The 105025-nt window shown below is 39.6% G+C and overlaps 7 protein-coding genes across 13 annotated transcripts; 3 read left to right on the top strand and 4 right to left on the bottom strand.

Annotated features, from left to right (window-relative positions):
- Positions 1-404: 404 nt before the first annotated feature.
- Positions 405-21646, top strand: xrn1 (5'-3' exoribonuclease 1). Its single transcript, XM_044134827.1, has 40 exons — positions 405-678; positions 2127-2359; positions 2636-2733; positions 2901-3010; positions 3088-3198; positions 3272-3357; positions 3468-3555; positions 4119-4287; positions 4522-4589; positions 4999-5136; positions 5254-5438; positions 6905-6994; positions 7157-7313; positions 8500-8619; positions 8697-8866; positions 8980-9097; positions 9296-9391; positions 9542-9645; positions 9790-9924; positions 10014-10176; positions 10491-10604; positions 10896-10994; positions 11073-11188; positions 11277-11423; positions 11717-11806; positions 12634-12769; positions 12864-12920; positions 12999-13131; positions 13223-13292; positions 13871-14063; positions 14143-14217; positions 14295-14378; positions 15173-15253; positions 15348-15485; positions 15977-16112; positions 16194-16357; positions 16451-16564; positions 16663-16768; positions 18116-18297; positions 18390-21646. The coding sequence occupies exons 1-40, from the start codon at positions 604-606 to the stop codon at positions 18729-18731; spliced, it is 5091 nt and encodes a 1696-aa protein (XP_043990762.1). The 5' UTR covers positions 405-603; the 3' UTR covers positions 18732-21646.
- A 1115-nt stretch (positions 21647-22761) lies between these two features.
- On the bottom strand, positions 22762-29673 carry mcm6 (minichromosome maintenance complex component 6). Its single transcript, XM_044134826.1, has 18 exons — positions 29408-29673; positions 29122-29268; positions 28849-28959; positions 28690-28777; positions 28438-28599; positions 28195-28360; positions 27959-28107; positions 26941-27091; positions 26709-26850; positions 26479-26620; positions 26289-26396; positions 25019-25174; positions 24676-24804; positions 24219-24383; positions 23989-24112; positions 23525-23695; positions 23272-23411; positions 22762-23157 (listed from the first exon to the last, which is right to left on the bottom strand). Exons 1-18 carry the CDS (start codon positions 29503-29505, stop codon positions 23047-23049), a joined length of 2460 nt encoding a protein of 819 aa, XP_043990761.1. The 5' UTR covers positions 29506-29673; the 3' UTR covers positions 22762-23046.
- A 1031-nt stretch (positions 29674-30704) lies between these two features.
- On the top strand, positions 30705-36134 carry eif2b5 (eukaryotic translation initiation factor 2B, subunit 5 epsilon). Of its 2 annotated transcripts, none has more exons than XM_044134817.1 (16): positions 30705-30998; positions 31207-31331; positions 31448-31633; positions 31727-31904; positions 32126-32206; positions 32282-32359; positions 32442-32754; positions 32841-32986; positions 33512-33656; positions 33734-33835; positions 33916-34017; positions 34620-34710; positions 34795-34918; positions 34994-35119; positions 35202-35312; positions 35863-36134. In XM_044134817.1, the coding sequence occupies exons 1-16, from the start codon at positions 30840-30842 to the stop codon at positions 35923-35925; spliced, it is 2130 nt and encodes a 709-aa protein (XP_043990752.1). In that variant the 5' UTR covers positions 30705-30839; the 3' UTR covers positions 35926-36134. The 2 variants fall into 2 exon arrangements, with proteins under 2 accessions (XP_043990752.1, XP_043990754.1); XM_044134819.1 differs by lacking the exon at positions 30705-30998 and adding an exon at positions 31035-31124.
- Positions 36135-36628: 494 nt separating this feature from the next.
- LOC122841496 (mitochondrial ubiquitin ligase activator of nfkb 1-A) lies at positions 36629-59351 on the bottom strand. 2 transcript variants are annotated; one of them, XM_044134825.1, is made up of 5 exons: positions 59215-59351; positions 38982-39108; positions 38815-38902; positions 38568-38688; positions 36629-37441 (listed from the first exon to the last, which is right to left on the bottom strand). In XM_044134825.1, exons 2-5 carry the CDS (start codon positions 39096-39098, stop codon positions 36949-36951), a joined length of 819 nt encoding a protein of 272 aa, XP_043990760.1. In that variant the 5' UTR covers positions 39099-39108; positions 59215-59351; the 3' UTR covers positions 36629-36948. The 2 variants fall into 2 exon arrangements, with proteins under 2 accessions (XP_043990760.1, XP_043990759.1); XM_044134824.1 differs by lacking the exon at positions 59215-59351 and adding an exon at positions 39246-39371.
- On the top strand, positions 47907-83906 carry LOC122841495 (vasoactive intestinal polypeptide receptor-like). Of its 3 annotated transcripts, XM_044134821.1 has the most exons (13): positions 47907-48258; positions 51601-51694; positions 59582-59695; positions 71767-71873; positions 71999-72096; positions 73989-74118; positions 77743-77896; positions 78574-78634; positions 79182-79248; positions 79329-79420; positions 79897-80026; positions 81015-81056; positions 81191-83906. In XM_044134821.1, exons 1-13 carry the CDS (start codon positions 48199-48201, stop codon positions 81380-81382), a joined length of 1341 nt encoding a protein of 446 aa, XP_043990756.1. In that variant the 5' UTR covers positions 47907-48198; the 3' UTR covers positions 81383-83906. The 3 variants fall into 3 exon arrangements, with proteins under 3 accessions (XP_043990756.1, XP_043990757.1, XP_043990758.1); XM_044134823.1 differs by lacking the exons at positions 47907-48258; positions 51601-51694 and adding an exon at positions 59453-59504; XM_044134822.1 differs by lacking the exons at positions 47907-48258; positions 51601-51694; positions 71999-72096 and adding an exon at positions 59181-59270.
- Positions 83907-85501: 1595 nt separating this feature from the next.
- Positions 85502-92254, bottom strand: LOC122841494 (kelch-like protein 40a). Its single transcript, XM_044134820.1, has 6 exons — positions 90800-92254; positions 89571-89731; positions 89245-89352; positions 88508-88693; positions 86914-87063; positions 85502-85978 (listed from the first exon to the last, which is right to left on the bottom strand). Exons 1-6 carry the CDS (start codon positions 91922-91924, stop codon positions 85867-85869), a joined length of 1842 nt encoding a protein of 613 aa, XP_043990755.1. The 5' UTR covers positions 91925-92254; the 3' UTR covers positions 85502-85866.
- Positions 92255-93808: 1554 nt separating this feature from the next.
- hhatla (hedgehog acyltransferase like, a) lies at positions 93809-103966 on the bottom strand. Of its 3 annotated transcripts, none has more exons than XM_044134814.1 (13): positions 103810-103966; positions 102812-102939; positions 100674-100741; positions 100472-100585; positions 99887-99907; positions 99434-99628; positions 98651-98860; positions 97916-98087; positions 96986-97130; positions 96856-96891; positions 96559-96760; positions 95740-95881; positions 93809-95586 (listed from the first exon to the last, which is right to left on the bottom strand). In XM_044134814.1, exons 2-13 carry the CDS (start codon positions 102915-102917, stop codon positions 95444-95446), a joined length of 1554 nt encoding a protein of 517 aa, XP_043990749.1. In that variant the 5' UTR covers positions 102918-102939; positions 103810-103966; the 3' UTR covers positions 93809-95443. The 3 variants fall into 3 exon arrangements, with proteins under 3 accessions (XP_043990749.1, XP_043990750.1, XP_043990751.1); XM_044134815.1 differs by having other exon boundaries at positions 103806-103957; XM_044134816.1 differs by lacking the exon at positions 99887-99907.
- Positions 103967-105025: the final 1059 nt, after the last annotated feature.

The raw sequence follows: 105025 nt of genomic DNA, 5'->3' as shown, positions 1-105025 counted from the left end.
AATATACTTTCACTTTGGCATTAGACGGTATTTATTTTAAAATTATTTTGAGAATGTTTTCTTTACTAGATTTAAAAAACAGTGAAAGGGGGTAAATAATTTATCTGGTTGTTGTTAATAAAAAAATATAAATGAATGAAATTATTAACTTAACATCTTCAGGAAATGTTTGCATGATTAAACTCCAAGAAGTTAAATTAAAAACAGAATTAAACAACCTAGAATATAATGATAAAAGAGGTGACTTCAAAACAAAGTATATAAGTTGGATCCAACGGAAAACAGAAGACGACATCAACATGTGATTGTAATTGCAGGGTTTTTACAAGACATTTTTAAGCTCTGTTTAAGTTTCATTTCTCTGCAATCAAGGTAAAGGCCAATGGTCCCGGAACCTTCGTTTTCCGAGCACGGTCGGAATAGTTTAGCTGTCGGACTACGGACAACAAGCTAGTTAGCGGCCGTTGGAAACAAAACAGAGCGAGTTTTACTGATTCTTTATCAAACCTTCACTCTGTTTGGTCGGGTTCGTGCCTAAACGGCCCGTTTCCAGTTTCGACTGTTTGCCGTGCTCATACAAAAGCTCAAAGTTTGCTAGTAAAGATGGGGGTGCCGAAATTTTACCGCTGGATTTCTGAACGCTATCCTTGTCTCAGTGAAGTTGTCAAAGAACACAAGGTAGGTAAGATTTTAGCTGTTTGCAGCGGCCCGAAACTTATTAATCCACGTAGCTCCTCTGTGTTTTCTTTATCACTAAACGGCTCTTATTTCTCCAAACAAGCCATAGTTTGTGCATGATCTAAACACATTACAGACACAAGGTCATTAGCCACATTCCTTCACTAATTGTGAGCTGGTTTGGTGATTTCCTCGCACGGTTTGACTTAATATTAAAACTAATATTTTAAAACTTGTAATTCGGATGATTGTTGAGCAAGACAGTTCCAAACAACAACTCAGTCATTTGACTTATCTGACCGTAGCATCGCGATAGCAGCTGGCAACATAAAGTTGTGGCAAAGGGCAACTTTAGTTTTTAGTGAAATACTGCGCTGTGCTTCATTTGTGTAAACAGCACTTCTAGTTTCAGCTCACATTTCGTGGTAAAGTGGGGCTACTTACATCGCTCGACATCAGTGACTCAGCGTAGTATTTCAATTTTTCTACTGTCGTTTCATCAGTGTTGTTCTTATTGCATCAGATAATCTTATGCAAGTAAAAAAGAAAAACCTTGACAGCTTTATTTTATACTTTCAAACATTTCCCGCTAATCTTGATGATTGTTATGGATGATTATTTGTCTGGTGATCCTTGAAGAAAAACATCTACTGTAAAAGAAATTAAATAGTTAGAAAGTGGACACAGTCTGTAAGAATAACACACCGACAGGGTATTACACTTATAAACTCCCCATGGAAAGTTTATAAGTGTATAAACTTATACCCGTATAAGTTTATACAAAAGCACTTAAATTGTTTTATTATTCCATTGAATTTCCCCCCCACAAAAAATGTCAATGTTAAATCCATTCTAGGCTAAATTTCCAGTAGTGTTCAATAGACTGAAAATATAAAACCATACAGAAAGCCCCAAAAGGTTGACTTGTCTTCCTCAACATTCCAGTCTTTGTGGATTTCTATAAGAATAAATGTTGGAGATTTTGTCTTTTTTTTTTTAAAATTGATTGGCATTCCCCAAATTCACGTTCCTTTAATTAAATGGGTCCTCTATCATCTTTCTTCGGCTTGCTCCTGTAGATATGAGCAAGTTTAGGTCGGTTTTACTTAAATTGCATGTTCTCTTGTCTTTGCCGTATTGAAGAGTGACTGTTTTGGTTAGGACTATATTCACATCCAACGGAAATACGATGTTATAGATTACTGCATGAAAACTCCTAGACATTTTTTATCAACTTGGAAAAAAAAAAAATTTGAAAGTACCAATTCCAAACATTTATAATTTCTCCTTTTAAAGACATGCACTGAAAAAACTGAATTTTTTCTAAAAAAAAAAATTCAGTGTGATATTATGTCACCGGAAATAAAATACATATTCATACAACTTACTTTGACAGTGTTTTTTAAAATCCATGAGCTACTGACTTAATATTTTCTTTCTACCTGCAGATTCCAGAATTCGACAACCTTTATCTGGACATGAATGGCATCATCCACCAGTGTTCTCACCCAAATGACGAAGATGTCCATTTTCGCATCTCCGAGGAGAAGATCTTTGCAGACATTTTCCATTACCTGGAGGTACTGTTTCGGATCATCAAGCCACGCAGGGTCTTCTTCATGGCTGTGGACGGTGTGGCACCAAGGGCAAAGATGAACCAGCAGAGAGGACGCAGATTCAGGTAGAAATGGACGAGGTCAATGCATGTAATCTGTATATTTTTGTAGTTTTTCTCTCTTTTTTTTTCTTTTTGTTTTGTTTTGTTTGTATTTTTTATTTTGAGACAAATATAGATTATTCTCAGTTCATCTCACATGAATAAGATTAAAAATGAACTACAGTAGCCTAAATAGAACATTAACTGCTTGTACTTTTAAAGATGAAATCTTTATTGTTAGTCTGACCACTCCCTCTTTTGCTTTTTTCTTTTTTTTTTTTTTTTTTTTTTTGCGTCCAGGTCCGCCAAAGAAGCAGAGGAGAAGATTAAAAAGGCTCTGGACAAAGGAGAGGTTCTTCCAACAGAAGCTCGCTTCGACTCCAACTGTATCACTCCTGGTAGGGTTGGCCTAAAGCTCGCCTCATTGTAAACATTACTTATGTAAAAAACAAAAGTGATCTTCTGACTCGTTGTCTTAATTTTGACTTGTTTAAAGACTTTTGTCTTGTGCGATTCTTACCAATCTCCCGGGGCTGAACAATTTTTTCTTCTAAACTTTTTCCAGGCACCGATTTTATGGCGAGACTACAGGAACAGCTCAAGTACTTTGTCCACAACAAGGTGTCCACAGACAAGCTGTGGCAAAACGTCAAAGTCTTCTTGTCGGGTCATGAGGTACGTTTTGGCTGCTGCTTAAATGTAAGGCTTAGCAATGGCTTGAACTGACGTCGAAGTTTCTGTTTTTTTTCTAGACACCGGGTGAAGGAGAACATAAGATCATGGAGTTTATCCGTTCTGAGAACGCCAAACCGAATCATGATCCCAACACCCGACACTGCCTGTATGGGCTGGATGCTGACCTGGTACGCTTTGAGCAAACTCTTTTGCTTCTCAAACCCTTTTGAAGCTCATCTTGTTCCTTGTTTTTCTTTGCAGATCATGTTGGGCTTAACCAGTCATGAGCATAATTTCTCCCTGCTCAGAGAGGAAGTCCGCTTTGGAGGGAAAAAGTCCCAGAAAAGGTTCTTTTTTCTCTCTCTTTCTCTCTCTCTCCTTTCTGTATTCATTTTCTGTTCTTTTGGGCTGTTTTGATCGAGTGGTTTAAGCCCTTTTCTTGTTTCTTCTCTTCCAGAATAACGGCTCCAGAGGAGACGACTTTTCATCTGCTGCATTTGTCTCTGATGAGGGAGTACATCGACTACGAGTTCTCAGAGCTAAAGGTGTGACGCACTTAAACACAAAGCTTTCCAAACGGTACATTTACATGAAAAGTGACATTTTGAGGGTGACCCCAAATGCAATGCAAGCAGAAGAAACATTTTATTTAGAGTTAAAATAGATGACTCTAAATAAAGTTTTTTATTTGGAGGACAACCTTTTTTCTGTTGTTCTGTTACAACCACAGTCTTTCACTGGGCCAATAATGTTTTCTTTAAATTTCATGTGATAGATTAACACAAAGTAGGAAGGAGATGGGTAATTAGTTTTCAAATATATTTATTTCTTCATGTAGGCATTTATTTTATTTTGGGTTTTTTTTCCACATTTTCCATTGGGAAAATAGCTCATGTTCAGTCAGGTTGGATGGACAGTGACTTTCTAATCTTGACTTTGACTGGGCCATTTTATCACATGATTATGCTTTGACACATTTCAATTTGAGAGATGATTTAAGTGTGAAAAATGTTCCAGTGCTGCATAGAGATGAAGATGGCCAAGTCTTCTATTGCAGTACGCTCTATACTCATTGTAATCTATGCTCTTGTGTCTGACTGTTTTTCAGCGTCATATGGGTTCTGATTATGATCTGGAGCGAATAATAGACGACTGGATATTAATGGGGTTCCTCGTCGGAAACGATTTCATCCCTCACCTCCCTCATCTTCACATTAATCATGATGCTTTGCCGTTGCTGTACAAAACTTACGTCAGTGTTCTACCCAGCCTGGGGGGTGAGGCACTAACACACAAACACACACGCCCAGATAATTATATCACATCATACATGTTTGATTGCATGTGCCAGACTCTGTCCGGTTGTTGATATTGCCCTTCACATGTGTGTAGCTTTAATTTCTGTCTGTTCTGTTCACACTTACCTCAGAATGTAGCGATGTGCTTTCTTTATCTCGTACGTCATGATGACTGTTTGTTGATTAAAAGAAAAAATGTCTTCATAATTGCAGGTTACCTAAATGAGAATGGCTATTTAAACCTCAGAAATTTTGAGAAATACCTGGAGAAACTTTCTGAGGTAAGCAGTCATCAAAAAGTTGCCTTTAATTCCTTTTTTTTTTTTCTTCCTCGTATCTTGATTTTTTTTTTTTCTTCTTCCTTCCTTAAGTCCTACCCTTCTTATGTCCTTCATTCCTCCCTCATACCTTTCAATTTTTTGTGCCCTTACTTTGTTGGCATTCGTGTCTTCCTTGACGTCCTTCCATTGTGTTTTCATTCCGTCCTTGCTTTGTCCTAGCTTCCTCCCCCGTTCCTCTTTTCCTTCCCCCTCTATTATTTCATAATTTTTGCTTTCGTCCTTCCTTCGTTTTATTCTTCCTCCCTTTCTTTCCATGTCCTTTTTTTCCCCCTTTTTATTCATGAAAAGTGTGAAGGAATCTTGAGTAAAAAGTTGTTTTTTTTCCTATCACTTCTCTGCATCCTTCTAGTTTGACCGGGAACACTTTAGCGAGGTGTTTGTAGACTTGAAGTGGTTCGAGAGTAAAATCGGCAACAAGTACCTGAACGAGTCGGCCGGTCTGGCTGCCGAGCAGGAAGCGGCGATCCAAGCTGGGAGAAAGACGGCGGTAGGAAAGCAGCAATTTAAAGAAACTGCCATGTTTCTTTAAAACATGGCAGTTTTTAAGATATTAAAAAAAATCTTTTAATATTCACTCCAAATTGTTGTTTCTAATAAATTAAAGGACTCTTCTATTCATCTCACCACCTTGACCTCATCGGAAAAAGTGACTGAACAAGAGAAAGAAGACATGGCAGATGATGATGATGAGGAGGAGGAGGAAGAAAAAGATGAGATGTTTGAAACAGAGTTCAGACAATACAAACGGACGTACTATATGACCAAGATGGGCGTGGATGTGGTGTCTGAGTGAGTGTCATTCAAATAATTCAACATTTACCGGTAATAGTTGGCAAGCACGGTTTTTCTTTTTGGAAACATGCTTCCATCTCCGTGTTTGTTCTGATACGTGAAAGTTATGTTTCATACTTCTAAAGTAGTGTGAGAATCGATTCGAATGGCCTCTGCCTGGTTTTAGCTTTCAGTTTTTTTTACCTTCAGGAGCTTGTTGGTTACTGAGTGGTTTGTCTTGTGTAGGTGTCTCCAAACACACCTGCTATTGTTTGTTTTGTTTTTTTTGTTTGTTTTGTTTTTGTTTTTTATGCTGGTGCAGCAGCACAAAGTGCCAGAGGGTTGAGCAGAGTGAAAATATGTATCAGCGGTGGCAGCATTTGATTACTGTATCCTGTCACATTTCTGGTTTAGATTCTTCTGGAAACTATAAACCTGGGGTTTGATGCAAAAGTATAGAATTTAATTATGGATATAAAGACAAGAATTTGGGCAAATTATTGAGTTTCAAATGATTGAGTTCTTATGAGTTTTGTCATGAGAAACAATTTTTTTTTTAGTTTCTCATGACAAAAACACACAAGTTGAACTTTGTTCCATTTCACTTTGTTTGTGAATGAGACCTTCTGACTCCAGGGTTTTAGTTGAGTGTGGTTTAGATGCTAAATGACATTAAAGAAATGTTCATTGTTGAATACATCAGGCTTTTTCAGACTATTTTAAAGCTTTGCGGCACATCAGTCAGATCTAAAATCAGGGTGTCCATACATCCTTAATAAGTCTTAAATTTATGTATCCAGAATTAAGGCCTTAAAATGTCTTTATTTTTAAAAATAAATTCTAGATTTACTTTAAAAATAACTCTTTAATTTATTAAATAAAAATAAATTAATAACATATTAAAGACATTTTAATATGTCTTGAATTTAGACCTGTGACTAATATGTTGATCGCAGGTCTTAAATTCTGTCAATTAATGGTCTTAAAAAAGGTCTTACAAAGTCTTAAATTTAAGTTGTACTAAAAAAATATCTTAAACTAATTCTGAATTGAAAGCCATCTTCATTATTGAGCTTTTTCACAATTTGTGGAATAGACTGGTAATAAAACCCAAATACAACAGCTTCCTGTGTGGCAGCTTCCTTTAAATGGAGCAAGCAGCTCTGGGTTTCCTCTTATTGACAAAATAAATTACGAGGCGCCATTTAACCAAAGACAGTTCCGTGACACCATGAACATAGGTGATTGTCAGCAGTTCTTCTTTGTTCAGATTATTTTTGCCCACCTGAACGTGGCAAAATGCCCGCCTGCGTGCTACCTTAGACTAGCGCAGCATGCCATCTCTGACTGGCACAGAACTGAACGAACCAAGCTCAGAGAACAATAGTTACCAGAGCGACAAACCCAACGTCAGTCACTGATCACTTCACCAGTTCTCACCTTTCGCTGACGTAGAGCTACGTTTTGATTCCACTTATTTGCAGTGAATTTCTCGCCAAGCAAGCCAAATGCTATGTGGAAGGCATCCAGTGGATTCTTCACTACTACTACCATGGTGTTCAGTCGTGGAGCTGGTGAGTGCATCTCCCATACAGGGAGGGTTGCTACAGCAACTACTCACTCTTTGGTATTTCTAATCGGGGTCTGAGTTTCTCTGACATTCTGTCACCTTTTGGAAACAGATCGCACTTTCATTTTGAAATCAAGCTTTAAATAACATGTGCACACCTCTGCAGGTACTATCCTTTCCACTACGCCCCGTTTCTGTCTGACATCCGAAACATATCAGAGTTGAAGCTGACCTTTGACCTCGGGAAACCCTTCATGCCTTTCCAGCAGCTGCTGGCTGTCCTGCCTGCTGCCAGCAAGGAGCTTCTCCCAGAGGGCTACAGGGTAACTACTCAAACACCAACACAAAGTCTATCAACATGCTCAGAGGCGCGCCGTGTGGACACATAAAGGAACTACACCTCTTCGCCTTTTCCACCCGCTGATTGGCTATGGGGCCAGGAGAAGTACAAAGGTTTTCACAGAGTTGACACAGGGAAACATTAATAAAACTGAAGCGAGACTATAATAATATTTAGAATGAAATTCTAACATTTACAACTCAGCTTTCTGAATTAGACGCAGATGGGCATGCTATAATTAATAAGTCAGCTGTTCAGACACAAACATGCTTCATGTGATAGTCCTTATAGAAAAAAAAAAAAGCTCCCTGACATAAGTTTTCCTTTTGAGGTTTTTTTCACTTTAACGTTTCTTCACAAGTGCTTTGAAATAACATTGGACCCAAAATAATGCAGCCTTGGTATATACTGAAACAAGAGAACAGGATATTACATCATATCCTCCCCCAGGTCTGGTGCATATTCCACCAAAAATGCTCCTGTCAGCGTGTGGCGATGAATCACAGAGAAATCCTTGTCCTCACTGTCGTCACGGCTGAAACACAAAACTTTCTCATGAATCCTATAAATGAAACTTCTTGTGGGAAACTTTGAAGTTTCGCTTAGCGACGGCTCAGCCTTTTTTTTTTTTTTTTTTTTTAGTTCTGGATTGTTTGTGTTCCAAATAATTAGCCCAGTGGATCACATATAAAAAAATATGCAAACAAAACCTGTTATTTCCTATGTTTGTTTATTTACTTGTTCATTTATTACAGTTTCGCACAGATTATTTTAACATACGTCACACAGTAACGGGAGAGAACTGAACTAAAATTATTGTGGATTTGCAGAGGTTTTCATGTCCTCTGACGATGTCTCCCATTCGATGGATTTACAGGTTCAGCAATTAATAACGTTTAAAAAGTATTTTTAATTTTTGAAATTTTTTCTTACTGAAAGCCTTTCCTTTCACCCACGATACAGATGTTGTTCTTTGTTGCTTCCATGTCTGAAGTCTGAACCCTGTAGGAAATGCCTAATATTTTGCTGGGAAGGGCTTGGAATGTGTTGATAACTGCTTGCAGTTCAAGTCTTTTTTGTAATTATAGTATAAAAATGGGCAAAAGAAAGTATGGAACAGTATAATAGGAAATTCAGATATTAATCAGTTCTTATTATTTATGTTTTAGGACTTGATGACCAGTCCAAACTCTCCCATTATCGAGTACTATCCTCTTGACTTCAAAACTGACCTCAATGGAAAGCAGCAGGAGTGGGAAGCTGTGGTGCTCATTCCGTTCATAGACGAGGTACACACACACACATGCACACACACTGAATTTGAGGCCATAAGTCCAACTTACTAACTTGTCTGTCTGTGAAAAAGACGTGCCTTTTAGCAGCTATGGAGCCTTTCAGTTCCAAACTGACAAAGGAAGAGAAGGCCAGGAACCGGCACTCGGAGTGCGGCATGTACTCCTACGACCCAGACATTGACTTCACATACGTCTCCTCCCTGCCGCAGCTCTTCCCAAACATCGTCCATTGTCATGTCAGGTGCATTTACACATTTTATCCTTGCAGTTTCTGAAAAGGCCACAGCTGAACACCTTTTGAGGGCGTTCAGAAAATGTCTACTCTGTGACTTGGAGTTTCTTCGGCTGTTCCAGGGAAGTCCAGATCCCCATGGATGCCTGGCATGTGCCATCGGACCACGTCAGCAAGCGCGTCGACCGCTCGACTTTATACTTCTGCGGTTTCCCCACTCTGCACCACATCAAGCACAAGGTGGGGGAGCCTGTTGACTTTTAGCACAATCTAGAGTTACTTCAGCTCAAATTTGGCATTTATCTGAGGTCCATAAAGAAGGGTTTGTTTCAGTTTCACTTAAACTCTGCAAGTATGACATGTTTGATCCACGTTTTGAATCCTTTTTTTCTTTCGCTTTCCTGTCATTTCTGATATTTTCTCATTCACTGCCTGTAGTTTTATAAGAAGAAGAGCGGAGTGGTCGTGTTCCAGCAGAGCAGCAGAGGAGAAAACATGATTCTGGACATCCTTCCCAGTCAGGATGGGGAAACGGTGAGCATTTGTTTTTGTGTCCGAAAAATCCTGAACTGGTCACTACTAAGAACAGAAATGCTCTGTGTTAGAGAATTGTGCAGCAATCTTTGTTTTTATATCCAACCACTGTTTTTTTTTGTTGTTTTTTTACCTGCTCTATATCTGCAGATATGTGATCACGTTGCTGCAGAACTTTTGGGGAAGCCTGTGTTTGTCAACTGGCCCCATCTAGAGGAAGCTCGTGTTATTGCGGTATCGGATGGAGAAACCAAGTGAGAATATTGACATTCTGAACATGCGTTTCTAGATGCCTCCCCTCCTCATTTGCACTCCTCATTTATCTTTTGGTAAATCTAAAATTGAAATCAGTAAAAGCATTTTTACTAAATGTAAAAACTTTGCAACCCATCTTTCAGATTTGCTCTTGAGGAGCCTTCTGGAGTCCAACAAGTGTATGACAGGCCGTCCAGCCCTCCACCCACTAAAGTATCTTATCTGTCTGACAAAGAGCAGAAGGACTGGGTGAAGGATGTCCAGGGAATCACAGAACAGTAATTTGTTACTTACCGCTAAAGCAGAACAATTCATTTTGATCCATTTTGTCTGTCTTAGAATAAAGTTGTTGTTGTTTTTTTCTCAGTTTCTTCAAGAGGAAAGGCATCGCAGTGAACGAGACAACCGTGCTTTTGTACGGTCAGATGCTGACAGGAAGGAAGTATGTCCCTAAAGCCAGTGGAGTGGTGGAGCTGGAGAAACAGTGGGCCAAGCAGGTTCTCCCATTCGCCTACCAGACTGTGGTTAAGGTACCTGGATATAAACACAGTGAAATAACACACCAGTCAGAACTGAGGGAGCAGTTGTAGTCAAAAGTAAAAAAAATTTTATCCTACTTGTGCAGGAATTTAGTTCAGACCAAAGTTGTTCAGCGGACGATGCTGCAAGGCGTCGGATGTTAAACTCCCTGCAAATATCTTTTCTACGTATAAAAAGCAGAGATATCCTTTTCAGGACCTTTTGCTCTTGCTTGGGGTTACTCTTTATTCAGTTTTCGAATAGAACACGGACGTCAAATTCACGTAGCCTGTAAATAACGTTAACTCTCTCCCCTCATTCTCAGGACATCAAGGCCTTTTACTCGTATCTGACCTGCTTTAAGAGTTTGGATGAACTTTTTCCTCCATCAACGACAGTCTTCATGGTGGGAAGCCCTTACTATGGTGCCATGGGAGAGGTGAGTCAGCAACCTCTAAGGCATCGGATCATTGATCTGCCCTGACGTCTGCTTCTGTACTTGGCCCACAAAAAAGGCAAAAAAATAAAAATTAAAAAAGGCTAATAGCCTATAAAAACAAACCATAAAATCCAATTACGGTACAATTTTTTTTTTCTAGATATTTGTTTTAAACTGAAGTTCAGCCTGTTTAAATCACAATCTCTCTAATCTCTCAGACTCACTTTAATGATGCTAGCTGGGCAGTGTTAGTCGTATTAACGCCAGCCGCTCTTTAAACTTTTCTTTCAGGTCCAGGACTCTCAAGATGTCATCAAAGACGGTCGGATACGGGTGGTTTTCAGCGTTCCTCACGAGCCGCAGCTGGAACACTTGATCCACAATCAGCATGTAAGACCCGGTGAAGACGCGTCGCTTTAAATCGTGGAGCGGGCGTCCGTCCTCATTTGTTTATGCGAATCTTTCCAGAAATACTCTGTCAAGTACTGCCCAGGCTACGTCCTGGCTTCCCGCCTCGGCGTCAGCAGCTTCCTCGTCTCCCGCTTCTCGGGAAGCATCTTCATCGGCCGAGGCTCCAAGAAGAAGTTTGTGTCTGAATGCTTGTTGGTTTGCTTCCAGTGCAGATGTTTGTTCTTGTGCTAAGCATACTTTATACGTCTTCGCTGTGTCCAGTCCATGCGGGGAGCAAAGGGCTAACGTTGGGCTTAACCTGAAGTTCAACAAGAAGAACGAGGAGGTTCCTGGGTACACCAAGAGAACGGAGAAAGAGTGGCTGTACTCTGCTGCTGTGGAGGAGCTGCTTGCTGAATACCTGGACAGGTACAATCTTTTCTTTGCTACGCTAAATTTCCTGCTAGGTTTTCTTTTTGTCAAGCTGCAAGTTTTGACTGTATGGCGCATTTAGATTGGCTCCACTTATCGGCCGGCTCCATTCTGTGCCGTCATGCTGGATAAAGCATCTGTTTTCATGTCAAATTTATTGGATTGTAAAAGTTTTTTTTTTTTAAATTAGCAAGTACCCGTGGAGGTGAATTGTGTCGAAAAGCGAACAGACACCCCATTCATGTATTCAACTTTTTTTTTTTTTTTTTTTTTTTTTTGTATTTCCATAGATTTTCTGAAGTTTTTGATGCAGTGTCCAGAAACAGTCACGATGACGTGTTCTACGAAGACGACATCTGGCCGGGAGAGGATCAGAACGGGTGAGGACAAAGAAAACATTCAGACCCAACAAACGAGACGTTTGGAGAGTCGAACCTCCGCCTTCTCTTTCCCAAGAAGCCAGGAGCTCAATTAAGTTCAATGCATTGTAATGAACATTAGATTAGATTTCCTACGATGTGTGCAAAATCAGTAACGCAAAGAATTTCTTGGACAGTAGAAAATATAAGCCGTGAATAAAAATACAACACATTCATTCTCCACTTGCCATTAATATATTTTATATATTTTTAGCTTAAAAGTTGTGGAACAGAAATTGCATGCAGACGAGTTTTTCATCCAGATTCAAGTATTTCACAATGAAACAACGTCGGAACGGAAAGGATTCGACGTCTTTCGGTTTTTCCCCAAAGCTCAACAACATTGTAGACTCAAGTCTTTGTTTACTTGCTTTGTACTGATTCACCTGAGTTATTGCATGTGGTTTGCTTTTCTTATATCCTGCTGCCAAAACACAACCAACAGCCACACAGTGACCAAACTGTGTCCGAAGTCCAAATAGCTGATGCCTCCACAGAGAGACTCAAGAAATTTACCAGCATTCCCACTGGTTGCTAAAAACGTCATAAATGGATTCAGATTTCTCATTCTAGGGCTTGGATGTCACTTTGTCGGGAACGTTTCTACGTTGGTTCTTGGTCTCTTGTCTTCATTTTGCAGCAGGAAGTGTAGAGATTTCACTGTAGGAATATTTGTTTCCCCCCCCCAAGGTGTTTTCCTTTTCAAATCTTGATGCACGCCAAAAATAACATTTCTTTCTTAACTCCTTCAAGTGTAAGGGTTTTCCTTATTTGCCTGCTTTTTACAGGGCGGAGAAGGTGGCTGAAATCACCTCCTGGTTGAAAAGTCATCCAGTCAGCTCCACCAGCAGGGCGTCATGTGACCTCCAGGTTCTGGACTCCGCCATTGTGGAGAAGATCGAGGAAGCCGTGGAAAAGACCAAGGTGAGCGTCTCATCCTGCGACTTGCTCCTTCTAATCACAAAGCGTCGTCTTTGTCCTCGCCGTGTCCGACTCACGGGAACTTCTCCTCCCTCAGGTGAAGAGGAGCACCAAGAAAGTCCGTGTGACGGTCAAGCCTCATCTCCTGTTTCGGGTCAGTGATGCCTCTCGCTAGTTTGTTGTGTCGCCGGTTGTTATGCGGTGAACAAAACGCGATGCTGCTTGCGTGCAGCCCCTGGAGCAGCAGCAGGGCGTGGTCCCGGACCCCGACGCCGAGTACCGGATGTTTGACAGAGTCGTCAACATCAGGGAGAGCTTCACCGTCCCGCTGGGACACAGAGGGACGATCATCGGCATTAAAGGAGGTAGAAACACTCAACTTTGCATATAATCTAGATTATAGACAAAAAAAAAAAGAGGATATTACTTCAAGAACATCCATCGTTGTGTCTTCAGCGGACCGCGAGGCTGAGGTTCTCTATGAGGTTCTGTTTGATGAGGAATTTGCTGGAGGTCTTAACATCAGGTGAGTTGGTGTGTTTTTAGGGGTTTTTTTGTTTCAAAAGCTGTTGGTAAAACTAAGAAAAAACAAGCAGGTTCAGGCCTCTAAACTTTTTCTCAGCAGAGATGAACTGCAGGAGAAAACCAGCTACAGGAAATCAGAATTTCATAAAGTCTGTTAATAATGCGTCTATCATGATGAGTGAATTACGTCCAACTGTAATGCTAAGAAAAAATTGTACAAAATGAAATTACGAGAAAAAAGTTGATTTGTAACATTAGGACTTTATTCTCATAAGTTTTTTTAAAATTATTATTATTATTATTATTTTCTTAGTGTGGTCCTAATACTCTGCTCTACACCGGCGCCTGGTTTTGTTTAATTTTCCGGTGAAATTAGTGAAGAAGCATCATGGAGACCAAGAATCGAAGCGCCGTGTTCAGGTTTTACAGACGTGGCGGCATTTACAACAGAATGCGACGTTCTGAGCGTCTCAATAAACGCCGTTTAAACTCGCAGCCAGACGTGTTTGCAGTCTTCCCCAGCAGGCTTGCGCTGCTCTGGTCGGATGAGACGTAAAGGCGTCCCGTCTCTCTGCTCAGGTGTGCCTCCCCCCGCGGTTACCGCCTCCCTCCCTGCGCCCTCATCAACCTGTCCCACGGCACCCGGCTGGACCACGGCTCCCACAAACTCACCGCCATCGTCAAGCCGCAACCGTCCACCAGCGCCAACTTCGGCATGCAGCGCGTGGCGGGCCTGAATCACTCGCCTCGCTCGCCCTTTGTACCCACACAGGTGAGAGAGGGAACGACTGCAGACATTATGCGAGGTGAAGTCATTCTGGATTTTAACTGCTGCACGTCCTCGTCTGTAGCACAACAAGAACGCCGTGGCGACTCAGGGTAACAAAACCCCATCTAAAGGTCCCAACCAGAAACAACAAGCTAAGGTACGTACCACATGTTGCTTTGTGTACGTCAGCTTGATTTAAACAGCGTAAAGCCTTGTGTTTGTGTCTCCATCCAGTCTAAAGAGGAGTACAGCAACGTGTGGCAGTCGCTCCAGAAGACCGGCCCTCCCAGCCAACCTCCAGCTCACTGGCACAATGATGTTTGTGTCTTTGTTTTTTTCCTTTGTTGTTGTTGGAATATATGATCAGGTTGTTAGTTTTACTGGTGGTTATTTTAAACTTTTGTGATTTTTAGGGAGCAGCTTTACAACAAGGAAAGAATCAGCCTTTCAGTAAATCTCTGAGTAAACACAGTGAAGCAAAACTTTGTTAGAATACTACTTTAAAGTAATTTAATAAACTGTAAGAAAGTTATCTTTTTATTCATAAGGAGCAATAAGCAACATTATCTGCTGAACATAAGGAATTGTAATGGAATTCATACAAGGGAAAATGAAAATTTATATTTGTAATGAAAAGAGTTTATAGTCTCAGTGTCTTTTTGAATCGATTTACTTTCAGGTTAATTCCAGAACTTTGGAATAATACAGAAAAAAAAGCATTTTAATTGACTGAACGATGACAGCAACACATCAGTATTCAAGAACAGAGCAATGAAGTCATTATAAGTCTGTCGAGGTTTACAAAACGGCTCCTAAGGCTTTGAGCTCGAATGTCCACCTGATCAGGGCTGTTTTCATAAAACTACCCATTAACAAACTTAAAATATTAATAACTAGCTAATTCGATGAGTGCTTAAGTTAATAATATTGAACATCTTATTAACAGATAAAACTGCTTTCATTTGATGGATAAAATTATATTTAAGCACACAGCCGTTCTGTTTAGGAGCCATAGTACCACATACAAAGTTACGGTGGGTTGGATTTGGGTCCCCAGGCTTCCAGTTTGACACACATGCTCTATAAGAAGGAAACACACTCTGTTTTTGCAGATTCCAGCCGGTGGCATCAGACTGTTAAAGAAAAATGAAGACGTCAACTCCTTCTTCCCTCCAAAGAACACAGCTAATAAGGTTCAAGCAAACACAAACTTCTTCTGACATCTTTATTTTCCATTATGTTTTTTTTAAAAAAACGATCCATTCTCCTTCTGTTTGGCTCCGACAGGGTACCACCGAGTTTGAGGATCTCATTGCAAACCTAAAGATCTCCCAGGGCAACCAGCAAACGCCACCGCCTCCCGCCCCTCCGGAGGAACCCAGCAACCAGTCAGATGGTCCGTTGTCCCCCCAGTCCTTCGCCATGGTATGTACAGAAGGTTGTGATTGCATAATCTTATGATAAAATTAGTCGCACACTGAAAAAACACAAAATCATACCTCGTAAATTTAGTCTAGTTTCCAGTGCAAATATCTTATTATAGTTCAAGTAAGACAGGCTGATTTAAAGTAACTTTTCAGCAGGATAGAGAGGCTTGTCTTAATAAAATAATTCCTTAAAAGTGCATCTTCTATTGGCAGACAAATTAACTTAGAACGTGGGGGAAATGTTTTGTTATAGATTAATCTGCCAGTGGAACTGGCACTTTTTCATCAATATTAAGGAATTAGTTGCTTAAAACAAGCTTCTTTATCTTGCTGAAAAGTTGGTTGTAATTTAGTTTTGTCGTATTCCAAGTTTGCTAAGCTATTGGCACGAGAAACTAGACAGAAAATACTTAAGATATTGTTTTTGCAGTGTACTAAAAAGCCTCAGCCTGAACGAGGTATTTCTTTTTTCCGGGTGGGGTTTTGTAGAAAGGAACCCTGGTTCTGAAGGAGATGCTGAAGATTGATGGCGCTGGAAAAGGAAGTCCAACATCCCAGGAGTCGGTAGACACAGCTCCCTCTGCTGGCCAGCTGCAGAACAGAAGGCGATCGAGCAAGAAGCTGGGTACGTAGCCGCACGTCTCCACGGCAGCGCAGTGGAGAATCCACGTTGACACGTTTCTCGTCCTACGCTTCTTCCCTCCAGCTGCAAAAATCAACAACCCTCCTGGGGAATCGGTCACGCTGGCCTCTCCAGCGCCGGCTGCCTCTGCTCACGCTGCGCCAGGCGGGAAGGTGTCGGAGCTGGCTTGTTTCTGCGTGGGCGTGGGCATGGCCCCGCCCGACTTCAGCTTCATCCGCAACCGACAGGTAACACCGTTTCACAGCTCCCCCGCCTCAGATCCGGAACGCGTTTCACTTTGGGATCTAACTTGTTGTGCTTCACTGTTTTGTCCCTCAAAGGGTCCGGTAGTGTGCCAGGTGAAGCTGTCCAATGGGTTAATGATTCACGGACCCCAGTGTCAGTCAGAAAATGAAGCCAAGGAGAAAGCTGCCTTCTTTGCCCTCCAAAGACTGGTAAATGCGTCACAATTTACCGAAGAAGATCTCAGACGTCAATGGGAGGTTTTAATACTCTTAACATCCAATATGTCTGGCTTCGTGTTTACATGTAGAACTCTCTGGGCTCCGGGTTCCCACTCCCTCCTCACCTCTATCCCGGTATATCTCAGATGCACCCGCCGCCAATGGGAGCCATGCCGCCAGTCTTCAGCCAGCAAGGTCAGTGCGGTTGTTGTCAAAAGTTTAAAAAAAAATCAACCCAAAGGGATTGAGGGAACGCCTATGCTTTTTTTTTTTTTTTCTCTGGTCAGTATGATTTAGAAATCCCATTTCATCCACAGTCAGAGAACTTCATTTAAGTTTTGCATAATTTTGTGTGTTTTTTTATTTTTTTTAGGGCTTAAACAATTAATCGGATAAACCGATTATTGAAATAATCGTCAGCTATTGTAGCAATCGAATAATTGTCACCTCATAACGAGGCCGTTCTCTGGAAGAACAGCACCTCAGAGCATCAAAAAGCCAAAAACGGTACAAAAAAATATACATTTTGCATTTCAGATTTTTTTTTTTAAACTTTGTCTGCAAAATGTTTTACCCAGAATTCCTCAAATGGCATTGTTTTAACTTTTCCTGATTCTAATCCTGTAAACACAAATCTCTTTTTAAGCAACTTTTTCTATCCCATTATTAATTGGTTAATCCATAAAAGTAATCAGCAGATCAGCCCTACACTGTAGAGACGGTAAGTGGAGCAGAAAGCATTGAGCTCGTCACATAATAAAGCTGAAGTATTTTTTGCTGCATATTTATGCTTTGCACACTAAAGGAATGCTGGTTCTGCATTTTAGCAATAAAATGTTTATTTTATCATTCATAAGGAGGATTAATTTGTTTATTTGCATTTTTTTAATGCATTTTTAATAGCCTTTAGCTGTTAAGTGAAAAATGTGCAGAATGTAAAAAAAAAAAATCTAATGATTAAATTATCAGAACTCGATGGAACACTGAGTCAATAAAATTATTGTTAGTTGTAAGTAAAACAAACAAACAAACAAACAAAAGAATACGTTTACATTTTTAGTTTTAATTGTGTTCCTTGGAGTATTTTCAATTTGACAATATTGGCACATCTGGGAAAATGTTCAGACATCTCTGGCTTCCAAATAACATCTTGAAAAACAAATGTATAATAAATCTATGACTTTCTCCCTGGACTGTCTGCTGTGCTCTTTGGTCTTGGTGAGATTCATGTCTATCCAGTGATGGGATGTGCTGTGGTGGCGCAGGGGTTAAGCACAACCCACATAAGGAGGCGTTAGTCCTCGATGCGGCCGTCGCAGGTTCGATTCCCGGCGTGGCGACCTTTGCCGCATGTTTTCCCCCTTCTCTCATTACCCACTTTCCTGTCAATTAACTATCAAATAAAGGCCACTAGAGCCAATAAAACCTTTAAAAAAATAATGTTTATCCAATGATTTCTAACATTTTGTGGGTCTGCCATTTAAAATCTCAATTTAAAAAAATCAAAAATTCCTCTAAGTAAGAAATTTTGTTTCTGTCCAGGCGGTTTGCTGCTGCCCTCTCAGGGCTTCGGCCCCTCCCCTCTGTGGGGAATGACCCTGCCTCCCCACCGCCACCCCACCCAGCCGTTCTACGCAGCACCCGGAACCTTCCCCGGCGCCGTCCACACGCCGTCTCCCAACCCTCTACACGTCGGGTCACACAACCAGTTCATCCCCTTACAGGTGAGCTGGAAGAAAAGCTTCAGTATTTCTGTCTCGTTTAAGCACAAGCCTCATCCTCTGTTCATTCCCTCCGTTACTCCAAACTGGTGCAGGTGACTAAAAAACGAGCATCGGCCAACAGGAAGAACCAGGAAACCAGAGAGTTTTACAGCGCCGCCCAAACCGTTGCCAGGAACCAATCCCAGAAGGCCCAGAGCTCTGCTCAGAACCAATCACAGAGCAGCAAACCACACCAGCCACACGCGCACCAGGCCAACAGCGACCCCGCCTCGTCCAGCCCCGGCCCGACAGACGCCGTCTCCACGAAGACGGCGGTCCAACACGCGCCTCCCAGGCAGAGTGCGCCCGCTGCAGGCCACGCCCATAGCTCCGCCTCCAAGAGGAAGCACAGGAAGTTGGCTGTTAACTTTGAGGCGACTAAAGTATCAGAGTGAGCCGGGTCTGTGTTTCTGTAGGCTGGAGGAGGGAAGGAAAAAAAAAAAAAACTTCTTTTTTTTTTTTTCTTTTTTTGAGTTGTTTCTTTGAATCAAAAGCTCATCATCGTCTCTCGGCCATTTTAGAACAGAAAGCGGGTTATGGAATAAAATTTTCTTTCCTTTTAAAAATCTGATCCAGATTAAATCAGCAAATCTCCCTGAGATGCCTTTTGAAGCTGGGATATGCCCAGCGTGTTTTAAGCTAACGGGCAGCTGAGCAGATCTTTTATGGCGATTCTAGGATTTCTTTTTATATATATACTGTGGCTTTGCTAAAGTGAGACAGCATTGAGGGTCCGTTTCACCTCATATATTGGACTAAGCAGGCAGAATTTGTTTTCATTAACATATTAGGAATGTACGGCACAACTGAAGAGGAAAGAATCATTAGACTGCATTTCTTTTTTTAGTAAATTATAAATATTTCAAACAGATTTGGGTTTATCAAAATACACATCCAAACAACTGAAGGGACATTTCAGCTTGAGGTTCGTCTAAAAAAAAAAAGAAGCATCCCGGAGATCTAGTTGTAGGTTTTTAAAAGGGCATTAAAATCTTTTGTTTTGCACTTTCATGTTTTTTCTTTTTTTTTTTTTTTTTTTAATTGCATTTTTAAAGTGGCAATACCCCGTTTAATTTCATCACTATAACTGCAATTAATGGATTGATTTCCCTCGGGGGCGGGGGGCAAATTTACAGAAAGATCTCTACTGCCTTAAAAACGTAAAACAAAACAAAAAATGCATTTTAGTCGACACAAAACATTTTTCCTTGTTTTTTTTTCTTCCTGTTGAGATTTGGGCGTTTTGTAATTTCGTATTTCTTTAGCAGAGAACAGATTTTTATTCGGCCTGCTTCGATCGCCCATTTAATACGCTAAATAAACAAATCTTTACATAATTTTTATTTAGTTTTATAATTGAAGGTCCGGGGAAATAAGTTGCGTTTCATAAACAAATAAATATGCTCCTAATTATTTAAGTTTGTAAAAAAAAAAGAAAAAAAAAGTGCATATTTAAATGTGAAATTCATTTTAAAGTTATAATATTTCTTTAGTTAATTGTTCCATTCTGATGTAAAGCTAATGTAACATTTGATTGGTTCATCTACACAGCATGTCAGATTATATTGTGAAAAGCAGTGGTTGCTCCCCAACAACCACTGCTTTAATGTTAAAGTTTGCAACCAGAGATAATTATAAAATATTACGTCCTTTTTGTAAATATTCTTACTAACGGCATGTTGGATTTACATTCAGTAAGTTATTTCTAGAGATAATTTCAATTTCAAAGGACGTGCTATTATTTAAGGATCTATCTAGATTATAAATTGTGGCACATTTGGGCTTCTATAGGGAGAGCCTGACTTAAATGTGCTCCAGCGAAACGAGGGATTTCCCACTCGGTCCTCTTCACCGTACTGCATCGTTGGGGGTCAGGGGTCGATCGCGGTAGCCCTGCCGCAGGTCAGGTCCAGCAAACAAACCCGGATCGTTTTTCTCAGGGATCTCGGCTCGGATTTTCTCCGCTGCGGCCTCCGTCACTTGCTTTTTCCGGCAATTTTCCCCATCACTGTCTGCTCGTCTGTCGTTCAGTTTTCCTGATTTTTGCAGAGATCTTCGCTTGCTTTCTTTCTTTCCTTTCTGGCTGTAGAGGAGCTTGAGGTTCGGATAAATAAGGATTCTAGATCTCATTCACACAGAGGGGTTTTCAAAATGTGTTTTTAGGTTGTCTTTTTTTTTTTTTTTACTTTGAAGATTTGCTCTTCTATTTTCTAAAATCATTTTTAAACTTTACAGTTTAACACTGCCAAATAATAAAACTAAATATATATATATAAAAAAAAAAAAAAACAAATCTAAGAAAAACCTAAATCATCCTGTTGGGAGTACAGACTGCTACGTTGTCGCACTCAAATCATTTTTGACATTTTATTTTTGCCTCTGTTGGAATTGTTTACTACAAAACCAAAACTATCGTTTCACCGTTAATCTGGCTTTACTCAGCTGCAAACAAAAACCTGCTGAAACGGATCAGCTCCTGCATTGTCGCCTAGTGACGATTTATTTTATCAAGGTGTACACCTTAGGATGATTTTATCCCTGCATTTAACATAAAAAAAAAAAACAAATAGGGAAAAAGAATCAGACTGTAAATTTTTTTTTCTTTACATTTCAACATTTTTTTGTGGAATTGCTCCATAATGATTTTATTCTTCTTACGGGAAACATTTCTGAACACAGCATCCGTTTCCCTTGAGGTTTTAATTTCACTTTAATTGCTGGGGGGGGTTTTGTCTTTTTTTTTGTTGTTATTTTTGTGTTTGTTTTTGACATTTGAGTGGATCAGGGGAAAAGAACCTGCTCTGCTGACCAGGTATTGGAATTGACCCGGACGTAAAGTTGAATGGGTTCAGTGGAGCCGCACCGCTTACCGCGTCAGTAAATCTTCAGTCTGTTTTAAAGATTTTTCCTTTCTAAATTATGGATTTTATCAGGATTTTTAGAGGCCGCCTCTGGGTCGTTTGTGATGAAAACGAACGTGGAGCAACTTCTGTTTTGGCTGTCTTTGTTCAGAGATGTTGGTCCAGGTTTTTGGGGCTATTTTTTGTTTGTTTTGTTTTGTCTTTTTGCCTTTTCCTTTTTGTTTTTCTCCGCCCGTTTTTTCCCGTAACGCTTGAACGTCAAACGTGGGACTGAAGTCTTTTAGGCTCTGGTGCAATAAGTGGACGTTTGAAACTTTTCGGGACCTGAAAGCACACCCTATGTTTATGTGTTTGTGGTTGTTTTCAGATTTGGAACAAAGTAGAGAATTCTCATGATGAAGATGTGCTGTACATATCCATTTAATAAAAAAAAAGAACAAAAAAAAAAACTTTTGTTAGAGTATGGCTTTTCTGTATATTCTTTTTGTAAACAATTAAGCTTTCAGTGGATATCATGAAGGCAATTGAGTCAATGTCTACTTATAAAGCCCTTTATAAACAGCTATTAACTGCACCAAAGTGCACATGTGAAGAAAACACAGTAAATTAAAGACGGCACAATTAGATTGCAGTGTCAGGCCTTTGTCATGTAAAGGCCAAAAGAATAAAAATTATTTTTGAGTGATTTGATTTGCTAATGCTTTTCAAATCCAAAGAAAAAAATAAGTAGGGAATTTTCAGTTTGATTAAAAACAAAAAGTGAACTCCTAATGTGACTTCCCAGTTAAGTTTTTAAGTTTGTCTAATTACTGATTTCATTTGTAGATTTAGATTGAAGGGTCTTCAGTCTGTTGATGAAGAACTGAGGATGGAGGATAACAGGAAGGGCATCTTCATGTGGGCCTTACCAAACTATATAATTACGCCACATTATATAGTTTCTCAAAGGTTGTCAAAAAAAATTGCTTGGCATTTTAAATGGAAAAAAAATTAAAATTACAAAAAAAAATTTTAAGTTTAAGAGATTTGCCTCAGAAAATTTTTTTCTCAATTCTAAGTGAGAAATCAAATTTGCTTGAAAAATATTTTGCTACCTTTAACATTTTTGTTTGAGAAATCAAAGCCATTACAGAAAAGAAATTTAACAAAATGAGTTTTTTGACTTGTCAATTTTTCCAGAAACAAAATTCACAAAGATTTGAGAATTTGACCCCAAAAAAATTTGTCAAAAATTCTTTATTTTTATTTTTTTTTTTATGTCTGAAAAGTTCAAAATTTGCTAGAAAAAAGTTTGAAACATCCAAAATTTGCCCAAAATTATAAAAAAAAAAAAAAGTTTGAGAAGTCAGAAATTAGGAGGGCGTTCTAGTAGGTTTTTCTAGTTCTGAGCTCAACCAGAACATAACATAATGAAAACAGTGTTTCCTGCTGTTGCCAGTGAACTGAAATGACCTAAACCCACAACAGTCTGTGGAGAGTCCATGCCACGCTGCACTGACGCAGTAACAGGAAACGATTACAAATAAACTCTCCCATGATAATTGAAATGCACCAAGATGGATCAGTTTAAGAAAACTTTATTAGTTGAACCAATATTCCTCACTCTTCATGTCATAATAATAATAATAATACAGCTTGATAACAAGTTTTAAGTGTCGGTATTTGTCTATCATACAGTTCCACAACACAACGTTACAAAGTTCAGAAAAGCTTCAACGGGCAGCGTTTATTTACAACATCCCACTTTGCTGCCACTCAAAATGTAATCTTTCTACAGCAGAGAGAAACTCAAACATCTGGAGCCCTCCGACCGCACGCGGGAGCATCAGCGAAACGCGCCGGACGTCGTTCAGTCCTCCAGGATGTAGTTGGGGTTGACGACCAGGACGCTGTCTCCGTCCGAGCTCTCGGACTCTGAGCCCCTCAGCCCGGCCTGAGACAACTCGATCAGGATGTGGTCCTGACGGGGGAGGGGGTAAAAAAACAAAACAGAAATAAGAGTCATGCATCCAGAAACCAGCGTGAAGACGACGAGATTTGGAAATGCTTTTAAAATAGTAAGAAGCTGACTCACGTAGTGGACCAGCCGGTGAATGACCTTCTCTATCAGCCCCTTCCTGTTGATGAGTTCCTCCTCGGAGTCGATCTCCGACTCGATCTCCTTCAGGTACCAGTTAACCACCGCAGTCTTCTTCAGCTCCTCCTCTTCTTCAGCTACATTATGAATTAAAAAATGGCAGAGACACGGGGATGAGCAACGTGTGTGTGTTGGAGGTAGATGTGGTAGAATAAATCATTTATTGTAAATACGACAGGGTGCTCCTCACCGTCCTCTGCTCTGCGCAGGTGCAGCACCAGCAGGTTGGAGACGCGCTTGTACTCGGCGAAAGACAGACGGAGAGACGGCCTGGGCTGGGCGCCGAGGCTTGCGTGTCCGTTCACGCGGCCGTCAGCGTCTCCGTTCGCGTGGCCGTTGACTCCGTTCGGGACGTTGTTGCCTACAGAGGGGAAACGCGTTACTGCACTCCAGCAGGCGGCCGCACGGCGGATTAAAATGAGCTCAATACTTTCGATTCTGTTTATTTATTTAATTTTTCCAAGAGCAATTTTGTTTAGACTTCTTCCTGCATTTTATTTGTGTGTAAGGAGTGTGGCTAAATGTTTCTGCATTAAAAATCCCTGTATATAAGCTTCGAACTGAGTTAAAAAAAAATAAAAGTACAAAATACCAAATCTCATCGTTCAATCAACCAGTGTGCCCACCACCAAAACTTTGAACTATTGACCGTACCATCCTCCTGCTGGGGCTCTTCCTCAACGTCTTCCTCCTGCTCCAGGTTGATGTCGGGCGTCTCCACCCGGATGATGGACTTGTTCAGAAGACGGAAAGCTTCCTTCACGTGTTTAGGCTGCACCTGGTTGCACGAAGAGACGGAGCGGAGCTCACGCAAATGAGACACCGCAGGAGAAAAAGGGGGAAACGTGTCCTGGAGAGATTTCGTGCGAGTGTCTGCGCCTTACCTCGTCGCAGCAGTGCATGCGCGCCATGGCCTCCGAGAGGCGGATCATGCTCTCCAGCTGCCGCACCGTTATCCTCCAGGCGGACTTGGAGACGCTGCCGGAGCCGTCGCGCTGACGGAGGCGCTTGTACTGCTCCACGATGAACTCCTCCGATTCGCTGGAGATCTACGGTGGAACACAGAGACGACAAGCATCTTTAGTAGAGCTTAGACTGACTTTAACGATAGTAAGTAAACCCAACACAATGTGAGATTTTAGTACTTTCTTCTTTAGACCCCCATGAAGTTAGCAGTGTAACTTCTCCCTCGTATTGAACCAAGCAGCAGGGGTTCGAATACGTTTGCCAGACTGTTACACCAGACACTGAGAGACTCGACGTCAAGATCCATGGAGTTTGTTTAGTTTCTACAATAGGCCAAGAAGTAAACGATGACAGAAGGAGCTAGGCTCCGCCTACCTTGGGCTTGAACTGCCGGGCGAAGAGCAGGTATCTGCGGATCTCGTCCAGAGAGTAGAGCCTGTCCACAGACTCCTCCACGCGGGAGTGCAGGTCCACAATGCGCCTGGCGATGGCGTAATCTGTGACCTGGGAATAAAACAAAAGTCGATTAGATCAGACGACTTCTTCTTTTTTTTCTTCTTCTTCTACAGAAAAAACAAGGATACAAGAGAGACGGGAGAAACACCGCAGCTTGAAAAACAAACAAGCAATTTAAAAAAAAAAAAAAAAAAAAAACAACAACCCAAAAATAAAAAATGAACGACAGGATGAAACGGCGGATAAAAAGCAGAGGGCACACCTCGTTGCATTCGTCCACCAGGATGAAGAAGAGGTCGAAGCGGCTCATGATGGGGGCAGTCAGGTTGACGTTCTGCTTCAGGCTCTTGCTGCGGTCGTAGCGCCCGCTGACGGGGTTGGCGGCGGCCAGGATGGAGGTGCGGGCGTTCAGGGTGGCCTGCGGCGAGAAGAGGACGAGTCTGAAACCGCTGCCAGCCAGACTCCTCTACTCTACGTAGAGTACTCTGTTAAAAGTATCCCAAAGGTTTTGGGATACTTTTAACATTTCAGCCACAAAGTTCACAAAGTATTTTAGGTGAGAAACTAAAAACACAAACTTGAAAGTGGAAGGAAAATAACCGCAAGCAGCAGCAACTTAGCATAAACTGTACAAACTTAAATTTTGCATTTAAGACAAAATCCCTTCTTTGTCTCTCTAAATATGTTCGACCCAGAACTCCTCCTAGCGTTAGCTTTAGCTTACCCTGGTTCAAATTCTGTAAAAAACAGACAAAGAGACATATTTAGCATCGTTGCTCTCTCATTTTCAGAGGGTTAATTAGACAAGAAAGTCAACTACTGATGTTAAGTCGAGCAGAAATGGCTGAGCTTTTCTCCTGTTGAGTTTTTTTTAAGCTACATCTGATCAAGGGTTCACCAAAGTAAGTTTTTTAGGCAATACATTTTTTTTCATTTTATTTTAAAAAAGATTTACGTTTTTCGTTCAGTTTCATTTTTTAGAAATTTTTAATCTCCCCATAAAACTATGACCAAATTTCCTGTCCTTGCTATAAGTTTTTTAAAAAAAGCCCACAGCATGATGCTCCCACTGCCTTGTTTGACTGTGAGGTTTTTACATGTTGGCCAAAAGGTTCCTGTGGCCAAAGTTTCGGTTGTACGAGTCCTGGCCTGCCACAAAAACACTTTTTTTTTTGGACGATGCATTGTTCTGGAAATTATTGCGATAAAAGATAATGTTGTTGTTTGGAGACTATTTTCAAGTAATATAGTGATAATGGCACAACAATGGAAGTATACCTTCACAATGAACAAAAAACCCCAAAAAACTGGAAGATATTTTAGATATGCAAAATAAAACACAACCAAAATGAATAACTAAAACTGAAATAAAAAAACACTTACAACCAAAACCACAAAACCGATGAATTATAAACAAAATTTCCCTTAAAAAAAATATTTATTAGAATGGAAACCAATCTAAATTTCAATCCATCATAACTGGTTCATCGCCTACAGCGAGAAAATGTGGACACGTCTGAGGGGTTGGTCACCTTGACTCCAGCCTTGGTGATGCTGATGGTCTGCTGCTCCATGGCTTCGTGGATGGCCACCTGATCCTTCAGGTCCATCTTGTCGAACTCGTCGATGCAGCACACGCCCTGAGAGCAAAACACGGGCCGTTACAGAGCAGGACGTCCTGCCAAAGGACAACGAGACGCCTACCAGCTCCTGAACCCTCACGTTGTCGGCCAGCATCAGAGCTCCGGCCTCGATCACAAACTCGTGGGACTCCTCGTCGCGGACCACCGCCGCAGTCAGACCCGCGGCGGTGCTGGCCTTACCGCTGGTGTACACTGCTCTGGGACTGAACTCCTCCACGTGCCTGAGCGAACACACAAACGCACAGGTAAGACGGTTAAAGTCTGACTAGAGGCGAGTTGACGTATTTTTTTTCCGAGCACGCTCCATACTTGAGGAACTGGCTCTTGGCGGTACTCGGGTCGCCGACGATGCAGACGTTGACATCTCCCCTCAGCGAGGTTCCCTCCATGGTCGTCTTGGGAACGCCTCCAAACAGCATGAGCAGGATGCCGCGCTTCACCTCGTCGTTCCCTTAAACATCAACCATAAGCAGTCAGCTGAAAGGTCAGAAGGAAAAAAAAAAAAAAAAAAAAAAATCCTGGCGGAGGCTGGGGCTCAGACCGTGGATGGTAGGGAAGAGGCTGGTGCACAGGTTGTGGTACAGGTTCTTGTCCTGGCTCATCTCAAACACTTTCTCCCACTCCTTCTCCGTCATCTGGCTCTTGATACTCTCAGCTGTTTGCTCCTCGTCACGCAGCTCCTTCCCTCCGAACTGCAATAAGGAAGAGGTGAACGGGGTGCCAAATTTAAGACTTTGTAAGACCTTGAATGAAATTTAAGACTCCCCCCCCCAAAAAAAAGAAGAAAGCTAGCTAGCATGGATATGCTAACAGGTAGTACCAGTAGCCTGAAGACCTCTAAGCAAGACAAACTTTTGCTAGACAAAAAAGTTGCGTGAGAGAGAAAGGAAACAATACATATAGAAGATTGGGAATTTTATGATAAAATTTAAGACCTGTGATTAATGTATTTCAGGCAATGTTTTTATTATTATTTAAAATCATCTTAAGGCCTTAATTTAAGATTTTTTTAAGGATGCATGGACACCCTGGTAAAGCTGTCAAAGACACCAATAGTCAAGTGACCAATGAAGTTCATGGATGTGAAATTCTGACGAAAGTTGAAAAACATTCAGCTTTGTCATTCGTTAACCGATGTCGTACTAATCACCCATTAATTTAATTTCGCTTTGGGATCAATGAAGCATCTCTGAATTGAATTTGAAAGATGTAGAAAAGCTAGCTAGCTAGTTAGTGACAATATATTAGCAGCTACTTAAAGGGCACCTCAAGAATCAGAATGCAATTAAGAAATGTGAACAATACAAACTTCTGCCTGACAAAAGTCCAGTGAGGAAAAAAAAAACTACATATAAAAGATTAAATAATTATTTAATGATTACATTTATTTAAGACCTGTGATTAACATATTTAAGGCCAACTTGTTTTTTTCTTTTTTATGAATTTAATTCATCTTATGCCCTTCATTTTAGATACATAATAATAGATTTTATTTATAATGAAGTCTAATATTATATTTTGTATCTCAGAGGATTTTAGTTGAACTGCGTGTTTCTTACTCGTGGGTTAGTTGGGGCCACATTACAGGCCAGGAAGGCCAGTCTGTATGACAACTCTCTCACTCCCAGAGCCTTCAGTCCTCTCAGCCCCTCCGACTCCAACCCCTGAGGACGTCCAGGAACACGGGTGCTGGTCTCCGCTCGCACGCCTAAAGAGATTCAACCCATAAAAAACGGTCACTAAAGTCCACACGGTGATATTAGAAGTGCTTCAGCGCCTGGGTCTTAACCCATACCAGGAGTGCTGAGCTGGGAGACGTCCGGCACGACGATGAGGGTCCCCGTGAAGTCGCAGCGGTCTCCGGCCTGAGCCGTCTCCACGGCCTCCGCCCTCAGGATGATCTCCAGCGAGCGCGGGATGGAGCCTCGAGGCAGCTCCGCCTGTGTCTCCTGGATCCGCACCTGCACGCGCGAGAACGCATCAGACGCCTGTGGGCTGAGGGATCGTGTTGGGAATGCGAAAACCTCCTTCAAGCTACCTTCTGGAAATCGATGAACTTGGATTTGTGTGTGTCGAGGTGGAAGCGAGAGCGGTTGTTGCAGACGGGGTTCCTGCAGATGGTCGGCGGGGAGTATTTGAACTGCTGAGGGACGTCTTTGATCACCGCCTGGCAGTCCATGCACAGGAAGGTGCCGCTCACCTGCAAAAACAAAAAACACAGGAAGCAGAAAATCTGTTTAGGTCACTGGTCAAAGCGTCAAAAACGTCAAAGTGATATGAGTCATCCTACCAGCTCAGGGTGGACCGGGTGCGTCCTCACCACCTGACCGCTGATCTTCACCAGGGCGCCAATACGCATGGAGGACAGCTCACGGATCCTACGTTACAGACAGTAAATGAATACGCTACGACCTCAAAACCAGGTGATTGCGGACCGGACGTGCCTCACTTGTGTCTGGTGGGCAGATCCTCAATAGCAACGTAGAACTCTTTGTTGAGAGGAACATTCCCATGATCCCGGGCAAAGTTGCGAACAGCCCGGCAGAGGAAGGGATACACCCTGGAAACAAGTATAGACCTCGATCAGTCTGGGGTTGTGATGGTGGATGAGGCTGCTCCAGATGGGTTGGTGGTTCCAGCTCCGTCAGCTTCCGTTGTCGTTTTGGTTGTGTTACAATCCAGTAGTTTGTGAATGAATGTACGCTTTACCATGTTGGCTCACCTGTAGTACTCCTCCTGGATAGTGGTGGCCAGCTCCTGGTTGAAGCCCTCCAGGTCTACGAAGCTCACCAGCAAGGTGTTCCTCTCGGGCCTGATCAGCTCCTCGGCCTCCCGCACATACTTCACCTCCCCATCCCCGGTCTGAAACCTGCTCAGAACATAAAACTCTTATCAATACAGCAGTCCAGGCCTCCGTCGTCGCAAATACGAACCCCACGTGTTATCATGATCAAGCGAGAGCCCTACACACAATGCAGCACCTAGTCCTCGTCTTATCCTCCACTTACTCCTCTAAGAAGGCCTGGAATAACTTCTGGCATTTTTCGGCCAGTTCGTCCTTCACGGTCGTCCCGGCATTCTCCGCGGTTGCTGTGGCAACGTCCATGATGCAACACCTTCAAAACTGTAGGCAAAAGACTTTGAGAAGCACAATGTGAGAAGGTTTCCGCAGCGGACAGTTCGTCTCTTCCTCCGTTCCTTCAGCACGCTCCCCTGCTGACAAACAGAGAACTGTTTCGCGCGAAAAGTTAGACCACGTGACGTTTGGCGCGCCACTCTCGGCCAATCGGAGCCGCCTTGTAAATATTTTTTCCGGTTTGTAGCCAAACAGAGGAGGAAACGTCAAATGACGGGTTGTTCCTCTGCGTTTTCACCGCGGCGCGGCGTGTTTCCTGCTGGTGTTCAATGGTTAAAAAAAAAAAAAAACTTGTCAAAAAATAAGTAAATGACTGTTAAAGTTTTATTATATTTATTTAACACAATAGCTTTCAGAATGGCTAAGGATTAAACTAGCAATTAGCTTCCAGTGGCTTTGGAACATATTAATTTATAAACAATACACGGAAATCCATCCATTTATTTTAATTTTCCATTAAAAAGTGAATGCCAGCATTAACATTAAATGATCAAAAGTAAAGCTATTGTGATGCTATTTACTGTGAATAACTGCGTTTCACAAATTGAGCATGTTTAAAGTAGACTTTGCTGACCCTGAAGATAAAATTAAAGCTACATGTACTGCTTTGTAGTCAAGAATTTTGAACATTACACACACACACACAAACACACACACACACACACACACACACACACACACACACACACACACACACACAGAGGACCCACGTTCTCCAGCTCTCTTCAGACGTGATTAAGGGTTGGATTCTTGACGTCATATTCGGGTTCTCTCTTGGCCCGGACCGGGAAGAAGGATCTCGCTGCAATGCCAGAATTAGTAACAAAGACTTTGTGGTATTCTGATTTAGTAATGTAATTATATTAGTTGTGTTACCACGCCACTAGAGGCAGTAGCAGGCCCGAAAAGATGCAACTAAGGAGCAGATTTAGAAGTATACCGAAAGCTACTTAATTTGTTAAAAACCGTGAGCTGCGCTGAAGTAAATAAAGGACAGAAGTTCAAATACATGCTGAGAGTGAAACTCCTTACTAAAGGTGAAGATGTATCACAGATTTCAAAAGAAAATAAAAACGGGAAACCGCGGATAATACAGAAAATAGCGCCCCCTTCACGTCCGGAGTGCAATGTTCCCATTTCCAAATAAGGTATGAGACTGACAGCGATCCGTCCCCGCCTCATTCTGTTTGCAGCGAGGTCTTTCTCGTTTTCTGGCATGCTCGTGCGGCAACGACAACAAGACTGTCCTTTCTCCGCCACCGTAGTTGCTTCTGACGACATAGTTGGGCTCCTGTGAGTCAAACATGGCTAGTAAAGGGGGGAAACAGAGCCGCTCAAGCTCCGGCTTTACTGGGAGGAAAGGTGCCGGGGAGCAGGAGGAGGAGGAGCAGCCGCTACAGGCCGTTTTAGTCGCTGACAGCTTTAACCGGAGGTTTTTCCCGGTGACCAAGGACCAGCCGCGGGTAGGCAGCGAGCTGTGTTAGCTGACGATGCTAATACAGGCTAACTGAGTGATGTCCATGCTGAAAGCAGCGATTCACTCACAAAGATGGAAGCTTGTTGCTGCATGTTTACCACAGACACCTGAGGTTTATTAAGTTTAAGATGTGTTAATATGTAAAAGCAGTTTCGTAACTACTTTACTATGTTCACCCTTAACTCTAATGTCAGGCTCTGCTGCCGCTGGGAAACGCTGCTATGATCGACTACACCCTGGAGTTCCTCACCTCCACCGGGGTGCAGGAAACCTTCGTCTTTTGCTGCTGGATGGCCAGTAAAATCAAGGCCCACTTATTGTGAGTGTATTCATTGTGTGTATGTGTGTGTGCGCGTGTGTGTGCGTGTGTGTGTGTGTGTGTGAGACGTTTGTTCAAAGCTAAGATGTCGAGATGAACCTGATTCTGTCCGACAGAAAGTCAAAGTGGTGTAGACCCTCCTCTCCTAACACGATCCACATCATCACATCAGAGCTGTACCGTTCCCTTGGTGATGTGCTCCGGGATGTTGATGCAAAGTCTCTGGTGCGCTCTGATTTTGTGTTGGTTTATGGAGATGTGGTGTCCAACATCGACATTAGTCAGGCCCTGCAGCAGCACAGGTATGAGACCTGCACCTGCGTTGAACTTAAGATGGATTAGGTGATGAGAGATTACGACTTTTGGGTCATTTTTATTTATCTTTCGCTCCTCAGGCATCGGAGAAAGATGGACAAGAACATCTCGGTCATGACGATGATCTTTAAGGAGTCCTCGCCGGGTCATAGGTCCCGCTGTGAAGAAGATGATGTCGTCGTGGCGATGGACAGCAAGAGCCAGCAGATTTTACACTACCAGAAAACACAGGGGCTAAAGAAGCTGCATTTTCCAATGGTAACTGGCTATTTAAAAAAATTATTACAGTGGAGAAATGGTCATATACCTTGTGGATAATAAATTTTACAAAAATGTCACAATTTTTGCTATGCTTAATTGTAATACTGTATAATCCCTCTAAACGTTTGTGGTTGTGATGATGAGACAAGATATCTAAATGTTGAAGCTTGATGCTTTTTGACAAGCTTATGATGGACGCCCCTGTTTCTGTTTCTCAGAATATTTTCCACAGTGGGAGTGATGAGTTTGAAGTCAGGCATGACCTCCTGGACTGCCACATCAGTATCTGCTCTCCACAGGTCAGTTTTAATCCCGATAGACCCTAATTCTGTGACTGGCTGAGGTAATGTGTGAGCTTTCTCGTTTCCTTTCAGGTTGCTGAACTTTTCACAGATAACTTTGACTACCAAACCAGGGACGATTTCGTCCGAGGGATATTGGTCAACGAAGAGGTGCTGCACATAATTTTCACGTTATATATATTTTTTCCTTTTCCATAGTACCGTGACTCTAATTCTTTGTCTCGGGTTACAGATCCTCGGCAATCAGATCCACATGCACGTCACCAAGGACGGCTACGGCGTCCGAGTTTCCAACTTGCTCATGTACGACTCCGTGTCGTCGGACTTCGTGCGACGATGGTTTTACCCCCTCACGCCGGAGTCCAACTTCACGGACCAGGAGGGACGCAGCTGCACCTACTCTCGCCACAACGTCTACCGGGGATCCGGGGTCAGCCTGGGTCACGGCAGCCAGATGGTGGAAAACGTTCTTATAGGCTGCGACACCAGCATAGGTGCCAACTGCTGCATCTCCAACAGCGTCATTGGCGACAACTGCACCATTGGTGAGCTCTCTAAGCAGTGTTGTCTGGGGAGGAAGAGTTGTGCAAGTTGCGGGGAAAAAAACAATCTTTTTTTTTTTCTGCTCCAGGTGACAATGTAACCCTGGACCATGCCTACATCTGGAATGATGTTCACATTGCCAGTAATGTGGCGATCAGACAGTCTGTGGTCTGCGACAAGGCCCAGGTCAAAGAGGGGGTGACCTTGAATAAGCAGTGTGTCCTGGCATATAATGTAAGTATGTATGTCTGGTCATTGAAATGTAATATGACAGAGTTTTCCTAAAAAAATATACAATTAAAATAAATTTAGTTTACTTTTGTCGTCCAAGACGCTTTTTTGTTTCAAGTGTCCGAACGTTTTGGGTCCTTTATCCGTGGCTTTCCACTGTATTCGCTGAAGTTGTCACCAAAGAAACACTTTAACCCATATTTGCTATCACTGTTAGGTATGTGCATAAAAAAAAAATCTATAATAGATAAACAAACGATGCTTAGCCTAGTGGAGGAACAAGTAAAGCCTGTAGGCCCGCCAGGCTTATAAATGCACTGGGAGAAATTTTGTTTAATGTTTTGAGGAGACGACAATGCCAAACGACTCCACACGTATCTGTTAGGTCAGTTAAAATAACTAGAGCAGTAGGTTTTTGTTTTTTTGGGTTTTCTCTTTTTATAGTGAGGCTTTACCTCCTAGCCCTACGTAGCGGCGATAAATCGTAAACAAACACATTTGCGATGATCGGTGTGGACCGTTTTCCAGGTGGTGATCGGGCCGAACATTTCTCTGCCAGAAGGAACCGTCGTGTCCATGCACCACCCAGATGAGGAAGAGGAGGAGGACGCTGACGAGTTCCTCAGCGATGACGCCGAGGTTGGGCAGAGTAAAGACAAAACCAAACAGAAAAGTGTGTATTATTTCCCCATGATACTCACATGCTCTGAAGTAGTTCACAAGCAGTGGCATAAAGTGTGTTTTTAACAGTTTTTAACCCAGCGGAGGTTGGAGCAGGAGGGAAAGGTTACATTTGGAAGGCCAGCGGTCTGGATGACGCAGAGGAAGAGGAGCTGTCCCAGTGCCTGTGGGGTAGGAGAGCAGGTCTTAGCGTCTCACCCTGACGGCCGCAGGACGTTCGTCCTCATGTCAGTTGGCTTTTCGTTGGCCAGGTTTGGTGTTGAACCCGGATCCTGAGAGCGACAGTGAGGACAGTGAACCCGACGACCCCGATGACCTCATGATTCCCTCACCTGAGATGGACGATGTTAAAGGCGAGAGCTCAGCTGCCCGCTCCTGAATTGTGAAAATTACAATCAGTTCCATTCAGACAGACTATCATGAGGTTTATGGTTCAAATATATATTCCTGCTCATAAACAACAGATGAACAAAGAATTATCCCTAAAACCGAACAGTGAAAAACTTGTCTTATAAATTGCGAACAATTGGGATAGTAACAGTCACTAAGCTAAACTTATTATATTTCCAAACAAAACAGAAAATAACAGCAGCAGAGACATGACTTGCATTGGTCAAAAGTGGTTTGAAGCAGCTACACCTTCAACCACTATTCTACTTTTACTCTACATTTCTTTTCACCAATAGGTGGCGCCTCTGACCTTCATACTAAAAATGAGAAAAGGAAACGTCTGGACTTCTATCTAAAACAAAACTGCTAACAAACATGGGTGATGCATATTGTATGTTGAAGATTTTATAATAACACCACTGCAGAAGTATTTGGCAAAAATATTTCATTTAAAATACGTATTTAAATGAGTCTGGAGAAGAGTCAGGGGGTTTGGCATGAGAAACATCAGGCATCTGTTACTCTGAAGTCCAGAGAGTCATCATTATGGTTTTCTGTACTGCAGTCTTCCAGATGGAGGTGATGGGGACTCTGCAGAGAGGTCTGGAGGAGAACATCGGCTGCGACAACCTGGTGCTGGAGATCAACTCTCTGAAGTGAGCCGAACCTCCGAACCCGCTCACACCCGAGCCGCTTCCTTCACAACCTTTTGTTTATCTTCGCTCTACGTCTGTCTCCAGGTACGCCTACAACATCAGTCTGAAGGAGGTGATGCAGATATTAACCAGTGTGGTGCTGGAGTACCCCTTCCAGCAGCAGGGCCCCAACCTCACTCCTTCACAATACGTTGCTCTGCTTCTACCCGTATGTGTTGCAGCAGACATTTCTCATCAATTTTGGTAGAGAATTGTGGTTTTCAATCCCCCCAACCCCCTCTAGCTGTTAAAGAAATGGGCACCAGTCTTTAAGAACTATGTGAAGAGAGCCCAGGACCACCTGGACTGCTTAGCTGCCTTTGAGGAACACTTTCTGGAGCAGGAGAGCCACTGGCCTGCTATGGTTAAGGTCAGGACAAAACAGAAAAACTGATGTTATCATTTAGGCGATGGCCATCCAGTCTGTATGCGCTGTGCTGTTTGCCTCTAAGGTTCTCATGAGCATGTACGAGCTGGAGATCCTGGAGGAGGAGATGATACTGCGCTGGTTTTCTCAGGGAGCCACGACAGACTCAAGCAGACGGCTCCGAAAGAACCAGGGGGTGAGGAAGAACTCGGGTCAAGGAAACACTGAGATAACAACAACTTAGGGCTGGACGATACGGCTGAAAATCGCATCACAACTTAATTGCTTTGTATCAGTTTATATAGACAATTATTGTTTTTTGGGGGTTTTTTTATATCTGAAATACTGTGAAATTGGTGGCGTGACCCTTACTCTTTAATCCACGGTCGTCACTCCATAGTGTTGTTTTTTTTGTCTAAGCAGTTATAAGTCATGGTTTCTAAACTTGAAACTGCTGCTGCGCAAGTTGCTCAACAGGTTGTTGCTAAGTAACCAAAGAGTGAGTCAGTTCATGCCAATAACCTTGCTTAGCCAGTTGTGAGAGCTTGAGCAGCCTAAGCCTTTCCTCTGCCTACTTTAAAAAAAATAAATAAAAATAGCGTCATATTCTGATTATTTTACTCGTGAAATGCCCTTTTTGGAAATATTTGAAATTTCCTGCCTGCTCCATTCACTGCCTCCGTCTTCATCCCCAAACCTTCAGTAAATCAGTATATGTAACCTTGATTTCTGATGTCCATTTTCAGCTCCAGAAGTTCATCCGCTGGCTAGAAGAGGCCGAGGAGTCTTCAGAAGACGACAGGGAGTAACGTGGAGCACTTAGTGACAGTTTTAACTTATGAACTCTTTAGCATAAGCTGCCGTGTGACGGATGCAGCAGCTTCAATAACCTGCAGAATCTGATCTCTGCAGATAAAGCAAATTATCATTATCACAGACCTCTAACTCACATCCAAAACTCTTGTGATCGTAATGCTTGTAAGAATAAAGAACAAGAGCTCATTCTGCTCAGACTGAATTGTTGCCATTTCTTTGACTTTTCTCCTTTTCTGGAACATAAATGATGAAACTTTCGTTTGGAGTTAATATGTCTGTAAATTAAAACAGTCCTATCCCGTGTCACAAATATCTGTATCTGCAAAAGGACTGGAATCATTTTACGCTGGTAAAATTATTAAGTTTGAACACGAGTAGTACTCGGAAATCTTGACTTTGTTCTTTTTGACTCAAAGTGGTTGAGGCCACCTCTAGCTAGCTAATTAAACTAACTAACTAGCTAGCCTAGCTAACTAGCCTAGGCTAGTAGGCTACTTAGACCTTTTTTGCAACTGTCATGGGTACGTGCAAATTCATCTCCAGGGATGAATTTGCAGGTTTTTTGGTATTGAATCTAAAGTTTAATTTGAAAGTTTTAAATTAAAGTTAAATGTGAAGTTTTAAAAGTTTTTAAATGTCTTAAATTTGACTTACTGAAACCTGTAGATACCCTTTAGAGCAGAAAAAGCTGCAAAATCTTTTTCACCAATAATTTATTTAAAGGTACACCTTTTATTAGAAGAAAAACTTGTTCCCTTGATTTAAAAGCAGCAGTAAAAATGTCCCAAAAATAATGCAACTAAAGCATATTCACATTATATCCCTCAGTAGTCACTAATCAGCACTAACTGTCAGTAGGTCAAAAGCTTTGAATCGGTCCACTTGTGCAAATCTTTAAAATACGTTACGATATTATTAGAAATATGAAGTATGCATGATGGGGGTTTCTTTGTCTTGATTTTTGTTCTTTTTTGAGTAGAAACTTTAGGCACGGCTTTAAACCAGCAGCACTGCGCCTATCTGGATCCGTCGTCCGGTTTTCCAAACGCTTTGTACAAGACGGCGGCGAACAGAGAGGCCCCGGTGAGGCCGGTCACAGCCGTCAGCGTCTTCCACATGCTGGCCGAAGCCTCGTGTCTGTCCATGAAGCTCCTGTAGTCGCTGGGCACCAGGATGTAGCTGCGTCCGTCCTGCGGGGCCCGCAGGCTGACCACCCGGCCACCCTCCAGCGCCACCTCTCCGAACCCCGTCATGCTGCTTCCCACACGCAGCATCTGTTCGCTCTCCACCATGGCCACGGGTTTCTCGCCACTCAGACCCTGTGCCACCATCTCCACCAGACCCTCCTGAGCGCGTCTCGTTTTGGAGTAAACCCTGTCCATGTAGCCCCCCGAGGCCTCCAGGGGGTTCTGCACCTTCACGTGAACGTCGGCGATGTAAGAACCGGGCTGGACTAAACTGAAGGGGACGGAGTTGTTGGTCTCATTCTTGTTGATTGTCCGGGGGATCCTGAAATAGGAGCTGTAATAAATGACTGATATTTACATTTAAGTGACATTTAGCTTGATGGACCAACTGGATATAATGAGGAATTGTGAAGTGGAAGGAAAATTAAATTTCAAACACACATTAAAGTCAGAAAAAAAATAGCTGCAAAGGCTTCAAAGAGAGATTATAGTTTTAGCTTTTTTGCTCATTAAAACCTAGAATTTATAGGAACATTAAAGTAACTTCACAAATCCATAGCTCAGGTGGGAAAGTCTTTTGAGAAAAGAAATATCATTCCACGCCACACTGAGTATTTCAGTTTTGTGAAACACTGTGGTGGTAGCATCATGCTTCCTCTGATGCAACACAGGTTTTGTTTCCCAGCTGCGCTGGAATGATTTAGGCGAAAACGTATTCATGTGTGGCAGAATAACCCAGACCAAATGTAGAATTTGTCGCAACACTTGGAAAGAAATGTTCTCGGATGCCTTCGGTTTTATCTCCCTGAGTTTGAGCTATTTTCCAAAGAATGAAGAACGCTGCAGTAAAGTCTTTCTACAAATATCGTAACACAATTGTGCTAGCTTGGTAAAACCCAGCTGGTTTTACCAAGCTAGACTTTGCTTCTTCCGGACGGTCAGGACCATCAGTTATTGAGAAACGATTGCTTCCTGGAGGTATGAACTTTTGAGTTTTACGTTTTTCCCAATTGCTAAACGTTTGGCTGTGAGGCATACAATGCGCTGCTTTGACACTATGAAGCTTACCCAAAACTGCCTGCTCTGTAACCAACCATCCTCCACTGCAAAGAGTGCCGAGCTGAACAAGGTGGCTGTTAATGTTGATTTAATATGTGGAAGTGTGACCTATAGCTTTGCTCACTTCCATTGCTAAAACTACAGGCAGACTACAATTCTAAAACAGCACAGAAAATCACAACTTCTCCATCTGTTTGCTGATTGAGTTGGTTGAAATTGTACCCAAGAAATCCAAATGAATAGGAGAAAGCCCAGACAGCACACTGAAGGGAGATGAGAATGAAGCAGCAGTGGCCAAACTACATTTACGCTCTCCTTAAAATCCACTGAAAGATGTAGTTGCTACAATATATTCAAAATCTCAACCTTTGTGAGAGAATTATAGTTACCAAGTCCTGGTGATATAGTTCCAGTACTTCCAGTGCTCTTCCACCACAACCTTCTGAATCACACCGTGGCATCGAGGGACAAATTTGCTTTGCAGGACCTCCCCATCAGCCTGAACAATGCCTTCACACAGACAGACAGAAAACGAAAGTCTTCAAAAACCTTACATTGTAAAAAGTATAATAATAATAATAATAATAATAATAATAATAATAATAATAATAATAATAATATCAGACAGGTTTCTACCTTCAACAGCAACATACTGGAGTCGTTTGTGCGAAGATGCGTTCAGCACTTTAAGTAAATGATCATCAGGTTTGAAAACTGGGATTTTCTAAAAGGTGACAAAAACAAATTTCAGTCGCCATGAAACAAGGCAGAGCTGTCTTATTAATAACAGAGGCCAAACTTGCCTTGAGCGTTTTTATTTCCTCCTTCTTTTCCCGGTAGAGCTTATAAAACAAACCGGAGAAGGCAAGGCTAGTGCCCATACCGATCAAAACCAAGGGGTTTGGAGAAGAGTCGCCCATAGCTGAAAACCTGGAAAGTGAAACCGTTTAAAACAAACTGCATGGCAAAGCAGAGAAAATGCTGAGGATGGCAGTGTTAAAAAATTAGTTTAAAACGGACCCATTACGCTGTATTATAGTTTCAAACAGTATAAGTTAAAAACGAACCTTTATCTAATAAAACCGAAGGGTAAAGGAGTCACATGTACTTGCTAGAGTAACAGAAAATGAAACAAAGGTTTATTTTATAGTTTCAATTCCTTGTTTTCTTGATGGCGTCACGTCTGCTCAACCAATAGAATTCCAGCTGTACTTCTCTTGTCCAGCAGGTGGCAGCAGCGACGTGAGAAGTTCTATTTTCATTCACTTAATCTCGTTTAAAGGATAAAAAATCGGGTATTTTGTCATAATTTGGCTCTGCGCTGTCTAAAATCAATGTTTAATATCATATTATGGATTATTTTAACAGTAATGCGCCGTAATAAAATAATTTTTCTACACATGATTAAACATTTCTAGCGTCTGCCCATTTGTTTTTAACCTGCAAAGTCCAGTGATACTATAATTTATAAATATTGAAAAGTTAATTGATTTCAGTAACTCTGCTTACTAAGTGAAACACATTATAGAGAAGAATAACGCCTAGAGAGACATTCTGCAACCTTTATTTCTGTTAATTATGATTACTATTCACAGCTAATGAAAACATGACAAGATTACAAAATTACATCAGAGTAATAATAATAACCTACAGACTTCCAGTCTTAATGAAAAGTATTTATTACTTGATCCTTTTAATCTAGTAAAAAAAAAATAAGAAGAAAATGCTTCTCATGACTAATATTTTAGAATTCCTGGCAAATTTCTTACAATTTGCAAAGTTATATAAAAGTCTAAAGGTGCAGGAGTTCTTTTTTTTTTTAAATTTAATTGCTATTTTAATTAACTCTTGTGCTCAGTGCTCTGAGAAGACAACCACTACTCCATGTTGGTTTTGTGTGTTTTCTGCTTCTTGTTCTGTCTGTGTGTTACTGAGTAAACCTGCCAGCACGATGTATTTATGAATGTGATCATTTCTAGACTGAGTAATAATGCATTTATTTCTTTAGATTTCCAGAAACCTTTCTGAGAGACATTGGGAGTGTTTCTAAAGTACTCGTATAGATTTTTAATGTAAGTTATTTTCTCGTTTTTTTTTTTTTTTTTTTTTTTAACATCTTGAAATTGGGCCTCTGCCTCTTCTCCAACTTTCTTTATTGCATTTTACAACTTGACACACATCAATCATTGGTACAATGAAAACACAGTAGTTTTCAAAGAAGTTCAAGCTGATTTCTCCCAGAACCCAGCCCACCCCAAACGCACCCCGTCCAGGTCCAAGCACAAGACAAACAGCCTGCTGGGATCCAGTCCCTGTAGTAGTTTCTAGCAACACAACATACACACACATCCATTCACACACATTCAAAAGGAGGCAGGAAAATAAATAAATAAAAAATAATAATACTGATACTAAATAAATAAATGAATATATACTTAAGCATACATATTATTAAGTTAAACAAGTATACAAATAAATTACAAATGAAGAAAGAAAAAGAAAGAAAAAATAAAATAATAAAAAATAATAATTTTAAATAAATAAATAAATTATAAGACGGAGAGTATATATCAGTTAAAAAGAAAAGAATTGGATTGGATATTAATGAGAAGGCCTACAGATAATTTAATTTTCTTCTGAATCAGGTAGCAAGGTCATGGTACCCACAATAGATAGGAAAGGTCTCCAAGTCTCCATAAATTTACTGGTGGAACCCTTAAGTGAAAATCTGAGTTTTTCCAGCTTCAGGTTGTAAAGAACTTCTCTGACCCAATAGTCATGAGACGGGGGGACGTTTAGTTTCCATCTAAGTAAAATAAGTCTTTGAGCCAAAAGGGTAGTGAAGGCTAGGGCTTGTTTCAAAGAACGCGAAAGGCCCGGGGCTGGAGGGATGCCAAATATAGCCGATAATGAATTGGGGAGAATTGTCTGATTATATGCTTGACTTAGTGTTTTAAAAATGTTACCCCAATACCCGATTAGCTTTGGGCACGCCCAAAACATGTGGGTATGGTTAGCTGGCGACTGTCCGCACCTGTTGCAAATGTCGCTGACTGATGGGTAAATCTTTGCTAATTTTGCGTTTGTTTAATGCACTTTATAGAATATTTTGCACTGTATTAAAACATGTCGGGCACAGATCAAGGACTTATGAATTAAATCCTTGGCAGCCTCCCACTGCTCCTCCTCCACCCTAGCACCCAACTCCCCCTCCCAGGCTGTTTTAACAAAAGCTGCAGGTCTTGAGGTGTTATTATTAATAGAATTATAGACGAATGAAATACATTTTTTCCGTTGTGGGTCTAATTGTAGAAGGGTATCTAAAAGTGTTTCAGGGGGTCGATTAGGAAAGTGTGGAAACACTTTTTTAACATAATCCCTGGCCTGAAAGAACCGAAAGAGATGAGAATTAGGCAGTTGGAATTTGGATGAAAGTTCAGCAAAGGATGAAAAGGTATTATTGTTATAAAGATCCTTTACAGTCTTGATCCCTCTGTCGTGCCAAGAGTTAAAAACTAAATCAGTGACTGAAGGCATGAAGTTACAATTTTTAGCTAAAGGAGTTTGTATCGAGGGTCCATGCAGGCCAAATTGTTTCCTGAATTGGATCCAAATCCTTAATGTGGCCTTAACTATGGGATTGTTCTCTATTAGGGAGAGGGGCAGGGGGAGCTGAGAGCAGAGAGGACAACGAATAACGGCTAGATGCCCTTTCAATCTGCACCCAGGCAGGTGAAGCCTCAGCATCACACCCCCAATATAATAGTTTCTGTATATTAGCTGCCCAGTAGTATTGCCTGAAGTTGGGAAGAGCAAGTCCACCCTCACCGGTTGGGGACTGTAGCACTGATTTACGAAGTCTGGCAGGTCTTTTAAGCCATAAGAATTGGGATATTTTCTTATCCAACTTGTCAAAAAAGGACTTTGTAATTAGTATAGGAACATGTTGGAAAAGGTAGAAAAAGTTTGGTAAAATTACCATTTTAACCAGGTTCACCCGTCCCATCAAAGATAATGGTAATAAGGACCACCTGTCGAAATCTTTCTCCATGTTCTCTAATAACGGTGAAAAATTCTTATTCATCAAGTTGGACATAGAAGAACAAATAAATATCCCTAAGTAAAAAAAAAGTGTCACAAAGGTGGGTTGAAAAGCTTTGAAGTGCTCACGGCTGCTGAAGCGTGTAATTATGAGATACAGATCCTTCCTCAATAGCAGGTTTTCCAGACAAAGCTTGAGTGAATTTTGAGTCTGAATGAGACTGAATGCTGCAATTTCCTTCGCTATGGTAACCTGGGCTGCCAATTTGAGTTCTCAGAACCTTATCAGATAATTACATTCTATATATAAAGACATGCTTCGATATATTCAAACCATAATTCAGAAGTGTTAAAGATACAAGCATTAGCTTGGCTAGCAGTAACATCTTGACTTTAGTTAAACTGTCCAGAAAGGATTTAAGATTCACTTTGTTGTCTTTTCTTTGAGCATTTCTATTGAAAAAAAATATATTTTTTTTTTGCTCTCCCATCAACTACAGCATCTCCAACCAGACCATCACACTACCTCCACCACATTAGATCTCCTTTTTCTGAAACCTTCTGTTTGATTTGCACAAAATGAGAAAAACGCCTTCACTTTTAGTCTCCTTAGTCAACAGAATATTTTTCCAAATTTCATCAAGACATTTTTTAAGCGAAAGGTAAGAAGAGCCTTTCTGCTTTTATCTTAATCGACATGGAGCTGCAACTATATCCCTTTTTTTTATTTTTATGTGTCGCTATTTCTGGAATTCTGCTCATCAACGTGACATTCATGTTATACTTTTGTCATTTTCTGAGACGGATTTGGCTCTTTAGAAATAACAGTTCATTCCAGATGCTTCATGTAAGCTTGCTGTATCCATTCCAACACCAGTTCTCATGTTTATTTAATTTCTCTTTGGAATCAACAAAGTATTTTTTGCATTTTTAATTGAATTCAGTGTGTGTTTGGGGTGATGTCATTGTTGGCACACGTAAGTTTCAAAGTATCTGTTGAATTGAAGTGAAGTTGAAGAGTTAAGAATGAGTCCTTTGTCTGTTTGTTTGCTTTGTCCAAAGCACAGGAATCGTTTGCAGCAGATTAACCCCATTAGCATAAAGCTGCTAGCGCTAGGCTACCAAATGTAGCTACCAAATGTTTGAAGGAGTCAGGACTCCTTCAAACATTTGGTAGCATTTTGGCCATATTTGATTCTTGTCGACTTTGAGCTTTTGTACAGAAGGCAAGTTACTTGTCTACATGAGGAGTAGCAAATTTAAATGTTGCTACTCTTATGGTTTGGATCAGATGGTTAAAACATTTAGGTGTTTCAACAGGACCATGAACCTGCACACTTATCCACAGATGTTCTGGAATGGGTAAAGAAGGTTTACCATAGGTTTTTGGAAAACATGGATTTCCTTTGTATATAAAAAAATCTCCATCTCATTTACATGGACTCTATTAATGCTGCCAAAATATCCAGCCAGGACTGTATTAGAGGTTTGTTGATTGTAGATGTGCATTGTCTTAAAAGGCAATTAATTAAATATTTCTGAGTGTAAGTTTATATTTGCATCTCTATAGTGTTGACCGGGTGTGGATTAGAAACAAATTACGATAATTTCAAGCCTTACACTTAAAATACCGTATCTATAACTCATTCAAATTGACTCAGTGCTAACTGTTAGCCGCTGTCTGGCATCAAACTGAATGCTTTGTATAATTTCAGGAGACTGATGTTTGCCTTAGGGAGGCAGGTCCAGAACACGCATGCTCTCAACTCTGAAGCAGCTAATCCTCTGATTGCTTTTCACTCAGGCAGATTAGCGGTGACCAGTGCGATCTCGCCGTTAATCACAGCGTGAAGTGTCAGACTCAGCCAGCTTCCTTATTCTCTGCTTCCCAATGTGTGCTGAGCAGAAATCTGCTTCTCTTTCTTGGCAAACATCACCTGCCTGTAACCACACACCTGCCGTACACAGACGTTAGAAGAAATTATGGCACCCAGTGACATGTTCATCTCTTTTCTAAATGAAAATTAAGATCTAGGCTTTTTATGTTCCAAACATAAAAAGTATTTCCTGTAACATTTAACAAGAGGTTCAAAAAGCCATTTTCCTCAGTTTTAATTGTTTAGTTATACCATTTGATGTTGTTTCTGTTCTCAGTATTGCTAATATTCAGGGCTGGACTTGGAAGAATAAAGGCCCCTGCGCTGTAATTTACATAAACAAAAATGTTTTACTCATATAAATTACAAAACATTAATAGGTAGGTCTTTATATTTGCAGGTACAAATTGATAGATGGTTTGTTTAAAACGTGGCAGATGGCTACATGTCGGTCTAAAACAAAAGTCTAATTTTGACATATTGGGGTGTAGTTTCAATTTATAAAAGCCCAACAATAGTTTAATGAAACACCACATGCAAAATGAGCGCATGGCTTTAATATGAACATGTACAGTATAAACAAAAAACTATTTCTTTGGGCCACCCCACAACTTAGAGTCCTAGGCAACTGCCTCTGTAATCAATTTTTAAAATCTGGCTTAGCCAATGTTAGCACCAATCAACCAACCTGGGAGGAAGTCAGAGTACCTGGAGAGAACCCATGCATGCACCGGGAGAACATGCAAGCAGGAAGACATTTTGGACACATGACTTTCTTCCTGCTCTGAACGAGTGCTCCCAACTGCTCCACTTGTCCGTGTACGTCTAAAAGTCACACAGGCTGTCACGGGGTGTCCTAATTTTTCTACATGACTTTATGTGAACCAGCACTTTTCCCTCTCCTCTGCATGCCACTCACACACATCGTTTTCACTCCTGTTCCGCGACAGAAAAGAGTCACAGAGACTGAAAATGAAATTGTCTCTCACTGAAGCAGATTACTGCGTTTCTGGCTATCGGCTCCACAGAAATAGAAGCAAATCTTGAGGGATATCTCAGACTCCACGGGTTTTTATAGCGTAGAGCGGAGGTGAAGAAAGAGACTGCGGTGCATTAAATAATTTCAGTTCTCGCAAAGCCTCCTCTGTCGCTTCATAACGCCTGATTGTGATTCAGGTGTTGCTTCCTCTCCGGTACATCTGTCCTTGACGGCCCGCTGAAAGGAATAAACGGCATTCGAATGGATGACGTTGGTTTCCCCATTGTTGGAAGGCTTTTTAAGTAAGGAATATGAAGCTTTGCAGCTGCAAGACTACGTCAAACAGAAAAAAAAAACCGAACAAACTGATGGCCACAGACGAACCAGCAAGTTACCTGACTGGAAAACAGCTGTGAAGCATCTATGGAGGAATGCAGGGGCTTTACTTAAGGATTCCCACAAGACAGGGCAATAAATTGGGGCAAAATAGATTCTTGGGGTTTACAAATAAAGCAAATGTTCTTATTTCAAAAGCAGGGGGATGGGGGGGAAATCCAATAATCCTTTATCCAGGAACTAAAAACTTTAAATCATCTTCTTGAGGCTTTCTTTCGACAGTGGCTTTTGTTGTACTGTGCCTCCACAAAGGACAGATTTCCAGACTCTCTCCCTTAGTTCAAAACCAAACTACAAACTCCTTTTCATATCTACATATAATCCCTGTAATGTTTTTATTTTTAGTAAATTGCCATATTACTTTGGGGGTGAGGGGGGAGATCAACTGTTTTTCCGTTTTTAACTTGCTCTGTACAATATCCTTGTATTTTGATTTTATTTTATTTTTTTTTCTCAATTTCAGACAGTAGAAAAAAAAAATTGCTTCATTAATACTCAAGGTTTGGGATGCTATTTTATGTTCTAACTCTGATTCACCCCAGTCAAATTTAAGACCTTTTAAGGCTACTTTTTAATGCTAGCTTGAATGAGCCTTGTCACTCAGACAGACATATTTAAAAACGATTAGTTAATGCAATATTGTCACAAAGTTTATGTCAAACTCATGTTCAGTAACAGGAGAGTCAGTTAAATCCCATTTAACAAATCTTTTCTAGTTATTAAAATTATTTGTAACCAATCCTGGTATATGTTGACTGTCAGTGGCTGTTTTCTTTTGTCATTGACTGATTTGACAATAGACTTTTGTTTTAGTGTTCTCAGAGTGCAGTGCTTGTTGGGGCAGACAGTTTTCTTTGAGTTTTGATTTGCCTCCTGAAAATCTAAAATTCTTCAAAAGTTCTTTTTCTTGGATTTCTATTGGCTCTCTGATCTGATCTCTTATATTTTTACTCATCAGCCAGGATTTTACTTTTCCAACAGCTTTAAGTCTGTTTCTGCTGTGTAGGACTGATATATTTTTGCAGAACAAAGAAATAGAGGACATTTCAAGAAGGTGCGTCCAGCTGTCCATCCGTATACCCTGTTGCTACCAGTTCTGAGTCTCTGCATTTCGCTCCGCTCTGCTGCCAGGATTTTGGACTGTTTGGGTCCGTTTGTACCGATATTCGTCATTAAACATCATTCTCCTCACTTCTACCTGGGTCTGCTGCGTCCTGCCTCACCGCCTACTCCGCATTTCATGACCGCTGTAATGAAATCACGCTCCTCGTTGTGTTGTGATTGTTTTGGGGGGGGGGAATTGCAGAAGATTTATGACAGCACTTATCAGAAATGAGCAGCAAACCCTTCTCGATCTGGTTTGCACTGCCTTGGGATTCCCTGCTCCGAATGTGATTTCACCGCCTGCTCGTATCTTGAGCTCGATGAGTCTGATACATCTTCATAATTATCATCGCTGCTGCCCACAGAGAGGGATCGGAGCAGCTGTCTGGCAGCCTGCAGCTCAGCTCCTCTGATTTTTAATTATTTTTTTTTGGATCAGCATCTCTACGAGCCTCATGCGCTGCGTTGCTCCAGCCTTAGTTGCGTTATGGCAACACTTTACGAAGTGATTACCTCTAAAAGGTGATTCATTTTTGAGCAGGTGATTCTTTATGAGTCATTTCCGTCTGATTAGCACGATAGTTAGTTACTCTGTCTATTCTCATGTTTAGGGATGTTATTTTAGTTGATGATTCGAGCGGCTAGATTTTTTTTTTTCATACAGCATTTTATTCCCCCCCAGAAGCTGACAAAAAAACGTAAGATTTTTCAATGGATTTGTCTTGTAAAGTCACTATAGCATTTCCTTTATTTATGTATTGTCCCTTAACAAAAAAAAAAAACAAAAAAAAAAACAGACGGATGAACAAATTTTTGTTCCCTGTTTTTCATCCAAACATAAGATTATTGTCTTGTCCAGAAATGCAGTTTGCCAGCGATGCTATGTGAATGTTTGAACCAGGATATTCTCACGGATTACCTGTTGCTCCACGAAGGTTATGGACTTTTGTAATTCTTTACTGCCAGGAAGTGAAAAGAAGAAATGGGCAAAAAAATAAAAAAATAAAAAATCTTCGGTTTATCTAAAACTCTTCAGCGAGAGTTCTGATGAGTAAAACAAGATAAATCTAATTCCTTCATAGTTTAACTCCCCCCGTGGTTCCCTGTTGAACCCAGAACTTTCTTTTTAATACATAAAAGCCCTTAATAATCAAGATCTGATTACCCCCGGAGTTTCTAACAGAGCTCTTCTCTTCCAGACCGCAAATTTACATTTTTATTTTTTTTTAAATAAGAAGTGACGGTGTGACGACACCGATGTGTCCGTGTGACAAAAATCTCCAAACATGTTTGACAGAGAAGACATTTTGTCTGTTATTGGAAGTTTTTTTTTTTTTTTTTTTTTTTAAACGCACCTTGTTCTGCGATGATTTCTCATTGGTTTGGTTTCATTGGAGGACGAAGAGGAAGAGGAAAGGAGGAGGAGGAAGACTTGTGGCGCGGAGCAGATCTCTCCACCAGGAGCGCAGAGCGCACAGAGTGAACACAGCGACCCATTCAGAACCTGTTTCGGATTATCACAGATTTTTTTTCAAAAAGACTTATTTAATATTCTTCATATTGTTTTTATGTATGTATATATACATATATATATATATAATCTTCTGGTTGATTTAGAGGATTATGTTGGTGCGGTTCTCCAGGAGCATTTGCCTGTTTTTGTCCTGCGCGCTGCTGGATCTGGTGAGTGTATTTAAGCTATCTAAGTTTTCTCACGACTTGAACTTTTCGCTCGTTTTGTTTTTCCAAGCACTCTCGTCGGTTGGCCTGCTATATAGAGCGATGTCAGACTGACCCTCGAGTTGTAAATCGTATTATATGCGGATGGTCTGCAAAGTGGCTGCTGGATGTAGCGCGCACCAAACTGCTCCGCGGATCATCATCTGATTTCACACACTGATCCGTGTTTGTGGATGGAAGTTTTGCGATTTTACCGTCGTTTTACCACCGGGACGCGATGTTATTATCTTGTTCTTTTTTTTTTTAACTCAATTTCCTCTCCAAGTTCTCACTTCATTTTTGCCTCCAAACAAAGCCGCAGTCCTCCACTGACTCAGTGACGTCTGCGTATTTTGAGTTTCTTTACATGACCAAGGTTAGAGAAGTCATCCAGCGGGGAAACCATGGCAACGACCTTTCCTTCGTCTCTCTTCTACTCCCTGGTTTTCCACTAACAACATCATCATCCGCTGATCGGTCCGGAATTCAGCTGGAGGTCAGATCTCTTTGAGCAGCAGAAAAGTGTGTTTCAGCTCTTTGGATGAAGGGGAAAAGATATGAAATCAGGGCATTTCTAAACGTGAGATCATCCTCCCTCCTCACTACTTGCGCAACTTAAAGGGAACTCTCATCCCTCACTGTCAACATTGCCAAATCAACACTGTGGGAAATAACGGAAGAGAAAGTGAAGCAGCAGGACTCATATGGGCCCCGTTAGTGGTCAACTACATCAGTCGGATTAATGGAAGGACTCATCCAGCAAAGCAGAATCAACAAATCATCATGAAAAAAAAGCTCCTGTGGAGTATCTTGTAAAAGTATCGAGTAAATAACCCGTGGCGTTTGGATGCAGCCCCATTAATTCTGAAACCCCTAGTTAAAAATGAGTGCGCCAGTCAATCTGAAAAGTGTGGCATGCCTTTGTGTGCAGCCTCCTTTACTGCGATAGTCATAAATCAAATTTGTGCAACCAATTTTCTTCAGAAGTCAATATTTTCACACCTTGAGTACTTATTAAAAACAAGTCTGAGAGGAGTGATGCCTTGCATGGAGGCCCCTTTACTCTGGTACCCCAAAGTAGGGGTGGTCGATGCGAACTTAAAAGTTTTATCATGAGATTTTGTTGTACTATTGTGATAAAAGGTGACAATACAAACTGTTTAGTACTTATTTTTTTAGGAAACTGACACAACAATCAAAAAAACTGCTCTTGAAAAATATTCTCACTTTTTAAATTACGCTTAGATTTCATGCACACATTTATTGTATTTAGTCATATTTTCATTTTGGAACTCACATTGAACAAACTGTGGAGAAAATAGTAAAACTAACAATCGAGACAGACACTTTTGTTTTTAACATCATTCATTCGAATTTTTCATGACGATAAATTTAAATTCTTATTATAAAAAAATGTATTGCAGTAAATGATAAACTATATAAACGCTCACCACTACTCTGAAGTACATCGCAGTGCAACTCATTTCCTAGAGAAGCTACCTAATCAAAAATACTTGAAAAGTGTTCACGCCTTAGGAGTCTCTCACAAAAATAACAGCAGGAATTTGTATTTCAGTCCCTTTTGTTGCCCTTAAATAAAACCCAGTGCAAACACGTGCCTTTAAAAGTCATCGAACATGAAAAAAAGTTTTTAGAAATGATTTAAAACCACTAACGTGCCACATTATCAAAACTGTGGAAAAGGGGCATGGAAAACCTGACGTGGACATGTTATTTTCAGAAACTCAAACCAACAAATAAACCACATTTTGATGTATTGTTGTCTGAAACAACTTTGAAACACAGTGAGAGTGTCAGGACCGTTTGAGGTTACATCACTTTTAGCTTTTCAGGAACAATAATCGCACTGTGAATGCACGCGAACCAGGTCAGCTCGCCAGCTGGGTCAATTAGCGTCGGCTTTGTATGGAATACACACGCTGTTTGCGGGTGTATGCAAATGTTTCTCATTGTCAAGCCAAGGAAAAAGCTTTGCCTTATCTACAAAGCTTGAAATCTTGCCACCATTCTCTGTGGTGGAAACAAACAAATTAACCAGATAGCAGCCCACGCTTTTCACAGGTGGCAAAAGTTCCCAAAGTGTGGGGCGCGCCCCCTATAGGGGGCGCAGTGCCATTGCAGGGGGGAAGCGGCGAGAAGCGGTATGGATGAAAACAAAAACAACAACAAAAACCCAGTTACAATAAAGTGTTTTACTGAAAAGACGGTTTGTAGTTTGTTTTGTTAAAACCGGAAGTGTGAAATAAACTTCAGTGGAGTTTGAAAACAAAATATGTGTATAGATTTATGACTGGTTGAACGATGTGTGTGCCCAGTTGATTTTTTTTTTTTCTTTTTTGGGGGGATTTTATTGTAATCCATGGGGCGGGGGAGGAGAAAATCTTTGGGAACCACTGGACTATAGTATTTATTTTCCTAATTTTGTTAAAAGAAAGCCACAATTAGTCCCAAGGTCATGGGGGGGGGGTAAAAAAAAAATTTAAAAACGTTTTGAGAGGCAAAAATCTAACTCTTCTTATGAACCCGAGCACGTTGTCCCCCACGGTGAAGCATGGTGGTGGCTGTGTTATGCTGGTGTGGTTGGTTTTCTTCAACTTCAGTAGGAACATGGATGGAGCTACTTATCTGAAAATTCAATAAGAAAACCCGTCACAGGACGCAAAAGAGCTGAGCCGTAGGTGGAAATCCACACGAACATACGGCTGGGGCTACACAGGAACCGTTTGGATCAAAGCGTGTTCACTCATTAGAATGGCCTAGTCAAAGTACAGACATAAATCCAATGGAGAATCCGAAGAATGCTTAGAAAATTGAAGTTCGCAGACGCTTTCTGTCCAGTTTATCAGAGTTTTAGCTAGTTAGCAAAGAAGAACGGACTGTAAAGACTTGTGGCTGTTTCCGACACATCAAATGTTTTGTGAGAAGTTATAAAATAAAATAAAAAACACACACACACACACTTGTTCCACCAGTTTGTGTTAGTTTTCATTAAGGAAATGCTGATAAAATACATTTATTTGTTATTTGCTGGGGACAATACACATTATTTAATATGTTGGTACACACAACGGAATTAGACAAAAGGCTATTTTTGTTTTGTTATCGATGGCTAATTTTGTCCAACGAAGAACAAACAAAAATGATACAAAGCAATACAATTACTTCATTAAGCGACCAAACGTGAAAAGAAATTCAAGGTGTGTGGAAAATTGTACAAAGCTCTCGTATTGCACAGCACTTCCCAGAAAACGCAGAGAAGACAAAAGTGAAATATTGTGTCTGCAGGTGCGTTCGGCGCAGAGTCCGATGTGTGACCTGATTCTGGAAATAGACAAGGAGAGAGCCATGTGCCAAGCTCAGGTTGAGAACAACACGGCAGGTATGTGGGCGCCTTACGTCGTTTCACTTCATTTTGGTGGCTGCCATTATTCCTTCCCATAATCCTTTGCGCATCACAGAGCCGGGTTGCGATTGACACAACAAGCGCTAAAGACAACAGAAGCTGTTCAGACCCGGCTTTACGTTCTCACCTGCATGGCTGAACTCAAGTCCACCTCATTGCAGCTTATTATCATGTTTTTGACTCTCAGAAGTCTCACACAAGTATTCATGTCTCGGTAGCTTGTCACTTTAGAAACTATTAATTTCAACGTATTCTGTGTGACAAAGCAGCACACCAAAGCTTTCCAAAGTTTTTCACTGGAAAAACTCAAAATCTTCTACATAAAATCTTATCTAGAAACAAAACAAGTATTCTAGAAATACTTGTTTCTATTCTAGAAACAAGAAAAATACTTGTTTCTATTCTAGAAACAAGAAAAATACTTTTTTCTAGTGCAAACAAGTATTTTGTTTGCACTAGAAACAAGTATTTTTTGTTTCTAGTGCAAATATCTCAGCCTGGTTGAAATAAGACAAAACTGACTTACAAGTAACTTTTAATCAAGAAATAGGAGAGTGTTTTAAGTCACTAATTCCTTAACATTGATTAAAAAAAAGTACTCCTTCCATGGGAAGATTATTTTACTTGTAACATGGGTAAAATAAGTCAAATAATTGGCTAATGGAAATAGTACTTTTTCCTCCATATTAAGGAATTGTTGACCTAAACCACTCTCGTGTTTCTTGCTGAAAAGTTACTTGTAAGTTAGTTTTGTCTTATTTTAAGTGTACTAAGATGTAGTTAGTAAGATTTTGTTTTTCTTTTTGCAGCGTTCACGCGTCGTCTTTCCACTTTACGTAACTGAGAAGTGGAAGGAATTATTGTTAAAATGATGTATTGTTTTCAAACTTGTAATAAAAATTATTATTAGAATTATTTAGTGGGTTTGCATTCTGGCCATTTACCTTGGTACCCCTAAATAAAACCCAGTAGAGCGAATTGTTCTCTGAAGCCTTTTTTTTTTTTACCTCTATGTATTTTAATACTTTAATCTCAATGTAAATATTTCATAGATACAGAATAAAAAAAACAGTATTCACTCTATTTGTAGAATTACATTTGATTTTGTTGCTTTTAGTTGTCGTCTTTCTGTTTTCTGTCACTCTCCAAACTGTGATGTCATCCTGTCACAGAAAATCCCCATAAGTTTCCATCAAAGTTTGCATTCGTGACAAAATGTGGAAGAGTCAAAGTCGCTTGAAGCTTAATTAAATTTTTTCTGGAATCACCTCACGCTGTAAGCAAATCGAGCGCTCCTTCGGGACGGAAAAGCAAAACAAATCCACCCGAGCCGGTGTTATGCCGAGAAACGCATGCCTGCCGAGAATTGCATCCCCTGTCGCGGGAGCGCGCATCGCTCTAAACTCTCGCATTTTAATGAGGAAACGGACTGAAATATGACCGAAGACGAAACTTTTAAAGACATTCGTAACAATATCACGTTTCTTAACGATGTAAGCCCTAAAACGGTGGGTTTTATATCGCAGATTAATTGAAATAAATACGGTTTTTACACATTTATTGAGACAAATGAGTCGAACGTTTTTCAGTCAGTGTCTGAAGAAAACGCTCTCCGCATTTGATTTGAAATTTCCCGATTTTTCATTTAACATCATATTAGCTTAAAGTATTACAAAACAGAAACCCATTATGTAGAACATTTTATATCATGCTTAACCGTCTAGTCTATTAATGTAGAGGGGATGCATTTTAATTACTGAGCCTGCCAATATTTGTATCCCCTGTCTACTGTTGATATGAAACGTATAGCAGTAGCACAGAGAATAAGTGTCATTACGTAGAAAAGGTAAAGTCCCTCTTAACTCTTCATTTCTTCAAGTTAGCAGAGGGATGCATTTTTTTGCATATCAAATTATTAGCTTGCCAATACATGTAGACCTTATATATTTTCTACAAATATAATTCTACTGACACAAAACATATACCAGCAGTTCATAAAACAAGTGTGATTGTATAGAAAAAGTAATTTCACTCTTAACTCTAAGCAGGGGATGCATGTACAGCAAAGCCTATAATTAGCCTGCCAAAATATGCATGGCCTCTCCGTGTTCTTCAAATATTATCCTATTGATATAAAACTCATACCAGTAATTCATAGAACATCTCTGATTATGTAGAAAAGGTGAAATCCCTCTTTAATTCTTTATTTCTCCAAGTTAACAGGGAAAGCATTTTTTTGGCAATATGGATGTCGAGCCTGCCAAAATATGCATGCCCTATCTATTTTCCTCAAATTTTATCCTATTGCTATGAAATTCATACCAGTAGTTCATAGAACTACTCTGATTATATAGAAAAAGCTATTTCACTCCTATCTTTTCATTTCTCCAAGTTAGCAGGGGATGCATTTTTTGGCAATATGGATGTTGAGCCTGCCAAAATATGCATGCCCTATCTATTTTCCTCAAATCTTATCCCATTGATTTAAAACTTATACCAGCAGTTCATAGAACTACTCTGATTATGTAGAAAAAGTTATTTCACTCTAAACTCTTTATTTCTTCAAGTTAGCAGGGGATGCATTTTTTGGCAATATGGAGGTTGAGCCTGCCAAAATATGCATGCCCTATCTATTTTCCTCAAATCTTATCCCATTGATTTAAAACTTATACCAGCAGTTCATAGAACTACTCTGATTATGTAGAAAAAGTTATTTCACTCTAAACTCTTTATTTCTTCAAGTTAGCAGGGGATGCATTTTTTGGCAATATGGAGGTTGAGCCTGCCAAAATATGCATGCCCTATCTATTTTCCTCAAATCTTATCCCATTGATTTAAAACTTATACCAGCAGTTCATAGAACTACTCTGATTATGTAGAAAAATTTATTTCACTCTAAACTCTGTATTTCTCCAAGTTAGCAGGGGATGCATTTTACAGCAACGCCTATTATTAGCCTGCCAAAATCTCCATGCCTTATTTATTGACCTCTATATATGAAATTGATGTATTCCTTATTATTATCATGTAAGATGGTCAGTTATGATGTCTTTAAAAATGTCATGTGAATGATGCTTACAAAATTGTCTGTACTGTTGTAATTGTAAATGGTTCCCTTTCTTACAAACTTTAATTTATTAACAGCATCATTAAATATGAAAGAATTTCAACTCATGGTTCCATACAGTAATTGTATTCACTTAAAAGTCACACTTGTCTATATGACCAGGGTCCTTTTTATGGTATTGCATGTATCCAACAAGGTGAGAAAAACAAGAACAATTATTGTTTATTATAATCAAAAATGTCATAATTGGGTAACTAGGATGTTAATTTAACATTCTATCCTCTCAACAACGGCATTTATGAGAAGCAAAGGGATGAAAGTGTCAAGATGGAAATGTGAAACAGTTCAACGTCCAGCAAGATGTGGTTTCATGTTGTGTGTTTGCTCTTAAAGTAAGTGATGTTTAGTATATATATATATATATATATATATATATATATATATATATATATATATATATATATATATATTTACTTATATTTCCTATGTAATGTTGAACATTGTCTGTTTACAAATTCATTTATATAACCTTTATGTGCACTGTTCTGTCACTTTCCACATATATGTATATCTATCTATGTCTGAAGATAGATAGAATTGTATATCACTATATTTGTATACATGCTAGTTCATGTTTTTGATGTTTTGTTGTGAAAAAGAATAATATGAAAGTGGTGGTCTAATAATCACAACTAATGCATTAGATTAATAGCATTAGATTAATTGCCATTAATCTAATGCTATTTTGCATGAGTAGAACTTTTAAGATGATGAACAGCTTTGGCTAAGTTAAACTGTGCATTTCTGCCGGAAATATAATGTAGTTTATTAATTATATTTTTTATTACATGGTTGATTTCTCTTAATGACAATGGAAAGATTCTGAAATAAGTATAGCAAAAATGTTTATTCATAAATGTCATGACCTCTACTTTGACAAATATTTTATCTTTGTAGTGTGTCTACTGTTTATCTTCTTTCCATTAAAATAAAATATATATTAGTCGTTACAGTTTGCAGGGTGACCTGAACTTTCCATCACCAGCAGAAGCTGTTAATACCATGAGACTCAACATTTCTTCCACACTTCTTTCAGGATCAGGTGTCTTGAAATGTTTTTATTCAGTTCCTATGTGCGTGGGATACTATGTTTTGTGTAAAATCATGCACGCACAAAAAAATTGTGTTAGGCCATCTATTTTATCTAATTAGAAATATTAAAACATTGAACTTTGCAGATGTGTGAAGTACAATCATGTTAGTGTTTATGTCAAATTCAATTAGTGAAGAACATTTCAATACACCTGGCCTTGATCTCTAATAAATAAATTGCACATAACAATGCCCAATGTAAAACTATTGATGCAAAAAACATAATAAACAAACTTAAAATTGTTCTAGAATACAATTACACCTTTCGTGAGTAGCTTTAATGTAACATAAAAAGCAAAAAGGATTTGCAGTTTGTGAAAGTACAAAACTGGAATGAGATGTACCATGTAAACCCTTATATTCATAAGGGTTTACAAAATGACAACTTTCACAACATATACATACATATACACATATTAACATAACATAACATAGACATATTAACATTTTCTGAATGCCATTTTTATACTTTCAGTCGCATAAGTTGGAGAAAATTATAAAAAAGTAAACACTCAGTGATACTTTCTTTTACCATAAATCCCAAAAATACCTTAAATACATATGTGTTTCAATTCATGAATAAACAGACACCATGTGATCCTGCCTAATATGCCAATATGATGTGCAGTTTCTATTACTTGTATCTGTTTATGAGACCAGACATTATCAAAAAGGGATGATTAGAAGACTGAGACACAAACATAGGATTATTGTTGTTCAACTTTCTAAAGAGCACTAACAAATGTAATTCTAAAAAAAAAAAAAAAAAATAAAAAAAAAAGAAACGGAAAAAAAATTACCGTTAAATTTATTTTATAACATTGATTTAAAGTTGCGGTTTGTTTTTCTGTAGAGTTAGTGGATAAACTCTGCAGACACTGTGGGAGAGAGGACAAAGAAGATCAGATGTGGGTAAGACAACAATGTAATGCATTGAAAACAAAATTCAGGTAAACCATATACCATCCTTAAAACAGCTGCAAAGTATTGAGATATACAAAGGTTTTTTTTAAGTACAGTCGTAAAACATTAAACACAGTTGCTTATGGTCCCAGAATTTGTTTTTACCTCCATACATGTCAGGAACAGGCTGTAATCTCCTCAAATATTGGGCTACCAAGCATATATTGATAATTAAGAAGAGGCTTCATGTTGACAAAACCCAATATCACCTTCAGTAAACAGATAAAGAACTAAAAACATTCTTTATGTTGAATATTCTTTATGTTGTTACTTGACCATTTTGATTTTTTTATTTACAGATCGCATGTGACAGATGCAAGTGGTGGTACCACCTAGGCTGTGTTAAGTTCCCACAAACCAACACAGACAACTGCTGTGCAATGTGTTTGTAGATTTTGTTTGCAGCAATCTGGACCTTTAATGACTGCAGGATTTGCAGTTTAAACATGTGACATAATTTCACTTGACATAATTGGTTTTCCAAAAAATTACTGTTATAAATATTATTTTGTAGAATTTTATAAAAAAGTGATTTAATTTTTATGTTAAACCAAAATAAAAATTGTTGGTGCATGCTTTACATTTAGCAAGGTTGCATTGTCGGATTTATTTCCTTTAGTATCCTTGCAATAGCAAAAATAAAGAAATAACATTCTCTACATGATCACACTTGTTCTATGAACTGCTGATATAAGTTTTAAATCAATGGGATAAGATTTGAGGAAAATAGATAGGGCATGCATATTTTGGCAGGCTCAACCTCCATATTGCCAAAAAATGCATCCCCTGCTAACTTGGAGAAATAAAGAGTGTAGAGTGAAATAGCTTTTTCTACATAATCAGAGTAGTTCTATGAACTACTGGTATGAATTTCATAGCAATAGGATAAAATTTGAGGAAAATAGATAGGGCATGCATATTTTGGCAGGCTCAACATCCATATTGCCAAAAAATGCATCCCCTGCTAACTTGGAGAAATGAAAAGATAGGAGTGAAATAGCTTTTTCTATATAATCAGAGTAGTTCTATGAACTACTGGTATGAATTTCATAGCAATAGGATAAAATTTGAGGAAAATAGATAGGGCATGCATATTTTGGCAGGCTCGACATCCATATTGCCAAAAAAATGCTTTCCCTGTTAACTTGGAGAAATAAAGAATTAAAGAGGGATTTCACCTTTTCTACATAATCAGAGATGTTCTATGAATTACTGGTATGAGTTTTATATCAATAGGATAATATTTGAAGAACACGGAGAGGCCATGCATATTTTGGCAGGCTAATTATAGGCTTTGCTGTACATGCATCCCCTGCTTAGAGTTAAGAGTGAAATTACTTTTTCTATATAATCACACTTGTTTTATGAACTGCTGGTATACGTTTTGTGTCAGTAGAATTATATTTGTAGAAAATATATAAGGTCTACATGTATTGGCAAGCTAATAATTTGATATGCAAAAAAATGCATCCCTCTGCTAACTTGAAGAAATGAAGAGTTAAGAGGGACTTTGCCTTTTCTACGTAATGACACTTATTCTCTGTGCTACTGCTATACGTTTCATATCAACAGTAGACAGGGGATACAAATATTGGCAGGCTCAGTAATTAAAATGCATCCCCTCTACATTAATAGACTAGACGGTTAAGCATGATATAAAATGTTCTACATAATGGGTCTCTGTTTTGTAATACTTTAAGCTAATATGATGTTAAATGAAAAATCGGGAAATTTCAAATCAAATGCGGAGAGCGTTTTCTTCAGACACTGACTGAAAAACGTTCGACTCATTTGTCTCAATAAATGTGTAAAAAACGTATTTATTTCAATTAATCTGCGATATAAAACCCACCGTTTTAGGGCTTACATCGTTAAGAAACGTGATATTGTTACGAATGTCTTTAAAAGTTTCGTCTTCGGTCATATTTCAGTCCGTTTCCTCATTAAAATGCGAGAGTTTAGAGCGGTGCGCGCTCCCGCGACAGGGGATGCAATTCTCGGCAGGCATGCGTTTCTCGGCATAACACCGGAACTGTCATCTACACGAATCACTTTTTACAAAAGAAACAAACAACCAACGAATATGCAACAACGAACCTCGATTTGGTTCATTGTTTTTATTCTGTTGTTTTTATTCTTGATGGGTTTTGAATTACATGTGACGCAGTGATGGGGGAAAGCACAGTACGCCATTACACTCGGCTCGCTTATGATTTCACCGAGTGTGACTGAAACTCTGGCGAGAGACGCTGGGGGACCGCTCATTTTCACACAACACAAAAGTCATTAAACTCTCATCAGCGTTTTAACTTACCCGTGATGTGCAGGGAATAAACTCCGTCTCGAATGTATCCTCGGGATGGTGTTTCGGTAGGTCGTGGGAGCAGGTGTGGCGACCTGATCCCTAAAGTTACGGCCTCATCCTCTGAATTCAAACAGCAGCGAAGGAAGGAAAGCTGCTTTAATAGTCATGGTGACACCGTGTTACCTCGGGTTGTCCGCCGTCACGGACCCGAGTTTGCTGCCGTGGTAACTCCATCTTCGGCTTAATCGGGCTGCCGTTCGTCATTAACGCCGGACCTGGCCCCGATCTTGAGCCCTTTGGTTGTACAGTGTTTCCTCTGTTGATTATGCATCGCTTTTGGTCATTCCAGCTCATATTCTTCTGTTTTCCCTGGTAGGCTGCGACATCACTTGGGACAAGATCGCCTGCTGGCCCTCTGCCGACGTCGGAGAGGTGGTCACCATCCCGTGCCCCAAACATCTCTTCTACTTCACCGGCAATGCTCTTCCTCGTAAGATTCCACCTTATGAGTTAAATTGTGTTTGGTGTGAAGCGTCTGCTAATATCCTTATGGTTTCTGTAAAACGGCTTTTCACATTTCTGAGCAGATTTGCACTGAAATTACTTTTATAACAACAAAGAAAACATGAATTAAATTACCCTATTCATTGATTTTATACTAATATGGTAGTATTATTGTAGTTTATTAGTGTATCAACTATACTAATACTACTAGTGTAGTTTATGTTACAGGCATGTTTCTGTCAGCCGTGCTCAGAACTGAAAAAGTATTTTGGATTAGAGGTGAAACGTCTTTAAGAAACACAGGAAGTTCATTTGCCTTCTATTTAGATTTGCAAAGCAAAACATGAAAGTGAAGCTTAGGGGTGAGGAAGTGCTTTCCAGGGTGTGGTACTGCAGTGTAAATAATAGCTGCACTTCGGTTTTTAAGTGACAGAAAATGAAATAATCTTGTACGGTTTTGTACATGTGTATGAAATTTGTGCTTAGTTTATTAAACTAGGCTAGAAAATCCCATCACCAACCAGTGGCAAGCTGCGATTTTTCACATTTTAATTCTGGCTGTGATAATACACCTGCACATGGATTATATTACAAGTTAAAAATACAAGTTTTGGGGGCCATTAAACATAATCCGGTGTCTTTTTCAAAGGGTTAAAATGATAAAACTGAGGGGATAAGATATTAAATGCACTCTTAAACATTTTTAATATTGTCATCCAGGTTAGCAGGACAGCAACTGTTGAAGTAGATTACATTAGTCCAAACTAATAACCTGATTGTTTGGCCTGTGGTGTTTCACTCTATGTAACAATGGTGGACCATTGTTACAGTTCACATTTGAATATGCCTCGTGTGGTGGCTTAGGCTCATTTCTCACTATGAATCATTTGTATTCTGATTATTCATCTGGGTGAACGACTTGCTTGATGACTCAGTTTTGCTGTTTCTCATGGCAGGTGAAATTCGCCTTGGTTTGTTATTGTGAGTCAGGGTCTTTAAATATTTCAAAGAGCCTGACAGTTTCCCTTTTGCGGCAGGTTACAGAGGTTTTCTTGGTTTGACCCATTTCAAATATTGAACTTTATCAGTCCAAGCGTAGTCGGTGTTGCGCTGATGCAAAATGTATCATAAAAGACGTTATAATCTGGGGTAATCTACTGCTGTTCGTCTTGGGTGATTCTGCAGAAACAAAACAAACAAACAAACAAACAAACAACGCTTCCTTTGCACACAAATCCGTTCTGGGAAAATTCACGCTTATCTAGACCTAATTCAGTCAGAACACAATTCAAGTTTATAGTTCAGCAGCAATGCATTCTGAATTAAAGTCTAAATTGAACCAGTTCATGTTCAAATAAAGCTGAACATTTTTAGATATTTAATCAGATAGTTAGCATACTTGTTATGATAGCATAGGTGGCCTTGGCATTGCCAGTTTATTTATGTCATTTTAACTCTCTCCTGCTCTCTTTTCTCACACAAACTGTACTTTAATATAGATAAATTCCCAATGCAGGTGTTCACATACGTACATGTTTCTTTGCTCCTAATATCAGAAAGCAAAATAAATTGGAATGGATTTTTTTTAGAAGGACAAGAATGGCATTTGTCTTTTAGAAAGATCCTGTTTTTACCTGCAAACAAAATTACATTCCCTGCCTGCAGCAGGTTCACACACATTAACACAACAACAAGGGCGCAGAAAGAAAACCTTTGCATAAGTTATCGATTTAAATGGCTTTCATTGTGCAGAGAAATTGGCATGGAATATCAACAACCAGTCAACACCAAGACTTATACATTTGTGGGTAACATTAACTCTGTGTACATTACAAACGTGCCCAGAAAATATTAAACAATGTAAAAAAAAACAACAACTAAATTTTGCAATTGCGGTGTTTCCATTAAATAAGAAACAAACTGAATTACTGTAAAATCACACATGAATGAGCTTGTTCATGCAATACGTCATTAAAAACCATGCGGTGCCATCATCGCCAGCAGTAACATCCAGTTGTTGATCCCATTTTGACACAGTCCAAAATACGCCTCATACCAGCTCAGAAGCGTTGTAGTGAAAAGCACAAATTTTCTCAAAATTGCCGTGTTTTCATAATTCCATTTTGCGCTATTTTATGGTCAGTGGAAACGCAGCTTGTCTGACCTGCATCTACGAGCACGTATAGCCACACATACACAGTCCTGTCCTTAAGTTTGTATCTTCATGTGGAGATGTCACTGTTTTCTTCTGCATTAAGAAGCTGAAATTTGCTGCGAATCGCTTCATGGTGCCGCGAGAGACGCAGCTCAAACTTGTCATGTAAAAGTCACAGTCAATAAGTTCAAAAGTTCAAAAGACAACACGCTTACAGATTCATCTAACTGATAACCAAGCTTGCTCCATCCTCTATATTCTCCTCTTTTACACCCGTTATCAATGGCAACAATCGTGATCTGCTGCAACAGGATGTGTCTTTATCAAGCCTGCTTTACTTATTTTCCGGTGCACTATGTCCTGTTTTCTTAGTTCTGTATCTGTCATACAATACTCCTCAGTTCCTCACAGTTTTTGGACTCACCTGTAATCACCCTCCCCAGCGTAAACACATCTCATCTCAGTCAGTCACATGTGAGAGCCTGTGCTGTTGTCACAAACCTATTGGTTCTTGCCTGCTGTTCAATAAAAAAAATCAGCGTTTTAGTGTTTTAAGTCTGAATTTCTTTCCCAGACAGGAGATAACAGACGAAACTTGAATGTCGCTCGTCTCATTCCCTCTCCATTTTCAGTTGCAAATATTCGCACCTCTTCGGCTGTCGCCAGTATCGTCGTGCTTAACGTGTAAGAAAGCAAAGCGGAAATACGGGTCGCTCAGAGGGTCCCGCTGGCTCAGACGTATGATGTAGTTCTGCTGCACGGTCACACGCCGTCATCTCAACATCCGAGTGACATGAAACAAACAAGATGTTCTTGCAGCAGCGTCAAAGAAGACAAGCTGTTTATGTGTCTTTCTTTGATGTGCGAAAGCCTCGCGGGGATGCAACGCTAATTATGTACGAGCTATCCCCTGGACGAGGAATTTACTGGCTGATTTGTAAGACTGTGCGGGCCGTACTTCCGAAAATGATTCCCTGCATCTCCCCACTTGTCACTAATTGTCACACTGGGTCATTTTAGTGTAATTATGCTGTAATATTTGAAGGAGTTGATTATTTGTCTTCTGCAAGCTGAAAAACCTCAAATTTTATGTTGGTGTTTAAAAACCACACACACACCCAAGCAATTACAGGAAATAAGAAAAATAAAAGAGAATTCAAGAAATAAGTAACAAGTTGACTTGACACTTGCATGAATTTATTAATGTTTACAATATGATGCACTGACTTCTTGTTTTCCTTTGCATGCTGGGATATTTCACATTTCATTGTAAATTAACTATGGATAGGTGAAAGAGTAACACAGGTAGGTAGGAAAGGTTCAGTGGTTTGAGACAAAGTGAAAGGCTTGACATGACATGGTCTCATAGCCATTGCTCATTATTAACAAGATAAGATTTGCTCGTGTATATATTGTCATATATTCACTTCCTTGCAGTGAAGAGTTAGGACACAACGGTCTCATTGTGACAGTCAGGTTGTGTCCTGACTTGTGTAGCGCTGAGCCGGGGTCAAGGTTCAACTTTACTGAAGGCAGGTAGTGAATACCTGTGCAGCCATCAGCCACAACAGCTGCAGCTGCTTCCTGCTGAACTAGAAGTGGATCTACAGAGTCGATCTCTGTGTTTGTAACTCATTTACCAGGCTGAATTCCCCACACTGCTCCGATCCACAACCTCCTTTCCTTTCTTGCTCCTCTTCTCTTTCCTATTTATCATTCTCTACAATTTTTAGGACAGAACGGTGTGCAGGCAGATTACAAGTTTACTTACAAGAATAGAAGCACATTTATACATAAAGTTTCTTACACAGTAGCAATACTCCTTGAACTATTTCCTCATTTTTTGACATCATAAATAAATACATAAATGTACTTTTGTGGTATTTTATGTGAGAGTCCAGCGGTCTCACATAAACTTGATATAGCGCTGTACAAGGAAAGGTCATTTACCAATATAAAATGGCTCATAAATGTGAATTTGAAGGAAAATAATTAGGGAAAAACTTTAGTGTGTTAATCAATCAAATTTTATTTGTGTAGCACATTTTAGCAGCGAGGCATTTCAAAGTGCTTTACATCATAACAAACAGGAAAACACAAAGTCATGCAACATAGAATCAACAATGAAACACTAAGTCACGTGCCATCATGAAATTCATAAATGATTGCGTTTCAAATGCAACTCTAAACAGAAGGGTTTTTGGTCGAGATTTAAAGGAAGTCAGTGTTTCAGCTGTTTTACTGTTAATTTAGATTAATTGATTAAATAGACAAATTTTTAACACAATCACTTGCATTTTCTATTTTATATGCATACAAAAATTCCAGAGGCGGAACCTTTGTGTTGAGTTTCCGGTACGCCAGTAAATCTGACGCACAAGCTGCTTCTGTAAACAACAGCGGTGGACATAAAAGCCGGTTCTGTTGGCCAACTGGGGATTAATATTTGATTTTTTTTATTTTTTATTTTAAAAACGGTCTGATGGGACGCTGGAAAAGATTATTGTTGTAAAAACGACAGTTAGTCTATCAGCAAAGCTATTCAAGCCTAAAATGGCTTCTCAATGCTAAACACGGAGCAGCAGCACAGACGTCCCCAACTCTCTTCACAGTCCACATTTCTAAAAATAAATAAATAAATAATACGTTTTCAAGGAAGTTTCATGAACGATCAGGGTTCACCACTTTGCTCCAAGCTGATGGTTACATAACCTAAATGACAGATTAAAAACAATAAATGTATATTTTGTTGAACTCAACTGTCTATTTAATCAATAATTTAGCAACTTTTAAAATTGAAAATGTTGCTTATTTGGCCAATATGTTTTCAATTAAAACGGAATTAGTTTTAATCAATTAATTCATTAATTACAGACCTTGCAGTTAACTTGATGATAAAGTTTAGTCCCAATACTAAAAGTAATACATGGGTTTTCAGTATTTCTTATAAAGGGCAATGCCCACTTGTAATACTTACCCAATGCTTTTCGTGCGATTATGGCTCTGAAACTTTTGTTATTACAAAGGAAGTCAAAGGGGTAATGAAAATGGTTGCACCGGATTTTGTTTAGGAGTATTTATGAGTAAAGTGGTCTGTCACACTTCCACCACACAGAGCTGCACTGCTCTGTGTTGGTCAATCCAAAATTCCTGTAAAATAGATGAAGAATATGACAAAAGGTGGAAAGCTGTGTGTCTCCTCCCGCTTGGAAATGTCCGCTGTAAGTGATTGAAACTGATTGAGATGTTTAATCTAGAGCCAGGAGGAGCAATCTGTCTCCTGCTTGCATGTCACTTTTTGGGGAATGAAATCGGGCTGGACCTAAGATTTACAACGGGCGTACAAAGAGTTCAGCCGAGAGAAGAAGGCTTCTGTGGGAAGTTCTGCTTTGACCCAGATGGGAGCTGGTGGGACCTAGACCAAGACAGCACTCCAGGGAAAAGTTGGAAGGAAAGATTAATAAGCGTCGGTTTTGGAGAGAAAATTTATGTTTACTTGACATGGCAAAGATTCGTAGGATCAATTAGGCCCAGATGGTTCCGGACATGATGAAAATCAGAGGTCACAACAGAAAGAGAAACTAGTTGTTGCACATGATAAGTGTGAATCAACTTATTGATGAAAGCCATATAGGTGGGGAATGTCTGGGATTTTATACATCCTGAACCTTTGGAACCTCTTGTCCTCTTGTTCTCATTCACCTTGAGAGTTTGCAGAAGCAGAAAGGTTACCTGCTTGCGTGTTTTCCTTTGTTTGTGTGTGTATTCTAGAAAATGTGGATAAAGGGCTGCTCAGCTCTGTGCCGTCGGGAACAGTTGTGAAAGGCCCGAGCTATTGACACATCCCGAGCCGTTCTTTTTATAAGGCTCACGCAGTAAAAACAAGCATTACGAAACGTGGCGCCACGGACGTCCAGGGGCCAACCCATAAATTGAACTACGACAGTTTGCCATTCTCATGAACTCTTTACCTAGTAAGCTGAGTGCAAACACGCAGCCATTCATCTCGGGAGTCTCACCTTCTCCCCGGGCGCTCAGTGACAGAGTGCCCGGACGTCAACGCTTTCACCTGCGTGCCATAAAACTGCTGACGCTGATGTAATTCCTCTAACATCCATCTTCAATCCTCCCAGAGCTAGTTAGGGACGATAATGGAGTTGAATGGATTACACTGACAAAGATTTTTGATTTAACGAGGCTAAAAAGGCAACTGTTATTTCACGAGGAACTAATTTTGGCTCGACTGTCACGCGTGGCTTTGAAAATGCTCGCCGTCTTGCTTTTTTGGGGAACGATGAAAGCATTCTTCTGGCAATCCCTCAAACAGGCCAAATCCAGCGGTGGCATTGGCTGAAACGGCGGGGGCTTATCTCCGCCTTTGTGTCTTGTCGTATTGTTTGAAGAAACTAAGCCTCGTTCTTCTCTGCATTATGCCGCTTAGGTATTTGACCAAAGTTTTAATGCCGAAAACATTCTTACACTCTGGAACTGTTTGACATTTCACCAACTGCGCTTTAATTTGATAGAGGCAGAGTAAAGCGATACGGTTGAGAAATGTCAGGAATGTCAAACCTGAGGCAATCGGATTAATCTGTCGCCGGCGCGTGACGCCATTTCTTATTGTCACAAAATGAGATGAGGAAATGTTGCAACGACACATTGAGGAATAAACAATGATTTGTTTTACTGCGAGACTGTGGATGCTAGAACACAAAGCGAGGTGTGTGTTGATGTTGCAGGACACACGTCTGTTTAATGATTAATGGCCTAAATAGAGAGCTACCAGGAAGAACTGTCATATTTCAATTCAATAGGTTTTACAACAAAGGGAAGTCAAATCACATGTAAATTTGACCTACTTAGGTCCGATTTCTTAAGTTTTTCACAAATAGAGTATAGATTTCACAGACAACATACTGTTTTATATATATAATGATTTTTTCTGCATATATGTATGTATAATCATAAATTAATTCATTGTGTTTTACTGTTAAGCAGGTACTTATTGTTAATTTAAATATGGCACATACCAATTAAAACCTAGTCAGGAGTTATGTATAAATCTAAGTATGCCAATTTGTTTTCACTGAAGTTTTTTTTCTGCTTACCAAAAGCCAAATAAAAAGCCTCTACAGTTTGCTGATGCTAATGCTAATAGCTGCTAACTTGTATGAGTAGATCTAGAGCAAATCCCACTGGTTTTCCAACTGCCTACAGGGAGAGTTTCACTTTCCAGAAGCAAACTTTACTAAATGGTTAGTTAGTTGTTAGCCTGGCTGGTAAAAACCCAACTCCTGTTCTATGTTAAGGTGTGTACACACTATTGATATTCCTGGAGCTGTGGACTCTGTTGACGTTTTAAATTGTACCCAGTGGCTAACGTTTAGCTGTGACGTATGACATGCGATACTATGAACCTTACCGGCCAACACGGTCTGAACGGCTTCGTTCATTTCCTCGTTGCTAAAATGTCGTCATTGCTCACAACTTCAGCCAGGCTAGGCTAATGTTATCGCTATCTGACGGGGACTAAAAACTGTGTCTTACATGTAAATCACTGTAGCAAAAGTCTGTGTATCCTTTTTTTAGTGTTACTGAATACCAAAAACAGTGACACTTTAATGATTTAAGCATCTTTAATGCTAATGTGTTGACTGGACTATAATCATTCACTCTTTATCAACTGCATTTTCCATCTTTTACTTCAAGTCAAATTTTCCGAGTTAGAAAAAACAAAAACCTTCAGACTATTTGCTGCTGAAAATGGTGAATAGTACTCAGTAGATGTTGCAGCAGCTGGAGCAGGACTTGATGAGTTACAGCTCCATCAATGACTGACAAAGCCAATCAGGAGAACACACACCATGTTGTTTACTACTTCTGGTAACCTGACACAAACGTCGTCCTGGAGAGATCCGTAAAGGCTTGTCTGAACCTGCTGATGTGCCCGTCTTAAATTTCTAATGGGTCTCTAATTTAAGCACCATCACCCTTCTGCTTTAGTTGTCCTGCTGCACCTTCCCTGCAGAACAGCAACCTTATCTGGCCTAAAGACTACAGGACCCGACTTGCCCTAATTTGGAAGCAGAACTTTAAAAACATTAAACTTTGTAATAAAAGTTGCCCATCAGTGTGTGCTCAGCCTCTGGAGGGCTAACATGTTCAAGAGTATGTCAATCCCAAGATAGTAAAAAAAAAACTAGAAAATTCCTGAAGAAATTTAACTGGGGCCTGCCAAAGTGTGCCCGTCGGTTTGGACCCAGCGTTCTGATGCTAAGAATTAGCATCAATGCTAAAGAAAGCTGCAATGTAATCAATACAATCACAAGAATGTTAAGTAAACAGGACATGCACCATTCAGTATGATAAAGTAAGTGTATTAGCTAATTTGAGCAACAATTCTAATGTTAGCATGAATGCTCTCAGTAGCATGTGGGATATTATTAGAATGTTCTCTGTAATTTACTTAATTCCTTCAGAATACTAAACATGGCAGATAAGTAAGAAAAATAGGTAATAGCTTATTTAAGCTAAAAGGCTAATGCTAATGAACTGCCTTGCTACGCAAGGCAGCTCCCTAACCTGGGAGAACCAGATAATGCAGAATGATATCATTGCACCGCCTGAGGGGCATATTGAGGCTTTTATTTTGAAATTTTCAGTAAGCATCATAAGAAATGGTCAAACTAATCCCATGTGTAACAGTGAATGTGTTAAATCGTTTCTATAATGCTCAAAACACAAGTAGTTCTAAAGGCCAGCTCAGTCCTCCTCTGTAGTAACTGACAGTTCCACCATGTTGTAGTTCTAACCTTCAGTCTTTGTAGTTCTAAAGAGCAGCTCAACTGTCATGAGAATGAAACACAGGGAGAGATGGAATACTAATAGTTTTAAGCAGTTACTTTTTCTGATCAAAGCAGGCCAAACATATCTTTACCTAAGTGTTGCCAATAGCATGTGGGGTATCATTAGAATGTTTTCTGTAATTGACTTACTCAATTCAGTATATTTAAAATGACTAATAAGTAAGTAAAATAGCTAATAGTTTATTTAAGGTAAAAGTCTTATCTTAATGATCTGCCTTGCTGCGCAAGGCAGATCCCTAACCTGAGAGAAGAATATAAAGCATTCTAATATTATTGCATCGCCTTACGGCGATGCATTAACCTGAGGGCAATATGAAGGCTTTTATTTTGAAAAATAAACATAAGCTTCATATTAAATGCTCACACTAATCCAATGCCTAACAGTGTTTGGGTTAAATTCCTTATTTACTGGCCTAAACAGCCAGTAGTTCTAAATGGAAGCTCTGTTTTAACTGAGTGTTAGTTAGAACTACAGATATGGTGTTCTGATAGTCCTATTTATTATCATTAGGTCAAAGGTTAATGCCATTGCACTGGCTTGCTGCGCAAGCCAGTGCCATAACCTGAGAGGAAAAGATAATATAGGCAGAGATTTTTGCAGCGCCTTACGGCGCTGCACTCACCTGACAGAGATATTGGGGCTTTTATTGGGAAATTTCCATTAAGCTTTATTTAAAATTGACACATTAATCCTGTGTGTAACAATGGTTTGTTAAAATCAGTTATAAAATGCCCAAAACACAAGTAGTTCTAAAGGCCAGCTCATTCCAGAGTGTCCTCCCATAAATCAGCTGCTCTGGCCTCATGTGTTCCGTTGCTATGGTAATGGATCAGCTGCTAACTGTCAGTGTGTTTGAGACAGAAAGGGGGGAAAAAAATTCTATCTTTGTGAGACACCCAGCCAATTAATATGGAAAAAGCACTCCGAACAAACCTTTGCCGTTCAGGAACCGTAATACATATTTGAAAACCGTTTGAAGCGTATAAGAGGGCTATTTGTCTTCTCCGATAGTACCGCAATTCATATTTTTACCTCATTCACAGTAATTGCAGTGATGAGACAAAAAATTGTGCAGAAACTTTTCAGAAATACATGGAAGTGAATCTGGGAGAGCGTCAGTTACCCTGTCCCATGATTTCGCTCTGAAGCACCTTGACAGAAAACCGTAAATGCTAGAGAAATATCGAACACATTTTACCGGAGCAGGCACGCGTATCAATGTCATGACCGAGTTTGATACAAATCGGGCGATATTTGTGGGCGTGACGGCGATTTCAAAATCGCTTTGGGGTCAAAAATCTGCTTAAATTCTCACTCTAAAAAAGCGGCAGTTGGTGTCAGTTATGCTCTGCGTTTCGGCAGTTGGAAATTTTGCTCGTTTTTCGCTTTTTACGTCGCCATCGTAAGTCCGATTCCTTATAAAAGTAATAGCACCCCTCCCGGAATCGAGCCGCACGTTTTGATACCACTTTTGTGGGTGGGCTCGCAGCGGTACGAGCCGCATTAACGGTGACGGAAGAATAATAAATAATACGTAATAAAGAGGCGTTCTATTGGGTGTAGAACAATAGGTGCCTGCCATGCAATGCATGGAGGCAGTGACTGACTTGCTTCGCAAGTCAGTCACTGCTCTCCTTATGCATTGCTATGGGGCAGGCCCCAAAAAAAGATTTTATCTTCTACTCCAAAATGGCCGACAAGAATATTTATAGGAATGGTTCTTATTGAAATACTCAACCAGTTTAGAGATTTATGTTAACTCAGTGCAGGTACTTCTGCATACATGTGAATTTTTATACATATGTATGCAAATTGAATTTTTTTTAAAATTTTGATTAAAAAAATTAAAAATACACAAATACAATAAACAGAAACAGACAAATAAACAATAACAAGACATAAACTCATACATAAATTGATTACACAAACTTTCCAGGTGTTTAAATCTGATTAATTTTGTTGCACTTACCCAAAACATAAAATGCAAGTACTACATAAAACCATTGAAGAAGGTGTTTTAGTCACAGAAATGTCAGCCATACTTCACTTTCATTACCAGTGTGGCGTACTTTTTTTATTTCATGGGGCTTAATATCAGCCCAGATTGTTGGTCTTTTTGGTTTCCTGAGTCTTTAATGCAGTTATCTGTGCTTTTGACAGTGTTGAAAATTAATCTATCATCTCTATGAAGCTCAGCAGCAAAAGAGAGCATGAAGGAAAAAAACAAGAAAGTGCTTTTGAAAAACAGCACAACGAATGAAGACGGAAAGTGAAGGTTTAACTGCAGAATGAAAAACAATAAAAGATATTCAGAAATGCACATTTTATTTTTTTAATGTAACTTAAAGAATATTATTTTCTACATTAGTTTGCGTTTCTGCTTAACTATTTTATATACATATATATTTTAGCGTCTTTTATTTTTATATTTCCTTTCTTCTCTCATCCGGTGTGCCTGGTTTTATTTTTTTTTTGCTTAAATCTTCTTCCCTGCATCCTTTACATCTTCCCAGTCCGCTCAACTCTTCAGTACTCCTCTCATCTCCTCTCTGCTCTCCAAAGCTCCTTTTTCTTCTTCTTTCCTCCATTGACCGCTGATCTTAACTGCTTTAATCTGTTCAGTGAAGGACAACTTTCTACTCCTTAGCTATTTGTCTTCAGCTCTCCCCCTCTCAAAGAAAACCATCTCTGCTGAACCACTTTGTTTATGTGTGTGTGTGTGTGTGCGTGTGTGTGTGTGTGTGTGTGTGGTTGCAGCGTGAGAGTAATTAAGACTCTGATGGAGGCAAATACACATGGGAACTGTGTCTGTATCTCAGAGCCAGCTGGAAAGCCATCCTTTCAGTGTTTGGGAGTATCCCACAGGGACGAGCATATCTCACAGACACGTAATTAACAGTGAGCAAATGTAAGAGCTGTTGATTCCCCTTCCAGCAGCCCTACACATTGCTCGATTTTTTTTACACGACACGTGCGGGAGACGTCATCGCGCCACAGTGAAACGGCGGTAATTCTCCCGTGTCTCTGCTCCTCAGGTAACCTGTCAAAGACCTGCACTGTGCAGGGCTGGCCCCCCAGCAGCCTGGACTCCTACATCATGGACTGCGGCTACAATCCCAACAACACCGCCGAGGAGAATTCGGTCAGTTTTGGCGACTCGATGCTGATGTGAATTCATGTGTTTTCTGTTTTCTTTTTCTTGTTTTTGTTTTTCTTATCTCAAAATGACTTTTTCTGAGTTTGGTGTGACTGATAATGTTGTTGCAGGGAGATTTTTACATCACCATCAAAGTTGGCTACACAATCGGTCACAGCGTTTCCCTTATTTCTCTGATGGTTGCCATCACCACACTCTGTTTCTTTCGGTAAGGATTATTCTCAAACCAAACATATTTATTTCACCGTTTAGTGGACAGTTTTCCAGTAAACTATCATCCCTACGAACACTGGAGATCCAAGGCTGCCTTGTTTATGGCTGTCTAAAGTTTGACTAAATAAAGTTCTTGACTTTATTTAGCCCTTTTTTCATTTGTATTATATGGAAAAGGTGACTTCATTTTAGCTCATTGGTTTCATTTTAAGTCAGTCTGCGGTCTGTCTTCCTTCAAAGAACCCGGCGTAAACCGGATGTGAACTGCTTCAAGTTTATTACAGCCCTTACTTCTGTTGTGTCCTGTCTCCTAGCAACCGCCAAGTAGCCAAACATAAGCTAGTAAAGCCAGAGGTTGAAATCTTGAGGGTTTTTTATTATGTATTTATTCCTTTTTATTGGTTAAATTAATGAATTCATCAAATTAAGTTTTCTTTCTTTCTTTTTTTAATTTAAAATAATCATATCTGGGCATTTTTCAAAAATTGAACACATCTGCGTTAAGCTTGAAATTTTTTTACCATCAAATTTTATAAAACAAAATTGTTCCAAAAGGGCAAGCCTACTAATTGATCAGTTTTGTTTGGTTTTTTTAGCGTTAAATTTCCGCAGCCTTTGTCGCATCACTGTGACATCTTTACTTTTCAATTTCATAATTGGGTTGTGTATGTTTTTTCTTTTTTACTCTATTTTTCTGACATTCCAGCTTATTATTATTATTATTATTATTATTATTATTATTATTATTATTATTATTATTATTATTATTATTATTATTATTATTATTATTATTATTATTATTATTATCATCATCATCATCATCATCATCATCATCATTATTATTATTATTATTATTATTATTATTATTATTATTATTATTATTATTATTATTATTATTATGCAGTTAGAAATTATTTACACTTTTTTTTTGTAATTTCTGATAAAGTGAGCTTTAAAAAGATTTTTTGACAGTCTGTGTTTTGAATCTCATTTGTCAAGTGTGAACTGTCACTTGTTTGAAAACCACGGAGGTAGACCAATATCTTAATGTTATTTTCCTTTATTTTCTAGAAGCTTATGAGAATTTTGAAAACTTTGACATTTCTTGCATGAACACCGTAAGTGACTATAAACTACCGCCTACAGTCAAACCACTTAGCGGGGCGGACGATGTTTACAACATCCTCCTGTTTTGACCTTCTGTCTCGACTTCCTCTTAAACAATAATGTAACACTGATACGTTTAGTAAGAGTGTGTTTGCCTTTTTTTTTTTTTTTTTTAGCAAGCAGCCTATTCTTCTCATTTGTGCCGTTTGCACATGACGGGCTAAACAACAAGGCCTGTGTTTACTCCAGCGGGTCACGGAATGCCGTTGGCCCGCGCCGCGCTGCAGAAACACAGGATGTCATGAGGCTTTGCTGTTTACGTTCAGCTTTACATGCAGCGCTCCGGCAGCTGGCTGATGCTGCGCCGCGTCTCATCTGATCTGCTCAGATGATCCGCCTAGCGGTTTCACGCAATTACACCAAAGTGAAGCGTGAAGAACTCGCGTTAGCGGCATGTCATCAAATCCCTGAGATTGTTCGACTCTGCTGGTTGTCAACTTGGATGTTTGCACATCTGTTCCTGCGTTTTTCTGCGAAAACTAATTCTTGTATGTGTTTAGCAGATACTGTATTTAGTTCTCGACTTTTTCAAGGGTTTATGTGTTGGCGTTCAGAACCGGCAACAGAACTTTGATTTACGACAGTCAACATTAACAAACACTAATCTACTTCTGCTTTGCTTGGGTAAACCGACGCAGCTCGTCTAAATATAAATTCTCCTTTTGGAAGTGATCTTTCTTTTTTTTTTTCTTTTTTTTTTTATTATTCTTTCTTCTGCAGGAAGCTTCACTGCACAAGAAACTACATCCACATGCATCTGTTTGTATCTCTCATCCTCAAAGCCGTCGCCGTTTTTATAAAGGACGTGGTTCTGTACGAGGTGGGCGAGACGGAAAACTGCCAGGCACCGGTGAGTAAATCCGTCCAATCAGCTGTCTGAACTGCCAAACACCAATCAGCCTAAATACATGGAGATGACCAACGATGCTGACAGAGCCGGCCCAAGGCATATGTGACTTAAGTGGCTGCTTAGGGCCCACAAGAGCTTCATTTGATTTTATTTCATAGTGACAGATTGTAAATGTTTACACAGTGTACACGTTCTATTCCACGTTTTAAAACAAAAAACTATGAAACTTGCTAACTTGTTTACTGTTTGTTACTTTCAAATAGTTAAAGTAAAACGCCACACTTAGACACCACTCTGCGTTTAAAAATGTGAATTAATTCGAACACCTTTGCCTGTTTGCTACTCCTGTAACAAGGTTAAAATCAATAGTCATAATAACACTGGTATGATGTGCACTGCAAAAAAATTAAAAATAAATATCTTACTGTATTTTTGGTGAAGTCTCTATGTTCACTTAAAATAAGACAACACTAACTTACAGGTAACTTTTCAAGGAGAAAAAGGAATGTAACTCAATAATTTCTTGATATTTATTAATAAAAAAAGTACTAGTTCCACTGGTAGATTATAACACAATTTTTTTCCATGTTATAAGAGATCAAATCTGCCAGTGTAACTAATAATTGTTAACCAATATTAAGAAGTTATTGACTTAAAACAAGATCCTATTTCTTTGTAAAATAAAAAGCTAGTTTTGTCTTATTTCAAGTGTAATAAGATATTTGAAATAGAAACTACTACAAAAATACTTGGTAAGATTTTGCATTTTTGCAGTGTAAGCTAATCACAAATGACACTCATAATAGCAGGTATGTTACAGGTATAGTGTAGCCTAGCAATTATCCAGTATCTGGTTTTGACACGTTTGTATGAGGGGCCCCAAATTAAAATCTGCTTAGGCCCCCAAAAAGGCCCATGCCGGCCCTGCTGAAGAGTTGCGTCCTAAAAAGTACACAACATGTCAGGGAAACTACACGGTCAGTTCATTTTTCTCCCAAATTGTTGATTTCCTCCGTTACTTGAAGGAACTTCTCTTTCAGGCTTTACTGCCCTAAAAGTGTTTGCTCAGAGTTTACCCAACGTTTAGGGTGTAACGGTGTTTGCAGAGTCCATTACGCTCCTGAGTCCAAGTTCTCTAATTCTTCTGTAAAGCAGGATGCTGTGAGAGTTCCTGTTTGTTTAACGCTGAACCTGGACCGCAGACACCGTTGGCAATAAACTGCATTCACAGGTGCGATGTCTTCTCAGAAGCAATTTATCTTGACTTCAGTGTTACCGCAGGCGCTAAGGTAACAATAGCAGTCAGATGAACGTCTTGTGTCGTTTTAGTGCAGCACAGCTGTTTCAGTGGGACGTCTGTGGAGTTTGTATTTTATTTATTTTTTATCTCACTTTTTTTTTCATCTCTCTTATCTCTACCTAGTATTAGATCATTAGACTGTAAATAACCTGCTGCTCCGAGGGCTGATTGTTAATGGCTGAGTGGAGATATTTCATCTCAGGGATTCCAAGATTACTCAACACCAAGCACAGCTGCTAACTTTGGAAGATGTTTCTGAAAGCACTTTAAAAAGTGACTTTTTGTACTTTGGTTTAAGTTAGTTGGAATGAAGAGCTCAAGTGGTTCCAAAGATTTGTTTTTATGCTTGCTGCCTTCTATATTACTCTGTGACGAATCAGTGTCTGATTCACAAAGCGAAAAGGTCCAATAATACAGGCGCAGCCGTCGAGTTTAGTAGGTTGGAGTGATTTGAAGTCCTTGTGCGTCAGATCCGGATTCACAATCTGAATGAGGAACAGCAGGATTTTTAAAAATGTTTTACAAGTACAGCTATAGGTCTTAAATGATGGAGGAAAAGATCACGTTTAAAAAATTAGATACAAAGAATTTGTTTGCACAAATATGACATGTAACTTGTACAAAACCTGACTTGTATTAAATTGCCTTATTTTTGCCTCGTGAATGAAGGAAAAATGTTTCTAAGTATAAAAAAGAAAAATCTAAAACAGCCTTTTCTTTGGAGATTACAGAATTAACATTTAACATCACCAGAACCGCATCATTGCAAAGTTGTTCTTGCGCCGTTTTTCTTCCCCTGCGCCACAGTTACCGCCAGCATTCACACAGCTGTGAGTCTTTCCCGCCGTGCGCCATGGATTGCGGTGGTCTTTGATAACGGGACACTCTTTTCGTTTCGCCTGCAGTTTGTCCACACGGCTCAAACGGATTTCTATCTGTTTCTTAATGCACGGCCGATGCCTCATTTAAATGGAGATAAAATGCATCGGAGCAGTCAGTGTGCAGAGCTCAGATTAGCTGGAACAGAAAGTTCTGCTATGATCTGATGAATCGTTCCTTGCAAACGCCTTAAAGAAGGCGAGCTTTATTCTAACCGTGAGGCTTGAAATCGACAGACAAATGTACATTTCAAAACATGATTTCCAATCCATTACGTCTGGTTGTACGATGTAAAGGCGTCTTAGACAATATTACGTCATCATGAAGAGTTTAAAAAATAAACTTTCATCAAACTCCCAATTTTAACTACTTCACTGTTGCTCTTAATTATAATTGTGTTTCTACATTATTTAAGAACGATATACAGCCAGAACAATAAAAAATAAAACAATATTGATTTTGAGATTTAACAGAATAATGAATCTATGGCTCTTTTATTGTCTTAATTTTGATAGGATAGTTAAAGTGATAACATGGTAACACTTTATTTGAAGGGGTGTGTATAAGACTGACATGACACTGTCATAAACATGACATAACACATGTTATAAACATGAAGCAGTCTTCATGAAGTGGTAAATAATGACAAAAGGTGCTAAAGATTGCATTAAAAGTCCATTAAAATCTCCAATTTTCCATTATTTGGTAAATAATGTCACTTTTAGTACAAAGTTGTACTAAAACTTGCATTAAAAGTCCATTAAAATTGCGAACTTTGCATTGAAATTGTCATTATTTACCGAATGTCTCTTCATGTCATAAACATTCATAAAGACTTCTTCATGGTCCTGTTAGGTGTTTTATCATGTTTATAACAGTGTGACGTCAGTCTGATGCACACCCCTGTTACCGAATTGAAGCTAATTCAACGTAAACATGCTCAAAATATGATGATTCCTACATTTATGTAGATCTGAAAGTTAAAAACATCCCTCAGAGCGCTAACACGGATACGCTATGTGATCTATTGTGGCGTGCTGTTATTTTCTGACTCGTCCGAAAGGCTAAACAACCAACCAGACTGAAGAGTTGATATTTGAGGGAGTCAACCTTCCCAAGTGATGACATCAAAATCAGCAACCAACTGAGAAGAACGTCTAAAATTCAGTCAGACAACACACAACACCTTCTGTTTGAACCACTTTAAACCACGCTAACATTAAATTGCACGTGGCTCTGACTCTTTAAGAAAAGACGATGACAAGTGGAAACAACAGTGTCATCGGCATAAACACAAATTGGACAATTAATTGGCAAATCCTTTGTAAAAAGGAGAAGAACCTTTTCGGGCTGCGATTTCTTATGAGAATATTTCTGTCGTGAAATACATTTATATTGTATTCGCAGTGAAAGCAGTGAGCCACAAACTGGTGCTTGTGTTGCAGGTGGGCTGCAAGGCGGCAGTGGTCTTCTTCCAGTATGGAGTCATGGCGAGTTACTTCTGGCTACTGGTGGAAGGCCTCTACCTTCACGCTCTGTTGACAGTCTCCTTCTTCTCAGAGAGGAAGTACTTTTGGTGGTACATTTTGATTGGCTGGGGTAAGTGCTCACATGGCAGTCTCCCTTTTTTAAAGAACTTATATGGTATGTTTGCAAAGTAAATGTTGATTTCAGCAGCATCATCTCTACACTTGCAGTGTAGGATTCAAGAAATTTTCAAAGAGCCGAACTAAGTTATCAAAAACATAAAACTGATTTTAAGCTAAAGATTAAACTTTCCCTCTTTGTGTCAGTCATTCACTAAAATCTAAACTTTCTCATAGAAGAGCCGCCAGAATCTGACGCTTCTTGCTTTTACAACTCTTTTTGCCCTTTAAAAAGCAAAGAGATGGATGATCGGTAACCATGTTTTATTTTGCCCAACACGCCAATAAAATATCTATAAATAGGCTTGAATTGATATTTTCCAGCAGGAGAATGGAGTGAACCCTGTGACTTCCCTGCAGAGTCCCCAGATGAGCCAATATTGGCACTGAGTTCATAAGAATCTTGTAAAAAAAAAAAAAAAAAAAGAAAAGATAAGCATACCCTTAATGTGTAACTGCTTTGGCTATAAAGTAATGCAGGCATGGCTCGCCCGCTTATTACTAATTTTCCAAATGATGTTGCGAATGATTTGTTTGGATGCCCGTGGCAGTAGCTGATGACTCCTGTTTGAGACGAGGAATGTTTTAACTATAATGTTACGGATAATTCTGTCTGCGCTGCATTCACAGGGGCTCCAACCATCTTCATCTCTGCTTGGGTGGCTACAAAAGCGTATTTAAATCCTCCTGGGTGAGTTAAGCGTTCCGTCATTTTCTAAGAAAATTCCAGAAAACGACAGCTTTTCGCCGCGAGGGGCTGCTTTTGGTGAGCAGGCGCACGCACTGTTGGAAAGCCAGTTCCCTGTAATTTAGCCGATGGTTTGACTGAAGACTCAACGACTTTTACAACTGATAAAAATAAAGCGAGTCTTGGAAAGAAGCTGCAGATTCTTAGACTCATGAAGACCGATGCTTCACAAAGGCTCTCACTCCAATTTTTCTTGTTGATTTTTTTTTGTTTGGTTTTGTTTTGATCATAAAGCTTTCACACCTTAGAAGTAAATAGCACTGTTGTAATTAGCAAATGTAGGAAAGTTTAAGACAATATATTTGTGAATTGGAAGGGAAGTCATACATAACACCCTCCCCCACTCCAAAAAATAAATCTTGCATTTCTAGTCAGCCCGCAGAGTCAGTAGTTTAAAAAATGTTTTGTAGTTATATTATAAATGTAGTATTACTTCTTGCTTTTATTAATCTATATTCTCTCCTTTTTTTTTTTGGCTCATCCGTGTCAGATGCTGGGAAACAATCGACGATCCGTCATGGTGGATCATCAAAACGCCCATCTTAGTTGCCATTCTTGTGAGTTGCATCAAATGTAGGCTGTTGCCGTTTCACGTGACGCTCCCCGTTAACCAGCGTCCCACTTCTCTGTTCATCAGATGAACTTTTGCCTCTTCATTTGCATAATCCGAATTCTGCGGCAGAAAATGAACTGTCCCGACATCGGAAGGAAGGAGTCCAACCAGTACTCGTAGGTTTTCCTTTGCCAAACGGCAACATGTCTGTTGAGGCAAAGGTTAATGTCCAGCTGTTTCCTGCCGTTAAAATTTGCCGTTACGTTATTGATCTTAGCGAACTAAGATCACACGACATCTTCCAGATGCATTCAGGCATATTTTTTCAATTTGTCCTTTTATAAACACACAGTTTATATTAGACGTTCATGTAAGTAGAGCAACACAAAGTGATGCACAACTAAAACATTACTAGTTATGCATTGCTAATGCATTGCTAATGCTAAAACAACAACTATGCATGCAGGGTTGATTGACAGCGCTAAGACCCTCCTCCTGGCTCTGATTGGTTGTTTCTGACTGCCGTATTTCTGCGGGTGGCAATAGAACCACAGGAAGGAGACAGAAAAGCCTATTATACTGTGACAATTGGCACAGTTTTAACAAATATGTAAGAAACATTGTTAATAAATTTCCCTCTTTCTGCTTTCAGGAGACTGGCTAAGTCCACCCTGTTATTAATCCCTCTGTTTGGGATAAACTTCATAATATTTGCCTTCATCCCTGACCACGTCCACCCGCAGCTCAGGATGGTGTTTGATCTGGTTCTGGGATCATTTCAGGTAACACACCCAGTCGTTTGTAAAGCTTGTTCCCGTTCGTCTTCATTTCAGCCAGGCAGAAAATCTTTATTTAAACAGACATTTAACGTCAACATCCAACGTCAACATCAAGAGAAACACAGAATAGTGTGTTTTAATACTTACTATTGTGCATTTGCAATAAGTTACTTGATTTACAACAAGAGGTGTCCAAAGTGCGGCCTGGGGGCCATTTGTGGCCCGTAGAGGAGTTTTGTGTGGCCCTTAATGCAGTTCCGGAGTGGTATAGATGAGGCTGATGCAGATGGAGACTTCTTGTGTTTTTTACTGACAATTTTACATCTTAAATAGAAAATTTTAGGTACAAAACAAGTGTTTTTCTTTAATTAGCCTTTTTTTTTCTTTTTGCTTTCACTTTTAAAGCCATTTAACAAATCTCCAGCGAGGTTTTACTCAAAAACAGACTCAGTCCCACCTAATAATTGAAGTGGGCTAAATCTCACCGAGGGTTTTCAAAGACAGCTCTCATTTTTTGACTAAAAATAACTAAAAAATTATATCTTGACCAAGAAGTTAGGAAACTGTACAACTTTGAGACCCTTTAATTTACTGCTGAGCAGATCAAAAGAAAAGAACAATAAAATTACTTTTGCATCTTTAATAAATAAACTGACCTCCGAGTGTTTTCAGCTTGGCCATTTTGGGCCCGCGGTGCAAAAAGTTTGGACACCCCTGGTTTACAGTACTCCACTGGACATAGATGTTGAGAGTAAAGTGCAAAAATGGAAAGTGAGCGGTGGAAAATCCTCCCCGTTTATAACTGTTTTGGCTCAGAATGCAATCTCCCGGGAACATGTCCCAGACGTCCGCATGATGAACCTCCTGTCTCAGCCTGAAGTTGGTCTTAATCTCGCCGTCATTATTCATGCGCAAATATTTGGAGCATTTCCCTCGGCTGTGCTGTGCAGCACGGCTTTCTCTTTCCTTCACCTCTGCGTCTCGCCGACAGGGCTTCGTCGTGGCGGTGCTGTACTGCTTCCTGAACGGAGAGGTGAGTAAATTCAAGCAAAGCTTTATTTATTTATTTTTTTTAGATGTTTGCTCTTCTTATTTAAAATGTCACAGTGTGTTATTTTTTTTAACCCTCCCCTTCTCCTCCTCCTCCTCCCCCTCTCCATACTGCAGGTGCAGTCCGAGGTTAAGCGTAAGTGGCGCAGGTGGATGCTGCAGCGGTTCCTCGGCGCCGACACCAAGTACCAGCAGCCGTCCATCGGGAGCAACGGCAACAATTTCAGCACCCAGATCACCTTGTTGACCAAATGCAGCCCCACCACGCGGCGGGCTTCGGCCTGCCAGGAGCACCTTTCTGCAATCTGACACCCTTCTGGTTTTTATTGTCGGTTAACGAATGTGTGACTCACACATACTGTGGCCATACACTGGGTGTACAGAGGCCATAATAATCCTAACATGGATTTTCTTTGTTTTTTTTCCTGTTTTGTTTTGTTGTTGTTTTTCTTGTTGTTATCTTATATGCTGGCTACAAAAAGCAACAGGTGCTCGGTGTTTTTTCTCGCCAGAGCACAAAGTCATCTGACACCTCCGACAACACTTTCTTATTCATGAAATGTAAAGAAGGTACACGCCTTTTCTTTTTTCCAGATTATATAAAATCAGCTATGATCACAGAAAGAGATTTCATTGAACTGCAGCGTGGCTGACTAGTGGCACAAGGTCACCAACTTTTTATTCTAACGTGAAGGGAGATTTGTGAAAGAAAGGAAGAAGGATGTCCCTTTCTTACTTCAAATTAAAAGCCTCAAACATTTAAACCTTGGAACAAGACACAAATCAAGAATAATTGCAAAGAGTTCCGACCAAAACAGAACTGAGATTCATGCTGATTCGTTGCCTTTGCTTGACAAGCAACTTTAGACCGATTCTGTTGTGGAGCTCAGATCATTTTTTTGTCCAGTCAGAACGACTTTCTCACTGAGGAATACAACACAGAGAGCTGGAAGGTTTTGGGCCGTGCACGTTTGAGCCAGCATGTGACTCGTAACACACCAGCTATGAAGAAGTGGATGCAGAGGCTGAAACAAGGGGTGACAAGGATAATGATCGTCTCTAGAACTTAAAGGCGGCACAAATCTACTTTTGTTCCTATTCAGTGTGATTGATTTGGTTGATTTACGAGCATTTCGACGCTCATGGATGTTATGTTTGGCTGCTAACGCCTGAGTTTCCAACACAGCTCACATGCATATGACGTACAGATCTACTGTCATGCACGTTAAACACTTAACAAAGTGCATAGTCAGAGAGGGACCTGCTTTCATTGCTTATAGCTGCATTTTCATATTGTCCGCTCATTCATTCATACTTTGGATCATGTTTAATGTGGAGTCATGGTAAGATAGCTACTTCATTTGGACCCAACATGAGTCTGTCTCCTCTTGGCCATCATGGCAGATGATGATGCAGATCGAACAACTATATGACCTTTTCTGGGAGAGACTTAACTTTAATGAGAAATATTAGCATCTTAATATCATGAGTCTAAATTGTATTTTATCTCTGCAAAAATACTAATGTCCAAGGGAAAGATACACACATTAGCGCCAAAAGCTATACGAAAAAACAAAAACAAATAGGAGCCACATTGACAATATTATGAAGTACTGGCTCTTTGAATGACTTGTGAATCAATGATTTATGTTCTGAGCTTGAATAACAATTTTATGTCCTACATAGGATTGACTGGATCTCATAGCTGTGATAAATAGGTTCTGATAAATCAAAAACAAGTGACATTGCACTTGGTTATTTAACCGTAAATGTCTGCCTTTGAGTATAATCACATTATTTACACTTTAGCAATTCAGAAGCGGTAAATTCTGAGTTCAGCAAGTGAAGAAGTCGTCCTGAACTCACCTTTAAGCTAACGGAGGAGCAACGTTAGCTACCCTGTGGTAAAATGTCAAGGATAAGTTAAACTGAACCAAATAATTGTAAAGAATAAAATCTAGTCAATCGCAAACAGGAGCCATCACAGGCTAGAGGTTACATGACTCTTAGGTGTCTGCAGTGCTCTACAAACTACCTACCACGGAGGCAAAACGCTAAATTGTCACTTTGTTTAGAGTCAGTCAAAAATAGCACAGAGGGTAAGAAGGGTTTTGCTTCGAGTGAGATTTAAATGACTGACATGAGAAAACGGGGAAACTGCTAAGTATCACTGGAAAAGTGTGAGAGTTGGCAAAAAGGCCAAGCAAATAAGCTGAACTCAATGTTGACAACAGCAACGCTGGCTATGGTGTGGCAACATGCTAACTCAGGCAGGGAGATCTTCCTCACTGCTCTGCGTTTAAAAAGAGCTTAATTATTGTTTGCTGACTGATCATCCAAAGAGAAGCAAGATGTTGGGTTTTGTTGCAAAGGGGACAAAATATATGGACGTTGGTATGGACTGTCCTGACCAGGAGTCACTGAGGAGGCGTCCATAGCACGGCTAGCATACTGGGTGTGCTTATCCTGTCTGTGACAGTTTTATACAGACCATACACTCGGCTGAATTACTGCCGGAAAACAGTCCAGGGGAGAGATGAAAGCTCTGGCTTGTGAAACTTTGCTCAGATAACAGAGGCTTTTAGTTTCCTCACAATGGACGGAGCAGATGTGTAACATCAGTGAATGCTGAAGCCATCTTCTGTTGTCTGGACTGCATGGATAAATGGCTTAGTTGTGGGGTTTTTTGTTAATATTCTGTACTGTTGTTACCATTTGTTTCCTCTGACAGTTGTGTATGTTGACATTGACAAGATAAATTGCCTTTTTTTTCCTCATCTGTTCATTGTTTCCTAAGGATTAATCTTTTTATATAAAAAAGATGACTCCCTTGTGAGTTTATGTAATTTAATTTAGTTATATATATATATATATATATATATATATATATATATATATATATATATATATATATATATATATATATATATATATATATATATATATATATATATATAGGTCAGGTTTTTAAACAGCTCTTTTACAAATGTTTTACAAATAGAAATCTGAAAAGTGTAAAACATTCATTGTGATTACAGCTTCAAGTCTGATTTAGCAGATAGACGCCAACTTTTCTTTTCCTATTCTAATTTGTAAATAACTCAAGCCCAATTAGAGTGGATGGACGTCGTCTGTGAACAGATGTTTGGTTGTTTTTTTTAACAAATTTTATGTCAAAAATTCGCAAATGACATTGGATTTATGTTTTGACTTTAAAAACTTAAACCATGATGTCTGCTGTGTTTGTTATCATCTTCAACACTGAAAAAAGAAAACAGGTGATCCAATTTAAAAAAAAATATTTGCTACATGTAACCAAATTAATTTTACCCAAGTAAATATATTAAATTCAATAAGTTGTCATGTTTAACAAATGTAAATGAATTAAGCTTATACTTAATTTGACTATATGTAACAAATTAACTAATTTTTTTTCGTTCTCTTTTCAGCTTATCAAACATCTGAACAGAACTGAGAATAAATTACTCAGAGCTTAACTCTATTTCATAAGTAAAAAATTTCAAAAGGAAATTGGTTGGGAAAGATTTCATGTTGTAGTATCAAGACTAAAAGTAGCTTTGCCCGCCACACTTTTCAGTGTCTTATGCGTGTAGAAAAAACTGGACAGTTTCTTTCACAATTATATGCTAATTTTGATGGTGTACAACACAATGCCCATAAACTACATTCATATGGTTGTAACACGGCGAGATGTGGAAAAAAAATAAAGCGGTGTGAATATTTTTTGTTAAGTATATAAACCCATTTACCTCACTGGTAAAAATAAAACGGAAGCTATCAGAGTGGGGGAAATGGGAAATGTAGTTCTGACTTCGCTACTGTTTTTCATAAAACATTAGCATTAGCATGCTAACATTTGTAGGAGCAAATTGGGACAATGGCCGCTGTAGACTTTTCCTGTTGTAAGGTAGGCTAATCCAGCTTCAAAAACTGATGACCACTCATGAGCTGCTCAATGTTTTCTCCAAACATTTTACCCTTAATTTGTAAATATCATATTAGGAGACATGTGACTTTTCCCGTGCTTGGTTAAACTAAAAACGGAGCTAAATATGTACCTGGAACTTAACGTCACAGAGAGCTCTTGTTGTGTATATATTGCTATGCTGTAAATAAGCAAACAGAATTATTTTACGATGCAGTTTATAATGATGCTTAGTACTCAGGTGTCAGCTAGAAATCAATGTTTACATTTAAAACTGCGTTTCCCACTTGTGCTATTTCCATCATGTCAGTGTAAAGATGACAAAGTCTCTTTAATTTGTTGTTGGAGGAAGTGTTTTTGTGTGTGTGTATGTGTGGGGTGTAGAATTTACTGAACAAATGAAGATGAATATAAACATCTGCACTCTGATTTGGCGTCTGTGCCTTTTCTGCTCAGCCAGTGAATCAACCATGAAAGTAGTTTTTTCAACAATATTTTATTTGAATGCAGCAATATAATATATGCTGTAAACAAACTCAATGAAACAATACACCAAAAGGTAAAATACACAGATCAAAATTTCTTTTCTTTTTTCTTCTGAAGTTGGTGATATTTGTCCTTCTTCTTTCGCTTTAATCAGTTGGCATGTCTCTGTCTCCCCCTGCTGTACAGCACGTGATAAAACAGCTTCACTCTGATCTCACAACCCATTGCTTCTTCTTGTCTTTAAATGTTGCCCCTGAATCATTCTGTCCCCCAATCTAATTTTAGGAAAATGTCCACACAGAAGAATTATATTTCCTCCAGCGCACAACATGAAACCCAACAGAGCAGCAGTTCAGCTTGATCATAACTTGGTGAGGCGGAGAGTGTTGAGTCGCACTGGGAGAATGGTGGATCCCTCTGCATAGCAAATCTCTCGCAAAATCCCATTCCAGCACTTCTCTGGCTCATCATATCTGGAGTAAAGACACACGTGTTAGTGCTGGTTGTACTCACCATAGCATCGTGAAATGGTGTAAAGCAGCAACAGTGATCCCAGCGTACCAGGCGCAGACCTTCAAAGAATGATTTCCCTAGAGAAACTCATATGATACGTGTTGCAACAACACACAGCAAATAAAATACTTGCTAATCTTCCTAGGAGAAGATATCCAAGCAAATTAAACCCAGAATTTAGACACAGCAATATAAAGAGAAATAACAAAATGGAATCCAACCTCCCCATTTCAGACTCCATGTGCTTCTGTCTGCATTGTTCGTCCTAAACGCTTCCCATGATGAGAAAGGCTCTGTGTTCAAATGAGTGGCAGCAAGACTGAGGTTTTTAAGCTTACAAACTGGAGGACCGCTGGAAATACCGTATGGGCTGGATGATGTTGTTTTTGGGTTTTTTTTTTAGTTGTAATCTGCAATATATGTAATCTGCAATGTTTTAGACATTGCAGATTACATATATCTTTTAGACATTGTACTTCTAAAATTTGTGGATATTGTAAAAAAAAAAAAAAAGAAAAAAAAGTGAAACTCCGATATTAAGTAGAGTAATTCCACACATCTCAGTAGAAACTGATCAAATCCATGCTATGCCGCACAGATGCAGTAATTGACATAAAATGAGCCCCTATCCAGTATTCAGTGTTTCAAAAGCCTGAAATATCTGTTTAAAATACTCTGCTTTATCAATTAATTAGATAATCATTAATTATGAATTTTAGCACCTGTGAGTCATAAAAATAAATACTTAAAATATTCCACTTTGTCATGAATCTATATAATCAGTTTCAGGTTTGTTTGTTGTTGTTTTTTTACCACAATTTTTATGTGCATTTAAATCACAAACGGTTAAAGAAACAGTGAAACGTCACAGCCATCATGTAAAGTGGCCTCTCACCTCCAGATATCGGTCATCTCAGTTGGTACAGGATCTTCGCTGGTTTCGCTGGGCATCATGGCGAAGCCTCCGATCGCATACAGGTAACCTCCTGTAGAGATGAGACTGAGAGAACTGCGCTCCTGAGGGAACTCCGTAAACTCAGACCACCTGCAGGTAGGAAGAAACACAATCAACAGGAATTTAACACTATTAATATATGACTCTGGGTGTTATGATCCCAAAGTGTTAGCTCTGATATATCGTCAGAATAGTATATATGCTCTTGAGTAATTTAATAATATCATGCACTTTAAAATGAATTTTGGAAGAAGACATACGCACCACTAGAAATATTTACACATAAATCAAGTGTATTAGTTAATACAGTTTTAATAACGGTTACATTTGAACAATGTTGCTTATGCTATGCTATGTGTAACTAATAATACATCAACATGTTAATTAAAAATTAACAAAATTTGTTGATTCATTCACAGTTGTTCTTGCTTGAATGGTAGCCTAAGGCTAGTATATTTCATCATACATGACTATGAACATAATGAATATTATAAATTGACAATGGTTGAGAAAGTATCATTGATGGAGCAAGAATTAATGTTTAATCCAACTTTGGGTAGTTTAACACTATTAATATATGACTCTGGGTGTTATGATTCCAGAGTCTAAAGGCACTTAGCCTTTGCTAAGTGCTAAAGGCTAGCTTGCTAAACTGTTTAGCCTTAAAGAAGATTACTAATGAATGGTAAGTCTTAGCTGTAGTTGTCAGGAAGAGTATTTTCCTGCCAACTTGCTAGAATAGTGTTAAAAATGTAAATATATTTAAGAAAGATTCTATTTCTTAACTAATGCAGCGTCATTCCTAATGCTAAATTCAACAGATAAATTTAACTACAGGGGCTAAGAAATAAACACGGGGCAGTCACATTAAAACAAAATGCGTTCTTGTTATAACAAGATTTGGCTCTCATTAAAATCAAAGTGTGTTCTGGTTTTAACGAGAACGGTAATAACAGTAAAAACAGCAACACCTCCAGGACTGTTTTTGTGTGTCTAGAAGAAACTGAGTCTGAGAGGTCAGAGGGAGCCCCTTTTTTAAGAAGGAATGCATTTTTATAGCTTTGTAAAACAAGGACGTTCCTCGTTTTAATCAAACATGAGACTTATTTTGTTAAAATGAGAAAGCTTCTCGTCTAGTTTATAACAAGATCTTGCTACTGGATTTATTGCTCTGGCAGCTAAAGGCTTCCATAAAACTCAAAACTGCGTAGATGCGAAGTTTCTTAACCCTGTACCCTGCCAATGATAGGCAGATCTCAACTGTGTTTGTCAGAGAAAATACTTGCATGCCACCTTGTTAAAGTAGATTTTAAAATGTATTTATTTCAGTAATGTTTTGTGTCGTAAGCACAAATCAAGTTTTATTTTTGTTTTTTCAAATGAATCCATGAGAAATAATAGGGAAAGGGTCGTAATTAAATGCAGATTGTCACACTAATTTCACTGTTTAAAGTAGTCGCTTTAAAAAGCCTGCTTTTTTAATAAGTGGGATGGGTCATAAACACTGGTAAGGGAAAGAAAATGGTTTTCTCACTTGTTGGCGGCGATGTCGTAGACTTCCACAGAGCTGGTGAGGCCTGAGTCGGTCACTCCCGTGGCCACATAGATCTGGTCCTGATGGATGGCGATGCCAAACAGAGACCTGGCTGTCGTCAGAGGAGCCAAGTCCTTCCACTCAAACTTGGTGGGGTCGTAGACAGAGACTCTTCTCATACATTTTCTGCATGAAATAATTTACAACAGCACGCTGAAAACGTTGGGGGCCCATTTTACAAACACACAAACAAAAAGGGCCACATTTTCTAAAAGTTGAGGGAAAAAACCCCCAAAAGTCTAAGATCTACTTCTGTTGGACGATGTGTGCCACTGTGGCATGCCTGCCTTCACTGTGCTACTCGGACGCCTTAATATTTAATGACTTACAATATATACAGAAACAAAAGAAAATGACTGATTTGTCTTGGTACTTTTTATGCACGTTTTGACTCTTAAACGGATCGTGTTCTATGCCATATATGTGCATCAATAAAGCAAACTTTACAAACTTTAAACAGGACTGTCAAGATGAATGGTACATCATCATACCATAACAACACATAAAACTGCTGTTTTATGTGTTCATAGTTCAGTGCCATAGTGACACAAGTGAATAAACTGGAACAAATCAACTAGAAAAATAAAGACCAGATAAGGGAAGTTACAAAATTAGCATTGAGCCATTTTCTTTCATAATTAATACGTGTGACGCTGAGAGTTGTACAAGCCACTTACTTGCTCTCAGACTTTCCACCAATAACATAGACAAGACCGTTGTGTGCTACGGTCCCGTGACCGTACACTTCATAAGGCAGCGGGTCGGACTCTCCCCATTTGAATGACCTGTGAGCAAAGAAGACAATGTGTCTCTATGAGCACGTGTTAAACGTGAACGCCAAGACCAACAGAGTTGTTGTTTGGAGGAAGCATGAAATAGCCAGATATTTCCAGATCTGGATAATTTAGATTTCTTTAAATGACTACAAATCTATGGGAAATCAGCCGATAAAATAATAAACATATAAAATTACTACAAGTTCCTTAAATCGAGATAAACTTACTGTCTGTCATAGATCATGACTGAACTCAGAGCGTGCTCTCCCTCCTTCAGTTGTTTTCCACCGACAACAAAAATTGAGTTTTCAACTTCGGCCAGGCCGAACAGACACCGAGGATTTGGCTGGGAAGGCATCCCCAACCACTCCGAACTTACTGGGTCAAACTGTGGAGGAAAGTGTGGAGAGAGATTTTGTTAAAGTTAGACTTTTAAAAATGACAAATATGATCAAATTGTAGAGCCACGAAAGATACAAATTTATAAAGTAGAAATAGTAGTGTTCTATTACTATGTTATAGCAGAAAAGCAGGTTTAAAATGGAACGTTTCTGCAACAAACAACAAAGAAGCCAAGTTTTGTAGCAGTGGTTTTCTACAACAAAGAGGACATTATTATTATTATTATTATTATTATTATTATTATTATTATTATTATTATTATTATTATCATCCATGATGACATATGATCACAAAACATAGAGTATGACTGTGTAGGTTTGTGAGTTTGAGCATTAACCACTCTCAAAATGTTACCACCCCATGTTTTCTGAGATAAAATTACCAACAGTAGCAATTCTTCTTTTTCTCAGTGCCTGAGCCAAGACATTGAGAAATTCAGCATGTTACCATTATTTATAACAACCATATGTAGAGCATTAGCTTAAAGTGGCTTTTAGGGTCAAATTTTAGATGGATCACTTTAGTTTCACCAGTGACAAGGACGATGGTGTCAGAATAATATTCTGACTTGTAGATTCCTTTAACACTGTTAAACCTTTACAAGTAAGAAACTGATGTTATGTTGAAAATAAGACTTCCGGTTTTTTTCTTCATTCAATGCTGAAAACACATTTATCACAGGCACCGGTTATCCCAGCATTTCTCTTCACTTTGTCTTCTTCAGTGAAAAAAATCACCCTAGAAATATTCACCTTAAGAAATCACATTTAACCGGGAGAGTTTGGTATTTCTACTTTCTAGAGAGACAAATGTGTTAAGCATTGATGCTTAAATTGGCTGCTTTATACGTTATTTCATATTCTTTGGAAAACCTTGATTTCTTTGCTCTCATATTTTTAAGCTTTGTACACAATAATGAATAGCTATCCAGATCTACACCACAAGAGAAAATTATGACATATGACCGTTAAAGTCTTCCAGCTCTTTAACAAAAAGCAAAACAAAACGAAACCAAAGTAGCTTCTAAGCTTTGAGAGACAGATGCTCCCTTTACCTGTAGGAAGTAAGACATGAATGGTTCGTCCTTGTCTTCCTCATTATAGAGAAGTCCTCCAACCACAAATACTTGGTTCTGCTTTGTCACCAGGCTGGAGTGGTTTTTGGGAATCTCTGTAGATTCTGACACTACAAAACACTCGTTTCCCACCGGGTCGTAGGCCACAGTGCCAGTGTTGTTGATCATAAGTAAAAGGTCCATCTCAAACATCCCAAAGCGAGGGTTGTTGTTCAGGACTCCTGGCAGGTATGCCTCCTCGTCATCCCCCCTCTCCTCATCAATCCCCTCTCCTCCCTTTGCCCCATCGCTGCCAAGCCTCTTCGGCTTGGGGAGGCGACCTTGCTGGGCATCTGTGACAAGATCCAGCTCCTTCTTGATTTCTTGGTTAAATCGGATGTACTGGTGACCCTCAACATTTTCCTTGAAGTAGTCTGTGGGAATGAGCCTGAATCGGACGCAGTGTAACAGCTCAGGGAGTTCCTTTAAGCGCGTTGTCTCATCTTGTTTGATCCACTCCATCAGGGATTCAAAAACCTTCTCCTCCCGTTCAACGTTCAGGGCATCTGAAGAGAGGATGATGGCTAACTCACTGGGGCTGAGCTGGAAAAAGTCCTGGTCCCTGACAACAACCTGGTAATGTTCACAGATGAACTCCCTGGCACCAAGAGCGAGTCTTGGACAATCCAGAAGAAGCCCTAGTTTGAAGATGGCAAGGCAGTTTCCCAGCACCATCTTCTCTTGAAGGTAGGTCAGACAAACTGAGAAGATAGAGGGGATCTGGTACATGTTAGCGACCATGAAGATATCCTGGACATTCTGCTCTGTCAGATCAATGTCAGATGTGTATAGGTAGCGCAGGATCATCTCCATGACACTGGGGTCCACATCTTTAAGGACTATCTCCCTCTTCTTGCTCTCCTCTTGCTCAGACAGGAATATGGACTTGAAGAAGGGGCTGCTGGCCGCCAAAACCAGACGGTGGCAGGGGAACTCCTTGTCCTGGATTTTCAGGACACAGTCCACAAACTTGTCATTGTCCAAAAGATCACACAGTCCATCCTGGAGCAAGGTCTGTTGGTACATCCGAGGCTGCCGCATCGGGTCTATTGTCAACGCCGCCATTTTGTTGGTGGGGTTTTGTTCCTGCTACGACACAGCGGGACTGCCGGTGCTCACTGGCCTGCTCCGACTGCTACAAATAGCCTCAACGTGTGGGTAAGAGTATGGCTTCAGCTGTCTTTGACTGTCACTGAGTTTGGAGCTCCGTGGTATTTATAGACTGGATCCCCACAAAGCAAAGATGGGGCGCACACACAGAAAGAGCGCACAGAGGAGTGATGGCGGCGGTTAAATCCAGCAAACCACTCATCAGGCAGCTGTTCTGATCTTGAAACTTTAACACACTTTGCTATTTTTAATGTATCACATTGTGGGCATTGTGGATTACAAGCAGAGGAAGTGACATATACTTTGCTATTAATATGTTTTTACCACATCCATGACTCAAGTTAGTATTAAATAAAAAAAGTAATAAATCTACTTAAAAAAAAAAAATCTTGTATTACGGTTTCATCATGCGTAAATTATTAAATGTGTTAACATTAAAGCTTTAGAATGAGAAAAAAGACAGAATAAAAGATGTAATATTTGCAAATGAATAATAATATTAATCGTGTGTCAGGACTTAATTGAAACTTTGCTCTTTTTTTAAAGAATACCAGTAGCCAGGTCTTTCCAGAATACATTACACTGCTTGGTCATTGCATTGGGACTCGAAAATCACGTATTTATTTGGTAGTGGTCAGTTACTATCAGTCATGGAAAAGTCAAATATTGCTAGAAAACACTGACACCTAGTGGTTAAAATGCCACACTGAAAAAAAAATTTGAAGTTAAAGACGGATCAACAGGGTTTTTTTTAGCACACTTTAAATATAGAGAACATTGCCATGTTTTTTTTTTTTTTTTTTACATAATAAAATACCTGCTTTTTATTGAGGCAACCTGAAAATACCCATAACTAGTAGAACCATCAGAGAATTAAGAGAGAAATTGTAGAAAAGGAACTATTTTAATAATGATGTTCATCAGAAGTTTCAGAATTTAAGTTTTTGTATTACAAAACAATAATTGTACTTGTATTTACATTTTCCTTTTGAGAAGCTGAACAATAACCAGGTAGTGTGTGTTAGGTAACAGCAATATTATATAATGTAACATCGAAAAAACATAAATCTACTGAATAGAAATAGTCTAAATTTAAATTCCATTTCTAAACTGTATTCACTCAATTTGTAATATAAACATTTACTTACCTTACATGATTTAAATAAAGGTTTTTTTATATTCTGACTTTATCTTTAGACCCAACACTCTAATATTTGTCAAATTATATGTAAGTCAATTGCAAAACATCAGCACAATCAACTAATAGCCAGTATTTAACATGTCTCAATCCAGAATCATCTCCCAGAATGCATGTTCAATTTCTGGAAACTCTGACTGGTCAATGCCGAATACAACTGAATAATATGAATAAAACAGTTTCACATATTTTATGGATGCACGTCTTTTTGGACGTTTGCATGTTTTTAATTGGCTGGAGTGCATGTGAGAGCACTGCATGTATTTCAGGAAGATCCAGGAAATATGCAGAGGAGAACCGAGGCTGAAATGAAACTTAAAGACGTCAGATCCAATATCAAAATCTGTCAAAAGCTGCTTGTCTGCCACAGAGTTATATTGTCATTGTGAGTGAAAAGTAAAGTGCCGCTGGGCCGTGCCTTTAAAAATTTTAGTGGCTAATACGTCTCAAAGACCTTTACATAGTGAATGGTAAATCTTCAAAATATTGATTCAGACAAGTCAGTCACAGTCATATGCCCAGTTCCCTTATTTGATTTAGACGGAAAATGCTGCAAAAATATTCTATTTCTTTATTTTACCATGCAAAAGTCTTTAAGAGAGAACGTCACTTGAGGTTTTTATAACAAATGTACCTCAGAACAGGATTAAATAAATCTTTATTTCAGGACAAACAGTTAAATAAACAGCCATTCGCATGAAAACACCGAATGACAAAACATAGTACAGTCTTTATAACGTTTCCTTCATTACCTTCCACATTGAAGACAAGCTGCAGGTTTTGTTGACAGGCACTGAAAGACTGACCCAGACTCTTTGTTCGCTCTACTGTCTACCAGAGCAAAGTGTGTGAGAAGGTTGGAGGAAAGATACACCAATATTTATCAGTAATTTCCTGTGAAAAAAAAACACCCTGTGAAGTGGAAAAAGGCAATCATCTTCTGCACGTAGTTCCAAGACTTCAATACATTCAGCATCCTAAGACATCCAAAGCATATCAACTATTCAAAACAAAAGTCTATCCTCTACTGTTACTAGTACAAATACGTTACAATCATCTGAAAGCCTTGTGGAAGACCTCCACAGCACCCTTTGTTTGTATTTCTTATTGCAAGTTTCTTTCAAGTTTCATTCCCTTCAGCTTTGTGATAATAGCCTCTGAACCATTTAAAGGAAAAAACAACAACATTTGAATAAAATAAACTATACTGCAGGCGGTGAAAGGCAAGAATGTCCAAATCTGAGAATAATAAAAGGGTAGAGTACAAACCGAGTGAAGTAGCTGCTCATTTTTTAAAATTTTTTTACTTTACCTATCCTCTGATTACCGTAATTTCCGGACTATAAGCCGCGACTTTTGTCTCAAGCTTTGGACCCTGCGGCTTATACAACGATGCGGCTTATTTATGAATTTTTTTCTAACGGCCAGTAGGGGCGCTGGAGCAGAAAAGGTAAGCGTGAGACAGCTGGAATATATCTGTAGAGGAAGACTAATGTAACATCGTGCTTTGTGCATGAATAAAATTAGCTTGAACAGACCCTCATCATGGAGAATGCAAGAAGAAATGCATATGATGCAGCTTTCAAGTTAAAAGCAATCGAGCTGGCCGATAAAGAAGGAAACAGACACTGAGGAAGAAGACTTCCATGGTTTCAGTGCACAGGAGGAAGAGGATGACGGCTCTCCGTGACTTTTAACCGTATGTTATTTAAACCAGCCCTGTTAGTGTTGTTTTACTATATTGCTGCTGTTCAGAAAGAAAAGCTACAGCATATTATTAAAACTTTAAAAACACTTTCTGTGTACCGTCTTTCTTTGTAAATATCTCATGTTTCAATGTAGGCACATGCGGCTTATACACCGGTGCGGCTTATGTACAAAATGTGTTTCCTTTAAAAATGTAGGGGGTGCGGCTTATAATCAGGTGCGCTCTATAATCCGGAAATTATGGTAATTGTTTTCTTTGTAAGGCGTGTGATCGGCACAATAAACGGTTGTTCAGATAAAATACCAATACAAAACATGTCAATCTTAGGTTTGTGCCAGAGTATGTTTACGATTATCTGCTGCAAGTGCACTTCAAGGGTACTTTAAATCCAAAAATACCGACTCACTTTTGACAAGCAAAAGCTTCCTCCCTCGTGAACAATAAAGGTGCCACCCGGCTGTCACAGTCTAGTTCTGTTACAGTTGGCGAGGCTAACGATGAAACCTTGTCAGGGGCCCGCCATAGAAGTAAAAAAAAAACAATTTAAATACAGTGGTTTTACGGCTGATTATTCAGCTTTCTCTTTGCCATCATCCACTGGCTTCACCGGGTCTGGATCCTCCAGCAGGGCCTGCTGGCGCTCCCTTTCCTTCACCAGTTGCACGCCACAGTAGGTCACGAGCAGCACGGACAGGGTGGACAGAGGAAAACCTGAGGAAAAACGTAACAGGGAAGACTGAGATTACATTAAAGACTAATTTCAAAGTAGCGTAGCATCAAGGTAAAGCTAAAAATCAAGGTACTGCACCCTTGTCCTTTTGACCTGGGATATTTAACACATCCTTACCAGTGTGCTAGACCCACCTTTGAAAATAATCCTTCTGCCCACCAGCTTGGCAAACTCCAAGCTGTTCAGGGAAAGAACATTGTAGAGGACAATAGCCCAGAAATTGGCAGCATTGAAGACACCCCGGATCCTACGAGACATGGCTTCACCCATCGCTCCCTACGTACCCAAAACAAACAGAAGTGACAGAAATGACTTCCTCACATCTGACATGGCCAGATAAATAAAGAGCTACTACATTTTAAAGCTGCACACATATAACTTTTCTTAAAAATATGTTTTTTACATATCTATTGAAACTGTCAGTAGTATAGGAGGCAGATATTCTGTGAGAAATCAGTCTCCTCCACCCTCTCCCTGAGCTACTATTCCACTGCTCCCTGTCAAAAGCAACCAATCAGAGCCAGGACGGGGAATGTAGAGTTGTTAATCAATCTCATGTACCTGCTGCTAAAAGTGCTAATGGCAGAGAAATAACTTACTGTTACAGGAAAACTGTTTATCCACTGTCATTGGTGGCCATTCTAACTAGCCTAGCATTCACAACAGGCTCTGCTGAGCTGGAGGGTGATTGACATCACTAAGACCCGCCTTCTGGCTCTGATTGGTTGTTTCTAGTAAGTACTAGCAGCACTGGAAAAAGGCAGAGGAATTTGATTTATTTACAGACCATCTGTCTCGTAGCATACTGTCAGGACATTCTGACAGTTTCATAAAGGTTGCACACTGCACTTTCCAGAAGTTTTATTTATATTAATGGACTGAACTACACTCAAACAATAGTGTTATTGAACATCATAATATATAGAAAGAGGTTATTTTTAATCACTTCTCACCTCCATAATAGAAAAGGGTGGGATGGAGAAGAACTTTGCCACCCACAGCTCAAAGTTGAGGCCGAAGCAGTTGAAAAATGACCAGATGTAAACCAGCTCACACGGGCCCAGCCACAAGGTGGTGATGGCAAAAGTGCAGACTGTTGCAAGAAGTTCTTTAAAGATCTTGTCATGATTCTCACCAATATAGTCATAGACATACCTGCAAAGTTTCAACTCAATTTTTACACCGTCTCAAATGGAAATCATGTTGTATTACCACAGTCAGGTGTCTGGAAGTTAAATCCAAAAACTCACTTGCACAACCAGTCGTTGATGCCTCTGTCAAAGTGCCTTTAAAAAAAAAAGAAAGGAAGACATTTTTGTGCAACAGCTTAACAGTCAACTGATTTCTCAAATAAGCAACTAAGGAGGAAGTGACACGTACGTCTCAGCAAAGACGTAGAGCATGGTGATACATTTGGGAGGCTGAGGCGGGTCTAGGTGGTCCAGTGTAGCCACAGTATTGATAACACCAAACATTACAGCTGCTTTTATCCAGTCATACACCAGGTTGGAATAAGCCAGTCCCGCTACAAACATAGCAGATTAGACAACCTGTCAAAACATTACATTTCTACTCTGCGCAGTTATTAAGGTGTTGAACTCGACTTTTGCCAAAATGAACTTTTTGTATGCCTTGAATTTTTTACAAAGCGCCACGTCACCACCACAAACTTCGATATGTGGTTTTTACAAGCTAGTTTTAAAAATGGCATGTTTGTATCTATCTCTATTTCCTCTGATTCCTTTAAATAAAACCCAGTAGAACTATAACTCTAAATTAAAGCCAGTAGAACCAATTGGATTCAGAAGTAACCTAAAACAGAATCCAGTTATATGTAACTCTAACCTCACTTCACTAACAAACAGCTTCATGAAGGCCAAAGCACCAGCAAACACTTCAGGAAGAAAGTTAGGGAGAAGTTTAAAGCAGGATTGGGATATAAAAACAATTTCCCAATCTTTGGACAGTCCAGAAAGCAATCCATCATCTGAATAGGGGAAGAGTATGGCACATCTGAATGGAACTGTGTGGTGAATATTCACCATTGGTGTTTGGCTAATGGATAAGTCGACTTAGGATCTTTCCAATGTGTCACTGCTGATCCAGAAGTAGCCTGAAGTTTGCTTGGCGCACGCGTTAGATAGCATATGTAGATAAATACCCTGCAGCTTATGATTGTGACAGGATGAAATCTAAGTGGCTCTGTAGAGCAGTGATGCTATTACAACTCTTGAAATAACATTCTGAGAAGCAGATCAAACAAGGATTTGTGCAAAAGGTTTGTGTGGTAGTAATCTTTCAGTTGCTCACCCAGACACGAGTCAGACAGCTTGTTGACCAACTTCATGTCGCTGGGGATAGTCAAGATGTACAAGTAGTGGAAGAAGACGTCCACCACCAGAATAACTCCCAGGTGTAACAAGGCCTTGGTGGTGATGTTCCACATCTCCCTCTCCTTGCGGGTTAACTGAGTGTTGTTAGCCTGTGGAGTAGCAACGTAAACATTAGGGAACATACTAGACTACACTGTAAGAAAAACAATCCATAAATTCTATGATAGAAATTGTAAATATCAGCAGTTACAGATCATAAAACCTAAAACATTATATTGCCATAAAAAACACATTGAATTACCATAACTCAAGACACATAAATTTCAAGTAATTTTTAGTTAGGATCTGTAGAAAACACAGTTTTGAACGGCTAAAAGTGACGGTTGTCTAAATATTATACCATAATATCCTCTATGGCCACATTTACTACAGTATAATTCTGGCAACCACAGCTGCCGGTAATTTACCATAAAGTGCACAATTTTTTTTTTACACCGTATAAATGCTAGAAACTGAAACCAATATCTAACCATTTGGACAAGTGATTAAAGTCAACAAATGTATTACCAGCATGTGATTGTGACAATGACTGAATGTAGTGTGAAGCGCTTCAGAGTCCTCTGGACTTGATAAGTAAGTAATCTCAAAAGATTGCAGTAGCTAAATTCAGCGGGACAATGGATCTGCACATGGTGTATGTGTGTGACTTCACCTGGGCATGAAAACGGTCAAAAGTCATAATAGGTCCAAAGAAAAAGAATGGGAGGTAGAAGTTGTATTTCAGGAGGTCGGAGAAGGTGTAGTTGCCCTCTTTCCTGTCACAGTTCTCCAAGGCAAAGCTCATGCAGCGCATGATGCTGAAGCCACAGCCTCCATAGAACAGGATGTCTTGCAGGTCAAACGATCCGGTCACCAAGGCTTCCTACAGGGGGAGTCAGCCATTCCTGAGCTTCAGGCACAGAAACTTTATACTGGGTGCAGAGATGTCAGTGTATTGTCTGGTTTTATTGGTATTGGATGAACATGTTGACAGAACACAATTGAAGTTCTGTACAGAAGCTGGAAACCACCACTTATTTCCTCATATTGCAAACACGGTGCCAGACTTTCTTGTATTTTTCTTAAATGAGCTTGAGTAAAATCACCTCAGAAGGACCTAAATTACTGTTCTTAAAGGGCAGCTGTTGTTGCTTGCTACACCATCGTCAGTGTGTGAATCACTGACTGTAGAGTGAAGCTCACTGGGGTCCTATGGACTTATACAACTACAGGCCATTTATCGTTTGAAGACCATCAAAAGTTTTACAAGAAACTCCAGTTGCTTGGAAGCAAAGTATGGAGAAAAGAAGAGGTTGAAATCTTCCCCAGTGCTATTTGCAAAGTAAATGTTGTGTTTGACATCATGTAAACAAATTGTATGTTAATCCTTCTTCTGTAAAACTGGCCTAGTCAGTCATCTGTGTTTGGGAAGCCAAAGAGGAAACCGCCCACTCACCTGCCAAGAGTTATACGGCTCCAGCTTGATGGAGGCCAGCGTGCTCAGACCTGCAGCAAAGCACATCCACTTCTTCTTGACCACGGCGACGCTGTACAGTATGACGCAGTGGGACACAACCAGAGTCATGAAGGTCCAGCCCATGGTGACCAGGACGGCTAGCCCTCCGTACGCAGCAAAGATCAAGGGTCTGTGCTGCAGGGTGGGGGGAAAGAAAACAACGACAACAACAAAAAAAACAGGCCAGCATTAAAGGGATGTTTGGACTCAAAGTAATTTATCCTCACTCCCAATTAAATGCCACACTACATATAGTGATGTTAGTAAAAAAAAAAAAAAAAAACAGTTTCAAGGGGATTATGATAAGGCGAGGAAAAGGAAATCTACTGTCCTACAAGCAATTTAAAAAAGACATGACCAGGGTTATAACATTCACGGGTTTATTAAAGTTACCTTACATCCATCAATACCAATCTTCATAGTAAGCATGTAACAAGACAAGAGACATATTTAAAACATGGTCGTTTGTTTTAAGTAGCTCAAAAACAACAGCAGCAAAGCAAAACCAGGCAAGCAAACATCTCAAAGAGTGCAAGGTGCAGTTCACACTCCTGCATCACCACAACAACATATCTAATCTTAGGTCATATCTGCAGCACCTTTCAACAACGCAACCCTTTGGATGTCTTAACCTTGTTTATTGCTTCTGCAGATCAATCATGCTTAACAATAGCAGAGAGGAAATGTACAAAAAAAAATGTCAAAGTGAAAACTGATTCCTATAAACAATGACCGTTCAATAACAACAAAAAAAGTGATTGAATAAATATTCACCCCCTCGAAGCGTCTGACCTAATACCTGCTGTGTACATCAACACAAACCCAATCAAATCTGACTGACTGCATTCATTCGCAAGACAGATCATATGCAACACATACATTACATACAGTCCACACACAATCAACAAAAGACGTGCAGACAAACCAAAGTGCCGCCTCAACGGCATTGCCTCTGCTCTGCAACACACTCCCACACACCTTTGGAGCGAGCAGGGTAAATATCTTGGCAAAGATCACGTGACCGGTGAGCGCAAAAAGGATATGATTGCGGAATGTAGAGAACCACATCACCCACTCGAAGTCCGCGGCATCCTGTGAGGCGAAAGAGAAGAAGAAAGGTGCATCAGTAGCTGCTGCAACACCCACTCATGTCTGTGCTTGCTGTGAAAGGAGAACTCACCATTTTCCTGCCAAAGTAATGCCATCCTGGCTTCACACTTTCCTTAAAGGCCTTTCTGTTTACATTATCTGAATGAAGGGGCAGACAAGCACAAACACGAGTCGAGTAATTTCGCAAAAACGATCCCGCCGGTACTCAGACGTCCTATAAGCGTTATTGGATTATCTGCAGTGTGAATTTAGTAACGTGAGAACCCATTCGGTCCACTAGATGATATCAAATGTTACACAGCCCACTCGGTGCTGAGCTTTCTATTTTTGAGGTGGGAATCTATAATCGTGCAATAATCTTGTTGGAGGAGATTAGTCTTCTATGAAGCCTGAAAAAAAAAAGAAGCTTGTAACATGAACAGAAATAAAGTAAAGTGAAAAAGAGAAACAGCACTTGTAGCATTTAGTTCCTGACTGGCTGGCACTGGTGTAGCTTTTGCCTGAGATTACCCTAATGGCTGTGAAAAAAAAAAAGACATAATGATGTGAGGGCAGGACGAGGGGGGGGGGAACCTCTTACTCCCGGGAGCAGAGCCAGACTTTTATTGCTAGTATACAGAGTTGCTGCAGCATGCAGACACAGACTGTAGAGACGAGGCAGGCGGTAAACCGAAAAAGCAGGGGAAGATGACTGGCAGCAGGAAGGTGCCTGGACTCATCATCCGACAGCACAGACGGTGACAAACAGCACCAGTCACCAGATTACACTCGATCCACTCAGATCCATGTGTTCAGGAGGAGCGTAAGAGGACTTCTTGCATGTAAGAGCCGGATTATTTGCACATTAAACATTGAAAAATCCTTGGTTATCCGTGTTTTAAAGAAAAAAGGATGAGCGTCTTTAAATTGTCATCACGTTAATAAGAGCGTGCAGCAGCGGTTCCTTTGGGTAAAATGGCCTCATTTCAATCTATTCTGTGAACTTTGGTCTACTTTTGGATAAAATTGGGAAAGGTAATTGATGAAGACCCAGTTTTTGAAAACAATTTGATTTTTAAAGAAATCCCACTTTTGTAGGTTTTTCAGTTGAATTTATTTAAACGTTGTTTTACACCAGAGAGGAAGCTTGATGGGCCACTTTCTAGAAAATTACCCCTACTCCTGTACAGAGCCTTAAAAAAAAAAAAGCTATTCATATCCATTAAGCTATTCCACATTTTGTCACCTTGCAACAAAAAACTTTAAATTTACTGGAAATATTTTGAGAAAGAAGAACACAAACTAGTGTCCATAACTATGACATGAAAATGGAAGTGATATTTTTTACAAGTAATCTAAAAAAAATTGGGGTGTGCATCTGTATTCAGCCGTCTTTTGCTGATACCCTTTAAAAAAAAAAATCAATTGCAACTAAATTATCTTAAGATATTGCCTTGGTTATTAAACGATCCGGCGTTAGGATGTAATATCCCGAGCTTTGGAGATATAGCAGGACAAGGAGAGAAATAACCAGAGCGGCAACCCAGAAAACCATGGTAACTCTGGAGGAGCTGCAGAGATCCATTTGTTAATAGGACAACTATCAGTAAAAAAAACAACTCCAAAAATCTGGCCTTTGTGGAAGAGTAGCAAGAAAAAAAACGACTGCTGAAACAAAGCCACAGGTGCAACACTGGTACAAATATTGTTAGCGGGTTAACAGAGGAATGTAATTGTGATGACTTCCTGAAGGTGGTTTGTCATGAAGAAAATGAGCTTCTTAAAAAGACAGATACCCAATTTCAAGGTGTTAAATTGCTAAGGGAAGTTTATTTTAAGTCATGTTTGATATATGCAGCATTATTATAACAACTGAACGTAACACAGTTACTTGATTGTGGTACAAAATGGTACTATGTGCATAGGAAATATATAATGTCCCCCCCTTATACATGAATGGCTATAATAGAAGAGCTTAGATCAAAGCAAGTGATTTAATGGCCAAGTCAAAGTCCAGCCTTAACTCAGGCTCAGAATCTTGTGTCAGTCTATCACACACACACAAACAAAATCCCAGTATAATCCCTTGAAGTTTGTTGTAACTTGACAAAACATTGAACAATCTAATTAGAGAGATACCTTTATGGGTGTACAGCAGCCCTTTAAGATTCGCGTGTGTATGTGTGTTTGAGTGTTTTTCAATTCCCCCTGGAGGGGTTACACACTCACCACTGGAGGCTTCAAATATCCAACTGCCAGCCCATATCAGAGCCCCTGCGAGCACAGCAGAGTAGAGATACAGCTCATATCTGGGGAGAGCAGCCTTGATCCCCATGGTGAATCTGTGCGCTGGAGGCCTGAAAGTGTTGAGAAGTAGTTTCAATAACCCGCCATGGTAACTGAGATCGAACCAACCCGTATCATTTCTAAAGAGAGAACGTTCTCAAAGGATTTGGGAGAGGAATTGACTCTATTGACAACCAATGAAAGAGCTGTTAATTTATTTTTCAACCGCAAGCTGGATTGAAATACAAAAATATATATATATATATATATATATATATATATATATATATATATTTTTTTTTTTATTTTTTTTTAAGCGAAGTCCCACTTTACTAATAACCCTTTACGATCGAGAGACCGTAGACTTAAATGGGACTGAAAGAGGTCTGGCTCCTTGGAATCAGCACCGTCAGCTGCGCAACCCAACCTCTCCTTCCTATTTTAGCTCTCAGTCGCTCTGCTGTGCAGCAGGGCAGCTGCAGTGCTATGTGATCTGAGCCCCGCTGCATGGGGACTCACTTCACAGAATAATTAGCTCTGACTGGAATAACCAAAAATGGTGCATCAGGAGTTGGAAAACTGAGGACGGCTTTTTTTTTTTTTTTTTTTCCTTCCCATGAGAAGGATAGCGACACTTGCTCCTTGCCTGCGCGTTCATCAAGTTCAATAAGCGCACTCTACTCTAAAAGGAGTTGGGCTAAAAACTCCGACGTGCCCGTGCCAATATGTAACCATGGCTGTGCAGGACCCCAACAAAGTGCTCTGCATACAAATGAAGGTTTTTCTTTCTGTCTTTTTGTTTGTTTTTGTTTCACTACACGACAAATAAAGACGCATGCGCCAACAGACTGGGATTGTTTGGGATATCATTTCAATTCCTTGTAACAAATCAGATAATTAATAATCTTTTTTTTTTTTTGGAAAAAAATACTCTTACCAACCTTGTGTCCGCTTTTCACAATCACGACTCTTCAATAAAGAGAAGAAATGAGAAATGAAGGTTACTGTAGGTTCACTAATTCATCCGTCCCTGTGCGGACTTGGCGCTCCCTGACACCAGCCAAGGCCGGTCAGGATGTTGCGGGCTCAACCGAAGGAGGAGGAGGAGGAGGGGGAGAAGGAGGAGGAAGAGAGGGAGGAGGAGGGGGAGGAGAAAGAAGAGGGAGAAGGAGGGAAGTAGAAGGAAGGAGGAGGGGGATATATTTATGCTTCACTATAGAACCGCAGTGAGGGGTGGTCCACAACCAGCCCGTCAGCACCAGAGCGAAACACTCTGTGGTGGGAGAAATGAGCAGGGTGGTGGATTGCATTCAGTGCAGTTACAGCAGCTCTAATCCAAAACAAATCGCTAAGCAAAAGATGATGGATCCGACGCGATTGGATATTTGAGTAAAACAAAGGAAACAAAGCAATGAAACATAGAAAGCTTGGGTCTTGCGAAACAAACGTGGTCTTTTTTTGTTTGTTTGTTTGTTTGTTGTTTTGTTTTACTCGACTCATTTAGCCGTTTTCTTGTAGCTACTTACTTTAGTCATTTATGCAGTGGCGCGACGGATATGGGCGCTACCTGAGAGGGGGCGCCAAAACAAAGGTGTATAAATGATTTCTAGTCAGCATTTTATGTATTTAAAAGCTGATGTTAAATACAGAAATTCTGTGATTTATAACATAACAATTGTAATAATAACAACAACAACAACAACAACAACAATAATAATAATAACAATAAAATAGGCGTGGCCTCGTTAAAGTTGACTTCAAATCCAAGAGTAGGCCTACTGCATGTTTTTAACATCACAAATGCTTGATAGTGGTTATTACTACCAAGTGAAAAAATAATTATACATAAAAAAGAAAAACTGAGGAACTCTGCAATTATTAGTCCAGGTGAATTTTAATACTTTTAGTTATTCAGATATTTGTCAAGCTTAATGTAGAAGCAGACCCCTTGCACATATGTATTATTAACAGACCTGTTAAATGATTTATTAATTGGATCTAAGTAATAAATATGAATTCTGGAACCAGTACAACCACTATGTGTAACTGGAAAAAATATGGATCAAAATCAAAAGACAGAAATTTCACTGGAACCAACCACATTTAAGATATGAATTTTGAGGGTATTTTCAGTTTAAGTGTTTAGCTTTATAAACT

This window comes from Gambusia affinis, linkage group LG12 (genome assembly GCF_019740435.1).
Source record: "Gambusia affinis linkage group LG12, SWU_Gaff_1.0, whole genome shotgun sequence".
NCBI lineage: Eukaryota > Metazoa > Chordata > Actinopteri > Cyprinodontiformes > Poeciliidae > Gambusia > Gambusia affinis.
This window is presented reverse-complemented; position numbering and strand designations above follow the sequence as displayed.

Coding starts and splice junctions, on each gene's coding strand:
- eif2b5 (XM_044134817.1), top strand. CDS start 30,840: ATGGCTAGTAAAGGGGGGAAACAGAGCCGCTCAAGCTCCGGCTTTACT. Junction 32,755..32,840: donor TGGCGACAACTGCACCATTG/GTGAGCTCTCTA, acceptor TTTCTGCTCCAG/GTGACAATGTAACCCTGGAC. Junction 32,987..33,511: donor AGTGTGTCCTGGCATATAAT/GTAAGTATGTAT, acceptor ACCGTTTTCCAG/GTGGTGATCGGGCCGAACAT.
- LOC122841494 (XM_044134820.1), bottom strand. CDS start 91,924: ATGGCGGCGTTGACAATAGACCCGATGCGGCAGCCTCGGATGTACCAA. Junction 88,694..89,244: donor GGTGGAAAGTCTGAGAGCAA/GTAAGTGGCTTG, acceptor TATTTCATGCAG/AAAATGTATGAGAAGAGTCT. Junction 87,064..88,507: donor TACGACATCGCCGCCAACAA/GTGAGAAAACCA, acceptor TCCTACCTGCAG/GTGGTCTGAGTTTACGGAGT.
- mcm6 (XM_044134826.1), bottom strand. CDS start 29,505: ATGGACGTTGCCACAGCAACCGCGGAGAATGCCGGGACGACCGTGAAG. Junction 24,113..24,218: donor GCATGCACTGCTGCGACGAG/GTAAGGCGCAGA, acceptor TCGTGCAACCAG/GTGCAGCCTAAACACGTGAA. Junction 23,412..23,524: donor CCTGCGCAGAGCAGAGGACG/GTGAGGAGCACC, acceptor TTCATAATGTAG/CTGAAGAAGAGGAGGAGCTG.
- LOC122841496 (XM_044134825.1), bottom strand. CDS start 39,098: ATGGGCGACTCTTCTCCAAACCCCTTGGTTTTGATCGGTATGGGCACT. Junction 38,903..38,981: donor AGGAAATAAAAACGCTCAAG/GCAAGTTTGGCC, acceptor GTCACCTTTTAG/AAAATCCCAGTTTTCAAACC. Junction 38,689..38,814: donor CCAGTATGTTGCTGTTGAAG/GTAGAAACCTGT, acceptor GTCTGTGTGAAG/GCATTGTTCAGGCTGATGGG.
- xrn1 (XM_044134827.1), top strand. CDS start 604: ATGGGGGTGCCGAAATTTTACCGCTGGATTTCTGAACGCTATCCTTGT. Junction 3,556..4,118: donor ACGAGTTCTCAGAGCTAAAG/GTGTGACGCACT, acceptor ACTGTTTTTCAG/CGTCATATGGGTTCTGATTA. Junction 10,605..10,895: donor ACTATGGTGCCATGGGAGAG/GTGAGTCAGCAA, acceptor CTTTTCTTTCAG/GTCCAGGACTCTCAAGATGT.
- hhatla (XM_044134814.1), bottom strand. CDS start 102,917: ATGGGGATCAAGGCTGCTCTCCCCAGATATGAGCTGTATCTCTACTCT. Junction 97,131..97,915: donor GCTGTCTGACTCGTGTCTGG/GTGAGCAACTGA, acceptor CTATGTTTGTAG/CGGGACTGGCTTATTCCAAC. Junction 96,761..96,855: donor ATCAACGACTGGTTGTGCAA/GTGAGTTTTTGG, acceptor GAAACTTTGCAG/GTATGTCTATGACTATATTG.
- LOC122841495 (XM_044134821.1), top strand. CDS start 48,199: ATGTTGGTGCGGTTCTCCAGGAGCATTTGCCTGTTTTTGTCCTGCGCG. Junction 79,249..79,328: donor CCATCTTAGTTGCCATTCTT/GTGAGTTGCATC, acceptor TCTGTTCATCAG/ATGAACTTTTGCCTCTTCAT. Junction 79,421..79,896: donor AAGGAGTCCAACCAGTACTC/GTAGGTTTTCCT, acceptor TTCTGCTTTCAG/GAGACTGGCTAAGTCCACCC.